Source organism: Chionomys nivalis, chromosome 7, assembly GCF_950005125.1.
Source record: "Chionomys nivalis chromosome 7, mChiNiv1.1, whole genome shotgun sequence".
NCBI classification, from domain to species: Eukaryota; Metazoa; Chordata; class Mammalia; order Rodentia; family Cricetidae; genus Chionomys; species Chionomys nivalis.
Genome location: NC_080092.1, coordinates 37,044,648 through 37,170,202, shown reverse-complemented (window position 1 = coordinate 37,170,202; position 125,555 = coordinate 37,044,648). Strand labels below are relative to the sequence as shown.

At 47.0% G+C, this 125,555-nt stretch overlaps 3 protein-coding genes and 2 pseudogenes across 3 annotated transcripts; 4 read left to right on the top strand and 1 right to left on the bottom strand.

Moving 5' to 3' along the window:
- Positions 1–18,464: 18,464 nt before the first annotated feature.
- On the top strand, positions 18,465–44,474 carry Slc36a2 (solute carrier family 36 member 2). The gene is made up of 10 exons (XM_057775069.1): positions 18,465–18,716; positions 21,915–22,005; positions 22,811–22,899; positions 24,228–24,327; positions 30,483–30,563; positions 35,080–35,298; positions 36,446–36,544; positions 38,615–38,781; positions 40,258–40,427; positions 43,443–44,474. The coding sequence occupies exons 1-10, from the start codon at positions 18,559–18,561 to the stop codon at positions 43,712–43,714; spliced, it is 1,446 nt and encodes a 481-aa protein (XP_057631052.1). The 5' UTR covers positions 18,465–18,558; the 3' UTR covers positions 43,715–44,474.
- Positions 44,475–49,340: 4,866 nt separating this feature from the next.
- LOC130878211 (proton-coupled amino acid transporter 3) lies at positions 49,341–79,370 on the top strand. The gene is made up of 10 exons (XM_057776053.1): positions 49,341–49,495; positions 52,029–52,119; positions 54,436–54,524; positions 57,716–57,811; positions 63,497–63,581; positions 65,301–65,519; positions 73,334–73,429; positions 73,939–74,105; positions 77,737–77,906; positions 79,102–79,370. The coding sequence occupies exons 1-10, from the start codon at positions 49,341–49,343 to the stop codon at positions 79,368–79,370; spliced, it is 1,437 nt and encodes a 478-aa protein (XP_057632036.1).
- An 8,728-nt stretch (positions 79,371–88,098) lies between these two features.
- Positions 88,099–101,032, bottom strand: Gm2a (ganglioside GM2 activator). The gene is made up of 4 exons (XM_057776692.1): positions 100,815–101,032; positions 94,921–95,082; positions 91,778–91,960; positions 88,099–91,493 (listed from the first exon to the last, which is right to left on the bottom strand). The coding sequence occupies exons 1-4, from the start codon at positions 100,893–100,895 to the stop codon at positions 91,338–91,340; spliced, it is 582 nt and encodes a 193-aa protein (XP_057632675.1). The 5' UTR covers positions 100,896–101,032; the 3' UTR covers positions 88,099–91,337.
- On the top strand, positions 100,894–108,974 carry LOC130876840 (60S ribosomal protein L4-like; annotated as a pseudogene).
- Positions 108,975–110,061: 1,087 nt separating this feature from the next.
- LOC130878842 (U6 spliceosomal RNA) lies at positions 110,062–110,158 on the top strand (annotated as a pseudogene).
- Positions 110,159–125,555: the final 15,397 nt, after the last annotated feature.

Genomic DNA, 125,555 nt, shown 5'->3' with positions numbered 1-125,555 from the left:
GCATGCATATACTCCAAACATCATACAAACACAAGCATACACTCTGTATACCACACACAAGCATATGCTCCGTACACCACACAGAGATACACACATGCATATACTACATACACCATACACACAGATGCATACACCATACACACAGATGCACACACATACACATGCATGCATATACTACACACACCATACACACACAAGCATACACTCCATACACTATACACACACAAGTATATGCTCCATACACCACACAGAGATACACACATGCATATACTTCCTACACATACACACTCAGTTTTTAATAAATAAATGTGAAAGACTATTTTTTAAGAAAGGAAAAGAAAAAGCAATACAACTTCCAGAGACCCTCTCCACACTTGCTGGATATCACCTGGGAGTGACATCCGCAAAGACATGGGGAGATTGGGATTCCCCTTCTGCTGAGAGCCCCACATCACAGGACTGGCTTGGTGTGTTATATGTTGTCTAGCACTTCCTACAGTGTGGCAGAGTGTAACCCCGAGGCCTGATCCCCTTCACTTCCTGCTGGGTGACTTCAGAACTCCCTTTGGGTTCCTCATCTAGAAAGCTCAGTTCTTCCCCTCCCCTGGTGGTTTGCAGGTCACATAAGATCTGTCACCTAAAGGGGTCATGCTACAGAGAGATTTTGGATAACTCCTTCTGCCCCTAACAGTAGGGGTCACTTCTGTTCTCCCCTAAACCCCAACCTCAAGGGCAATGCATCCTGAAATGTCATATGAACTCTGCTCAGATCCCTCTCCTTCGCAGGTCCACGGTTCTCTGGTCCACCTGGGTACACTCAGCTTCCATCCTCTCCGCTGAAGGTCTTGCATTTCCTTGTACATTAACTGATTCTATCACCGTGTGGACCCTCATGATACATGCCAGAACACTGGTGGTGGTCAATCCAGCGTCCACTTTACCAGAGCAAGCTTCCAGGCCCTGGCGGCAGTAAACACTATGCCTGCTATTACAGGACAGTAACCGCTGTGGCCAGGACACATACGTCCAGGCCCTTTGTCAGTGTCCCAAGAGCGGAGTCACTGTTCACACTCGTGGACCTCTGCTATAGCAGGAGCACTCAGCACTGCTCGAGTTTCAAATATTTGGAAGCCACAGCAACACGGTTCAAAAGCTCATTACGTGATGTGAATGAAGTAGACACACTTTCATTTGGGAACAACAATGAGAAAAGATAAAATGGTCATGGAGAAGGCCAGGCACCATGAGGACATTGTGAGCTGGTGACATGGCGGGACTCTGCCTCAAAGCAAGCGAGCAACAGTACTGAGGAAATGAAGATGGCCTTAGAAGCAAGAATGACCCCTGAGGAAACAAACTTCAGGAAGGACTGGTGCCAGAGCAGCAGGACCGGGGGGTTTCTGCCCCCATTTACCGGGTCAACCCTTCTGCCAGCCTTCAGAGGGTCTCTTGGCCTGGAACTCACAAAGTAAACTAGATTGGGTGTCCAATGAACCCATCTTCACCTTTCCAGTACTGGGTTACAAACCAGTGCCCCTACGGCCAGCTTTTTCACACAGGTGTCGGGGATCAAACCTGAGGCTTCAAGCTTGCACAATAAGCACTTTCTCAGCAGAGTCATCTCCCTAACCTGTTCTGACTCTTATGGTTTTTGAGAACATGAAAGGAGACAATGCAATTTTTAAAAAAGGACTGCAACTAATAGTTTTTCAGCAAAGTATTTGAGGATACATTATGGCAAAGTATAAAAGATACAGTTCAAGGACAGAGAGTCTCCCTGGTATGTAAGTGTGTGTGTGTGTGTGTGTGTGTGTGTGTGTAGCATCATGTCATGTTATGTGATACACCACAGCTGAGTGTCACCAGAAGCACCTGGGTTCTAGTCCCAGATTTTGTTTTAAAGCTATTAAAGTTACAGACACAGCAGTCGAGGTCCTAGGGAAAATGTTTGCCAACTATTCGAGATTCCATTTGTTCTGGGGTTAAATCAGCCTGTCCTGCCAGCAACCCTGACACCCCCCACTTAATGTGAAGAAGAATCCTGTAGGAGCAGAGGCCTGGGGTAGGGAGCATGATGCCAAAATGCCAAGGGGCAGGCATCAAATGACAGGAGTGTCAGAGCATGTGGTGAGGCACAATCCTGTCCTTGGCACCAAACCAAGGTTGGCACAATTGACAGGTCCTAAGGTAGCTGGAGCTCCTGAGACAGTTGTGCCTAGCCAACATCAGCCTTGTTCTTTTACATCAAGAGCTCTCAAAACGTTGTCATTTTCTGCCTGCTGGGATGTTGACAAGTCAGGAAAGCCCTGTGTAAGAGAAGTATCCTAAGTATGTTTTGTTCAACTAGAGACACGAGAATCAAAGAGGCTGTGTGGCCATCAGGATTATAATAGAATTGTCCTAGGTAATCAGGCATGTATGGGGGAAAACACAACTACCTAAACTGTGGGTTGTAGCCCTGTATGACATCATGTAACTAACTGTGGGGGCTGTGAAAACTTAGAACTGGTCAAAGGTTCTAAGTGTGCAATGACAAAAAAAAGTACTTCAAAATTAAATTTATGATGAATCTGGGGCACTTCTGTGAGTGCTCCCCATAGTTATATGGAACAGATGAACTCTGAGCATGTAGCATGCATGCTGTGTCCCTCGTCATGGCACACAACATCACTGCGCATAGCCTGAAACAGTTCAGTTATAGCCCACATGTTTGCAGTGTATGTCATAAATGGAATTTTTTTTACTGTACATTCAGTTACTATTCTTACAGAAACATAAAGGTGAATTATGAAAAGCAAAGAACATCATTTTGAGTGAGGTAACCCAGACACAAAGACAATTAACACATGTACTCACTCATAAGTGGTTTTTAAACATAAAGCAAAGAAAACCAACCCACAAATCACAATCCCAGAGAACTTAGATAACAATGAGGACCCTAAGAGAGACATACATAGATCTAATCTACATGGGAAGTAGAAAAAGACAAGATCTCTTGAGTAAATTGGGAGCATGGGGACCTTGGGAGAGGGTTGAAAGGGGAGGGGAGAGGCAGGGAGGGAGCATAGGAAAAATGCAGAACTCAATAAAAATCAATTAAAAATACTAACAGTTAAAAAAAAGAAAAACAAAGACTTTTAATATTTTCCTAGGGTCATTCCTCAGCATGTGAGTGCCAGATCAATCTATCTTTGGATTGGATTGGACTAGGAGATCTAATTTTTAAAACTGGGTTTTCGGGACTGGAGAAATAGCTAAGAAAAGTTCTTCTGTTCTCGAAGGGAACCCAGGCTCAGTTCCCGACACCTCCACAGCAGCTCACAGCTACCACTAATTTCGATCCCAGGGGATCCCATGCTCCTTTCTGCCCTCCATTGTTGTGGAATAGAATATTTGTTTCATTGTGTAAGGATGTGTTGCATTTATTGATGCTGCATTTGTTGAACTATGTAAAGATAGTATTGCTGTCTTACCCTGCCTGTCTAAGGCACCTGATTGGTGTAATAAAAAGCTCAACAGCCAAAAGCTAAGCAAAGGAGGGATAGGCAGGGTTGGTGACCAGAGAGAAAGGAGGAGTCAGCCAGCCAGATGAGGGCCAGACAGACAATGCTTTGCGTAGTCCTGACTGTCCTGGAACTCACTCTGTAGCCCAAGCTGGCTTCAAACCCACGGAGATTCACCTATTCCTGCCTCCTGGGTGCTGGGATTAAAGGCATGAGCCACCATGCCTATAGACAGAACAGTTTTAAAGTAAATGTGTTTATGATTTGTTACTAGTAAACATTTGATGCTTATATCTACTTTAGATGCCTGTATACCCAAGTACACACACACACACACAAAACAAAAACAAAAACAAATCTTTCACGGGCAGAAAGCGGTTAGAAGGTCAGAGTTGACAAGAAGTTTAAGAAACTCTAACGTAGACAAGATGGCCTCCAGAGTTGGCTCCTAACCTCAGAACCTTCTAGGTTCTCTCTTAGACGGCAAAGGGGCTTTGTGGATATGATTCAATTAAAGAATTTGTAGTGAGCCGGGCGGTGGTGGCGCACGCCTTTAATCCCAGCACTCGGGAGGCAGAGGCAGGCGGATCTCTGTGAGTTCGAGACCAGCCTGGTCTACAAGAGCTAGTTCCAGGACAGGCTCCAAAGCCACAGAGAAACCCTGTCTCGAAAAACCAAAAAAAAAAAAAAAAAAAAAAAAAAAAAAAAAAAAAAAGAATTTGTAGTGAGATTGTCTAGAACTATCTAGGCATATAGGAGGGAGGAGTGTGGAATAGGAAGATGGTCTCCTACCAGTCAGGAGGCTAGGAGGAGGAGCCATGAGCCTAGTGTCTATGGGAGTCTTCAAAGCTGAAGAGCAGTGGCACCTTCCTTAAAATCTCAGAATGACTGAGTCCCGAGGACACCATGGCTTTTGAACGCCCAACTTCTGGCACTGTGAGTGAATAAACTTGTGTTTTAGAAATCTGTGTGTAGCGACCCCAGAGAACCTAGACAACAAACAGGACCCTGAGAGAGTCATACATGGATCTAAATAGGAAGGAAAAAAAGACAAGATCTCCTGAGTAAATTGGAAGTGTGGGGGTCATGGGAGAGGTAGAAGGGGGGAGGGGAGGAAGGGAGTGGAGAAAAGTGTATAGCACAATAAAAACAATAAAAAAAATCGCAAAAAGACCCTACCTCAAAAATAGATAGATAGATAGATAGATAGATAGATAGATAGATAGATAGATAGATAGATAGATAGATAAACAAAATCTGCATGTAGTTATTACAGAAAGAATAGGAAACTCAAACAAGTGCTATTTATTACAAGTTTGGGCACTGGAGGGATGGCTCAGCTTTTAAGTATGTGTGCAGAGGGCCCACGATCAGTCCCCAGAACTCATGTATGAAGGCTCACAATCATCCATACTTAACTCCAGGGGATCCAACTTGCCCCTCTACCTCCAAGGGCACCTGTACTTCATGTGCACAGACACCTGAATAATAAAATACGTCTTTAAAGTCAGGCTGTGCTGGGGCACATCTCCAAGAACATATTGTGTGTCTCAGGATCTCCCCTGGTCTAGACACCATAGCTGAAAATGTTTACACGCTTTGTCCCTCCCTCTGTCCCTCCAATTCCCTCACCTCTTACTCAGCCCACAGCTTCCTGACTCTCAGTCTTCTGGGCCAACTAGCAGAAAAAACACTGGTGAAGAGGACTATTCCAGGGGTCGGGTCCAGGCGGGTTATGAAACATAGAGCAAGCCCTAAATCCCCAGCTGTGGGTTTGTCAGACCTGGCATTACCTCACAATGGTGACAAAGACATTGACTTCATAAGAAGTGACTGGGGACTCAGAGAAGCGACACTGGGGCTGTTTATCTTATGTCTTAGCAAGGTCAGGTGTCAGGCCAGAATGATAGGCATTGATTTAGCACAGAGAGCAGTTTCTATAGCCCTAATACAAGCCCCTCCCTCCATTTCCTTAATGGCTGAGTAATCAGGAGGCACTATTACACATTGTGTGGGTCTTATCTTTCCCTCTGCCACTTGTGTAGGTGGCGTGGCATTTTATCACAACAGCACAAAGTAACCAGGACAGACTTCTAGAGACTAGGGAGGATGCTGGCAGGGAGGGGAGGAAAAGGGGAGTTGAGGGTGGAAGAATGAATGGACAGGATCCACGCATGCTGTGCGCGCGCGTGCGTGTGTGTGTGTGTGTGTGTGTGTGTGTGTGTGTGTGTGTGAAGACAGTGAACCCTAATAACTTGTATGATTAGTGGGGCATTAATAATAAAGTAAGAGAAAGCTGTGGGATGCTGGGAACATCTCTTAGTGGTCTTCATTTTATCCATTTGTGGATGAGAAGAATGGAAAGGCCTTGTGTGGTAATTCCAGCACCGAGGTATTCAAACTAAGTTTCTATAGATTTTGAAACATCTTCAACTGGCATATATGGACACTGGCATGAGAACGTTAAGAAGTCAGCACTGGAAGGCAGTCCGAAATCGGCTTCAAGTCTTTCTCATCTACAAACCTTTTGAATGAAAGTACAACGGTGCTGTGGGACAATGGTTTGTACCTTGTCAATTGTATTTTAATAAAAATGCTGATTGACCAGTAGTTGCCAGGCAGGAAGTATAGGTGGGACAACCAGGCAGGAAGTAGAGGTGGTGGTGGGAGGGAACAAAAACAGGAGAATTCTGGGAAGAGGAAAGCTCGTTCTGCAATCGTGACCCAGCCACAGAAGAAGCAAGATGTGACTGCCTCGCTGAATAAGGTACCAAGCTACGTGGATAACTCAGACAAGGATTATGAACTAATATAAGTTATAAGAGTTAATAAGAAGCCTGAGCTAATGGGCCAATCAGTTTATAACTAATGTGGACCTCTGTGTGATTTCTTTGGGACTGACTGCAGAAACCAGCAGGACAGAAACCTTGGTGAACACAACGGGAAGTGTGTAAGAGCCAGAAGGGGGAGAGGTGCTGTGAAACCCTGCCTTCCAGACATGACAGGCCATTGCACCCATGACCACATTGCATCTCTGGCTACCTGTGTGAGATCAGTCAACACTCCAGCAGGCAGCACTAACTGGACTCAGTGGATTACAAAAAAAAAAAAAAAATAGGGAGAGAGGGGAGAACATGAAATTAAGAGGTATCATGTTGGGGGATCAGGAAGTGTGGGAGTTAGGAGTGGGAGTATGATTAAAATACATTGTATACATATAAGAAATTATCAAAGAATAAATAAAAGATTAAAAAATAACAGTGGAGAGGAGCTTAGAGAACTGATTCCGAAGTTGAGAGCTCTCAGCTTCTCTAGAGACCTGAGCTCAGTTTCCAGCACCCACGTCAGTGTCCACAGCTGTCTGTAACTCCAGTTCCAGGGGAATCTGATGCCCTCTCCTGCCTCTGCAGGAACCCGCACTCATGTGCATAGCCACACACACATACATGCAAGTAAAAATACAAATACGTTTTAGAATAATAGTAAATTAATAAGTAATAAAACTCATCAGAGGTGTTCTCACATGACTCAAAAAATACTAGACACGCCAGGCGGTGGTGGCGCACGCCTTTAATCCCAGCACTTGGGAGGCAGAGGCAGGCAGATTTCTGTGAGTTCGAGGCCAGCCTGGTCTACAAAGCAAGTTCTAAGACCACCAAGGCTACACTGAGAAACCCTGTCTCAAAAAACCAAAACAAAACAAAAAGAAAAAAAAATGCTAGACACAGAAAATATGTGCGAGAATATATATTAATATATATGAACATATGTAATAGCAACGTACATTAAAATGCATACCCACAGAAGCTATTGAGTGCTAACAGTGGGAATGTAGGATCCAGCGCTGTGTCAGAACCGTGGCCCCAGGAGGCTGCCCCATCTACACATAAATAACTCTAAGCGAAGCGCTATCTAAGACAACAAAGCTGTTCAGTTCCAAAACCAGGAATTACAGTCCCACTGTCTGGGCGCGGGCCGCGTGCTGGTCCTCATGTTGTCCTCTTGCTCCTTCTAAAGCCTGACTGGGGGCTGGGCCTAGGGTCTTACGCATGTATGGCAAATGCTCTGTGCTCTGCAGTGTCCGCCCCTCGCGCTCCTTTTCAACAACTTCCTTTGGCCCTCCTTTGGCAGCAGGAGGTGAGCCAGAATCATGCTCCGCGTCACCTCTCGGCAACTTGTGCGCAGACGGCAGGCATCCAGGAAGAAAGACAAGCGTGGTGAGTTTTCTAAACAGCCAACATCGCAAATAGGGACTGGAAGGTTTGCTTCAGTCTTTGGGTCAGGGTAGCTTCTGCTGCTTTTCCATGCACTGATAGACGTTATATCGTCTCCTGGCTTAAGTCTCTCCACCCAATGCTTGCTAGTCACCTCCAGCCTTAACCCTGAGGGTGCGCCCTCTGTTGGGCTGAGCACAAAGTGCAACCCCTGCAAGGAGGCTTGCATAATTGCAGTTGACTTTTCCCTTTATTTTCTTACGTTTGTTTGTGTGTACATATGTGTGCATATGTGAGTGTGTGAGTGTGTGTGTGTGTGTCCCACCACCTCTGCTTTTCTAGTCTCAAACACTTCTTAGCGGGAGGTTGCCTGGCCCTGGTTTGTTGGGCCAGTGCTAGCTTCCTTCCAGGCTTCAGCTCGGTGAGCCAGCTTCTTGAGAGGAATGTTGGCACCCTGGCTGAAGATGTCATAAGTGCAGAGACACAGCACCGATACCTGGGCAGCATCCTGAGTCAGGCGGACCAGCATTGAGCACACCATTTGCCAAGTTTTCCCCACCTCTCTTGGGCATGCTGTCACACCTCTCTGGCTTCATGGTCCTCATCCGTATCAGGAAAACCACACTCACTACCTGTCTTCCTCCTAGGGTGGATGTCCATGGGACTCTGGGTGACTTGCACACCTGGAGACACTGAGGACCGAAGCAGCCAAGCACCCATAGGCACAGTCTGTCTGCTGTTTTCCTTAGATCCCAAATAACCTCTTTTTCCCCCTTCCCTTATTTGGTCTGCATATTTGAACAAAGAAACTCAAAATAAAAGGAAACATTCAGTCTGTGCTTAAAGGTGAGGGGGAAATGCCTCCAGCTGCCTATCCCTTGCTTAAATTCGTGGAGCTCTCTATCCAAGTACATGCTTCTCAGCCTTGAACTTAGACGTGGGAGGATTTTCTGAACTCCTTCCATCTTTGTCTCTGGGAGTGGTGGGAGGGTGGGGCTCAAATCTGGGCTTCAGTATTTGACATTCTCCTTTGTAGACTTCAGAACGACAACCAGTTCTTGAAAGAGTCGATTCAGGAGAATAATACAGCACATTAAAGGCACAGTGTGCGCCAGACACAACACCGAGAAGGAAAAGGAGGGCTGGGGATGGAACTCAGTGGATAGTGTCTGCCTAGCACACATGAAGCCCTGGGTTACATCCCCAGCTTCCTAAAAACCTTCTACCAGGGAGGCTGAGGCAGGAGGATCAGAAACTTAAGCCATCTTCCGCTGCAGGGGAGTTCAAGATAGCTTGGGCTACATGAGACTCGGTCTCAAAAAGGAAAGGGCGAGAAAGAAGAGGGGACTAGAGAGGAGGAGTGGGTAGCAAAGGAAATAAGCAAAGGTGATCAAAACATATCTCACCTCCCGCAAACATCATTGGTTCCTGGCGGGGGAGGGGGCGGGATGAGAACAGAAGCCCTTCCAGCACCTCTCTTTCTCCCACAGTCTTTTGTTGGGCCTCCCTGTATTCTTAATCTGTCCTTTAAACGTTTTGGTTGTGTAACAAAAAACTCCACGTGACTTCAAAAGTTGAAAGTGTCAAAGTTAATGTGAAATTTCAGCCTAGCTCTCCACGAAGTCTCCCGCTTCTTCAGGGCATATATGTATGTGTGTAATTGATACACTGGTGTGTTTATGTGCATAATTGATACACTGATGTGTTTATGTGCATAATTGATACACTGGTGTCAGGAGCCATTTTCCCCCCCCCAAAATTATTATAGGGATCATCACCCTGAGGAGTTTGCAGAGGGCTCCACTTCCCAATTGTATTGAGAATTGTTTTATTGGCAGAGCCTATCCCGCACCCAATTGTCAATAGAGAGCTAGCTGTTAGCGGAACCCGCCTCACACTCTAATTATCCAGAGAACTAGGTGTGTCAACCTGTGAACTCCTGGCCGAGGAATCGTGACCTGACCGATCGTAACCTCTTGGCCTACGTGACCGGCGTGGACCACGAGGCAAGATCCCATCCCCCTGCCCCCATCCCAAGCCAAACTCCTCATCCAGAGGATATATAAGTTGTACAATGACTCTAATAAAGGGAGGCTTTGACAAGAACTCTGCTTGGCCTCCTTCCTGTCTCCCGCCCATGTCTTTTCAGGTAGCGCCTCTCCGGGACCCTGGAATAACTGACCAGCCAGGCGGGTTACAATCCCTAGACTAATGACCCGCCAAGGCGGTCAACACACTGGTGTGTTTTTGTGTGTAACTGATACACTGGTGTGTTTATGTGCATAATTGATATACTGGTGTGTTTATGTGCATAATTGATACACTGGTGTGTTTATGTGTATAATTGATACACTGGTATGTTTATGTGCATAATGGATACACTGGTGTGTTTATGTGTGTACTTGATACACTGGTGTGTATATATGCCTAATTGATACACTGGTGTATTTATGTGCGTAACTGATACACCCGTGTGTATTTGTATTGAGCTGGTGATTCTTCACAGGCATGATTTTTCTTGTTTTTAGTTTTCATTTGTATGTGTGTGTGTGCACACCCATGTGTGTGCGTGTGAGTGTGCAGAAGAGCTTGCTGCAGAGCACATGCGCAGGTCAGAGGACAGCTTTACAGAAATGATTCTCTTCCTTCCACTCTGGAGATCAAACTCAGGTTGTTGGGCTGGCATGGCGGGCCCATATATCTGCTGAGCCATCTTGCAAATTAGAGGTCTTTGGGCTTGGCAACAAGCGCCTTTATCCGCTGAGCCATCTCATCAGCCCTGTCATGTAGCTTATGGAAATAACAATCATCTAGCTTGTTCTTTGGAGTCTCGAAGGCCATTTTTGCTTAAATAACAACTTTATATTTTGGCCTGCAGAAGCCCGAGGAAACAAAACAAGAAAATAACACATATTATATTGTATCTGTCTCATCGACCTTGAACGTCACATTAGCGCCCACTCAGCCCAGCCTGTAGACATGTTGGCCATTTGAGAAATATTTTGTCCCAAAGTATAATGCAGGGTTAACTCCGCCTAGACTTGTCTAACTTCTTACCTCCTTCCCTCCAAGGCTCAAACCACTTACAGGCCACTGTGACTATAAACACCAGGAGGAAAGCAAGGAGAGGTAGTGCCCACTTTCTGGAAGGTCTCCACCTCTTCCCAGAAGGAGCGAGCATACTCATCCCTCCCCTTCACTAGCCTGGCCTGCCCCTATTCTTACCCTGTCTGTAACTCCCCAAACTGCTGGCTTAGAAGTTAGCTCCTAAGCAAGCCCCATCCCCATCTCCCACCACTGCTCTACTTTTTTTTTTTTTTTGACAGGGTTTCAGGGTTTCTCTGTAGCTTTGGAGCCTGTCCTGGAATTAGCTGTTGTAGACCAGGCTGGTCTCGAACTCACAGAGATCCGTCTGCCTCTGCCTCCCAAGTGCTGGGATTAAAGGTGTGTGCCACCACCGCCCAGCGAATAAAGGCCTTTTTGACCCCAGTGTTTGTCTCTTGGATTTTGGGGCACTGGCGTTTTTCTGGGATGAGCTTTTGTACCTGGGCTTGAGCACACAGACATTGTAGTAGTTGTTGCGCAACTGTGACGTAACCAAGGGCGCCTGTCTACCCATGAGAGAAGACAAGGCACATCGGCACAAAAGCAGAAACAGAGCAAGGAGGGCACAGCGCCAGCCACTCCTCCAGCAATCTTTGCCCACAGAACCCTATCCCGCCCCCAAACTACCCCCACCAGACCTGAGGAATCCAGGTGATATCAGGCTAAATATGGAAATATGGAAAGCTAAATTGAAGAAAGCAAGAAGAGACAGCCACATGACTCCTTCCCCTACTCCAGGCTGAGGAAGACTTGGTCAGTCCTAGACGGATGAATGTCTCTTCTCATCCCTGCAGCAAGTCACAAGGCAACCATGTATCCTCATTCGCTTGGGTAGTAGGAATGGGCCCAGGGCGGGGTCACAATTCCCAGGGTAGAAAGACAGAAAACACTATGGACATGTGAAGGAAAGCATGGGAAAGAGAATGGCCCTTCATCCCTGTGGGGCTTTTCTGTTGAGAAAGGCAGAATATTTTTGACACTGATGATAATGCCCTAATTACACAAGGTGATAGTGTATGTTTCCCAAAAGACATCTGAACTCACATGGTGCCCAAATGATGTAGAGTCCTGAGCTTCTAGCCCTTCCCAAAACCTAAACAATACCCCCCTAGGTTCACCTTAACATGTTGTCTACCAAAGAAAATGCTTTCAGATGGAGCAGATGCAGAAGCCCACAGCCAAACAGTATGCAGAGAGTCTAAATTGGAGGTCTCCATCGGGTCCCTCCACTCAGAGCTCGGGGCAACCCCAGGGAAGAAGGAGAGGAAAGATTGTAGGAGTTAGAGGAGATGGAGAACATCAGGAGAACATGGTCCACTGAATCAACTCTGCAGGGCTCACATGGGCTCACAGAGACTGAAACAGCTAGCCCAGTGCCGGCAGAGGTCTGCGCCAGGTCCTCTGCATGTATGTTATGACTGTTAGCTTGGTGGTTTCGTGGGACTCCTAACTCCTAGCTCCCTTTGTGTGGGGGTCTCTGAAAAGAACACAACAGACTACTGTTGCTGTGAGCTGTTGTTATCCCAGCACCACTGACACACCATGGAATCACTCTTCAGTCACTGCATCCCTTTCTGTCTCTGGGCCTCAGTTTCCCCAGCACAGTACAACTCAACAAAACGACCCCAAGTTCTCTCCAGTCACAAGTGATCACATATATGTTGTTGCTGGGTGAGGATGTAGCTCAGTGGCTAAGCCCTGGCTGTATAAGCATGAAGACTGGAGACGTGAGCTGCAGAAACCATGTAAGTGCCAGGGGGGCATGGAGGCCCTCCTGTGATTCCAGCTAAAAAGGGCGGAGATGGGGGATCACCAGAACAAGCTGGCTATAGAGACTAGCGATACTGACCAGCTCTAGGTTAGATGGAGAGACCTTGCCTCAGTGAAAAAGGCGGAAGAGTGATCAAGGCTGATTCCAACATCAGTCTCAGCCCTCTGCATGCATACACACAGGCAAACATGTATACACACGTTCACATTACACTCACGCACACACACACATACACACACACATGAAAATGTAAAAACAAATCAAAAAACAAACACGCAAACACTGATGACCTCTCTGGGCAGGACCGTGACCCAGGAAACCAATGTCACACCCATCTCACACCTGCTGATAGGCTTGCCCATCATTATTTCATAACTGGCCTGGCACGTGGTGACCCCCAAAGGAGGGACACTACTGACTGAGAGTATCATTCTCTGGTGTCACTTCTCCCTCCCTATGCCCCTCCTCTACCCTGCCCTCCCAGCTCTGGGAGACTGAAACAGCCTTTCTTTTAAGAAATAATAATAGTGAGATTGGAGAGATGGCTCAGCAGCTGAGCACTCTGGCTGCTTTTCCAGGGTTCGGATCCCAGCCGTGGTAGTTTGAAAGAAAATAGTGCCAAAAGGAATGACACTATTAGGAAATGTGGCCTCGCTGGAGGAAGGGTGTCACTGTGGAGGCAGGCTTTGAGGTCTCATATACGCTCAAGCCACACTCAGTGTCTCAAGTCCCTTCCTGTTATCAAGATTTAGCCAACACCATGTCTGCCTGCGTGCTGCCATGCTCCCCACCATGGTGATAATGGTCTGAACCTCTGAAAATGTGAGCCTCCCCAATTAAATGTCTTTTTCTTTATTAGAGTTGCCATGGTCATGTTGTCTCTTCACAAAAATAGAAACTCTTGCTAAGACACCAGCACCAAGGGCAGCTCACACCACCTGTAGCTCCAGTTCCAAGGGATCCAGTGCAATCTTCTGGCACATGGCAGACACACAGATACATCCATAGTCATAAAATTAAAAGAACAAGCCCAGCACGGTGGTATATGGTTGTAATCTCAGCACTTGGGAGTTGGAGGTGATAACGTCAAGAGTTCAAGGCCAGTATTGACTACGTAGCAAGGTAGAGGCCAGCCTGGGCTCCACAAAACCCTGCCAAGAAGAAGAGGAAGAGGAGAAAGGAGAGGAGGAGAAAGAACAAAAAAGTACAAAGGTTCTTAGAGAAAGCAATGAGAACTTGGCCATTTATGCTGCTCTTAAATTTTATTTGGAGAATTGGGTAATACCCCGAGCCCCAAAGCTTTGGACTGCATAGGCTATACTGTTGAATGAGCCGTGGGCTGCATTCCTGTCACCCAGCTCCCGGCCACCTGGCTAGCTTATGCCCCAAAATAACAACGCACAAACTGTATTCATATAAACACTGCTTGGCCCATTTCTATCAATGTGTGTAGCACCACGAGGTGGTGACTTACCAGGGAGGTTCTAGCCTACGTCCATCTTGAGTCGGAGCTTCCTCGCATCTGCCTTAGAGAGAAGAGCTATGAAATGTGAGCTCACTTCCTCTTCTTCCCAGCATTCTGTTCTGTTTACTCCACCCACCTATGTTCTAACCTATCAGGCCAAGCCGTTTCTTTATTAATTAACCAATGACCTTCCTCCATCACTATACCTTCAGGAGGAGTTTTAGTTATGGCTGAGTTTCTATAAGGTGCCAGGCAGGCATGGAGATAATAAAAGAGTTGCTTCAGAGACACATCTCAAGAGTTCTGCATCACACCAAAACTTCACCTGTAGTCCCAACTTAGTCATTCTAACCATAAAGTAATTCCTCTGGACTCAGTTTTCTCGTCTGTCAAATTGGAGATAATAATACCACCTACCTCAAGTGATACCCTCGGTCTGGACCCACAGGCTGGAGGAAGTTCCCAGTGGAATATGGATGAGGCAATGAATTCCCTTTTAGGTAGAAGTCACCAACTTCTAACCCAAAGGAGTACTAATGTTTGGACCAGATTACACGTTCGCAGGTGAGCCACTCCCAGGTCCTTGTCTCAGTTTTCTAATCCACTAGGAAACTACTTATTATAGCTTTGTTCACAACAGGCAAGGTACGGAGTCACGCAAGGTGATCAAAGAATGGACGGACAAATCTATGTATAAGGTCATAAACATGGCAGGCACCACCGAGCCATTAGAAGGAATGGATTGTGTCATTTGTGACAATATGGAGATCATAATGTTAAATAAAACAAATCAGACACAGAAAAGATAAATACCCCCAAGAATCCTAAACTAGAGAGCAGAGGAGAGGTCACTGGAGGCCAGAAAGGGTGGGAAGGTTGGAAAAAGGACACTGGTTAACAGGTCACAGTGTAACCACAGAAAAATACAGCAGGTAACAATGTAACAGCAGAGGAGTAGACTTCTGACTGTTACAGAAGGCTGTTTGTGGTCAGCCATCTTGTACTGTATAAAATAGTTACAAGAGGATACCTATTAAAAAATGGCAGGGTCTCATTAGGTAGCCCTAGCTGGCCTGGGACTCCCTATGTAGAGCTGCACCCTAAAGGGCTGGAGTTAAAGGCATGCTTTATCACATCAGGCCAGAATACTTCTAATGCCTTGTCGCAAAGAAATAGTAGATGTTTGAAATGATGAACAATCTACGTGCCCTGAGTTGCTCAATATGGAATCTATTCATATCAGAGAGTACCACACTGTACCCATGAAGATGCTGTTATGTTAGTTTAAAAGGTAGAGAGATAACTCTTGCCCAGTTGAGCAGTGCAGCTCTAGGGACAGATTCAAAACAGTCCAGAGAATTTAGGAGACACACACGCAGCCCCTGTCCTCAACCCCTTTAAGCCCCCGTGCCTGTTTTCCTAACCATTTCCCTAGACTACTCGGGATACCTCAAGACCCTATGCATCAAACTGCCATACGAGAATGAAAGAAGTCCCCACACTCTCTCAACTCTCCAGAGTCACAAAAAACATATATTATCATCATTTAAATTGCACTTGGGGTCAGCAAGATACTTTAGAGAGTAAAGGCACCTGGCTCCAAGCTAGACGATAAGAGTGGTAGCCCGCATGTGCAAAGATAGAACCAGTTCCTGCAAGTTGTCCTCTGACTTCCACACTTAAGCCGAGGCATACTCCTGTGCATGCGCGTGTGCGCACACACACACACAATTTTTTTAAAAGTATAATTAAGTTATGTTCACTTCTCCCACCCTCTCTCTACACAGCTCTCAGCTACACACACTGTACTCATGCAGAGTACACAGGCCATGAGGAGCTAGGCCTGTTGGTCAGCTTTACAGAGACCCCATCCATGTCCCTCTGATCCCCAGGCCTTTAGAAGTCATCTGTGCTCTGGTGTCTACTTCATGAGGTGGGGGGAGGCTCAGAGTGGGAAAGTGTCCTTCTCAAGGTCCCAAAGGCTTCGTGGTGGTGCAACATTGGAATCCAGCTCTACAAATGCTGGCTCCTGGTAGTTCAACTCTTGTCTGACCAGTGGTGTTGCAAGTTAGGAGCGTACACCTTCACCCCACCCAACAAGGTTTCTTTGGGCTGTGATGTCCATGAAAGACTCTGTGTCAAACACCACTATTCTACTCACCCCTATCCAAAAGGTCTGAGGATTAATCCCAGATTCTTAATCAATCTGGGGTGGAAAGCAAAATCGATTTCACCCCAAACCCCTGACACTCTGAATGTACAGATCCCGTTGCCTGGAGAGAGCCGAACTCTATCGGCAAGATGAAATCTAAAATTAGAGTCGAACTGTGGAATTTCAATTGCAGGCTCCAGAATACAGCCTGCTACTCCACAGACCAGGAATAGCACAGTGTGATGGTGCCAGACAAGAGAAGAAAGGACATTTTGCAAGCCACAGCCAGGGCCACAGTGGACTCAGGGCAAGAACGTGAAGGGTGGGGCCAGCATTCACCCAAGGGTCTGTGCAGTGATCAAAGCTTCAGGCAGCAGACACACAAGGACCTGGCTGGGGTAGAGCAGGGACTCCGCCAAGGGATGTGACCTCTGACAAACTGCCCTTTGTCTTTTAGAGCCTCAGTTTCCAAAAAGCAAAGCAGTGATGCTCCCAGAGAAGTAGCCAGGCTTTGTGGAGTCTGGCACACACCACTGGGGATGGAGGAAGGAGAGTAAGGGGTTGGGTGACTCTCTTTGGAGTTTTTAAAATTACATTTGTTTATCTGTTTGTGCCTGGGATAAACATGGAGGTCAGAGGACAGCTTACAGGAATGAATCAATTTTCTCCTTCTACCAAGTGGGCCCTAGGGATCAAATTCTGGTTATCAGGCTTGGCAGCTAGCACCTTTACTGATGAGCCATCTCCCGGCCTGGGGTGAGACTCCTTACGAAAGGGGAAAGCAAAACAAAACAAAACAAAACCAGGAGCTGGGAAGATGACTCAGTCAGTGAAGTGTTTGCTGTGTAAACAAGAGGTCTTGATTTGGATCCCCAGGACCCACAGATGAACCATATCCAACTACACATGGCTGTAATCCCACTGTTGGGAGCGGGGTGTGGGAGGCAGAGACGTGTGGGATGCTGGAGCTCACTGACCAGCCTGATTTGCTGAGCTCCAGGGTCAAAATAGCACAAGGTAGAACCAGATGTAGCGGTATAGATCTTTAACCCCAGCACTTGGGAGGCAGAGGCAGGTGGATCTCTGTGAGCTGAAGGCCAGCCTGGTCTACAGAGTTCCAGGACCGTCAGGGTTCCATAGTGTCTCAAAAAAAAAAAAAATGAAGAATAGTTGATGAAAACATCTCAAATCCACCTCTTACTTCCATAGGTACACACCATGCTTACATACATACAACACACAGACACACCACAAATCCACATGGGACCTGGTAAGGGACCGGCCCTTCAGAATCTATTTCCAGTGTTTCTGTTACCCGTGAGGTGTTTTAAATTACGTTAAGTTGCCGTTGGCACATAGTAAGGCCTCAGTCAGTGCTGCTTTCTGGGGATGAGATGATGGTGGGGAGATGGGTCCGGCTTGAGAACAATGCTGTAATTTGTAGATGGAGGAGAGTTGGCTGCTTCATCTGCACCAAGCAGAGATAATGACAGAGAATGGAATCCCAAGAAACTCCTTAGATGGTCCTCAGTCCCCAGAGCTCTAATTTGAAAGCCACATGTAACCTTAAGCAAATCATACCCCATCCCTGAGCCAAGGCCTGCCCAGGAAAACGTTCCTGGGGATCGCACAGTATTTGGCTCTTCTCATCTCCAAGGAAGCTCTGTCCTTTCATGGAGCCTCCTGAAAGCAAAAAAAAAAAAAAGCCTCTTCAGGGATTCTCGCCCTACGGGTCGCATATCAGATAGTTACACTGTGATTCACGACTGCGGTAAAATTACCACAGGTATGAAGTAGCAACAGCATGATTTTATGGTTGCGGGGTCATCACAACGTGAGGAACTGTATCAAGAGCCGCAGCATCACAGCTCTAGGTGAGGGCTGGTTGTCCCTCTAGTCTTCTTAGCGCAGACAGCAGGCTGGCAGGATGTGGGAAGCCTGCCTCGAGATGGGGCACACGAGGTGGCAGTGTACAAGTCTGTAATCCCAGCATTCGGGACGTAGAGGCAAAGGATTCAATGTGATCCTTGGCTACCTGGTAAGGGAGGCCGCTCTGGGCTACAGAGGACCCTATCTCAAAAGAAAAGCAGCTGCACCGTCGTTGTTGTCTCCTTTCCTGGGATTGGGCAATACCAACACAGCTCACAACTCCCCGAATCCCGCCTTTCTCTCCTACCCAGTTTCTTCAGGCCAGAGGAGGCGGGGCACCCAGGCAGGTGGGCGTGGTCTCATTCCAGCCCAGCCAGAGCAAGCTCTGAGGCCAGATCCACTGAGCCCAGCTTGCACCTGCATCCACACCTCCCCAACTGCCCCTTCTCTATCCTGAGCTTGCCCTTTCTGAAGCTGTCATGTCTGCGACCAAGAGCGCTGGGGATCCCCAGGTAGCCACCACTATCAAGCTGGACCTCGTGTCGTCTCCTGAGAGTACCAAGAAGGTGCAGAGCCAGGATCCTAGTCTCGGGAATGGGAGCTCCTCAGAGTCATCGAAGAAGACCAAGGGCATAACGTGAGTGCCGCTCCCTGCCACCCCATGTCTGCTCCCATCAGCTTCCAGCCTGGACCTCGAGGTGGGTGTGTCTGACCCTCAACCTATTGTGCCACCAGGAACACTAAAGAGGAAAAAGTGGCAGCCACGAGCTGTGTCAAATAGGAAATTCTAGCTGAGGCCAGGTTTCGAATTTGAAAAGCCCTGAGAGGGAAACTGAGGCCCAATGGCTTTAAGCCACGTGCTAAAGTTTACGGACAGAGACGAGGCTAGAATATAGTGCTATTTGGGGCTTTGGGTGTCTAGAAAGGGAGGTAGAACTTGAAAGGAAGTTGGGATCAGCACATAAGACCACAGTGTCCTCACCAACCCACAAGCAAGCCTCTCCCTGCAGCAAGCCTGGCCTTTGCTGCCACTAAGGTTGTAATGGTACTGCTCAAAGAAGAACATGTAGAAGATTCTAGCTACTTCCAATTCCTGAAGGATGGAGTCTGGCGCAGGGGACATTGGCAAAGGTTTTCAGAATATGACAAGCTGCAGGGCTCTGGCATTTTCTCCCTCCTTTAACTTCACCAATACAGCAGTCCAGCTAGCTCAGGCTCAGGCTGTAAGAGGCTAGTTTGATACCCTCAGTGTAGTACGTCACTTCACAGAGGACCAGAAGGACTGGGTTCGGGTGGAAGCCTGCTCTTCTCTCCTACAAATCATCTTTCCTCATATGTAAAGCAGGGAGGAGCAGGTATTAAAGGACATTAAAGGAGTGTGTGTGTGTGTGTGTGTGTGTGTGTGTGTGTGTGTGTGTGTAAACTGAAGGTGAATGTGAAGGAGGAGAATGTGTGGCAGAGGGGAGAAGGTGCTGAAGGGATGGACTCAGTCTCTCCACACCACCCACAAGACACTGCAGGAATGGACTCAATGGTTGCTGGTAGGATGACGTGGATCCTTTGTCTCTGGAACTGGTCCTGGACCTTCATTAGAGCAAGCTGTCAAGGTCCGCAGGTCACCTGCAGAAGAACAGGGGTATTTCTCAACTTTTGAGAATCAGTTGACTCTCATCTTTGTCCTGGGTGGTTGAGGTGGCAATTTCAGTTACTTAAAACTCGAGAGAATAAAGCAAGCACTATCTAGAGAGGACCTGTGGGGCTTGGAGACAGGTCACATAGGCTGGGTAGGCATGCAGGTAATGGAGTCTGGGTTCAGTCCCCACTTACCAGCTGGAGAAAGTGATGAGTCTATAAACGATGGCTTGCTCCTCCCAGGATGGCTGTGCCTTCAATGTGAGCATGAAGGCCCCACGCATAGTACCTGTGTACTCTTAGCTGCTTAAAAAGATCTCTGATGGTGGCTCCAGGTCACCAAAGGAGTCAGAGATGGAACCCAGGCCTCCTGGCTCCTGATCCAACATGTTGCATGGCTTAACACACTGCGAGCTGGCAGAATGGCTGCAAGCTAAATTCTGATTTCCTAAGTCCTCTAGTTAGAAATTTCCTAAGTGACCCGCTGACCCTTCCCAGTTGCAAAACAAGCCCATCATGGGGGCCAGGGGGTATAGTTCTCTGTCAGCAATGTTGACACCCACAGGGAAAGTGAAAGGCATGCAGGGCTCTCCACCCCCTTTCTGCTCCAATTGTTCTTTAACTCCTACCAATCCACAGGGAGTTCTTCCGATGCTAGAGGACCTGGGGGTTAATGCAGAGACTGGGAGTTGGGTGAAGTCTTTCAGAATAGCTTTGTTCTTCTTCACATTTTCAGAGGCTCTCCGGAGTCAGACATGTGCTCCCACAAACTGACAGAGCTGGATAAGTAGCAGCCTTGGGTTGTAATCCTGGTTTGTGCGATTCCAAAACCCAGGCTCCTGTCACTGGCTTAAGACGACCTGCTGGCTGCAAGGACTTTTGGGGGAATTTCTAAGGCTTCTGAAGGATTAGATAAAAGCCAAGGACTCTGTTTCACAAGGTCAGGATACAGAGGCATCTAGAAGAACGCTGGGTTTGAAATTCACTGGGAGAGAAAGTCCCAACTTGAAATTTTTCTCCCCTAATGACCTTGTTCTCCAAATCAACTTCACATCTCTCTTAAAGAAATAGTAAAGCAGGGCTATGGACACAACTCAGTTGGTAGAGTTCCTGTGTAGAGGGCACAAGGCCCTGGGTTTGAGCCCCAGTACTTCATGAAGTGGGCATGGTGGCACGCACCTATGGCACTGGAGAGGTGGAAGATGGACAATCAGAAATTCAAGGTCACCATTGGCTACATAGTGAGTTTGAGGTCAGCCTGTGCTACATGAGACTCTGTCTCAAGAAAGAGAGGAGGGAGAGAAATGGAGGAGGAGAAATAGAGGAAGGAAGGGAAGGAAAGAAAGAAAAAGAAAGAAGAAATCATGGGTAATTGCTGAGGTAGCAGAACACTTACTTAACATGTACAAGGCCCTGGTGTGATCCTGAACACCGTAAGTAAGCAATAACAGAAAGAGTGGGAGTCCTTTGCTTTAGTTTGGGTTTTACTGGGTTAGGGGTCATGCCATTCCCCAGACTTAATGTCCTGGACTAAGAAGAAAAAGAAAACCTCTCTGGAGACCAATCCTCAGATGACCCAGGTCCCCTGACCTATTACTGAGAAGTCACAGGAACCTTTATTTTTCCTATCTGCCGTTCCTCCTTTCTTGGAGTGCAATCCTGTCTCTGCCACAACTTGGGAAGCCAGGTTGGTCTCTGGGCCTCAGTTTCCTCCGTGATGACTCTGGGCTGCCTCTTTCTTCCCTTGCCTTGGATCCGCCTCCTAGTGTTCAGCAACAGTGAAAGATGGCTGTGAAGCAGCTTGGCTTCCAGCCCCAGCACCCCAGTGTAGCCGTGGACAAATCATTTAGGTACTTTTGTGCCTCCATTTCCTATCTGTAAACTAAAACCCCCATCAGTGCCTACTTTATTGTCTTGCCAAAAAGATCGAATAAGATGTTATATATAAACTTTTAGTACAGTGTCTCATACAGTTAGTGCTTCATGGCACAGAGTTGCTAATGCCAGGACAATTCTGGACAACTTGAGATGGGTAGTCACCTTCCAGGAGACCCACACATGCCAAGCAAGGATATAGGAGCATCAAGGTGGCCATAAACTTACCTTCCCAGTTTAATTGAGGTGTTGACAGGCGATGAGGGAATGGTTTCTAGATTTTTTTCCCTTCCCCACTTCCATGTCCTCTTACATTCTCCTCCTGCAGAGGGTTCCAGACATTGGTTCACCTGGTCAAAGGCAACATGGGCACGGGGATCCTGGGACTCCCCTTGGCTGTGAAGAATGCAGGCATCTTGGTAAGATCTGTGGGGTGCGGGAGGAGATGGTAATGGGTTAAGAGAAGTGTTTCCTGGGACGGTAACTGGACCCAAAATGGACCTAGAATCTAAACATCAAGTCTGCGTCTCAGTTCTGCCTTGGCCACATGTTCCAGGGGTCCTTTTTATCCACTCTCGGGCCTCAGCTTCCTCTTTTATAGAATGTAAGGTTGGAGTTGGACCAGTTATCCAATCTGGCTTTACAGAACCTACGTGTCCTTGAGGATACCTCAGAGGCCACTAAAGGGATATGTAGTCAAGACATTGGGTCCCCTACTCCCATCACAAACTTCATCATGGTTGCTTCATGTACTTTTGGGACATTACATAAGATTGCTTTTGGAAAGATTAGCAAAATGGCTTTCCACTCAGTTTTCTAGAAAGTTCTTTCAGAGCTAGCAAATGGTTCAGTAGATAAAGGCGCTGGCAGCCATGTCCAAGGAACCGAGTTTGATCCCTGGGACCCACATGGTAGAAGGAGAGAGAAAGAACTCCTGACTTCTGTCCTCTAACTTCTGCACGTACTGTGGCATGCTGGAGCCTGCATCCCCAAATAGTGTGTGTGTGTGTGTGTGTGTGTGTGTGTGTGTGTGTGTGTGTGAGAGAGAGAGAGAGAGAGAGAGAGAGGGAGGGAGGGAGGGAGGGAGGGAGGGAGGGAGAGAGAGAGAGAGAGAGAGAGAGAGAGAGAGAGAGAGAGAGAGAGAGAGACTCTTGAGTCCTCAGCATTATTTGCACTACTAAGTCATCTTCTCTCCCACCTCGCTCATGTCTGCCCTGCCTGCAGATGGGCCCGCTCAGTCTGCTGGTGATGGGCCTCATCGCTTGCCACTGTATGCACATCCTGGTCAGGTGTGCCCAGCGCTTCTGTCACAGGTGAGTAGTGTCCCATGTGTGGGTTCTGGGGGACAACCCCCAAACATCTTACATTAGAAGAGTTTCCTTCTCCATGGTCCCTATGATTGCCAAGAAAAAGGGCTTCAGGGTTGGGGAGACTTCAGGGGAGGTCGAGACACATGGCTGCTTAGGTGACCTCAATCTGGCTTTTTTTTTTTAAGCTTGTCTGATCAGCCCACCTGTAGAGTGGGTATAATTAACCCTTGCCTGTTCCTGCCTCTAAGAGTAGAACCCAGTTCAGTGAGGGCCATGGGTTTAGATACCACTACACCCATGCCAGGCTGTGTTGTTAACCATGCTGTGTGTCAGCTCCTCAGTTTACAGGGGAGAACAAGGCACAGTGGCATTACAACCAGACCTCACAGCCTCCATTAGAACCTGCTGTGTTGGCTCCATGTTCTTTTTACCCTTTATCTGTGAGGCCTTGGTCTGGATCTCTGGACTTCTTTAATTTTTTTTTTAACCTGTGGGCTGTGGGCAGTGGAGGAATCCTTGAGTAGGTGTGTAAGGAGTGGAGGAAGCCCTGAGTGGATGTGTCATTTCAACATGAGGACAGCCATGTCGAGTTCCCCATTGTCCCCAAAGCCTTCCCAAGGTGAGGTTCAAAGAGATAGCAAAACCTTCCTCTGCTCCAAATGGGCCTGTTGACAGGGTGTGTAGCAACTGCCAAGCACAGCTTCCTCTTCTGGGATGACTGCAGCCTGAGGCTGCTCCCCTACAGGGGCCTCCTACCCAGAGTAGGGAAACCTGCCTCCTGTACAGCTGTGCACGCGAAGCCTGGCTCCTCAGTTGCGTAAGATACATGCTCTGGGCTGCTGGGATGCTGTGGCTGATGCCACGCATCAGTAAGAGCAGTAAGCACAGCCCACCGGATCCTGGCTTATCTGAACATGGCTCTGTCCTTTTCCTCCATCATCCCAGTTAGGTCAATCCCTGGAGCAGTGCAGAGCATGGTGGGAAGTGTATGCATGTATGCATGCATGTGTACATGTGACACAGCACACAGGGGAGGTCAGAGGACAGTCTTAGCTGTGAGTCCTGGCCTTCCACCTTGTTTGAAAAAAAGGTCTTTTGTTCGCTGCTGCATATTCCAGGCAACACAGCCAACACAATGCCAGGGATTCAAGGATCCTCCTGTTTCTGCCTTTCATTCTGCAGGAATTACAGACCTGGCTTTTATGTGGTTTCTGGGATTTGAACTCAGGTTCTCATGTTATATGGCATCTGCCCAGTTTGGCCTCTTATCTCCCCAAAGTCATAATCTTATATTCCTTTGTCTCTTACAATGTATATGCTTTGTTCTACAGACTCAACAAGCCCTTCATGGACTATGGGGACACAGTGATGCATGGACTGGAAGCTAGTCCCAATGCCTGGCTGCAAAACCACGCCCACTGGGGGAGGTACCTTGTTCTCCCTTTGTTTTCAATGGGTTAGGATATGGAAGGAAAAAACATACTGCCAGGGAATTTCTTCTTCCCTGCCAAGGTGGCTCCAAAGTCAGTGACCCTGCGGAGGGTCACTGCCAACATCAGTTTTCCAGTTCTCGTGTAACTCTTGTGATAGGTGTTCATTTACCTTACGTTCTTAGGAAACTTAGCAGACGGCACAGGGAAGGAAACAGGCAGCAAGGCTTTGCTCTTTCACTACCCATGGTCCACTGGGAAGGGCAGCCGTCTATGGCTTGATTATGCAATCCACATGGGACACACATGAAAGAGATTCTGGCTACTACCAAACGGGTAGAGGGTTATCGGGACCGGGGAAGAGGGGTGTGTCAGCGCCAGGGCGGCTTCACTGGAACGCTGAGATGAGTGCTGCACGACGTAGTCTTGAAGGCTGAGGACTTACTTACGGCAGAGAAGGCCAGGCCTGAATGGCCTTCTGGGAAGGGGGCAGAGCTGGGGTGCAGGCCACACGGGGATGTTGACAGGTTCATGCTACAGAAAGTCCAGGTGGCTGAAGGCAGAGTCAGGGTGGGGAAACTGAGGAAGGTGCCCAGTCACATCGTCTAGTTTATTTTTATTGATTTAATAAGTAGCTAATCTTTGGGGGGAGGGGTTCATGTCAAGGCCAGAAGACAGCCCAGGAGTCGGTTCTCTCCTCCTACCATGTGGGGCTCAAGGATTGAACTCAGGTCATTGGGTCTGGTAGTGAGCATCATTGTTTACCGAACCATCTCACTGGCCCACATTGTGTGTTCTATGCCCTCTCTAAGATTTTGTTATTAAAAAAAAACATTTATTTGTATTACTTTTCATTATGTATGGGTGGGGTATCATGAGTGCAAATGCCCCAAAAAAGGCCAGAAACATTGGATCCCCTGGAGCAAAAGTTACAGGTGGTTATAATGCAGGGGCTGGGAGCCGAACTCTGATCCTCTGCAAAAGCAGTCTATGCTCTTAAACATAAAGCCACCTTGTCAGCCCCTTTCTTAAGAAAGCAGAAAGTCAAGAGAGCTTTTCATGTTAAAGCATTCTTTAATGTACATTCCTGAAAGGGTCATCGAGCTTCTGTGAGAGGAGATGATAAGGGAGCAAAGGGCAGACTTTCTGAGCCCTGAGGAGGTTTCAGAGCAGATGATGTCCACTCTGATGGTGACAACGGGAAATGAAGAAAGGTGTCTCAGCAAGAGGTTAGCTGAAAGCCAAGGAAAGAGTTGGGGCTGGCGACATGGCTCATCAGCCAAAACATTTGTTGTGCAAGCGTGAGGACCAGAGTTCAGATCTTCAGAACCCATGTGCATGCAGGCGGGGGTGGTGGGCCACCTATAGTTCCAGCCTCAGAGAGAGGAAGCAGGATTCCCAAGAGCAGACTGGCTAGCAAGACTATCAGGGAACTGATAGTCTGGGTTTGATTGAGCGACCCTAACTCAATGAATTAGGTAGGAGAGCATTGGAGAATGATTCTGCCTCCACACTCATGCACACACATGTGCCGCACATGTGAAACATGCATGTACACATGTGCGTGCATATTCATGCATGCACACATGGATGAATAAAAACAGGAAAGAGACAGAATGGCTCAAACTTCTACCCACTTCCGTTTTGGACAACCTGGGTCTGCGGTGACATTTGAGGGGAGACTGCACTGGGTAGAAATGCCAGTCTTACAGAACTAAAGCCAGCAGTCACGAGGCCAGGGAGAAAAGAAGTCTTGAGGAAAGAATGGAAAACAAAAAGAACAGAAAGACCCAGATTTTAGGACACTTGGTTGCGCTGAGCAGTTCCTCCCTAAGGCCCAGCTGTTAGCTCTCAGGGGCGACACGCGTGTCAGCACATCTATCCGTGCTGCCCGAATTTAAGTTCACGCCTCTGCTTCTGTCTTCAGGCCTATTCCACCCCATCTGCCGTCTGTTTGCTCAGCACAAACCAGTTGCTCCTTTTCTATTTGCATACTCAGTGCACTCTCGACACCTAATATGGCCTTGTATCACTTCCTTACCAACAATGAAACTGATGAATCAACCTTTGTAGACTTCAGCATGTCACACAGCCACAATCTGAGCACTTGATACAGAGTTATCCACAGGATAGCTGCCAAATGTCTGCTGTCGTGGGGTTTCCACTGCTGCGACATTGCTGGGCTCCGGCTAGTCTCACTCCACGGTTACTGCTGTTCTTGGCGGTCATCCCATGGCACTGGCATCTCAAAAACGGGGGTCTTCTGCTTCAGCTGGGCTGTACTTTCACCAACAGCCTCTCCTAGGCTCTTCTCATGGTGCCAAGCCTCAGCTTCTTTGCAAGTCTTCCATATTAACAAGTCTGGCTGCCATCACAAGGTACAGCCTTGGCTGCCTCCAGAACACAGCTTCTCTGAGCTCTCAGGAAACACTTCCCAGAAGATTTCACCAGTGATTCTGGTCTCCTCTTATTCGCCGCTAATTTCTTAGCTCCTGCTGACCAGCATCAGATGTCCCAGCGACATCAAGGTTTCACCTCAGTAGTTCTGGGATCTTATTAAACACAACTAACCAGAACCACAGGATCTTAATTCCAAATAACAAATGGCCCTGATAGAGTCTTTAAGCTTTCCTCTGAAACTTTGCGAGCCAGGCCTCCATCTTCTGCACTTCTCTAAATATTCTTATCTTTCCAAGTTCCCACAGAACATCCCACTGAGGTCTCAATACTCAATGGCTCTTCTAGCCCAAAGTTCCAAAGTCTTTCCACAATCCTCCCCAAACATGGTCATGTCTGTCAAAGCAATACCACACATTACTGGGTACCAATTTGTCTTAGTTGGTGTTTCTATTGCTGGAACAAAACACCATAACCAGAAAGCGAGTTGGGGAGGAGAGGCTTTATTTGGTTTACACTTGGGCATTGCTGTTCAGCACTGAAGGAAATCAGGACAAGAACTCGACAGGACAGGATCTTAGAGGCAGGAGCTGATGTAGAGGCCATGGAAGATGCTGCTTACTGGCTTGCTTCCCCTGTCTTGCTCAGTCTACCATCTGTAGAACCCAGGACCACCTGCCCAGGGATGGCTCCACCCACCGTGGACTGGGGCCTCCCCCATTGATCACTAAATGAGAAAATGCCTACAGCTGGGTCTCTTCGAGGCATTTCCTCAACTGAGGCTCCTTCCTTGGTGACTCTAGCTTGTGTCAAGTTGACACACAAGACCTCCAGTGTACCTGTAGAGGGTCAGGTGGTACTTTCAACATTGCATCCACATTTTGAACCTGGTGTGTACCATTGCTTGGGGCTTGACTGTCTGGCTTCATAAGACTGGGCCAAGGACTGGGGAGATGGCTCAGTGGATAGAGAGCTTGCCATATAAAAGCCAGGCAGGTATAGTAGCCCACCAGGAATAGTATTTGGGAGGCATAGACGGATTCGCTGGGGGGAGCTGGTGTAACCAGATTAGAGGAATTACTGAATTTTAGGTTCAGTGACAAACCTTTCCTTGAAAATATAAAGTGGAAAGTGGTGGAGGAGGACACGTGACATCAACCTCTACCCTCTACACACACACACACACACACACAGTGCACACACACAGAGTGAACACACATACACACACAGTGCACACACACAGAGTGAACACATATACACACAGTGCACACACAGAGTGAACACACATACACACAGTGCACACACAGAGTAAACACACATACACACACAGTGCACACACACAGAGTGAACACACATACACACACAGTGCACACAGAGTGAACACACATACACACACAGTAAACATGCATACGCAGTGCATACACACAGTGAACATGCATATACTCACACACATTGAACTTGCATACACACATTGATGTAACACGTATTGTAATTGGTCTTAATAATAAAAAATCAAAGTCAGCTATCAGTGAAAGCTGAAGGGCCAGAGAAGCAGAGTGGCCAGCCACTAGAGCTCTTACCTCTACCAATGTTCAGACCAAAGGGGTGATCCTGTCCTCAGACTGCAATGAACCCCTGTCTCCTCCTGCCTTATATTCCTCTCTCTGCCTAGCCGTATCACTTCTGCCTCCACCTCCCTAATGCTGGGATTAAAGGTGTGGGATCTCAAGTACTGGGATCACCTTTGTGTGAGCTCTGTTTTTCTTTGAAACTGGATCAATCTCCTGTAGCCCAGGGTGGCTTTGAACTCACCGAGATCTGTCTGTCTGTCTCCCAAGTCCTGGGATGGATTAAATGTGTGTGCCACCACTGCCTGGCCTCTAGTGGCTTAGCTCTACACTCTGATATTCAGGCAAGTAGTACATGTAGTGCATGAGTGCTCATGCATGTGGAGGCCTGAGGTTGATGTCAGCATCATCCTCCATCACTCTTATACTCACTGGGGCAGGGTCTCTCAATCAAACCCAGAGCTTGCTGATACGGCTAATTTCATTAACCATCTTGCTATGGAGATCCCATCTCCATCTTTCAAGGCTGGAAGAACAACATGCACACCTGGCATTCATGTGGATTCTGGGGATCTGGACCTCACTTTGACTACTGAGCCATCTTTCCAGCGCTCTCTCTCTCTCTTTCTCTCTCTCTCTCTCTCTCTCCCACTCCACCCCCTTATTCTCTCCCCTTTAGGATTAAAGATAACCATATTAAGAGAATGAAGACAGATTAGGGATAAATTATTGGAATTTGTACATTTATTTAGACTTCTTACCTTTGATGTGGATATTTTTGAGTGCATATTTATACAAAATAATGATTTTCATGACACTATGTCTGTTTTCACCATGGCCCCTAGAGCCACAGTATAATGTTAATTTCTTTCTGTGCATATGTGTGAGTGCATGTTTATGTGTGCATGCACATGTCTGTGGTGTGAATGTTCATGAACATGTATGTGTATATACTTGTGCATGTGGAGGCCAGAGGTCAATATCTGGTGTCTTTCTCATCCTCTTTATGCATATATGTATATATAAATATACATATATACATACACACACACACATATGCAGGGTCTCTCATTGAACCTAGAACTCACTGATTTGGCTACATTGGCCAGGCAGCAAGCTCCGAGAACACTTCCGTCTCCACCTTCCCAGTGCTACGGTTACAAGTGTGCCCCACCACGCCTGACTTTTACATAGGTGCTAGGGATCTGAATACAGGTCCTTGTGCTTGTGAGCAAGCGAGAAATCGCATCATTTCTTCAGCCCTCGTATTGCTAATTTCTTTCCATCTTACAAACCATTCTATTATAAACTACCAGAACAAGGGGCCCTGGGTTGCCTATGTATCTTCCATACCTAATGAAGTGTCTGACACCTGTTAGGAAAAACACTTTGTGTGTTCTGGGCAGCTGATAAACGCTGTGTGTTTGTTATCAGTTATAATGAGAGGCAGGGATGAAGAATGCCATGGAGTCGGGTGGGACACAGGGTTCCATCCTGGGAACTTGACCACAGCAGGCTGTGAGTGTTCAACAGTATCAGGGTCCAGCCTTGATGAAATGCGCATGTTCCAGGGTAGGAGCGTGAGGATTAGAATTATTAAGCAGAGGGGACAGAGATATGAGAGAAATAAAAGACAGAAACACAGAACAGCACCAGGAGCGACACTCAGTGAATACTGAATCTGCCCACGGTTATTTTCCACATGCTTATATACTCCACTCAAAGGGGTGGGGGGAGGCAACAGTCTTCATTAACTTAATATAAGGAATAGATCAAGTGTCCTGCAGGCAGCTACTCCCTGGAACCTCCTGCTAATCTCCTTTGAAGGAGCAGGAATAGCAAGGTGGAGTGGATTCACAAAATAGTAATTAACCACACCCTAGGTCAGGATCTCTTGTTTGTAGCCACACCTGTTGTCAACAACTTTGAAAGAGCAAAAATCAGCTCGCACTCTCTGACCCTTAGTCAAGGTGGAACAGGACTCACGTCTGTGGGCCTCCACACAACAGCTGTTTACAAAGATCTGTTGTCACCTCACTCCTTCCTGCCCTCTGATAGTGGCAGAAAGATGCAGGGTGCTGGTACAAGGCCACCAGCCCTTGGGGACAGAGGGCAGAATGGCAAGAAATGGACCAGAAAAGTCAATGTCTTTTATAACAAGTCTCTCTCTCCTCCTCCTTCCACCAGGTACATCGTGATCTTCTTCCTCATTGTCACCCAACTGGGCTTCTGCTGTGTGTACATTGTGTTTCTGGCGGACAATTTAAAACAGGTACTTTAGACAAGATGGATGGGAAGGGGAAGACACAGAAGGAAGCTTCTCTACCAGTTGTTCACCTACATTGCTTCATCTGAGTCCTCAAAAGTTCATCAGTACAACACGGGAAGGGAAAGCCATGCTATCGGGTAGCTTGGCCTCCCCCACCCTCCATATAGCTACAGATTTCTGCATTACCGTGTGTGTGTGTGTGTGTGTGTGTGTGTGTGTGTGTGTGTGTGTACATGTCCAGGCCATCTTTGGAGCCCATACTTTTTCTCTTAAAAAGTTTATTATCTCAGGTGTTTTATTATATTATAATATTATATGTTATAATATTTATTTATAGCAATGAAAAGCTGGCTCTCATAACTGATTCACATTTTGCCAGGTTCTCACATTTCAAATAGCTTGAAGTAGTTTATCACTAAGAATGATCATAACATGATCTGAATTCTGCTGCTGAATATTCCCATTGTTTATTTTATTCTCTCTCTCTCTCTCTCTCTCTCTCTCTCTCTCTGTCTCATATAGCCCAGGCTGACCTCAAACTTATTATATAACCAGAAATTCCTGATCCTCTGCCCCTACTCACCAAGTGTTGGGATTTCAGGTGTCTTCCAGAATGCCTGGTTTATGCAATGCTTGAAATCAAATCCAGAACTTCATGTGTGGCCAGTAAGCACTCTACTAGCTAAGCTATATCCCCAGGACAAGGATATTATTGTTTATATTATCTTTAATTTGTTGTTTGAGGTAGACTCTCATGTAGCCCGAGCTAGCCTCAAGCTCACGGTGTAGAGTCTCTTCAGAAAGCAAGCTGCTATCTGGCAAAACTCTATTTATGATCTGTTGCTCATGGTCTGCATTTTTATCTGCTGCCTATTAGGGTGAACACATGCACTGTCTTGAGCACTGTCTTGAGCACTGTCTTGAGCGGGTTGCAAACTAAGTGGGTGGTTCTAAAACACAGTGGGTAAATTTCCTTGTGACATCCAGGAGGTAGCTCAGGTGTTGGGAATGCACACTGTGGTCTAGTAGCATCATTGTGTAGCCCCTGGCATCACAGAAGGCTTCCTCTAGGAGCCATATGTGAGCTGGGCATGCTTGGGCAGCCTTGCAGAGTGGTAGCATCCAAGCTAGGGAGATAGACCTTGAAAAACCTTCCAGGCAGGAAAACATGGACTGTCCCTAGAGAAGCAATTCTACTGGTCATGGAAGACAATGGTGGTTGCATTGAGGAAAAGTCCTGACCACTGGACAAAGACCTTTTATGGAGGTTCCTGAGTACCTGGCTAATTTTCTTAGTTAGGGCTTCTATTGCTGTGAAGAGAGAGACACCATGACCACGGCAACTCTTTTTTTTTTTTTTTAATATACATATGCCTGAAGGCCAGAAGAGGGCATCAGATCTCATTACAGATGGTTGTGAGCCACCATGTGGGTACTGGGAATTGAACTCAGGTCCTCTGGAAAAGCAGTCAGTGCTCCTAACCACTGAGCCATCTTGTAGACCAGGCTGGCCTTGAACTCACAGAGATCCGCCTGCCTCTGCCTCCCGAGTGCTGGGATTAAAGGTGTGTGCCACCACCGCCCGGCTCATGGCAACTCTTATAAAGGAAAATGTTTAATTGGGGTGGCTTAAAATTCAGAGGTTTAGTCCATTATCATCATAGCAGGATATGGAGCCGTGCAGGCAGACATGGTGCTGGAGAAAGAGCTGAGAGTCCTACATCTTGATCCACAGGCAGAAGGAAGTTGAACTGAGCTAGATGTAGCTTGAGCATAGGAGACCTCAAAGCCTGCCCCCACAGTATCACACTTCCTCCAACAAGGCCACAGCTCTAATAGTACCACTCTCTATGAGCTTAAGGACACCAGTTACATTCAAACTACCACACTAATCATCTGGGGATGTTTTCTACTGTAGGAAGGAATCATTAAACAAACAAACAAACAAACAAAAAGGCAAAGGTTGGAGAGCTAGGATGTAGCTCAGTTGGCCAACTGATTGCCTAACATTCCCAAGTCTCTGGGTTCAGTCTCCAGCACCTCACAAATGGGGAAGATGGAGGCAGGAGGATCAGAAGTTCAAGGTCATCCTTAGCCAGATAGTAAATCTGAGGCCAATCTGAGCTATATGGTGAGATCTTGCCTCACCAAAAAAAAAAAAAAAAAAAAAGCAAGCTAAGAAACTCAATGGCATAGTGCTTGCTCTTGCATGCATGAGCCCCAGGGTTTCAACCCAGCAACACACACACACAAAGTAGAGAATTCAAGAGAAAACAATTCATATTTATGTATCCACAATGTGTGCTTAAGTTAAAATAAGGTTTCAATTTAAGAATGGATACAGTGATTGCCATCTTACAAAATAAAATGCATCGCCAGGCGGTGGTGGCGCACGCCTTTAATCCCAGCACTCGGGAGGCAGAGGCAGGCGGATCTCTGTGAGTTCGAGGCCAGCCTGGTCTACAAGAGCTAGTTCCAGGACAGGCACCAAAGCTACAGAGAAACCCTGTCTCAAAAAAATAAATAAATAAATAAATAAAATAAAATGCATCTTCATTGTGTAACTTGGGATGTTGAGTAGAAAATACATGGACAAATATATTGGAGAGGACTCCATGCTTCTCCACCAGTGCTGATGTCAGTAATAGCTTTATACTTTCTTCTTACATGATTCTAGATTCTAATTGTTCTGCCATGAATCCTATTGTCTGAACAATGGTATTGCTTGTATTAGAGTTATGCTGATTTTAAATGTAGGGTTGACCATTCATCTACCCTGACCTTATAGGAAATGACGTGTATACTGTGTGTTAGGAGATTGTTTTAGTTCCATTTTTGTTGTTGTGATAAGATACCCCGACAAAAAGAAACAAAGGAGAATGAGTGTATTTTAGCTCACACCTTCAAGCTACAGTCCATCATTGTAGGGCAATCAGGATAGCAGAAGCCCAAAGCAGTTAGTCACATCACATCTACAGTCAAGAGCAGACAGAAATGAATGCTACATGCTTACGACTTAGCTCACTTTCTTTGTGACTACATAGTTCTAGGGAAAGGTACTGCCCACAGTGGGCTGGGTCTTCCCACATCAGTTAACAACCCAGATAATCCCCCCATGGACATGCCCACCAGCCGACTTGATCTAGACAAATCTTTACTGAGATTCTTCCTAGGTCATTCTAGATTATAGCAAGTTGATAATTAAAACTAACCAGCATTAGAGTCTTTCTTATGCCATGTTTGAGGATGTTAATGGTTTTCACTAAGTATGGTTCAAGGATGCCGTGTTCTTCTATAAGTGGTCCAATCCATGCAAAAAAAAAATGAGCCCTGATATTCAAAATGCTAGTACTAATCCAGTCAAGAAAGAATATCTGGGGTGGAGACATGGCTCAATGGTCCTGCAGAGGACCTGGGTTCCATTCCCACCACCCACATGACAGCTCACAACCATCTGTTAACTCCAGTTCCAGGGATCTGACTCCCTCTTCTGACCTCAGCAGGTACCAGACATGCACATGGTACACAAACATACACATAGGCAAAACACTCATACACATAAAATAATAAAATAAACACATATAACATTTTTTAAAGAGAAGAGAGAGAGAGAGAGAGAGAGAGAGAGAGAGAGAGAGAGAGAGAGAGAGAGAGAGAGAGAGAAACTAATTCTTTTGGCCAGTTAAGAGCAGTAGCTGACGGGATTTAGGGGTTATGAGTGAAAGAAAGAGACTCTGGGAAATTTTTAGGAAAAAAAAAGTAAGTGTACTGAAATGATCTAAGCTGCCTTACAAAATGGAAGAGAAAGCTAAAATGTGGGTCTCAGAAAAGACCAGGAGCCAGAGCATGTCCTGGGGCGGGGGTGCGGGGCGTTACAGACACCAGAATGAGAGAGCCACCCTTGGGCCCCACGGGCAGGGTTTGCTTCTCACCTTTCCTAGTCGGTCTTTGTGTCACTTGGCTTGAGATTTCCATCTGTACTTCTGAGCTCAGAGCCTGACTCCAGCCAGCCCTCCAGCTCTACAATCTACAGTTTTCCCAAGGCTGCATTCCACAGCAAAGAGAATTCAATACCAGGAGAAGGGATGCGAGGGAGCCAAGCACCAGACCTCACAATAAAGGCAGTTCTCTGCCATTAAACTCACTGTTTGGGCAGCCTCCTTTAAGGTAGTCTGGTGAAGAGGATTTGGAATAAGACATTTCACCATCTGGAGAGATGGCTTTTACTGCCAAGCCTGATGACCTGAGGTCGAGCCCAGGTCCCCTATAATGGAAGGAGAGAACCGATTCCTCTAAGGTGTCCTCTGACTTCTGTGTGTGCACCATGGCAAGCACGCATGCACACACAAACACATAAATAAATGTAAATTATTTTAATTAAAACCTAAAGGAAGTTGTCAGTGCCCTGTACTTGCTCAAGATCCTCTGATTCTTTATAAGAGTCTGATTCTGGGAAAAGCACCGAGTCTACCACATGCTCAAATGTTTTCTTCCTCTTGCTTTCCCGTTTCCTCCTTAGGTAGTAGAAGCTGTTAATGGCACAACCATCAGCTGCCACTACAACGAGACCATAGGTCTGACACCCACCATGGATTCACGACTCTATATGCTCGCCTTCCTGCCCATTCTGGGGCTTCTGGTCTTCATTCGGAACCTCCGTGTCCTTACCATCTTCTCCATGTTGGCCAACATCAGCATGTTTGTCAGCCTGGTCATCATCGCCCAGTACATCATCCAGGTTGGTGCATAGCGTCCACTGACTCCCCAGGAGACAGGGCACTGGTATCCACATGAGGCATCAGGTCCCAAGTCCTAGGATGGGTATGCTCCTCACCCTTCAGCCTAGGACCCATCTTGCTGTAATGTTCCCTCTTTGTACCAGCTCATCCTTTTTTTTTTTTTTTTTTTTGCTATCTCATTCCTTCTGTGTCTCCAAATGACTGTTTTAAATATCAAATCCAGATTTTTAAAAAGCTATGTTTTCAGGGTTGTGGAGACAGTTCCATTAGGAAACCATTTGCCCCAAAAGCATGAAGACCTGAGTTGACACCCCAGAACCTATTGTGTAAGAGCCAGGGTGTTGTAGAATATGCTTGTGATTCCAAAACTGGGTGGGGGAGTTAGAATAAGCAGAGCAGCAAACAGGAGAATCCCGAAGCTGCCTGACCAACCAGTCTAGCCAAATTGATGGGCTCTAGGTTTAATGAGAGACCCTGAGTCAAAAATTAAAGTGGAGAGGGACCAATGAAGACCCTTGACATTGACCTTTGGCCTCCACATGCACCCACACATGTGCATGCACACCTGTACACACATATGCTACTTCTTCTTTATGTTGGGGCTATTCCAGGAATCTTCAGTCATAAAAACAATCCTGTGTTTCTTTTAACGTTCTGGACCGCAGGCTGAGTAGAGTATCTACTCCACCCGTTCTGTTCTCCCCTTTAATCTACAGCTCAGGAAGGGAAAAGCAGATTTTCACATTCAACTAACTATGTTGTACTCCCTAGGATATTCTATAACTACATTACAATAACTTCTAAAACTCATGCCCACTCTTCACTCATAGAGGTTCTTGGGTGTGGTTGGGTGTCACTAATTTGTGAAATACACAGTATGCTTTTAGAGACTTCTGGTAAACCCGCTCCCTTCATGAGACACGGATCTTTCATGTTTTAACACTGCCTGCATGCTCCTGCCCTCTGACTCGTTGGTAATGTGCAATATTAAAGTCAATATTTATCATGTTTACCTCATTCTAAAGGCTTGCTGAACTTTTTGACATTTAGTGTTCTCAAATCCAGCTCTCCTCTCAGAGTCTTTCTTGCTTGGAGGAGCTCAAGTGTGCGTATGGAATGACAATCTTGTATTTCTCTCTTCTGTAGGGAATCCCAGACCCTAGCCAGTTGCCACTGGTAGCAAGCTGGAAGACCTACCCTCTCTTCTTTGGAACAGCCATTTTTTCGTTTGAAAGCATCGGCGTGGTAAGGTTGGGATGAAGGTGGCCTTTCCCTGGACCTGTGAACCAGTTTCTGGGACAGAGCTAAGAGCTCTGGCTTTCCATGTGCTCTTGGCCATTGGGTTGGACCTGTGGGAATTACACATGGGATAAAACAACCTCTGGTCTCATCTGGATCAGTTGCCACCAGCAGATGAAAGTAGGCTATGGCAGAGAAGCAATCAGCAGATTATGTTTGTCAATGTCTCTATCCAGTGTTTCTTTTCTGAGCAATATGAGTTTCCTAGTCTTTTTAAAATCAAGACTAGTCAAAAAACAACAACAAAAAATGACCAGGTGGTGGTGGTGCATGCCTTTAATTCCTGAACTCTAGTGGCAAAGCTAGGAGGATCTCTACGAGTTTGAGGTCAGCCTGGTCTACAGAGTGAGTTCCAGGACAGGCTTCAAAGCTACAGAGAAACCCTGTCTTAAGAACCCTGTCGAGGGGGAGAGGGGCGGGAGGAGGGGGAGGGAAATGGGAGGCGGGGAGGAGGCGGAAAAATTTTTTTCAATAAAAAAAAAAAAAAAAAGAACCCTGTCAAAAGAAACCTACTTTGTGGAGTCAGGATTCAGTTCTCCCTTCACCTTTTGAGGTGTCTCTCTTACTGCTTTGGCTGCGCTCGGACCTTCAGGCTAGCTGGCCTGTGAACTTTCTGCCAATTCTCCTGCTCTGCCTCCCATCTCACCTTAGGAGTGCCAGGATTACAGGCATATGCCACCATGCCCAGCTTTTTGTGGACCCGCCAGATTGCCCTCTGATCTCTGCACACATATGAAACAAATAAAAAATAAATGTAATGGAAGACTCAAAACCCTCAAACTTCTAGAAGAGAATGATGTGCAGGATGGTTAGACACAGCGGTAGGTCCAGGGAATGAGTTCTCTGGATAGGACTCCAAAGGCATAGAGAATAAAAGCAAACTGAGAAATGGGGCTTCTCTAGCTAAAGAGCATCTGCATGGCAAAGTGAGGAGTGGAGGAGAGACAAATCTTTAGAAAGGGAGGCATGTGCTCACGGGTGAGAGGGCTGACACCCGGGATGAGGGCTAACACCCGGGATGAGGGCTGACACCCTGGATGAGGGCTGACACCCGGGATGAGGGCTGACACCGGGGTGAGGGCTGACACCCGGGATGAGGGCTGACACCCGGGATGAGGGCTGACACCCGGGATGAGGGCTGACACCCGGGATGAGGGCTGACGACACCCGGGATGAGGGCTGACACCGGAATGTATAAGGAACCCGGCAAACAACAGCAAAGTAATCCAGCTATAAAACGGGTGAATGACCCAAGTGGAGACTTCTTCGAGAAAAACTACAAATGACCAACAAGTATATGAGAATCTGCACCTTCTCATTAGCTATTGGATACATCACAGTGAGGGATCTCCTCACCCCTGTCCTAATGGCTGTTGTCTTAAATCAGAAGCGCAAAGATGGCTCTGCAGTTCAGAGCACTGGCTGCTCTTGGAGGGAATCAAGATTCAGCTCCCAGCACCCACATCAGCTTATAACCACAGACACTTCAATGACTGTCAGAATTTCCTTAATTTAAAACAGATTTATTTATTTTTATTCTAAGTGTATGAGTGGTTTGCCTACACACACGCGCGCGCACGCACACACACACACACATACACCAACAGAGGCCAGAAGAGGGTGTCAGATCACATGGAGCTGGAGTCACGGGTGGTTGTGAGCTGTCTGATCTAGCTGCTGGGAACTGAGTCTGGGTCCCCTACAAGAGCATCAGTGTTCTTAACCACTGAGTCCCCGAATTTTCTTCTTTTTAAAGGCTGTATAATATTCCATTGCATGGATGTATCACATTTTGTTTACTCATTTTCTAATGATGGACATTTGTCTGCCTCCCATCTTTTGATCATGACTAATATTGACAAGAGCAAGGGCATACAAACACCTTTTCAAGTACCTTCTTTGATTCATTTATGAACATGTCAGAGGCAGCAAGATTTTCTCTTCTTTGTGCTGTGTCGATGCTGTTACTGCTATCGCTGTTGTTATCCTGCTCCTTACAATGTGATGCTCCTGCAGGTGCTGCCTCTGGAAAACCAGATGAAGGATGCCCGCCGCTTCCCAACCATTCTGTCTCTGGGGATGTCCATCATCACCACCCTGTACATTGCCATCGGGACCTTGGGTTACCTGCGGTTTGGAGATGACATCAAAGCCAGCATCACGCTTAACCTGCCCAACTGTTGGTACCTTCACGGCCCTGGGTGGTCAGGATGGAGAGATGTGTAGACTTGTGTGGCTCTTCCTGTGACTGTCAGAGCAGGGAGACCCAGGTCTAGAGACACTCCCACTGGGAGAGGTGGAGCCTGCACTGGAACCATGGGTTACAGAGATGTGTCAGCAGCCGCCTCCAGGTTGGGTCAGGTCTTGGCATCTTAGCATGAAGGCCACACAACTAAAAGGAAAGGACAGCAGTGAGGCAGAGTCCTTGGTCACCTCAGGGGAGGAGAAGGGAGTGCTGGGAGAAAGCATAAGGATTCTATCTGTGGTTCGGAACCTTCTTGTTCCCCTTCCCAGGCTCATCAGTAAGTCTCTGCTGCCACCCCACCACACACACACACACACACACACACACACATCAGGGAAACTAGTGTTAAAAACTTGAGACAGGGACATGGGCAAGTTTCGGCAGGTAAGAGAATTAATACGCAAGCAGGAGCACCCTGAATCTGATTGCAACACTCTCCCCCCGCAAAAGCCAGGCATGTGGCAAGTGCCCGTAATCCTAGCACTGGGAAGGTAGAACCAGAAGACCCCACCTCAAGGTTCACTACCCAAGTTGTCGGGCTGAATTGGTGAGCTCCAGTTTCAGTGAGACACCTTGTCTCAAGAAATAAAGCGCAAAGTAACTGAGGAAGGCATCTGACGTCACCCTCTGGCCTCTATATGCAGGTGGCATATACACTCACATGCGCACATACAACACACATGCACATATGTAACACACATGCATGTGTACACACATATAATACACATGCACGCATACAGCACACGCAACACATTGCACACACATGTGCACACACATACACACACCACACACACACACACAGAGGAGTTCAACTCCCTTGAAGCCTCACCGTTCCTCCCTGCCCTCAGCTTCAAGCCTGCCATGATCCTGCTTCTCTTTCCATCTCTCCACACAACCCCACAGATAATCTCTTTCCCTCTCGTTTATTAAGGACTTGGCAATTCTCCAAACCAGGCAGAGCACTTATGAAGGGCTCCCGACACGCTGAGCACTTGGGGTGCATGGACAATTACTATAGACTCTAGTCACAAAGGACTTTAGACCCCGACTTTAGGACCCTGACTACTTTCCTGATAAATCTTCCTGGGAGATGTATCTAGCGTCAGCCTGTCTGTCCTCAGGCCTGACCTGACCACACGTCTCAGAGTGGCCTGTGGAGGCACCATGGGTGCGCATGCTCAGGGTGCCTTGCCTCCCATCTTCATGACCCTTCGCTCTGCTGCCATCATATCCTTAATGCTTCTCTGTTCTCTCCACTCTGGTGAGACTCCTCTGTACTCTGAGAAGAGCCCACACCTTCATCTTCAGAGAAGACACAGACCCAGGGGACTGTCCCCAAATCAGAGGCTGCTGTCCCCAGGAGGCCAGGTGCGGGAGTGCCAGGCCGTGGAGAACACGGCTGTGTGTCTTGCAGGCTGTACCAGTCAGTCAAGCTCCTGTATGTCGTCGGCATCCTGTGTACCTACGCCCTGCAGTTCTACGTCCCTGCAGAAATCATCGTCCCCCTTGCTGTCTCCCAGGTGTCAAAGCGCTGGAAACTGCCTGTGGACCTGTCCATCCGTCTTGCCATGGTCTGCCTCACATGTGAGTAGAACAGTGTCTCAGGGAGCCTCCTGACCATTTCCTGAGGGGTGTGTGTGTGTGTGTGTTCAATCATATGTGTGCATCCATTTAGAGGCAGAGGACAGCTTAGGTGATATTTTTCAGGTGCTACCATTGGCCTGGAACTCCCCAGTTAGGCTAGGCTACCCAGCCAGTGAGTTCCAGAGATCAGCTTGTCTCTGCCTCCCCAATGCTGGGGTTACAAGTGTACCCCACCATGCCTGTTTCTTTTTAACCTGTGTTCTAGGGATCCACCTCAGGTCCTTGTGCCTGCAGGGTAGACACTTGACTAACAGAGCCATCACCCCAACCTCCACGTAATCCAGTCCTACATCTTCCCTAATTAGACAGGGTGTGCTGATGCCCAGCCAAGGACAGGTTCGCTGATAGCCAGTGTGTTATACAGTGACGACAGAGAAGGGGTGCCAGGCACTGTGGTAAACCCTCCCTGGCTGTATTTCATAATGTTATATTCAGTCCCCATGAGAAGGCTCGTGAAGTAGGACACTGTCACATAACTAGCCAGTGAGTGTTGGAAGCTGGGGGGTTTGGCCCAGTTAATAGAGTATTTGCCTGGCATTCATTCATTCATTCATTCATTCCCCAGTACCTCATAAAGAGGGCGTGTTAATGCAGGCCTGTGATCCCAGCACTCTAGAGGTGGAGTCAGGAGGGTCAGGAGTTCAAGACCACCCTTGACCATGTAGCAAGTTTGGAGCCAGCCCAAGTCACGTGAGCTACTTTCTTGATAGTTAATAGTAGCAGTAAAAGAGCCAGTGAGATGACTCTGTTGGTAAATAAGATATTTTTTGCCCAGCCCGACAACCTGAGTTCAGTCCCCGGAAGTCACATGGCAGGAGGAGAGCATCAACTCCTAAACGTTGCCCTCAGATTTCTACACATGTGCTGAGACACACTCCACATACATATACTCAATAAATAAATAAATGGAGTTACATTTAGTAAAAATAATGTTAATGAAGAAAAATAAACAGGATTCAAACCCAGGTCATGAAAGCCAGCACTGAAGGTTAACACTGAAGGCTGGGAGCCAGAGAGAATGCTCGGACAATGGGTGTCGTTTGTCCTTGAGGATTTTGTGTAAATTTAGGTCAACATTTAAAACAAGCATGATACCCATGCTCATGCAGGCAACCCTAACTAAATCCACACGGTCGTCTTTAAAAAGATATGAAAGGGGGAGTTGTTGAGAAAAAGAGGCCAGGAACAAGTGGGAGGGGGACGAGAGAGGGTAGTGGGGGCGAGTGTGGCCAGCATTCCCGTATATACCCACAGGAAATTGTCAAAGGATAAAAAAATGAAAATATGCACAAAAATCATTTGATGGGGAGAGTAGTCAGCACACACACATACACATGAAATAGTAAATCAGAAGATTGTATGACGCTATTAACATTTGAACAGAGGCTGAGTAAAAAGTGTGATCTAAACCTAGTTTACTGACTAGATAGGGTGTTCTGGAAACACAGCCACTGTGCTCTCTCTCTCTCTCTCTCTCTCTCTCTCTCTCTCTCTCTCTCTCTCGTGCGTGCCCCCACCCACCCACCCACACATGTCTGCAAGGCCATCCCAGCAGGAGGCTAACCATTGTCATACTGGAATCAAGGAACCATCTGAACCTGGCCTGCCTTCCATTTCCTTTGGTTTTGGGGGATGGTGGGTACTGCTAGGACCCCATGTGTATGAGTCAAGCCTGCTTCCTTCATTACCTGCGTGTCCAGAGCCATCACTTGGACTCTCCTGGATTCAAATAACAAAGGAACATTGTGTTCTCTCTTGATAATCTCTCCATTTTCAGAGCCCCAAACGCAGAACCTAAGTGGGCAGAGAAAATCCGCTCCCCCCACAACCAAACAATATGAACACACGGTGTTGTGGGGAACCCACCAAAGATGACCACTCAGACACAGTAATTGAAAGCTTTTATTCTAGTCTGCTGGGACTATACTGAGGTATTCAGGGACCCAAATGTAGTCCTGGATACTTAGATCGAGGGGCTTTTAAAGGCAAAATCCGCATTCTGGTGTCTTGCTCTGGAGCCGAAGTGGAGAGGAGAGTTACAGAAGCAGGTAGTTTAACAGAACTTAAGCTAAGTTAGCTGGGGCATTTTGACTTCAGGTTCCTAGAATAGAGTTGGGTTCTCCATCAAGGAAATCAGATTTTAATTAAACCTGGAATAGCTTCAGCAAGAACAGGAGATGGAGGAACCTCTGCACTGTCTTACCCGTCACCCTGGATCTCAATAAGAGGAATGAGATGCAGCAACCATTTATACACCTCCAGAGATGAGAGCAGGTGCACTGAGAACTCTCCACTTTTTCCTTTCTTTTTAATTTTTTACATGTATTTATTTATGTATCATTCACATATACATGTTGACACATGTGTCTAGGTCAGAGGACAACTTTTACCATGTGTTGTCTGGGGATCAAAATCAGATCATCAGACTTAGCAGCAGGTGCCTATATCCACTGAGCCATCTCCCATTGGTTTGTTGTTGTTTTTATGGGGTCTCAGTGTGTATCCCTGGCTGGCCTGGAATGTACAGATTCACCTGTTTCTGCCTCCCAAGTGCTGGGACTAAAGGCATGTAGCATCGCACCCTGTCTTTTTTTCTTGACTTCTTTCTTTCCTTTTTATAAATCTCATAGAGCACAGGTTGGCCTCAAACTAAACTATGTAGCCAAAGAAAACCTCGAGTTCCTGATCCTCCAGCCTTCACCTCCAAAATGCTGGGGTTGTAGGCGTGTGTCACCATGGCAACTGGGGATAGATGTCGGGGCTAGAACCAGAGCTTCATGCACGCTGGGCAGGCATTCCACCAACTGAGATACATCCCCAGCCCTCAGCTTTTATTTGCAAGACTGGCTGTCTGTGGGAGGTTTGGCTTCTTTTAAACGTGACTTCAGGAACAATGTTTAAAGGCGTTGGTGCTAAAGATGAGGTTCTCCATCTGTCCCACTCCATCTCCCATAGGCATGCTGGCCATCCTCATCCCACGCCTGGACCTGGTCATCTCCCTGGTGGGCTCTGTAAGCAGCAGCGCCCTGGCCCTCATCATCCCGCCCCTGCTGGAGGTGACCACGTACTACTCGGAGGGCATGAGCCCCCTGACCATCACCAAGGATGCCCTCATCAGCATCCTGGGCTTCGTGGGCTTCATGGTGGGGACCTACCAGGCCCTGGATGAATTGATTGAGTCCGGGAACTCTCTCCCTTTGTCCAACTCCACTATGTTTATTCAGTGACAGAGTCTTCCCTCACCCACGGTGACTTATGTGGTTTCACTTCACCTTTTCTCTGGTCCAAGACATGAAAAATTCGCCAGACACAAGGTGCAGCTGGTCATTTAAAAAAAAAAGGGACAAACCTTGGTCATCCTCTAGTTTTCCACACAGTGAAGAGCTCTTCCGTGGAAGCTTTTAGATTCCGCTCTCCTTTTTTGTCGGTTATCTAATTTCGTACCTTGAGTGGAGCTATGCAAAAAGCAGCCACTAGGGGACAGCAAGGGCCAGCTTTTGGCAGAAGAAGCTCTCTTCCTGTTCATTTAGTAAATAGGTCAAGTCCTTTTCCTGTCAGTGACTGGAAACACATCATGCTCACTCACCTCAGCATCAAGATAGAGGGGGCCGAGGTGAGTCCCATGCTCAGGTAAAAAGGCACTGTCTGTGTTACAGTAAGGGCATTGAACTTTCTAAACCACTAAAGTTTTAGCCCAATTCAGAAACCCAGCAGGTGAATAAGAAAAAATCAGGGTCAAGCTGATGAGCTAAGAGCACGAGGCAGCAGGCACAGATAACACTGGAGGAGGTTTTTATGTCTGAATTCTTGCAATTGCAATAAACATTCTCGATTGCCTAATGGTCACCAGACATGATATGCGGTTCTTAGATAATTGTTTGCGTAAAAGTGTTTTAAATACCCTGTGACAATGTAATGTTGCAGCTCCAGCCACCAAATGATGGTCTATATGTCACCCCTTGAGTCTTGACCTTGTAACTTGCTTTGACCAACAGTAAATGTTTGGTGAGGGCTTCTACCCTGAGACTGCCATCTCGTTCTGCTCTGTGGAGCTAATTTGTTTTAGGGGTGTGTGTGTGTGTGTGTGTGTGTGTGTGTGTGTGTGTGCATGCACGTGTCCTCAAAGGCCATAGGAGAATATCAGATCTCTTAGAGCTGGAGTTACAGGTGGTTGTGAACAAACTCAGCAGCAAGCCCCATTAACCGTTGGGCCACCTCTCCGGCCCCTGATATTCTTGTTGAGACCTAACTGGCTATAGCTAAATCTTGGAATGTATAAAATAAGAATCCCTGACGTAAGGGACAGATGCAAGCTAGGGTTCATTAGCAATTATCCACATCATCTCAAGTACAGATGAGCGTAGCTGAGTGACAGCTCTATTTTCAAGTTGTAGGTATTATCTGTTTACTCAGACCTGTACGTGAGCAAGAATGGACACGTGGCTTTTCCCCATCTCGACTAGAGAACCCTCCCTCCTCCTCTTCCTCCTTTGAGGCAGGATTTTCTGGCTACTTAGCCGAGGCTGTCCTTGAATGCCTAATCTTCCTGCTTCCCTCCTGGGATTACGAATATGTTTCACCACACCCAACAATTCCCCTTAGTCAAGGAGTGCAGAAGAGGTGTGTAATCACCCTGAAGACACACCCACAGACGAGGTGTGTTTCCGGAGAGGGTTGACGAGAGAAGCACAAAGCCCTCTTGGATACGGGCAGCCCCATCCCTTGGACAGGGTTGTGCACTGAATAGAAAGCAAGAAACAAGTTAAGTGTGGGCATTCCCCCACCCCCCTCTCCTCTCTCTCTCTCTGTCTCTTTTTCTCTTTCCCTCTGTGTGTATTTGTGTGTGTGTGTATTTCTTGACTGTGGCATGTGACCAGGTGCCTCACGGTCCAGCCACCATGCTATCCCCACCTTGATGAACTGTGTCCTCAAACTGGGAGTCAAAATAACCCCTTCCTTCTTTCCTTAAGTTGCTTCTGTCAGGCATTTGTCCCAGCAGTGAGACCAGCTCCTGAGGTCTGTATACAGCTCCTGAGGTCTGTATACAGCTCCTGAGGTCTGTATACAGCTCCTGAAGTCTGTATACATCGCCATTTCAGTAGAGGATCCAGGCTCAGTTTGCTGAAGACCAACAGAGTGACAAGAGAGGTGTAACCTAGGCGTTGAGTGTCGCAGCTCCCGCTGCTCTGCCAGGCCTAAAGAAAGGTCTTTGAACAAAGCGAAAGTGAAGAGTCAAAGAGAAAGTAGAAAAAACATTTCTAGAGAATTACATTGTATTTCTATATTGTGTGTATGTGTATGTGAATGTGTCTGTGCATGTGCCTGCGCGCGTGTGTGTGTGTGTGTGAGTGTGAGTGTGTTGTCTGTGTGTGAACTCAGAGGGCAACTTTGAGAATCTGATTTTGCCTCTCTCCATATGAGTCCCAGGGATCAAACTCAGGTCATCAAAATTGGAGGCAAGTATTTTTACCTACTGTTCCATTTCACTACCCTGTGGGCCAGATTTGGTTTGGAGAAAGGGTCTTACTCTGGCTAGCTTGGAACTTTCTGTGTAGACCAGGCTGACCTCAAACTCACAGAGATCACGTTGCCTCTGTCCCCCACCACCACCCCATGCACAGCCACGCCCATTCATCTGAAAAGTTTCTGGAAGAGTCCTGGGAACTGCACAGCCCTGTGAATGCACAGTGAACCATGTGCTTGGTGACAATCAACGGTGAGACGATGGTCTCGTACATATACTAGTACCAAATACTCTTTTCCAAAAGCAGAATTGCCGCATGGTGTTGGTGGCTGTCTGGGGAGCGGGTGACGCATGCCAGCACTGGGACACTCCGGAGAAGACTCTTGACTCTGGGGTGATTTCTACCACCTTTCCCCTCATCCTTCCTATAACCTGAGCACAGCACTGTGACCTGTACCCTACCCCCTAGCCTTCTTAGCTGAGTGTTTATTGTGTCCTCGTACAACCTGCACAAGTGCCGATTCCTTAACCAGAACCACAGGAAAGAGGAAGCCTTCCTCACCCCTGATGGGACTGCCGCCTGGTGCCACCACTGTGAAAATGGGTGTGTTTTGGTTCCTCAAAACAAAAGTGGAAGAGCTTTGTGACCCTGCCAGACTATTCTATTTTCAATATAATATTTGTATTAATTCCTTGAGAATTTCACACACGCGTACCATGTATTTTGATCATATTCTCCTTTCACCCCACAACTTAGCTGGGGCTTCTATTGCTGCAAAGAAACACCATGACCCAAAAGCAAGCTGAGGAGGAGAGGATTTACTTGGCTTACACTTCAGCATTATACTCCGTCATTGAAGGGAGCCAGAACAGGAACCCAAACAGGGCAGGAACCTGGAGGCAGGAGCTGATGCAGAGGCCACGGAGAGGTGCTGCTTGCTGGCTTGCTTTCCAGGGTTTGTTCAGCCTGCTTTCTTATGGAACCCAGGATTACCGGCCCAGGGATGGCCTCACTCACAATGGGTTGAGTCCTCCCCCATCCATCACTAATTAAGCAAATGCCATACAGGCCTGTCTACAACCCAATTTTATGGAGACTTTTTTTTAATTGAAGTTCCCTCCTCTCAGATGACTTTAGCCTATATCAAGTTGACATAAAACAATGCAGCAATTCCCCCGGTCCTTCCAGATCCACCCTCCCTCTCCACTTCCTCCCAGCCTTGCTGCTGCTTCTTTTGTAATTACCCACTGAGTCCAGTTTGTGCCGCCCAGTGGTCATCCACTGGGGCTTGTTCATCCTATTAAAGCCACAGCCTTAGGGTGGCTCTTCCTCCCTTAGAAGCCATCAACTGCCAGGAGGTGTGTGTGTGTGTGTGTGTGTGTGTGTGTGTGTGAGAGAGAGAGAGAGAGAGAGAGAGAGAGAGAATTCCTTAGCCACCGAGGGGTAAAAGAGGCTCACAGTTTGCCTTTGTGGCAGGGTTAAAGGTCGCAGGGAACAAGTGTCTCCTCAAGGTTGTCAAAGCGAGGGTACAGCTCGAGGGTGAGGTGTTTGACAGTGACACCATCCTAAGCAAAGCATCCTGATGCTCCTCCCCCTGCCCCACCCCATCCCATACACACACAATGAAGTCACAGTGCATCAGCTCTGGGAAGGCAGCTTCAAGACTGTGCTGATGCCCTGCCCAGTCTTCCTCTTCTTCAGCCCCCAAATATCAGGGTGATCCTTGGCTTCTCCCTTTCTTTTGGACCTCATATAAAATCCATCAGCTCATCCTCTGGGCTTTCACATTTAAAACAATTCTCACCGGCCAGGTGTGGTGGCACAGGCCTCTAGTCTCAGAACTCGGGAGGCAAACGCAGGTGAATTTCTGTGAGTTCAAGACCAGACTGATTAAAAAATAGGGAGAGAGAGAGAGTGAGAGAGTGTTCCAGGCAAGCTACTAAAGAGACCCTATTTCAAATTTTAACAATAACAATAGCAACAGGAATATAGTATCCAGAGGGGTTGGCAATATGGCTCAGCAGGTAAAGGTGCTCGCTGACAATCCTTCCAACCTGAGTTTGAACTGCAGGCTGTCTGTTTGAATGCTGAAAGGAGAAAACTGACTCCACCAGCTACCCTGACCTCAAGCACACCGTGGCATGTCCCGAATAAACGTATCTTTGTCTCCCCACCATCTTGCTGTGAAATCACTGCTCACTGCACCCTAGGCAGGAGCTCCCCGGGTGATCTCATTGTTAAAACCACAAATAACGGACAGGAGTAGTTTACCGTGGAAAAGGTTTATGTTGGCTTGTGTTTCCAGAGGGCTTTCAATCCATCATGGTGGGAATTGTGGGTGTTTGTTTGCTTGTTGAGACAGGGTCTCACTATGCCTAGGCTGGCCTGCAACTCACTATGTAGACTAGGTTGGTTTCGAACTCACATAGATCCCCCTGTCTCTGCCTACTGAGTGTTAGGATTAAAGACTTCTGCTACCATGTCCCAGTCAATCTTTGTGTGTGTGTGTGTGTGTGTGTGTGTGTGTGTGTGTGTGTGTGTGTGTGTGTGTGTGTAAAGAGCTCTCACAGCCTGGAGCTTGCCAAGTAGACTAGGCTGGCTAGTGAGCCCCAAGAATCCCCCAGTCTCCACCCCCCAGCACTGGAACTGCAGGTGTGCCCCACCACACCTGACTGCTTTCCATGGATTCTGGGCACAGAACTCAGGTCCTCCTGCTTGCATGGCTAGTGCCTTCCCAACCGAGTGCTCTCTTCAGCTCACAACGGCTTTTTAAAAGTATACGTTTACCGGCTTCCTGATCAGGCGGCCGTCCATGCGGTCCTCCTCTACAGAGGATCTGAGCAGTTGGCATTTGAGCTGACACAACCATTGTTCACCTCCAGCATGAGACGCTGGGACAGGTGACACTCTGCATCCTGGGCAGCCACTTATTGCCTGGGCAGCCTCCATTGTGAGGTAGCTGTGGCTTGTTCCCTGCCAGAGGCAACAAACCCTGAGCCTGAGCCCACAGCCAGGCAGGCGCCAGAACTTCCAGTCTAAAGATCCCTTCCTTCTCCCAGTCAGTGTTCCCTGGAGGCCACGGCATCAAGGGCTGAGCTGGGAGACAGGCTGGAAGTCTGCAAGTCCTGGCAAGTGTCAAGGCGGTCCTGAAGGGGACCTGTGACCCTGTCCTAGGTGCCTCAGGAGTCTGGAGAGGCACCCTCAGGCCCAGCTTCTCCAGTCACTGTCCTCTGACTCCCACATCTTGGGTTTCACCCAGGGCCGGGCACACCCAGGTGTCGGGAGCCAGCATCCGAGACCTGCTGGATGGCTTCTCCTGATGAGAGCCCACTGAGGGCTCACTCCAGCCTGCTGTAGCTGAGTGCTGTACCTCTGGTACCTGTTCACCATGGTAAAGGCGTCTCTGCTTAGAAAAGACGGCAACTGTGAGTGGAATTTTTTCAGCGTGTCTAAGAACTCCTCACAAAGCAGCAGCAGAGGCAGCAGCAGCCAGAGAACCGTCTCCCCCCGGAAGGACCCTCAAGGGGAAGTCGATGGACTGCTGTGAGTGATCCCATCACCCTTCCAGGGCAAGTACAGCCGGACCCCAGCTCCAAAGGCCCTCCTCATGGTCCCTGGTGACACAGCAAAGCTCCAGAACCTAGGAATGTTGACTGTAGCTCTGGAGATCTGTCTGGGAATGCCACACTTCCCAATTCTTGCAAAGAACCCAAATAAAGCAGCTGTCCGCAACCTGAGCTGCAGGCCAGAGAGCACATCCCTGACACCAGGAGGGTATTCCTCTGTTTCTGGTCTATCCCAGTCCATCACTCCCACAGACATAGATCCTGTAAGCAAAGGATCACCCAATTACCCCATGTTCTATTTTTACTGCCCCAAACTCAGACATATAAAAGATTCTCTCTAGACAGTCTCACTCTGTAACCCAGACTGGCCTCAAATTTGCAATCCTCCTGTTTCAGCTTCTTCAGCTGGGTCCTGTAATGCCTCAGCCCTGACAAGCAATGGTGATATTTTGTATCCAATCCTAAAATGCCATTTATGTAAAACCTATAACTACTTATTTGGTGTGTCTTTGAAAGTATATGGACACTATATACTATAGATAGATATAGATAGAGCTCAGGACTACAGCCCTTGCCCACTGTGCACAAAGGACTTGGGTTCCAGAGAAGGGGAGAGAAACAGAGAAAGAAAAGTGAAAAATACACACACACACACACATATGCACGGTAGCAACCATGGTTTCTGAATAAGAGATGTGGTAGGCCAGGAGACAGACAGGAGAGTGAGCAGTTTACACACACACCCACGCATGCATGCACACATGCATGCACGCACGGTAGCAACCATGGTTTCTGAAGAAGAGATGTGAACAGCTTTATTCACATGGAAAAGAGTAAGTGGCAAGAGATATTTTCCAATAATTGTAGTTGATAAGAAATTACTGTATAGAAAGACTGATGTCCCAGAATTCTTCTGAATAAACTGTGTAGTGATATTTCATTTGTATTTTAATAAATAAAGCTTGCCTGAAGATCAGAGAGTAAAACAACCCCACTGGTCAAACTTACAGACTAGGTAGTGGTAACACATACCTTTAATCCCAGTAGCCACACTAGTTGCCATAGAAACTGGGTGGTGCATGCCTTTAATCCCAGCGGTGCACGCCTCTAATTCCAGAACTGGAGAGGATTATAAAACAGGAGGAGACAGCTGTCAGTCTCAGTCTCATTCTGAGATTCCTGGAGGCAGGATCGCCATTTTCAGACTGAGGTTGATGTAAGAGTCAGTGACTGGCTGTTTTGCTTTTTGGATCTTCAGGTTGAACCCCAATTTCTCTCTCTGAGTTTTAAATTAGTCGTGCTTCAGTAACTGAGATGCTAAAAGTGATGCAGGTGAATGAACATGCCTTCGTCTCTCCCACGTTCCTAGAGAGATCGAAAGAAGGTGTGGGCCTTCCTGTGGCCTTCACCCTGAGTCAGGAACACTGTCAGATTTACTGTGTGTCTCATGCCTCCTTTTGGCCTCCTCCAGTCATCCCAGTTGGAGGGGGTGCCACTGCCAGTTTAAACCAGGCCCCCGCTTGCTCTTCCAAGGAGGTCCAGCACTAACCCTTCACTCTGTTCTCACGGTCTGTGACAGTCATTCTTCTCAGTCTGGCTAGCAGCTGCCGGCACAGAAGTGAAGAGCACGTGGCCCCTCAGGCCTAGGCACGCAGTCCTCAGGACTCATAGTACTGTGCGCAGTGGCTGTTAAACTTTGCATTTGATCCACATCGGTGCATAGCGTGAGTCTATATTATGTAGCCGTTTGTAGAGATCTGTGTGTATTTATTCAATGAATATTGATTAAGTTGTTGTAGGAAGGACTGGATAGAATCAGTAAATTCTTTATATATTCTTCACAATTACTATACTTTCTTTAGTAAGTTAATGATCTGGTCAGCAGGCGTGGCGGGATTCCAGCTTTCAGAGGTGGAGGCAGGAAGATCAGGAGTTCGGTGTCACCCTGGACTACATAGCAAATTTGAGACTATCCTGGGTTGGTTACGTAAGACTCTGTCTCAGATGACAAAAATCTTTAAAATTTTAAATAAAATTAAAAAGATCTGTCAACAAATAGTCTACAGATTGGATTGGAGCAGTGGCTACTGATGTCTTCACTCTCTGTCTAATGTTAGCAGTGTATAGGCCTCGATGATTGTTGTTTGGGAGAATAAACTCCAAGGAGTCTCCCAAATGGTGGCAATTTCTATTTGCTTTCCCTTCAGAGTTTCCTGCTTGTTGAGCCTCCTGAACTGGCACAGCCCTGGATCACCTGGGACTGAGAGGCATGCTAGAGTGCACACACCTGGTTCTGTCCTCTCCCAACACACACGTGCGCACGTGCACACACGCACACACAGAGAGAGAGAGAGAGAGAGATGCTGGGGCGGGGGCAGGGAGCCAGCCCTGCCTCGCCTTCCCCTTCTATTCCCTCTCCTCTTCATTTTCCTCCCCTCCCCTCCTTTCTCCTGCCCTTGTCTCCCACCCCTCCCCCACAATACCCTCTTCTCTCACTTTCTCCACCACAGGTTTATGCAAATCTTTATTCACCTGCTGAAAAGCAACATTGGCACAGGGTTCCTGGGGCTTCCCCTGGCTGTGAAAAATGCCGGATTGTTGGTAAGAGACTAGAAACCAGACTCATCCTAACTGCGGTAGGGGTAGAACAGTCTCTAGACCTCTGTGATGGGTGACCCTGAGGGACTGGGCTCTGCGACAGCAGCTGTGTCCATCAATTTCCAACCAGTAACCAACCAGGAAACACACTGAGCGCTGCTGGAGAGAGCAGCCATTACTCCGAGTCCAGCGGCACACACAAGGATCCCCATTCACGCCCCTCCGCTCCAGCCCCTGGGGTGTCGGGTCACACACCTCCCTTTTACACTGCACTGACCTTGTCCCTGTACACTTGCATGTGTGTGTGACCCCTCTTTCCTACCGCCTGATGAAGTGCCAAGTTATGCTGGAATGCTGCGGCAAGAGGCTCTCCAGGTCAAGGTCAACCTAGACTATGTAGTGAGTTTTGAGGCAGCCTGGGCTACATAACAAGACTGTCTCAAGAAGAAAACAAAACAAAATACCACCAGGGTGGAGGATGTAGCTTAGTTTCAAGACCAGTGGCACGAAAGCCTGGGTTCAATCCAAAGCACTGAGAAATAAAAATAAGGATAAAACCGCCTTATGGTGCATGAGCTAGGGACTAGGCGTGGGAATAAGCATGTCCCTACATCCCTATGTCCCCTACACCCAGCTGACACATCTCCTGGCTAATGCCCCCTCTTAAAAACTGTACCGCGTTCTACACGCGAAAGCTGTACCTTAGATGTGTCTCCCCTGGAGTCCTTAGAGGGCTTACAGAAGTCTAGCATACTGGCTCTGAATTCGTGATTAAAAAAACCACATGGCCACCAGATGGTAGCAGACGCCTTTAATCCCAGCACTCAGGATGCAGAGGCAGGGGGATCTATACAGCAAGTTCCAAGATAGCCAGGACTGTTTCACAGAGAAACCCTGTTTTTTGTGGGGGGGAGGGGGAGGTTCTAGATGTCTGCAGAAGAGCATTAAACCTGAGTGGCCTCAGCCTGACTGCCCTGGCCAGCATGCTCGGTGGTGCTCTGCTAGCTCTTTAGACTGCCCTCTGTATCCCCAGAGTTGTCGGGTGATGTGGAGACCCTCCATCCACCTCTGATGGTGATCCACTGAGAAACACATACCCAGTCATTCTAAGAACATGCCTGGCCCCAGGGTTAAAGGTTGCAAACAAGGTCCTGCCATGTGGAAGCTGCCTCCTAGTGGGGCTAACAACACTCTTGACCCCTCATTTGTTCCTTTGTGACAATGATGTCACACAGTACCTATCTATAGTCTCACAGTGTGCCCTTCGGTCACATCCAGAAGATTGATACACAGTCAACCTTGCTTCTTAAATGGGGTCCGACAAGCAGACTTGCAGAAGCAGTAATCCTCAACCGGAGAGCGTTCTGCGCCAGCTCCACTCCCCACAATAGTCTGCAATGTCCAGCTTCAATGGTCACATATTGGGGGGATGGTTGCTGTCCAGGGGTGCAGCCCCCACATCTTGCATTGGACAAGGTGGCTCTTCACAACAGACCCACCTGCCGTAGTTTCCCTGGGGCCTGCTGATTAACGATCCTGAGTGAAGAGCATTACATCACAAAAAGAACCTATAATGGACAATGAGGACTACTGAGAACTCAAGAACAATGGCAATGGGTTTTTGATCCTACTGCACGTACTGGCTTTGTGGGAGCCTAGACAGTTTGGATGCTCACCTTACTAGACCTGGATGGAGGTGGGTGGTCCTTGGACTTCCCACAGGGCAGGGAACCCGGATTACTCTTAGGGATGATGAGGGAGGGGGACTTGATGGGGGAGGGGGAGGGAAATGGGAGGTGGTGGTGGGGAGAAGGCAGAAATCTTTAATAAAAAAATTTAAAATAAAAGACTCTTAAAAGCCAGGGCTACGAAGAACCCTAGCCAGTGTGGGGCAACCCCTCAGCAATGACACTAAATAGGATGTTTGAACACAGCCTCCAAGGGCAGAGGACATTGAGCTAACTGCTCATCATGGGCAACTTCTGGTTGGTTAGTTAGCCAGTTGTTGGTTGGTTGGTTGGTTGGTTGGTTGGTTGGTTGGTTGGTTGGCTAGTTGGTTGGTCACAGGGTCTTACATATAGTTCAAGCTTGCCTCAAACTCACAGTGATCCTCATGCCTCAGCTTAAGCGCCAGTATTATTGACATATGTCTCCATATATAGCAAGTTTTCTGTCTGTTTGGGGGCAGTGCTGGGACGGACTCCAGAGTGTCACACACACTAAATAAGCCCAGCTAGAGACTTTCATTCTACTGCACGAGGACTAGGCTGTGGATGGAGCCAGATGTCATCTCACTGTCTTCCTGTCCTGTCCCTCTAGGTGGGGCCTGTCAGCCTCTTGGCCATCGGGGTCCTCACCGTGCACTGCATGGATATCCTGCTGAACTGCGCCAGTCACCTCACTCAGAGGTCAGAGTCCACATCTCTCACCCCATGGGCTCCATTCCAGGGCCACTTTTCTGGTCTATCACTTCTGCTGCTCTAAATCCTCCAGAGGTAGCAAGGATATGGCAGACAAGTGTTGAGGAATAGAATCTGTTTATGCAAAGATGTGTTGCATTTGTTGATGCTGCATTTGTTTAGCTATGTAAAGATAGTGTTGCTGTTTCACCTTGCCTGCCTAAGGCACCTGATTGGTGTAATAAAAAGCTGATGGCCAATAGCTAGGCAGAGGAGGGATAGGTAGGGTTGGCAAGCAGAGAGAAAAGGGGAGCCAGCCAGCCAACTGGAGGTAAACTGACTGGTAGCCAGCCAGTAGTGGGGGAGCAACCAGATGCAGAGGAAGTAGGAAAGCAGGGTCTCATGTAGCCCAGGCTTGTCTCCAAGTCACTATGAAGCTGAAGATGGCTTTGAATTCCTGATCCCCCCCTGCCTTCACCTCCCAAGTTCTAGTAGGCAAGTCATGTGAGTCCATGCCCCATTAATGCAGTGCTGGGACTCGAACCCAGGGCCTTATATGTGCTAGGCAGACACTCTATTGAATGAACTACAGCCCCATGTTCTTGTTTCCTTTTCCTCTCCCTACCCCAGTACAGTTATGCTGTCAGGGCCGCTTGTTTCAGGGAAACCCTTTCAAGGCAAGTTAATAAAAGCGAAGAACACAGTTAGCAACGCCGTGAACAGTCTGCAATGGCTTCTGTCATTAAACGCACATCTAGGGGACTGAAGCGCTGGCTCAGCAGATGGGAAAGTCTACTGTTCTTCCAGAGGACCCAAGTTCAGTTCCAGCACCCACATTATGTAGCTCACAACCGCTGTAACTCCAGCTTCAGGGGATCCAATGCCCTCTTCCGGCCTCCTCCATTGATACCTGAACTCATGTGCACATGCTCACACAGAGACACAGGTGTATCCAAAACAAAAACCTCTGAGAACCGGAGAGATGGCTCACTGGTTTCTTTCTCTGAAAGAAAAATAAAAGTACCAAGAAAATACAGAATACCGAGCTCCTCGGAACCCAACTATGTCCTTGGATGTATGTCCTTGGAAGTGAGGAAATGCCTGAAATGGAAGTCAAAGCAGGGCAACTCAGAGGCAGAGGCAGGGAGACTGTCAGTCCCAGGCCCGCCAGGGCTATAGCATGAGCATTTCCGAAGCAAGGATAGAAAGTAAAACTTTCCATAGCATGTGGATGTAGCTCAGTGGTAGAGCACTTGCCTGGCACACAAGTTCAGTCTCCAAAACTGATCATAAAACCAAATAAACAGAACTGAAAGAGTGGATGTGCAGGAGTGTGTGCGGCCACACTCAACCCGGAGAGCCCTTTTAGCTCATAAAACAGGTGCTACATCAGGTTTCTGCTCCTTCAGCCGTGATGAAAATGGTGCCATTCTCTCGAGCCAAGAGCTTTGCAAGATTTCTGTGCTCCTTCCAAGAGGCCCCTGGGATAGAGCCTGTTTTTATTCCCATTTTAGAGGTGAATACATTTAGGCTAAAATACCTTGCCCTGGGTCACACGGTTGGGAAATGGCAGAGCTGGTCTTTGAAGACCTGTCTGACTTCATTCTAGAAAGAAAGAAAGAAAGAAAGAAAGAAAGAAAGAAAGAAAGAAAGAAAGAAAGAAAGAAAGAAAGAAAGAAAGAAAGAAAGAAAGGAAAGAAAGGAAAGAAAGAAAGGAAAGAAGAAAGAAAGAAAAGGAAAGAAAGAAAGAAAGAAAGAAAGAAAGAAAAGGAAAGAAAGAAAGAAAGAAAGAAGAAAGAAAGAAAAGAAAATAGTTCTTTAAATTTTTCATACAAAGTAATTTGATCATATTCACCCTCCTTCCCTGGTTCCTTCTGGATCCACTTCCTTCCCCATTCTATACTCTATACTTCCCTCCCACTCTATACTACCCCTTTTGGTTTCCTTTTTCTTTTATTTTCCTTCCTTCCTTCCTTCTTTCCTTTCTTCCTTCCTTCGTTTTATTATTAAACCCATTCTTAGCCACCAGTGAATCTCTGAATGCCCCCGCAAGCCCTCTGGGCCTCCATACCTCATGCAGGCACCAACTCGCCCACAGCTGCATCAGTTTGGCTTTGTCCTTTGGCTGCTGGTGTCTTTCCTTTCTCTCTGACATCAACATTTTAGGACAATGGTCTTTTATCTAACTAGGGCCTTTTGCTATTTTGTTTTGGTTATTCCCCAGATTGCCTTTAACTTTTTGTGCCGTCCAGAATGAACCTGATCTCCAGATCTCCTGCCTACCCTCACATTCCTGAGATGACAGACACACACCAGGTCCAGGGGAATGCTGGTTTAGGAGGCTCCATAAAAGTCCTGAGCCTCCTCTCTGACCCCCGGCCCTGTACATGGCATCTGGCCAGCAGCAGCTGTTCCTCTCCACTCCCACCCAGGACCAGAAGGGCCCTATTGCTGAGTCACCCATTCCCCCTCAGAAAGGAAGAGATCACCTTCTCAGGGGCTCCCAACCCTCAGTGTAAAGTTTACATTGTAAACCAAAACAGTCACAGGCTGGCCACGCCCACTCTGCCTTTTCCTCCACCTCTTCTGCTCTGCTTCTTCAAACCAGTGCACAGATACTGCTTAATCCAAAGGACAAAACCAAAGAGATCTACCCAAATAATGTGGCTTTTTTTTTAAAGATGTGTTTGTTTATCATGAATACAGTGTTCTGTCTGCATGAATGCATAAGACCAGAAGAAGGCACCAGATCTCATTACAGATGGTTGCGAGCCACCCGTGGTTGCTGGGAATTGAACTCAGGATCTCTGGAAGAACAAACAGCCAAGTGCTCTTAACCACTGAGCCATCTATCTCTCCAGCCCCCAAATAATGTCTTTAAAGCATGCTGCTGAGTGCGTGCCTGAAGGGAGTTGGGAGAAGAAGAATCAAGAGTTCAAAGTTGTACCCAGATGTACAAATCCACCCTAGTCTACATGAGAACCTATCTCAACAACAACAACAACAAAGCATAAATCATAAGTGTATAAAAATTGTATAAGCTAATAATTAACCTCTGAAAGTTGCACCAATGGCACTACTATTAGAAACTTCACAGACCACTCAATGCTATCACACACACAACAGTCACCAACTCGGGTGCATACTATACCTTCAGCAAAAGTGTCTTAACTTACCCATCCTTTGTCCTTTCACCCTAGGCTGCAGAGGAGTTTTGTGAACTATGAAGAGACCACAATGTACAGCCTGGAAACATGTCCAAATCCTTGGCTGAGGACGCACTCAGCGTGGGGCAGGTACTGGTCACAAACACAGTGATGAAACCGTGATCGTATCCCCTGCCTGTCCTGCCTCTATGTCTGCTCCCTCATGCTTTTTTAAAATTTTATGTTCAATTATCTGTCCATGTGTTTATATGTGAGCATACATGAGTGCAAGTTCTCAAAGACACCAGAAACAAGTATCAGATCCCCTGGAACTGGAATTATGGGTGGTTATAAACCACCTGATGTGGGTGCTGGGAACTGAACCTGGGTTCTCTGCAAGAGCATCTCCTCTTACTGAGCCCTCTCTCTAGCCCCTGCTTGCACAAGTTTTTAAGTAGATATGCTCTCTTTGGAAACTATCAGGCAAGATAGAGGATCTCCCCATGGCCTCAGCCCTACCTCCTTCTTCATCATGGTTCATAAATATCCCTTCTGGAGCTGAAGAGATGCCTCAGCAGTTAAGAGCACTGGCTGCTCTTCCAGAGGACTTGGGTTCAATTCTCAGCACCCATACGGCAGCCCATAACTTTCTGTAACACCAGTTCCAGGGAATCTGACACCTTCACACAAAAGCACACAAAAAATAAATTTAAGTAAGATTTTAAAAATAAATAAATAGCCCTCCCAAGGCTATCTTTTTCTGTGCATATCAAGAAGTGTTTGGGTGTGAAAAGGTATGTGTTAGTTGTGTTTTTCTTTTTGAATGAATGAAGACAAGGATGACTTTGAACTTCCCATACACCACCAAGCTGGGTTAATAGAGGACTGAGAAGCGAAGCTTTATAAACACTAGGCTAGAACTCTACCAGCTAAGCTACAGCCCCAGGCCTAGTTCATTTTATGTTTTCTTGTATGTTGCTTAGAATCATGTGTGTAAACTTGGAATTCATTTGGCTTGCTGGCTTGCCTATTTGTTCATTTGAGACAGGGTCTTTTGCTTATTAGACTGGCCTCAAACATGCTTTGTAACCTCAAGATGACTCTGAACTCCTGACCCGTCTCCTCCTTCCCAAGTGCTGGCTGTGCACTTCCACAACTAGCCAGAAACTAGATTATTTCTATCTAACCGTGTAACAGTTACTTGTCCTGTGCTGCAACAGAGTATCCGAGGAAAACAACCTGAGGAAGGCAGGAGTCATTTCTGCTCACAGTTCCAGACCATTCTATCTACAGTGTCAGGGACAGCATGGCAGCTGGGACAGGAAGCAGCTGGTCCACACATCGTGTCCAGAGTCAGGAGGCAGAGAGAGAAGGATGCTGGTACCCAGCTCATATTCTCCTTTGCGTTCAGTCTGGGAATCAGCACATAGAATAGTGTTGCCCACATCCAATGTGGGTCTTCCCATCTCAGTTAACTTATTTTTGTTTGTTTGTTTGTTTGTTTTGAGGCAGGGTTTCACTACATAGCCCAGGCTGTCCTAGAACTCATTATGTAGACGGGGCTGGCTTCTAATTCAAAGACTCCAACTGCCTCTGCCTCCTGAGTGCTGGGATTAAAGACATGCCCCACTAAGCCTAGACAATCAACTTATTCTAGAATGTCTCTCACAGACATGCCAAATACCTGTTCCCCTTGTGATTCTGTATCCTGTCACTGTAACAGCCGAAATCAGCCAGCACACACAAGCTCCCTCTTTTTTCATCTCGAGACATACACATTAAATCATTTGAAGTCTCACAGAGTTCTCTGGTGGGTATGTTTACCGTTTCAGCTGATCATTCCCCTGGGGGTAGCTTGTTCCCTTTATTGTGGGGCAAAGACCCACCCAGAGACCACTTGACATGACCAAAGTTTGAATGAGAGTCTGTATTTCGTTGGCCTGCAACTGCCTGGGGAGGAACCTCTCACAGAGCAGCCCCAGATGCATATTATAGGGAGCTTTTAAAGACCAAGAACACAGAAAAAAACAACATCCTGGCTGGCAGGGGAAGTAAGCTTTAAGAAGAGCCAAGAACACACAGTTAGCTGGGGCATTTCGACTTTGAGTTTCTAGAACAGGGTTGGGTGCCTTCCCACAGGACTTTTCAGGGAAGGGGGTAGAAACCAAAGATGGCTTCAGCTGAGACAAGATGGAGAAACCTTTACCCTGTCCTACCTTGTTTGATAAGAAGTTAATGGTGAGCCAGTCCTGGTAGCCCAGACCCGTCATGCCACTGTCCTGGTCAGCTTTAATTGTCAACTTGACACAGCGTAAGAGACAAAAGCCTAAACTGAGACATTGCCCTGATCAGATTAGTTTATGGGTAATTATCTTAACTGTTAATTGCTGTAGGCAGCCCACAGCATCATTCTCTGGGTCTATACAAGAAAGCTAATTAAACCTGAACTCGTGAGCAAACCAGTAAGAAGCATTCTTCCATGAGTTCTGCTTCAGATTCTCACCATGCTCCGCTCCTGACTTCCCTCAGTGAAGGACTGTGACCTGGGGGTGTAAGATGGAATCAGCCCTTTCCTCTCCTATGCTGTTTTGACCAGAGTGCTTTATCACAGTAACTGAGGAAGAGACAGTCACCTTCCCCGATGGCTGTCAGAAATACCCAGAGCTCAAAGCCTGCTTAAATTCAAGACATAGTGGTATAGGGAGACCCCCTGTGCCAGGATTTCAAGAGTCAGGAATGCCAGGTTCTGTTGGAGCACACCTTTGATCCCAACACTCAGGAGGCAAAGGCAGGTGAGTCTCTGTGAGTTTGAGGCCAGCCTGGTCTACAAAGTGAGTTCCAGAACAGCCAGGGCTACATAGAGAAACCCTGTCTCAAAAAACAAAAACAAACAAAAAAGAGCTAGGCATGTAGCTCAGCTGCAGAATTGGAGGCCCTGGCTTAGATCCTCATCATCACATACTTGGGCACGCACACACATGCGCGCATGTGCACACACACACACATACATTGGTGGTATGTTCAAAATGTTTTTCTGTTTGATCATTGTGGGCCTTCCAACCAATCTTGAGTAGGACTCAGAGGGAGACTTCACTGCTCTAGAAAAATGGGGTTGCCAGGGCTTTCACAATAAAATAACACATCAAAGGTACAGAAGACCCCAGTAGTGGAGGAACAGAGACATCCCAAGACCCCTCAATGAGGCCTTCTCTGACAATCCTTCTCCAGGCAGTGAGCCAACACTAAGGGAGCCCTCAGTGAGTGCCCCGTCTGTACCACCTACCCCTACCTCAGGCTCCTCAGACGGGCACTGATCTCCCAGTCAGGAATTGTTCTAGTCATCAGCTAGATGAGGTCAGCATCCGTGTCTGATGGCATCTTAAGTAGCTATGTAGGGCAGAAACAGCCCTTGGATTTCACTGGACCCATGCCTCTTGAGACAAAAAATTATACAGCTCAGAGAAGACGAGCAAGTCGCTGAAACTACACCGGACTCTAGTGTCGGAACAAAGACTAGAACTCAAGATCTCTCTCCTCTCCAGCCATCAGGATCCCCTTGTCCCATCTCTTCAGAGTTCAGTAACTGAGGAAAGTTAGAAACACTTGGAGGGAGGTCTCACTTCAGCCCGGGATTCTTCATTTTCAGGGTGCCAAGAGGAACTCAGAGGCTTGAGCAAGACCTGCCTGCCCAAAATAGTTAGTAGTCGTGGATGGATGCTCAGCCTTTAGATGGACAGTCAGTGGGGAACTTTCATAAAGGAGGGTGCAGCGATGCCCCCCACCACACCGGCCCATGTCACAGGTGTCTTGGGATCAAATAGGATGTATAAAGATCCAATCTGAAATCCTCTTGCCAGTGGAAAAAAAATCAGTGAAGAAGCCTCATCTAATCAAACCTCCTGACCTGAGATCAGCTTACGAGAAACCTCCAAGGATAAGACCAAGATAAATGACGCCCATGGTCAGCGGGACCTGTCCACTTAGGGTACTACCAAAAAAGTAAAAGTTGCAAGACAAAAAGAAAAACAGGACTGGGCTGTAGCTTAGGGGTGGAGCACCTGCCAAATATGCAGGGGACCCTGAGTTCAATTCCCAGTACCAGAAAACAGGAACCAACTAAACAAACAACGAACAACCCACACACACACAAAGCAGGAAGAATATGGCAATTTTTCAAATTTAAGCATTGCAATAAAGTGTAATGCAGAGGCTTGCCTGGAACCAACTTCATGAAGGGGTGTCACTAAATCCTAAGGTCGTGGGTGTGAGGGATACATGTATGAAGAGAGACCCGAAACCACAGGTCAACAGGGTGTTGGCCTCCAGTGAGTTAAAAGAGGAACAGTGCTGCTGCTTTCATGATACCACTTGGGGAACTCTCAGAAGTCTAAGCTGGAGGAGACGGTCATACAAACAGCATGTAGGCAGTTCATAACAAGGCCAGCCTGAAATGGATGGAGCTAGAAAACATCATTTTGAGTGAGGTAACCCAGACCCAGAAAGACAATTATCACATCTACTCACTTATAGGTGGTTTTAAAACATAAAGCAAAGAAACCAGCCTACAAATCACAATCCCAGAGAATCTAGACAATAATGAGGACCCTAAGAGAGAGACATACATGGATCTAATCTACATGAGAAGTAGAAAAAAACAAGATCTCTTGAGTAAATTGGGAGCATGGGGACCATGGGAGAGGGTTGAAAGGGGAGGGGAGAGGTAGGGAGGGAAGCAGAGAAGAATATAGAGCTCAATTAATAATAATAATAATAATAATAATAATAATAATAATAATAATAATAATAAGGCCAGCCTGGACTTTCCAAAATAACCTAGTGTAAATCAGCTGCACACACTGCCTTTAATCCCAGCACTCAGGAGGCAGAGGCAGGTGGATCTCTGTGAGCTCTGGTCTACAGAGCTAGTTCCAGGATAGCCAGGACTATGAAGAGAAGCCCGGTCTCAGAAAAATAAAACCAAACAAAAACCTAACAGGTGCACCACATGCATGCAAAATTCTCCATGCTGCGGGGGGAAAGAAAGGCTAAAGAGGTACAGCTAAGTACAACATACACCCTTGGAAGTCTTTTAACAAAAGTAAAAGTTAAGTCAGGTATAGTGGCACACCTGCAACCCCAGCTCTTGGGAGGTAGAGGCAGGAGAATTAGGAATTCAGAGGCAGCCTGGCCTACATAGGGAGTCTCAGCTACATGAGACCATCCCCCCAGAAATAAAACAGTATTTGTGAGGTGATTAATATATCTAAAATATAGACTATATATTTGGTGCTAAAGTTGATTTCTGTCTATCTAGGATTAAGAAAAATCTGCCTGAGGTATTCCAAGTGGATGTTTCATAACTTTTGAAATTATCATTGAAATGATTCTAAAAGAGTGTGTATGTTTTGTTGTTGTTGTTGTTGCTTCTGCTGCTGCTGCTGCTTGTGGTAATGGTGTGTGTGTGTGTGTTGAATATTATATGCCCAGAATGTAAATAGGGGTCAAAGGTAACTACTCAGACATTCACTAGAGTGTATGGATGTGGATGGTTGTGGTGATGTCAGCACTGTTGGGGTAGAAGCTAGAAAATCAGGAGTTCAAGGTCACAGTTAGCTACCTGGCTAATGAGAGGCCAGCCTGGGCTATATGAGCCCCTACCTCAAAAAACAGAACAGAGCCTAAAGCCGGAGTTTGTGGGCATTAATCCTACCATACTATCAGCTTCTTCTGAGGGGATGAAATCTTTCAAAATACAATCATCAGAAATGATGGCTTTGGAAATGAAACCCATTCTAAATAATAACTCCTTTCCCTCGCTGTCCTCTTCCTTCCCAGGTACATTGTGAGCTTCCTGCTGATCGTCACTCAGCTGGGCTTCTGCAGCGCATATTTCATGTTTATGGCAGACAATTTACAACAGGTAAGGAGGGCTCTTCTGGGTAGAGTGGGAGGAGAGGGGACCTCCCAATTCTGGGAGTGTTGGTGGGACCATAACATCTGAGCCCATCTGCCCCATATTAGACCACGGTTGGGACCAAAGCAGAGCCAAAGCCCCTCCTCTTCCATCTGGAAAGCATAGATGAAATCTACCTTAGGCATCTCAGGTTGTCACATTCAAGAGGTCTAGCAAGCTGTCGCCTTCCCCTCATCATGTTCCTAACATGAGACAAGTCAGTGAGAGCATTCCTTTATGGCTTTGTGGGACAGAGGAGTACACCCAGCCATCCCGGAAGAAGAGTGAGCTGTGTAACTAACAGAGGGCCTGGTGGAGGAGCGGCTCAGCTCTCAGCCCTGCCCAGCTTCAACCGCTGAGTCTAAAGAGGATGTAACTGAACCCTCTTCTCTAGTCATGTGAGGGGAAACAAAAATTGCCACTTCAAGGGGGAATTAAAGATTGTCTAACAGATAAAAAGACCGTTGAGTCTTTGGGCTTTAGGGTGCCCAGGGTTTCCGGTTGTCAGAATCACAGACACTACCCTTAAAGTGGCTAGAGTTACCAAATAAAAACACAGGACACCTAGAACCAGACACAGTGGCTCACATCTGTAATGCCAGCACTTGGAAGGTAAAAGCAGAGTGATCAAAAGTTCAGGTCTGAGGCCGACATCAGATATATAAGACTATATCTCAAAAAGTGGGAGGGGGCTGAAGGCATAGCTCAGTCAGTAAACTGCTTGTCTTTGCGAGCACAGGCCGTGGGTACCATCCCCCAGAACCCACATATAATAAAACCGGGCTTGGAGGCACACAGCTGCAATTCCAGTGCCGAGGAGACAGACAGATGGGTGTCTGCTAAGCCCTGGATGGCCAGCCTAGCCTAGCCTAGCTCAGCCTAGCCCTGCCTAGCCCAGCCTAGCTCAGCCTAGCCCTGCCTAGCCCAGCCTAGCCCAGCATACCCAGTACCAAGTTAATGAGAGACCCTGTGTCCAAAAACAAGGTGGGAAAACCTGAGAGACGATCCCGAGTTTGTCCTCTGGAGCCCCCACTCCCCAGGAACACATATACATAAGTGCACAGACTCCCAGAAGACACTCAGCTATGGAGCTGGAGAGATGCCTCAGCAGTTAAGAGCATCTGTTGCCCTTTCAGAGGACCCAGACCTGGGTTCAGTTCCCAGCACCACGTAGTGATTCACAGTCATCTGTAACTCCAGTTTCAGGAGATCTAACTCCCTCTTTATACTTCTTCCAACACAAAGTGTGTACACGATCCACTTACATATATACAGACAAAACACTCACACAATAAAATTAAATAAATTTACTTATTTTAGATAAAAACCTAAAATTATTTATTATTTTCATGTGTATGAATGTTTGCCTACATGTATGTGTGTGCACTATATGCCCATGGATATCAGAGAAAGGTGCTGGCTTCCCTCAAACTGTGAGCCATTGCATGGGTACTGGGAGTTGAACTCAGGTCCTCTTTAAGAGCAACCAGTGTTCTTAACCCCTGAACCACCTCTCTTGCCTCCCAAATATATGTTTTCAAAGGCATCTGGTTATATTGAAATTTCACACAAGTCATGAGTAATATCGTCCTGCTGGGACAGTGAGTCGTCAGTTGATCAACTAATTGAAGTGGTTCTTCATGACTCAGGGTTGATGTCCCACCTTTCACTGTGCCTCTTTGGCAGATTGTGGAAGAAGCTCACTTCACCTCCAACATCTGCCAGCCCAGAGAGAGCCTGGTGATGATCCCCGTGCTGGATGCTCGCTTCTACATGCTCACCATCCTGCCCTTCCTCATCCTCTTGGTGCTTGTCCAGAACCCGCAGGTGTTGTCCGTCTTCTCCGCCTTGGCTACCATCACCACCCTGGGCAGCCTGGCTGTGATCTTCGAGTATCTCATTCGGGTCTGTGTCTGAAGCCACACAGAAGGGGGTCAAGGTCCAGGGCTTCCAAGGCATGGCAGGGTTATGAGCCTGGTCGGGAAGTGGTCAGTCCCCCTGCCCTGGGCCTAGATGATTTCTAGAAATACTTCTGTCCCACAAGCTGTGAATTAGGCATGATTATCAACATCCTCGTATTCAACATCAGGGTCATATCCAAAAATCGAATCATTAAGGAATTTGGCGATTCTGTGATCAGATGTTGTTTGAGCAGATGAGGATTTGGGTCTCAATAATAAGATATAAAGAAGGACGTCACATTCTCCATCATTTCAATGAAATAACAAGAAATACCACAGTGTGGACATTGAGAGGGGGCAGAAGGTGAAGTGCTTGCTGTCCTAGCATACGGCCCTGAGTTGCCATGCCCAGTGTCCACTTGATAGTGGGGCACACATGGTACCTCAGAACTAAGAGAGTGAAAGTTCACTGGTCAGACAGTCTAGCTAAAATGAGAAACTCTAAGTTCGGTGAAAGACTCTTAAAAATAACAACAATAGAGGAAGACAGCAGAACACCTCCGACCTCCGCATGCACTGGCATGGGTACATGCATACAAATGCATATACACCACGGGTGAGCACACAACTGCACACACACACCACACACACACATGCACGTGTGTGCACACGCAAAGCACACATAGGAAATAAATAACTTGTCAGTGGACAGGAATAGGTAGGGCTGGCTGGATGGCTCAGATACTTGCCTCCAAACTTGAGAACCTGAGTTCTATCCACGGAACCCACAGAGTGGAAGGAGGGAACGGACTCCCACAAGTTATCCTTTTACTTCTGTATGCATACTGTGGCACATGTGCCCCCAACCCCAGTAATATAAATGTATTAGAAACATTTAAAAGAGATAGATAGAATGATAGATAGATAGAGATAGATAGATAGATAGATAGATAGATAGATAGATAGATAGATAAGAAATTTGATCTACTTGATACCAAGGACTTTACACAACTTCCCCAATCTTCAAAATAAAACAACTGCAAAATGCTATCTCTATCCCAGTTTCCAGAAAAAGACAGTAAGGAGCAGGAGCAGCAGGTGAGCAGATCTTTCCAGTTGGGCCAGCTGGTTTCCTGCCCATCATTGGCCTGTCATTCCACCATTGTTGCTTCATGTCTTTGATCATGGAAGTCTTTGGAATTATATTAGTGTCATGTTGCTGCTATAACAAATAACCACAAATCTGGAAAGATAAAAGAATAAATAAATAAGACAAAACAAAACGAAAGCCCAGAGTCTTATGTAGCCCAGGTTGGCTTTGTAGCTAAGGATGACCTTGAGCTTCTGATTCTCCTGTCTCCATTTCCCAGTGCTTGGCACCCACTGCACAGCCCCAAGTGGAAAGATGGGAAAGAGACATTAAGGGCAGGAGCAGGGGATGAGCACCATTACCTGAACTCCATGAGTAGTTTGCAGAGTGGCCTTGGGCAATTTCCTTCTTCCCCAGTCCCAACTGCTCCATATTTAAGATGAGAAGACAAACTGTATGGGGTGAGGGGAGAGAATAGAATATTACTGAGCCGCTGGGCAGTGGTGATGCACACCTTTAATCCCAGCACTAGGGAGGCAGAGGCAAGCAGATCTCTGAGTTCAAGGCCATCCTGGGTTATGGAGCAAGTACCAGGACAGGCTCCAAAGCTACACAAAGAAATCCTGTAGGGCTGGAGAGATGGCTCAATGGTTAAGAGCACTGACCTCTTCCAGAGGTCCTGAGTTCAATTCCCAGCAACCACATAGTTACTCACTACCACCTGTAATGAGATCTGGCACCCTCTTCTGGCCTACAGGCATACATGCAGACAGAACACTGTATATATAATAAATAAATATTAAAAAAAGAAACCCTGTCTCAAAAAAGGAATATTACTGAGCACTAAAGAAAATGAAAGGTTTTAATGCCTCCCTCCCTCTCTCTCTCTCTCTCTCTCTCTCTCTCTCTCTCTCTCTGTGTGTGTGTGTGTGTGTGTGTGTGTGTGTGTGTGTGTGTGTGTGTGTGTATCTAAAAGGCCAGAAGAGGGTATCAGAATGACGCCTGGAACTAGAGTTACAGGTGGTTTGAGCTGTCTGATGTGGGTGCTGGGAACTGAACTCCAGTCCTCTGGAAGAGCAGCAGACATTCTTAACCACTGGGCCATCTCTCCAGGCCCAGGAATTCTAATAAGTGCTGCAACATTCGTGAATCTTAAAAGACATTAAGCTAGGTGGAATAACCCTATTAACAAAAAGATAAATGCTACAAGCTGCTGCTCACGGGCAGTACTACAGGACAGACACGGGGGTGGCTAGGAGTTGAACAAAGAATTACTTAGAGTTTCAGTTTGGGATGAAAAGAAAGTTCTGGTGATTAACATTAGTGGATGTCACAGAGTGACTATATTCAGTAGGCAAGATGACTAAATCGAAAGTTTGATGTTATTTTGCCACAATAAAAGTAAAGGATGTGGCCAAGCAAATAGAGTGCTCGCCTTGTGTGTAGGAGGACCTGGGCTCCAGCTTCAAGACTGCATAAAACCGTACCTCAACTGCAGGAGACTCGGTCTCAAAATAAATTAGCTAATTAATTAGAGCACTTTTGTTTTTGGTTTTCGAGACAGGGTTTCTCTGTGTAGCTTTGGAGCCTGTCCTGGAACTAGTCCAGGAACTAGACCAGACTAGCCTTGAACTCCCAGAAATCCACCTGCCACCACCCAGCTAGAACACTTTCTTTTTTTTTTTTTTCTTGCTGATTTTTTTTATTAATTAATTAATTTAATCATTAAAGATTTCTGCCTCTTCCCCGCCACCACCTCCCATTCCCTCCCCCTCCCCCAATCAAGTCTTCCTTCCTCCTCAGCCCAAAGAGCAAGCAGGTTTCTCTGCCCTGTGGGAGGTCCAAGGACCACCCACCTCCATCCAGGTCTATTAAGGTGAGCATCCAAACTACCTGGGCTCCCACAAAGCCATTACGTGCAATAGGATCAAGAACCCATTGCCATTGTTCTTCAGTTCTCAGTAGTCCTCATTGTCCATTATGTTCAGCGAGACCGGTTTTGTCCCATGCTTTTTCAGTCCCCGGCCAGCTGGCCTTGGTGAGTTCCCGATAGATCATCCCCATTGCCTCAGTGTGTGGGTGCACCCCTCGCCGTCCTGAGTTCCTTGCTCGTGCTCACTCTCCTTCTGCTCCTCCTTTGGATCGTGAGACTTCAGTCCAGTGCTCCAATGTTGGTCTCTGTCTCTGTCTTCTTTCATCGCCTGATGAAGGTTAATATTCAGGGGGATGCTTATATGTTTTTCTTTGGGTTCACCTTCTTATTTAGCTTCTCTAGGATCACGAATTATAGTCTCAATGTCCTTTATTTATGGCTAGAAACCAAATATGAGTGAGTACATCCCATGTTCCTCTTTTTGGGTCTGGCTTACCTCACTCAGGATAGTGTTTTCAATTTCCGTCCATTTGTATGCAAAATTCAAGAAGTCATTGTTTTTTACTGCTGAGTAGTACTCTAATATGTATATATTCCATACTTTCTTCATCCATTCTTCCATTGAAGGACATCTAGGTTGTTTCCAGGTTCTGGCTATTACAAACAATGCTGCTATGAACATAGTTGAGCATATACTTTTGTTGTATGTTTGGGCATCTCTTGGGTATATTCCCAATAGTGGTATTGCTGGGTCAAGAGGTAGGTTGAACCCGACTTTCCTGAGAAACCGCCACACTGCTTTCCAAAGTGGTTGCACAAGTTTGCATTCCCACCAGCAATGGATGAGAGTGCCCCTTTCTCCACAACCTCTCCAGCAGAGGCTATCATTGGTGTTTTTGATTTTAGCCATTCTGACCGGTGTAAGATGGTATCTTAATGTTGTCTTGATTTGCATTTCCCTGATTGCTAAGGAAGTTGAGCATGATCTTAAGTGTCTTTTGGCCATTTGAACTTCTTCTGTTGAAAAGTCTCTGTTCAGCTCAGTGCCCCATTTTATAATTGGATTGATTAACCTTTTACGGTCTAATTTCTTGAGTTCTTTGTATATTTTGGATATCAGACCTTTGTCAGTTGCGGGGTTGGTGAAGATCTTCTCCTAGTCAGTGGGTTGCCTTTTTGTCTTAGTGACAGTGTCCTTTGCTTTACAGAAGCTTCTCAGTCTCAGGAGGTCCCATTTATTCAATGATGTCCTTAGTGTTTGTGCTGCTGGGGTTATACGTAGGAAGTGTTCTCCTGTGCCCATGTGTTGTAGAGTACTTCCCACTTTCTCTTCTATCGGGTTCAGTGTGTTTGGACTGATATTGAGGTCTTTAATCCATTTGGACTTGAGTTTTGTGCATGGTGATATATATGGATCTATTTTCATTCTTCTACAGATTGACTTCCAGTTTTGCCAGCACAATTTGTTGAAGATGCTCTCTTTTTTCCATTGTATACTTTTAGCTCCTTTATCGAAAATCAGGTGTTCATAGGTTTGTGGGCTAAAGTCAGGGTCTTCTATTCTATTCCATTGGTCGACTTCTCTGTTTTTATGCCAGTACCAAGCCGTTTTCAGTACTGTAGCTCTGTAATAGAGTTTGAAGTCAGGGATGGTAATGCCTCCAGACAATCCTTTATTGTATAAGATTGTTTTGGCTATCCTGGGTTTTTTGTTTTTCCATATAAAGTTGATTATTGTCTTCTCCAGATCTGTGAAGAATTTTGATGGGATTTTGATGGGGATTGCGTTGAATCTATAGATTGCTTTTGGTAGAATTGCCATTTTTACTATGTTGATCCTCCCAATCCAAGAGCAAGGGAGGTCCTTCCATTTTCTGGTGTCCTCTTCAATTTCTTTCTTCAAAGACTTAAAGTTCTTGCCAAATAGATCTTTCACTTCCTTGGTCAGAGTTACCCCAAGGTATTTTATGCTATTTGTGGCTATCGTGAAAGGTGATGCTTCTCTGATTTCCCTCTCTGCTTCCTTATCCTTAGTGTATAGGAAGGCAACTGATTTTTTGGAGTTGATTTTGTATCCTGCCACATTACCAAAGGTGTTTATCAGCTGTAGGAGTTCTTTGGTAGAGTTTTTGGGGTCGCTTATGTATACTATCATATCATCTGCAAATAATGAAAGCTTAACTTCTTCCTTTCCAATATGGATCCCCTTGATCCCCTTATGTTGTCTTATTGCTATTGCTAGAACTTCAAGCACTATATTGAAAAGGTATGGAGAGAGTGGACATCCTTGTCGTGTTCCTGATTTTAGTGGGATGGCTTTGAGTTTTTCTCCATTTAATTTAATGTTAGCTGTCGGCTTGCTGTAAATAGCTTTTATTATATTTAGGTATGCCCCTTGTATCCCTAATCTCTCCAAGACCTTTATCATAAAGGAGTGTTGAATTTTGTCGAATGCTTTTTCAGCATCTAATGAAATGATCATATGGTTTTTTTCTTTCAGTTTATTTATATGGTTGATTACATTGATAGATTTGCGTATGTTGAACCAGCCCTGCATCTCTGGAATGAAGCCTACTTGATCATAATGGATAACTTTTCTAATGTGTTCTTGGATTCGGTTTGCCAGTATTTTATTGAGAATTTTTGCGTCGATGTTCATGAGTGAGATAGGCCTGTAATTCTCTTTCTTGGTTGGGTCTTTGTGTGGTTTTGGTATCAGGGTAACTGTAGCATCATAAAAGGAATTTGGCAATGACTCTTCTGTTTCTATATTGTGAAATACATTAAGAAGTATAGGTATTAGCTCTTCTTGGAAGTTCTGGTAGAATTCTGCATTGAAACCATCTGGCCCTGGGCTTTTTTTGGAAGGGAGATTTTTGATAACTGTTTCTAATTCTTCGCGACTAACAGGTCTATTTAGATCGTTCACCTGGTCTTGGTTTAGGTTTGGTATATGGTACTTATCTAAAAAAGTGTCCATTTCTTTTGCATTTTCCAGTTTTGTGGCATACAGGCTTTTGTAGTAAGATCTAATGATTCTCTGAATTTCCTCTGTGTCTGTGGTTATGTCCCCCTTTTCATTTCTGATCTTATTTATTTGCGTGTTCTCTCTCTGTCGTTTAATTAGTTTGGATAGGGGTTTGTCAATCTTGTTGATTTTCTCCAAGAACCAACTTTTTGTTTCATTGATTCTTTGGACTGTTTTCTGTGTTTCTATTTTGTTGATTTCTGCCCTCAGTTTGATTATTTCCAGTCTTCTACTCCTCCTGGGCGCGTCTGCTTCTTTTTTTTCTAGAGCTTTCAGGTGTGCTGTTAAGTCCCCAATGTATGCTTTCTCCGTTTTCTTTAAGTGGGCACTTAGTGCTATGAACTTTCCTCTTAGCACTGCTTTCATCGTGTCCCATAGGTTTGAGTATGTTGTCTCTTTGTTTTCATTAAATTCAAGGAAGACTTTAATTTCTTTCTTAATTTCTTCCTTGACCCAGGTGTGGTTCAGTAGTTGACTGTTCAGTTTCCATGAGTTTGTCAGCTTTCTGGGGGTAGCTTTGTTGGTGGCTTCTAACTTTAATCCGTGGTGATCTGATAAGACACAGGTGGACACTGATTTTTTTTGTATCTGTGGAGGTTTCCTTTGTTTCCAAGTATGTGATCAATTTTCGAGAAGGTTCCATGAGCTGCAGAGAAGAAGGTGTATTCTTTCCTATTTGGGTGGAGTGTTCTATAGATGTCTGTTAAGTCCATTTGATTCATTACCTCCAACACTTCTCTTAATTCTCTATTAGTTTTCTGTCTGATTGACCTGTCCATTGGTGAGAGAGGTGTGTTGAAGTCTCCTACTACTAGTGTGTGTGATTTGATGTCTGCCTTGAGTTTTAGCAATATTTCTTTTACATAAGTGGGTGCTTTTATATTAGGGGCATAGATATTCAGGATTGAGACTTCATCCTGCTGAATCGTTCCTGTTATGAGTATAAAGTGTCCCTGTCGATCTCTTCTGATCGATTTTAGTTTGAAGTCAGTTTTGTTAGAAATTAGTATGGCCACACCTGCTTTTTTCTTAGGACCATTTGCTTGAAAAACCTTTTCCCAACCCTTTACTCTGAGTAGATGCCTGTCTTTGTGGTTGAGATGAGTTTCTTGCAAACAGCAGACTGTTGGATCCTGTTTTCGTATCCAATCTCTTAGCCTGTGCCTTTTTATTGGTGAATTGAGACCATTAATATTAAGTGATATTAATGACCAGTGGTTGTTAACTCCGGTTATTCTTACTGCTTTTGGTAGAAGAGTTTGTGTGTCTCCCTTCTTTGAGTTGTGCTGTTGAAGGGTCGCTAGATGCCTGGGTTATTGTAGGCAGTGTTGGCAATGTTGGATTCCTTGGGTTGTGATTTTCCTTCTATTACTTTCTGTAGGGCTGGATTTGTGGCAACGTATTGTTTAAATTTGTTCTTATCCTGGAATGTCTTGTTTTCTCCATTGATAGTGAACGATAGCTTGGCTGGGTATAGTAGTTTGGGTTTGCATCCATGGTCTCTTAGTTTCTGTAGTACCTCTATCCAGGACCTTCTGGCTTTCATGGTTTCCATAGAGAAGTCAGGTGTAAGTCTGATCGGTTTACCTTTATAAGTTACTTGGCCTTTTTCCTTTGCAGCTCTTAATATTCTTTCTTTAATCTGTATATTTTGTGTTTTGATTATTATATGGCGAGGGGACGTTTTTTTTTGATCCAGTCTGTTTGGTGTAGAACACTTTCTTAAAGATAAGACAGTAACAGTGTTCTTTCTATGGCCGCCAGATGTGACCCAAGATGCCCTCCCCACAGCAAAGCCAGCCAACACTCTGCCTCTCTTTTCAGGAGATCCCACGGCACAGCAGCTTGCCTCTGGTGGCAAGCTGGAAGACTTTCCTGTTGTTCTTCGGCACAGCCATCTTCACCTTTGAAGGTGTGGGGATGGTAAGAAAGATGAGGTGCCCTACAGGGTGGCCAGCTGTTAGTCCCCATGTCATCCTAGCAGTGTTGAGTCCGTGAAGCACGATGACTTCCTGGTGACGGGAAAGTCTGAACTAGTGAGGGCCCCTCCCAACCCAGACCACACCTCAAGCTCCCAAGATAAAGATAAAGATGGAAAATTTACTGATTATCCCACACTGAGCAGGGTGTTGGGGCAATAGCAAGCAGGAGACAAGATGAAGGGGGAGCGAGCATCTGGAGGGGGTGTGAGCATCTGGAGGAGGTGTGGCATGTGGAGGGGTGTGGCCATTTGGAGTGATAAGGCAATTTAACAAATGTAGCTATGTGGAGGGTGTGGTCTTGTGAAGGGGTGTAGTCTTCTGGAGGGGTTGGCCTTGTAGAGGGGTCCCTGATGATTCAGTCGACCAGGAGAACACTGTGCCTGTAAGGAAGCTACACCCACATAATGGCTCTCCTTTTGACCTGGTCTTTCCCAAACTGTCTGTTTCCAGGTTCTTCCTCTCAAAAGCCAGATGAAGAGTCCACAGCAGTTCCCTGCCGTGCTGTACCTGAGCATGTCCTTTGTCATCTTCCTCTATATCTGCCTGGGGACTCTTGGCTATATGAAGTTTGGCTCAGACACTCAGCCTAGCATCACCCTCAATTTGCCCAATTGCTGGTAGGAACCTGCCTGCCTCACGCCTGGTTACCTTTAGCAGAAGAAGAAATGCGCTGCTGTGAACTGTTGACATTGGCGTTAATTACGATAATGGACGGACGTGGTGACCAGACACTGGGCTCCCTCTCAGTTTCTCTCAGCAGCCTTAAGCATCGTCACTGAACTCCATAGAACAGACGATGCCACATCAGAGGCTGCCAGTGACCTTCCCAGCTAACACTGTCTAGTAGGAGTGGAGACTTGCATTCCAAGTTTGACCCTAAAATGCAAAGGCCCTAAGAGGGTCAGTTTGGAGCAGTCGATGAAACAGAAAGCGAAAACTCCATGGTAGAGCATTTGTGCAGATTGTCTGAGGCCCTAGGTTGGATAAGAATAACAATAATATTTTTTAAATTTTTGAGATAGGGTCTCATATAGCCCAGGATAACCTCAAACTTCCTTTGTAGCCAAAGCTAGCCTTGAATGCCTGACCCAACCTGCCTCTCCTTCCCAAGTGCTGGGATTACAGGCATGCACTACCATTACCTAGGACTGCTACTTTGACTCTTGAGTATCCCCAGCTGGAACTCAACCTGGAATCCTTACCCTCGGTCATTTGTTCTTTCATCCATCTATCCAGGAAACACCCAGAGGTGGGATCTTTAGATCCTAGTGACTAAGTACATGTTCTAAAGCTAACTAATAGGATCCGCATTCTGGTTCCTCTGTGGCCGTGGGTGAGCCTCCCACCCTTTCGTACAGTAAGGCTTACTCACGTGCCTCTTTGTGTCGGTCAGGACAGCATCATAATGCTCCGATCATGAACCATCACCGTGGCTATCACACAACTGCTTAACTCTTTGTTCCCATCAACCCATTATGGGATGGCCCAGGCTCTCACTCTAGTGGATCAGCCACACTCCAGGGTGTTGTTGGTTGTCATGACTAAGAGCCACCGAATGCCACCTGCCCTTCCCAAGCAGCTAGTCCAGCAACTTGAACTACCTTAAGCTAGATGAGAGAAAGATAAGCTTTCCTTCCACCCTGGCAGCAAAGGGCCTGGAAACCTTGGGCGAACAGCCCTCTGCTGCACTCCCTGGCAGAGTGTGTGCTGGCAGCGATTGCTTTAATATACAGAAAATGCTAGAAAAGTGTTTGGCATGCAGCGAACTCTGCGGATTATCAACTGTTACCACTGTGATGGGTCCTTACAGGCTTGGGCTCTCAGGTGGGCGGGGCAATGGTGCCATTACACCTTCCCCAAAGCCAGAGCAGTAAAATAAGGAAAATGTCACCAGACCCACCCTCCTCACTGTGCCCTGCTAATGACCAGATGAGATCATGAATGTGGAAGCTTTGAAGTTATGCCCTATTTTATGAAAGCGAGATATTATCTTAATACATGGGTCCTATTCTTCTTGGCTGATTGCACTTCTTCTGGCTATCATGGGCAGAGCCTTTTCATGCTGAAGGTGGCAGCTAAATACATGCATAGCGAGCTCCGTCAGGCTTTTTACACAGGCTGGTATAAGCCGGCTGGTGAGTGGAGGGAGAAGAATCCACTTTTGAGGGAAGTCTTGAACAAATAACCCTTCCCAGTAAAAACACCAACAATTCCGGTCCAAAAAAGAGGGGGTGATAAGTACACAAAATAACAATTTTATATACAAAAAGGTCCTCAAAACATACAGAAAAAATACCAGCTTAAAAAATTACAGTATTGAGGCTGGGGGATAACTCAGCTAAGCATGTTTCTCACAGAAGCCGGAGACCTGAGTTAGGCCTTCAAAACTCACATAAAAATCTGGGTTTGGAACTGGGAGGTGGTGGTGCACACCTTTAATCCCAGCACTCACGAGGCAGAGGCAGGCGGATCTCTGTGAATTTGAGGTCAACCTCTTCTACAAAGAGAGTTCCACAGCAGCCAAGGCTAAACAGAGAACTCCCCCACCACCACCACACACACACACACACACACACACACACACACACACACACACACACAAATCTGGGTTTGGAAGTGTATGTTTGCCATCCTAGCGCTGGGGAGTGGAGACAAGCAGATCTGTGGAGTGTGCCAAACCAGTGAGCGACCCAGGGCCCACGGAGAGACCCCCTCATCAAAAAACAAGGTGCCAGCTCCTGAAGAACAACACCTCTTCATGCCTGCACACACGTGTTCGTGTGCATACAGGAACACACACTGCAGTGTCAGAGACTGACATGGCCCACATAGTATTTTGGCATTTAGAGATGCTGTAGACAGAACGAAAGGGTAGTATCAAAATTTAAAAATCATAGCTGAGGTCTGATGCATAACTCAGTGGTTGAATGCTTACATAGCATACACAAGGCTCTGGATTCAGTCCTCAGGACTACATAAACCACAGTGGTTGTTCGTGGCACTAATCCCAACAATTTCAAAATGGAATCTGAAGGTCGTTCTTGGCTGCATATCCACCTGGAAACCAGCCTGGATACAGGCTGGGATACAGGGTGAGATTCAGTATCAAGAAAAAAATTAATTTTTATTTTTGGAATTGATGTGTAGATAAGGAATATGGGGTGTGTGAGCTATAGTTACTGAGGTAAACAGATGTGGGACATGTGGGTGTTTGTCATATATGCTGAAATATGCAGATGTGAGATGTGAGCATATCATGTGTGCTATGATAAGCAGATATATGTAGAGATAGTCTTTGCTGTATTGTTTGTTTCCTTGGTAAAACACAGAATAATCTAAGTTTCCCATTAACTGTTGACTAGTTGAAAAACTGGAAAAAAATCTCTGTGCTGTTAAATAGAAGTACCAGACATGTGCTTACAGGGAACAACTTTTACAAGAAATACTTTATTTATTGTTTTGAGATGGGATCTCACCGTATAAGCCTTGTTGACTTGGAACTCACTAAGTATACCAGGTTGGCCTCAAACTTGTGGCAATCCTCCTGCCTCTGCCTCCCAAGTTCTGGGATCACAGGCATGTCCTACCACATCCGGTTTTATATTTGATGAAATAACAAAGGTCAACAAACAATTCATAGAGACATGCCACCATGCCTCTGTGGGTGTATGTGTGGCTTCTTTTTCTGTTTAAGATTGTAGACACAGGGCTGAGAGGTTGACTCAGTGGATAAAGTGTTTGCCACCCAAACATGAAGACCCAACTTAGAACCCTGAAACCCCGTATAAGAGCTGGGCACAATGGTGCACGTCTGTAATACTAATGTTCCTAAGTGAAAAGGAGACAGAGACAGGAGAATTCATGTGGTGCAGCTAGCCTGCACATGCAGCAGTAACAAACGGGACAGACGCTGCTCCAGATATGGTAGAAGGCCAGGATGGACATTTGAGGTTGTCATTTGACCTCCACATGTAAGCCATGGCAAACTCTGAGGGAACTGCAGTGACAATCAGGAGTAGGGAAATGGTCGTGCCTGTATGGCTGCTACACTGTGAATTGTAGCATGTACATATGACATAATTTTTCAAATAAGATATTTAAATGAAATACTTGGAGGTTCCTATAGCTCCAGAACTTAGAGGAATGCATGGTTCTGTGTCCCCTCTGAGCCAGTCTGACCTGAGTGTCCCCAGCCACCTTCCTGGAAGCCTGGTGGCATCATGCATCCTTTCAATGTTCTGTCTGCAGGTTGTACCAGTCAGTCAAGCTGATGTACTCTGTTGGCATCTTCTTCACCTATGCCCTCCAGTTCCACGTCCCAGCTGAGATAATCATCCCCTACGTCATCTCGAGAGTGTCTGAGAACTGGGTTCTGTTCGTAGACCTGACCGTTCGCACAGCCTTGGTCTGCCTGACCTGTGAGTGGGGGAGGTGACGCTTATTCACCCAAACCTATGATGTGTGTCCTACCCCAGTATAGTGCCTACCTCAGCAGCCTTGGCTCCGCCACCTGTCTGTGATCTACAAGATGTTTGTCTCCTTGCTTCTCTTCTTTCCACCTGAAGACGGGCTTAGAAAACTCACAGAAAGAAAGCCACCCCCAGTCCTCTTGCCTACGAAGTGGGCACTGACCGAATCATGGGAGAAGGCAAGATTTTTCTTGTACAGCCACTTGCCTACCTGCTGGCCATTGTACTTACTGAAGTGTCTGCCACTCATACCAACCTAGCATTGCTACCACCTGAGGGAGCAATGGCCCAGGGAAATCATCACATCCCCACATCACACAGCTCTATGACAGATGGGGGATCTGGTCCCCTAGAGCCTCTCTCCTTCCCATTTTAGGTGTGATCAAGTCCCTGTGTCAGCAATTATTTAATTGTGAAGAAATCTATATATTTAATTTTCAACTAATTGACAATTAGTTGGGCTGATTTGTTAAAGATTTGGGGGTTATTTTAGGACTTCCCCCACCCTCTTTCTTCCTTCACCCACCCCTTTTGTTCATGGCAAACATAGCTTAGGAAGCATTGGAAGAAGGACTGAGTCATCCTTTCTCTGGAACATTCTAAGAAGAGAGGATCAGAAGAGGTGCCCAGGAGGAAAGAGCAAAGGAACTGGGGATGTTTGACCTAGAGAAGTGAGGTTACTGGACTTCTAGTGATTGATAGAGTACGAGTCAGAAGAGACCCTTAGTGTGTGTGAGAGGGAGATTTGCTGGCCGCCAGACTAGCTCCAGATCCAGTGAGAGACCCTGTCCAAGGGATGAGACACAGAGTGCTAGATGACAGAGCAGGACACTTGATTCCCTCTGCTGGCCTACACACTTGTTCACACACACACATATACACACATACACACAGATACACACAGATAACATACACACATATACACACTCACACACACATAACATACACACACACACACACCTACACACACCCCATGTTTTCTCTACAAAAACAGTAATTTTAAAAAAGGATTGGGGGACAGACAGAGAGACAGGTCTGGAGCCATGGTGCCTGATCTAATCCTTAAACTCCAAAGCCAAGCTTGTTGGGGACTCCCCTCTTTGAGGCACACTCAGTGAGTCTACATTCTCCTCTCTTTCTTCAGGTTTCTCGGCCGTTCTCATCCCTCGCCTGGACCTGGTCATCTCCCTGGTGGGTTCTGTGAGCAGCAGCGCCCTGGCCCTCATCATCCCGCCCCTGCTGGAGATCGCCACCTTTTACTCTGAGAACATGAGCTGCGTGACCATTGCTAAAGACGTCATGATCAGCATCCTGGGCCTCTTAGGGTGTGTATTTGGGACATACCAGGCACTCTACGAGATGACTCAGCAGGCCCACCTTTCCATGGCTAACTCTACAAAGGGCTACACATAATTGCCTATTTTTATTTGCATAGCTCTTCCTTCCTCCCATCTTCTGTTGGATTCCTATTATACACGTTTCAAAACCCAGCATCTCTATGCTAATTAGTGGTTCCTTTATCTTCCAAGAGGACCATGGTACTGGTGTGTGGGTCGGGACTGATCCCTGAAAGGTGCCCTGTTATTGGCTTTGGGTTTCTTGGGCAGTTCTTTTGTGCCTTGAAGCCCAAATCAGGCCAAATCTTTGATACCATCAGCCTTAAAAAGCCGAGCAAGGCAGTGCATGTCTGTGGTTCCAGTGCCAGAGAGAAGGGGAGGCAGGCAAAGACAGATGGAGGCCTAACGCTCATTGGCCAGTCAGCCTAGCCAAATCAGTGAGTTCAGGTTCACTGAGACACCCTGTCTCCCGAAAATAAGATAGAATGCAATTGAAGAAAGATACCTGATATCAACCTCAGTCTCCACATGCATGTACATGTACACAGATGCACACACACATACACACACACACACACACACACTGATATAAGTACATGTACCACACAGCCAAAGTGGGGGAAACAAGAAACAGAATGGGTGGGGATGGGTGTAGAGGTGACTCATCAGTTAGCAGCACTTGCTGCCCTTGCATAATTCAATTCTCAGTTCCTACATCGGGCAGCTCACCATGGCTGACTCTAGCTCCAGGCAGTCTGACACCCTCTTCTGGCACTGTGGACAAACACACACTTCTAAAATTAATAGTAAATAAATATTTTTTTAAAGAAAATGGATGGTGCACCTCACACCCCCTGATGCCCTGGAAATCCCACAAATGAAAAAGTCGTTGCTTTCCTTATGTCCAGAAAGGATTTCTGCAGCATCAGGCTTAGAAAGTGTGCCCTGAAGGTAGTCTCAGGAAGAAAGTGGCCTTAACTTTGTCCAGCCACAGAGTCAAAACTTATCCCCCACATGTTTAAAAAATAATTTACCATAAATTAGTTACTCTGCTGCCCTGGCGATCTGAGGCGCCAGAGATAAAAGCTCACTTCTTTGGAGGTTTTCATTAAACGTCCATCTTTCAGAGAAAACACGTTCTCATTGCTACGGAAAGGAACGGCTTTCCCGCCTACACTGTTTCCTTCTTTTCCTCCTCCTTCCCTTCCCTTCCCTCTCATCTCACCCCTCCCTCATTTCTCCTTCCCTCCCTTCCTCCCCCCCTGCCTGTTTACCACTTTTCCTCCTCTCTTCCCTCTCCCCTCCTCTCCCTCCAGTGGAGAAAGAGATTTCATCCTCAGCAAGGATTATTGACCTACTTTTTAAATAACATTTGGCTGGGGGAGGGTTTTAAAAAGACAGCGCTCTCCACAGGCACGCTGCTGTTGTGTTCCATGTACAAGGACAATTTTGTAGCGTGGGAGTCTTGACACGTGTAGCACTCCTGGGCATTTGTCCCAAGCATCTTTTGTGCTTAAAAAGATTAACATAACATAGGAGAAAGTTAGAAATACACATCTCGTGTAATTAAAATGATGCATCAAAAGAGCCAGCATGCCACCTGACTTAGAGCACACTGCTAGGTAACTCTGACTTACCAATGAGCAAGAGCTGCTTGAAAAAACAAACAGGCGAATGGGAAACGGGGAGCAGTTGGAAATTTTAATTAAAAAAGAATAAAAAAAAATGAGGGAAAAAAAAAAAAAAAAACAGGCGAGCCATCCAGGCCCGGAGGTGCGGGCCTATAATCCCAGTGACACAGGAGGCTGAGGCAAGAGAATGGCAAGTTCAACATCTACCTGTGCTGTTTATAAAGGGGGTTCAAGGTCAGCTTGAGCAACAACTTAGTGAGAGCCTGTCGCCAAAATAAAAAGTGAACACAAAGAGGGTGGGATGTGACTCGGGGGCAAAGCTGTCGGCTGGCATGTGGAAGACCTGAGGTTAAATCCCCAGCAGAGCAAAAAGCAAACTAACGGAACGATGTGAGCCACAGCTGAATAAAAGCATTATGGGAAAATAAATAACTGGGACTGGTGCCCAGAGCCTTGTGCAGACTAGGCAAACACTGTACTAATGGAGCCAATGCCCAGGCTTACGGTGGCTCTTTTAAGTTCTTTGTAGAGCTTTTCCCTTGCATTCCCAACCTAGCTAAGTTTCTATTGCAAGAGGCCTGTTGTCTGGCCTGTCTCTGCTTGTGACGTGCCTCCTCGCTGACCACAACCACTCCTGACTAGATTTAAAGTGAGAAACGTGACTCTTTGCTTTTGCTTACATACTTAAAATCATTGCGTGATTATGAGCTGTGTAGTGGTTTGGATGAGAACGGCCCCCAGAGGCTCATAAATTTGAATGCTTGATCACCAGGGAGTGGAACTGTCTGAGAAGAATTAGGAGGATTAGGAGATGGGCCGGTGTTGGAGAAGGTGCGGTCTTGTAGGAGGAGGGTGTCACTGGAAGAGGACCCTGACATGTCGAAAGCCCAAACCAGGCCAAGTTCTCTCTCTGTCTACTGCCTGTGGATCAGGATGTAGGGCTCTCAGCCATTTCTCCAGCGCTGTGTCTGCTGACTGGCCACCACACTTCCTGCTGTGATGATAATGGTCTAAGTCTCCAAAAACGATAAGCAAGCTCCCAATTGAATGTCTTCTTTTATAAGAGTAGCCTTGGTCATGGTGTCTCTTCACAGAAATAGAACAGCAACTAAGACAAGCTGGCTATTTTTTGTTGTTGTTGGGGTTTTTGTTTGTTTGTTTTTCGAGTCAGAGTTTCTCTGTGTAGCCTTGACTGTCCTGGAACTCACTCTAGACCAGGCTGGTCTCGAACTCACAGAGATCCTCCAGCCTCTGCTTCCCGAGTGCTCGGATTAAAGGCATGTGTCACCACTGCTTGGCAAGTTGACTATTGTTTTAAGTGTGTGTGTGGTGTGAGTTTGTGTATGTGGTGTGGTTTGTGTGTGGGGGGGTGTGGTTTGTGTGTATGTGTTATGGGTATGTGTGTATGGTGTGTTTGTGTATGTGATGTGTGTGGTGTGTGTTTGTGTATGTGGTGTGTATGTGTGTGTGTAGTGTGGGTGTGTGTGGAGTGTATGTGTATGTGGTGTGTATGTATGTGAATGTGGTGTGTGTGGTATTTGTGTGTGGTGTTTGTGGTATGTGTGTGTGTGGTATGGTGTGTGTATGTGTAGTGTATGTGTGTGTGGTGTGTGTGTGTGAGGTATGTGTGTAGTCCATGAGCTTCCCAAGAGTTTGGTGTCTCTCTCTCCTCACTGTTGGAGTAGTGGGGCTACAGATATTCTACAGCATACAGCTTTATGTGGACTCTGGAAATTCAAACTCAGGTCACCCCTAATGGACTAATTATAGCACCTTCGTCTATCAAAGAACAGAAAGCAGGGGCGGGGCGGAGTGATGAAAGAATGACATAGTCATCACTGAGTAGCAAGGAGCCTTCAAACAATGACAATAGTAACACAGGATTGCTGACAGCAGGCACTGTGACCTCAGTGACCTAGGCACATCAACCCAGCACTGGAGAGGTGGAGGCAGAGATCACATGTTCAAGGTCACCCTCCCAGTGACAAAGAGTGGGTCAAAATCCCCAGAGAAATAAAGAACTCTCCATTGGGAGAGCACTTGCCTGGTATGTGGGCTGGCCAAAAGGGGAGACAGACAAACAAAGGGTGAGTGACAGGCAAGTGTGCGTGTTTTTATCAGGGAGAGAAGCCTTCAAAGGTGGGGTCTAGTATAGGAGGCTGGGGTACTTTTTTTTTTTTTTTTTTTTTTTTGGTTTTTTGAGACAGGGTTTCTCTGTGGTTTTGGTTCCTGTCCTGGAACTAGCTCTTGTAGACCAGGCTGGTCTCGAACTCACAGAGATCCGCCTGTCTCTGCCTCCCGAGTGCTGGGATTAAAGGCGTGCGCCACCACCGCCCGGCGAGGCTGGGGTACTTACAGAGAAGAGGGGAAGGGGACTCACCCGACACCCTCTGAAAGCTCTCTCAACCCACCCATAGTCTCCCTAAGCAGTGTGACTCCAAAGCCTAGAGCACCTTTAACACCCACTCAAGATGAAGCACCCACAGCACATGGTGAGTCGTAAGAGTCAAAGGTAACTAGCCCAAGACAAAGCCCGACAGAGGGTATCCAGGCCTGGTCCCACAGAGGATGGGGAACTGAGGTTTGAGACTGGCTGGTGTCCATTTATCTCTTCCATGTACGTGTTTTTTTTTTTAACCTTCCACAAATTATTTCATTTCCCGTGAACTTGAAGGAACCTTAACTTTCCAAATTGTTGATGAGCATAAAATTGAGGAAATGAAATGATCAATGTTTTTTGTTATTAAAAGTAGAATATAGATGAGCTATTGCACTAAAATGCATCTAAGAGCTACAGATCAAAAGTATGGATGTTTGTTTGTTTGGTTGGTTTTTTTTTTTTTTTTGGTTTTTCGAGACAGGGTTTCTCTGTGGTTTTGGAGCCTGTCCTGGAACTAGCTCTTGTAGACCAGGCTGGTCTCGAACTCACAGAGATCCGCCTGCCTCTGCCTCCCAAGTGCTGGGATTAAAGGCGTGCGCCACCACCGCCCGGCTGGATGTTTGTTTAAGTACATCCCAGTATACAAATGGTTAACATCCTAGTTACCTCTCAAATGCTGGTGGACACCATCTTTGACTAGATGATCAAAAGCCAATGTTCTGTGATGGTGGTGGTGCATGCCTTTAATCCCAGCATTTAGGAGGCAGAGACAGGTGGATCTCTATAAATTCAAGGGAATCTTGATCCCTGTGGGCTCCAGGACAGCTGGAGCTACAGACTGAGATCCTTTCTCAAAATGAATGAAGAATGAATGAAGAATGAATGAATGAATGAATGAAATAGGGAAAAATCTCTGGCAATTTAAGAAGAAAAAAGTGTCACCCCCACTCTAAAACACCATATCCCTAGGAGCTTGGGGTTTTACCAGGACTGGGCTATGAAAAGATGTGGCATGCCTACTGTCCTCAGAGCATGTCAAGGGAAGGGGAGACTTCCAGGAATCAGGATGTCACCTCTTCTCGCCCCTAAATGTTTGGATGTTCTGGGATGTCACTGGGAGCATGGCTCTGTTATTATTATGAGATTGTGATGAGTCCAAGGTTATCTGGATTGACAGACTAAGTGAAGATGAGATTGGACCAGTCCCCTGTCCTCCTACCCTTGGGAGGATGAGCTAATGCTATGTACCCTGGGAGCACAGCATCAAGACCTCAACTTCTGCAAGCAAGCAGCTTCTGTTTAATAATGTCTCTGGGAAAAACTGGGACCTGATACTGAAAGCAAGCTATCTGGGATACAGAAGCGGGGGCCAGTCACGATCCCTAAGACTTTCAAATATCATTCCCATTGCATTTTTCTTCTGTGCAAATGTGACATCATTGGTTCTGAGCTGCACTGTGTTTAAGTCACAGAGAGGAATGATGTCCCATCTGGCTGGATCTGGATCTTCACCAAGGTTACCGAAAGAAAAAGGAACAGGAGTTGAAATGGTTGAATAATGTGACCCCGTGAGTGGGAGGCTGGGGATGTTGTCCACGTGAGGATGACTGCTGAGGAACAGCAGGAACTGGTGGACAGACAGTGGCGGGGACTGGGAGCAGGCTGCTGAGCAAAAGCAGCCAGACTTAGAAGGACGAATGTCAAATGCTTTCTCTCATCCATGGAATCTGGATTTTATACACACATGCATGCACACCAAGAAAAGCAGAAGGGGCATTTGGGAGAAGAAGGGGAAACAGAGGGAGAAGAAGAGCCAGGAGCAGAAAACAGTGAATAAGGCCAGTTCACAAGATCTTGAATGGCAGGTTATTACTAAGCCAGAACTCTATACAAGGAATACAAACTAATGAAGCATGTCTTATGGTTTTTGGAGTGCCAACATTATGAACCCATCCATGCATGCCATCATGCCTGCCTGGCTGTGAGGGACTGCATTCCTCTGAACTATTTTTTTTTTTTTTGGTTTTTCGAGACAAGGTTTCTCTGTGGCTTTGGAGCCTGTCCTGGAACTAGCTCTGTAGACCAAGCTGGTCTCGAACTCACAGAGATCCGCCTGCCTCTGCCTCCCGAGTGCTGGGATTAAAGGCGTGCGCCACCACCGCCCGGCTTGAGTTGTTTTTTTTGTCAAGTATTTGTTCAAAGCTAAGAGAAAAGAAACTAACACACCAATGGTGGTAGCTCAAGTGTGAACCACACACCCAGCTCTCTGACTGAAATATTTTACGTACATAGTCTTCCCAGCTGGGCCTGGTCTTAGGCCCAAAGTTCCAGCTACTTAGGAATTAAGGTTTAAAAATTTACAGTGGAGGCCAGCAGTGGTGGTGTACACCTTTAATCCCAGCACTCGGGAGGCAGAGGCAAGCAGATCTCTGTAAGTTTGAGGCCAGCCTGATCTATAAAGTAAGTTCCAGAACATCCAAAGCTATACAGGGAAATCCTGTCTCAAAAAAAATTTTGTCTAAAAAGGGCATGGGGGAGCATGCCTTTAATCCCAGCACTCAGGAGGCAGAGGCAGGGGGATCTCTGTTAGTCTGAGAACAATCTGATCTACATAGAGAGTTTCCAAACCAGCCAGGGCTACACAGTAAGACCCCGTGTTTAAAAAAAACAAACAAAAAATTCATGGAGTCTCTGTGTGTGTGTGTGTGTGTGTGTGTGTGTGTGTGTGTGTGTGTGTGTGTCCTACAGTGTGAGTTCAAAGTCAGCCTAGGTAATTTAGCAAGAGCCTATCTCAAAATTAAAATGTTTTAAGGTTCTAGCGGTGAGGGAGCAGCCAGATAGCTCAGTGGGTAAAGGAGCTGCTGCCAAACCTGACAACTCAAGACAGTCTTCTGTGCTCACGTGATGGACCGAAGAGACTCAGTTTCTAGATGTTGTCCTGTGGTTCACACAAGCACTGTGACACAGGCATGCACACTCAGGAGTGTTTGCACATGCACACAAACACTACATTTTTTATTTATTTTTTTAATATTTGGCAGGGTTGGGAAGAAGTTTCAGTGGATAAAGCATTTGCCACACAAGCCTGATGACCCGAGTTTGAATCCCCAGCACTGCATAAAACAAGCACGGTTGCATGATCAGCAATACCAGTTCTCCTACGGAGAGATGGCAGGGAGAAACGGGAGAATCTCAGAAGCCCAAAAGCAAAAAGCCTGGCACATACTGAGCTGAAAAACAGAGACCCTGTCTAAAGGTGGAAACCAGGACATCGAACTTGAGGTTGCCCTCTGAACTCCACAAATACACACTCACCCACCCACACATCATACACAACACAGAAAAAAGAAAAAACTTTTAAAATTAACTACCAAGCAAAACATAGTGGTTGTTATCCCAGCACTCAGGAAGCTGAGGCAGGAGGATGGTGAGTTGGAGTCCAGCCTAGGCAACATAGCAAGTCAAACTCTCAAAAACAAATTAGCTACCAACCGAACATACACAGCCAAAGGCAACAATGGGTTTCTAAGCTGTATGAATGAACAAAGCTAGCAGGTAACCCTCTTAGAGTAATAATAGTTCTGTTGGTACTCTCCAGGGTGTATCTGACTCACACCTCACAAAGGTCCCATAAGCTGGTACCCAATGCCATGTAAAACCTCTCTGTGGCATGAATGCCACTCCATTCGGAACTAGCTGATATCTCTAGAAATTAGATCTTGATGCTCTTGGGAACCAAGAGCCTCTCCCATCTTCCCAGCCTCTTCTGACACCAGTAGCACCTTCTCTGCAGCCACACCAGCCTGTCCCATCCCCATAGCACCATGCTCCCCCTCCTTTTTGGGCCTTTTTTCCTTTCTCTCCACAGACTTAACCCCTTCTCATCCTCAGGTCTTGTGACAGAGCTGCTGCCTTCCCCAGAGCCTGTGTGTTGCGACACAGCTGTGTATCAGCTCCTTCCCAGGAGTGAAGTAACATATGAGCAGGCTCAGATCTGTGGGTCTTCTTCCTCTTTAGAAGGATCTGCGTGCATCGTGCGTGGGTGCAGATAATAAAACCGGAAAGGGGACCGTGAGACAGAGAAATCGGTGTTGTGGGGGAGGGTATGGGAGAGGGCAATAAAGCACCCTGAGTGATGTAGACACAGTACTGACTAGAAGGGGAAGGACCCACAGGTGGTGGTGGTGGGAAGAATCAACAAATTTTATTTGAAAATGCAACAATGAATGGAATAGTGTTTGCTAATTAAAAATAGTTTTTTAATTATTTAGGTATTGGGATTGCTCAGCAGGTAAAGGTACTTACCACTCAAACTGACAACACCAATTTAATCCCCAATCCACAGTAGGAGAGAGACTGACTCCCAAGTTATCCTCTGACCTCCTCATATGTACCATGGCACAAATGCCCTAATACTGACGTTTTCCCGCACATACACACTAAATACGTGTAAACAAATTAATAGAAACTTCCACAAAGCAGTCTCACAGCCTTTTTATTTAAAAAACCTCTAAAGCAAGACAGAATAGTTTGCATGTGCTTCCCCTGCCTGTCACTAATGCTACCCACCCACCACAACCACAGCCAGAACTGTGTCATTAACATGGCTAAAAGGCCATTCTGAGCCAGCGCCCAGATGGAGATCACAGCACATCTCTATACTTTATTCTTTCCTGTATATGACTCTCTAGATCTTTCCTTATTATTCCTGGTCTTGACCTTGGAGAGCTGTTCCAGGCTCTCTGATCCTGGTTATATTGAAATAACATACTTTGAAAGAGAATCTCAGAGAAATGACCTATGTCTTCAATAATTGTTCATTTTATAGGGTTTTGTTTTGTTTTTGACACAGAGTCTCAACTGCATCCCAGGCTAGCCTCGAATTTAAAATCCTCTAAGGGCTGGATTGCAAGTGTGAGCCATCACACCCTGCCAGGTTAAGATGTTTAAAGCATGCAGACACTTGCTCTGTGCCGGCTCATCCCAGGCTTAGCATCCACATGGGAGTCTTGCCTGTGATATTCACTCCTGAGGCTGCTGATCTTTTTCTACTTGTTTTTCCCTGGGATCCACTGTGTACAGGGCTCTATCCTGTGTTCTTATTTAAAAGATTCAAATGAGTTATTGTCATTTTCTATTGCTCAAATTGACCAAGACTTAGTCATCGAGTTGGCTCCAAGTTGACTCCTGCATTCTCTTAATGTGGAGTCCATGCCTTTGATCCTAGCACTCAGGGGCCAGAGTTCAAGGCCAGCCCTGGTCTGCATTGTGAGTTCTAGGCCAGTCAGGGCTATACAGGGAGACCTTGCCTCAAAAAACAAAAATAAAAATTTCATACACACACACACACACATATCAATATTCTCAGCTTCACAGAAGCTTTGAGACTATTGAGGACTATGTTGAGACCCTGTCTCAAAACAAAACAAAGAGAAAAATGAAACCCCACACACAAAAATAAAAACCCACCTTCCAGACTGGGCTGGTGACACACACTTTTAATCCCGGTATTCAGGAGGGTGCATGGCAGAGCAGAGTAGTACAACAGGATGATGTAAGCAGGGTTGGGAAATGGGGTACCATGGGGGAATGATAACTACAGGGTTGGGAAGCAGGGGATCATGGTGGGATGTACACAGGCGTGCTCACTTCATGTGGGCAGGAAGCAAATGAGAAACAAGAAAGAGCGGTATGCCAACATCCTCTGCAAGTGCCTGCTCCCAAAGACCTCATTTCCTTCTTTCTAGGCCTCAAAACACACCATCCTGCTTTGTCCCATGATCTAAGATGTCACCCTTCAATCTTACCTCCACCCCTCAAGAGACATCAAGGCACATTTTAATAAGTATGACAAACATAAAAAGATTTCCTGAGCTAGTAAGGTTCTGTTCTGAACATGGGCACCGATTTGGTGGCACATGTGTATAATCCCACTGCACAGGAGGCTGGTACAGAAGGACTGAGTTCCAGGCTAATCTCTACCACCCAGTGAGAAACCAAAGCACAAAAGCAGAATGCAAACTAGAAATCAAAAGAGAGCTAGACATGGTGGAGTAGGCCTGTAATCTTGAAGGCAGAAGGAAATCAAGTCTATATAAGGGGTTTGAGAGCACTCTAGGCTAGAGCAAGACCCCGTCTCAAAATTAAAGAGTAGGGAGGGGCTCAATCAAGCACTTACAAGTGTGAGGCCCTGAGCTCAGATCCCCTGAGCCATGTAAAACCCTGGGTGGGCATGATGGACTACATGTGTCATCCCAGCAATGGTGAGATGTGAGGTGGAGGCAGGCAGACAGATACCTAGGACTCGCTAACGGGACAGCCTGCTTGCACAGCGAGTTCCAGGTTAATGAGACCCTGTTCCAAACCAAAAACAGAAATCACCCAAGGGTGTTCTCTGACCTACACACACACACACACACGAAAAGAAAAAAGAAAAGAAAATGAAGAAATGAAAAGAAGAAAAGACAAGACAGAATGGTGGGAAACTGTAGGTAAAGAAAGTAAAATCGTACCCTGAGAGCTCAGGCTCACCCTCAGAGCAAAGCAGAAATCCCAGCTACTACTGAGATAAACACAAGCACCTATGCTTGGTGATGCCTGGAGTCCCCTGTACCACCCACCAAGTCCTTCCACAGCAACAGCCCATCACAAACTTCCAAAACACTCAGCCATGCCCAGTGAAGAATGCAACCAAGAAAAGGAGGGCACTTGACAAGTTAAAAAGATTTATTGCCAGCCTAGGCTTCCAGTCCAGAACTCGGGCTGTCCGAGGCTCAGGAAGTTGTCATGGTGCAACCTGATGTAGGATCCACTCTCTTCATGGGATCGCTGTTCCACATGGTGGTTTCTGGGGGGCCCCTCCAGTGTGAACCCCTGTACCCTGATGGTGATGAACTCTGAGGTTGGCACAGTGCCCAACTCTCAGAGACCACCTGGACCTCCTCTAGAGCAGGCTGAGCCCTCTTTGAGGTCAAACACCGTAGACTTGACCCTGAAGAGGGAAGAGATGATGCCAGGTAACTTGAGACTGAGAAGATGAACAGGTGTGAGAAAGCAGTCACCTGTGAGCCCGAGAGCTCCCAGACAAGTCCTTGTGGCCCCTCTGGCCTGTACAGTATATAAAAAACATTTGTTACCAACAGTTAAAAATTCTAAGATTTCATATAAAAATCTGGGTTTGGAGCCTAAGGGAGAAAAAATATTGTGACTATCTGGCAACATTCTTACATGGCACTTACTGCTCACACTGGACTCCTCCCCTACAGGAGGACCCTGGCCACCTGGCACCAGAGCACATGTGCTACTGGGGTTTGGGGTTTCATTCCTTGTCTAGTAGAAGGAACGCCAGCCCACTCCTTGTGTGTGTGTCATGCCAAAAAAGGAAAAGTGAAAGCCATGCCCGGAAGCAATTGCCTTGGCTCCCTATCCTTCTGCTTAGCCCTGCAGGCACCTGGGCTTTTATGGAGCTTAGTGAAACATGCCCATCATGACTCCCACGGGGTTTCTGCTGCACACTGCCCTGCCTCTCCTGGATCCATCCAGCCCCTGTGGTGGTTAGGCAAACTGGAAAGAGAATATAATTAATCGCGGCAGTTAATGGGGGGCAGACTAAGATGGATTACCTAAGCCTCTTCGTAGGAGAAGTTTAGGGTGCAATGAGAAAGGTTAATACTGTTATTCTTGTTTTAAGTTGGTGACTCAAAAGAAGGGGTAGGGGTGGGGATAACTTCAGGAGGCCAAGGTTGGGTCAGTTTGAACTTAAGATTCCTCAAACATGTTGGTTCCCATTCCTTGACTGTTTTGGACAGGAAAGAAACTCTTAGAAAGTCGTAGGGTGGGGAAGAGTGCGGCTCACAGCCCAGCAGATGTCGGCCAGCCTGGTCCATGCTCCCTCAGGTTGGGTTGCACAGTGATTTGCAGAGAGAGAACGGTAGGAGAATGCAGCTAGGGGCGTGCAGGTCTGGGCCCTGGAACACAGAAGAGGAGGCAGGCCTTCCTGGTGCCCCTTCATTCTGTGGTGGCTGCTGCCAGGCTATCTGCCCTTGAGAGAGACAGCCATCTTGAGGCAGCCCAGGCGCTTCCCACCGCTGCTCAGGATACTCTGGATGCGGTAGTTGCCGGTGCTCAGCCAGCTCGGCAGCTCCAGGTCAGGCACTGTGAAGTTGCTCGTGGGCAGTGAGTAGGTGCCCTAAGGGGAAGAAGTGAGCCAGGTCAGGGTAGCCTACCCACTTACAGCTATGATCTGCTCCTCTCTCCATTCTGCTAAGAGCCAGGAGTGCTGCCATAGCACTCTTCCAGGCTGGGTAAGTATAAAGGGCACCAGTGGTCACATCTAAGCACAAAGCTGCCCCCTTCCACCGATGGATAAACCAAGGCCCCTGGCCTCCAACATAACAGTTCTCATATACCCACAGAAGCAATATGCAGCATGAGAAGGCCACACCCTCTCTCTCTCTCTACCCCAGTACTCACTTCCTTGAAGGGACAGTGGCAGGGCAGCCCGTAGCTGTGCAGGGGCTCCGGACAGGACTCTCCAGGGGGAATGTATAGGTCCAAGAGCTGACAGAAGTCCTCATAGGTACAGCTGCCTATCTGCTCCACACAAGGGATCTTGACCCAGAAGCCAGCTACTTCCTTCTCCAACACGAGCTCCACCTGTCACAGGATTTGACCAAGGTGACAGTGTGAGCTCCAGGGCACACATTCCAGCTCCTGCCTCTCGAAGTTTCATCTCATAACCAGCTGCAATAGGCTCATAGACCATCTCAGAGTAATCTAGACATTTCCACTGGTTTGTTGGAGACAGGGTCTAGACCAGGATGGGCTTGAATTTACAGTTCCCCTCTGTCTCTTCCTCCAGGGTAGGATTTGGCTGGGGGGATGTTCATACTGAGACCCAGTATTCACCCTTCCTGAGAGTGTGGTGGGCATGGATCATCAAATGCCCCTTCTCTCTGACCCACAAACCATCTTCCAGTTGTCACCATCCAATGCCACTGTCCACTGGCTGGCTGACTGTGGCACATGTCCTGGGTGGGCCCGTCATCCAGTCTCAGTTATAGGGTCTTTCTCTCTGTTGGCTGCTTCTGGTTCACATTATCTCTGTTGCAGCACAGATGACAGGGTAATACATGGAAACACAGCTAGGCACAGCAGTGCACAGCTCCTGGTACCCTGGAGGAACTGCAAGTTCAAGGCAAGCCTGGACTACACATCTAGACCCTGTCTCAAACAAACAAACCAATGGAAATGTATGGGGAGATTACTCTGAGGCTGGTCTGTGAACCTTACTGTGGCCGGTTACAGGAGCTGAATGACCTCCCCAGACACACCTGGATGAGAAAGCTAAAATTATCTTCCCACTGCCAAGCTACCCTGATCCCAATCCTGTTCAAATGACTGCTTACCTGACTGAGGAGAGCAGCCAGGACTCCCAGGCAAACAGCCCAGTTGCACTAGGCGCATGCAGAAGATTAACTCTATAAGTTGTCATATATGCCAGTTGTCTCTCAGAGCCAGGATGGTGTGTGTGTGTGTGTGTGTGTGTGTGTGTGTGTGTGTGTGTGTGTGTGTTCTTGCCAGGGATCCCCCCATCTCTACCTCCTCAGGTCCAAGTGCACACTACATCATGCCTGGTTTTTACATGGGTCCTGGGGATTGACTACAAGTCCTAATGCTTGCACAGGAAGCATGTTATCAGCTAGGCCATCTCCCAAACCTGGAAGCCACAGTCTTCAAATCCCTTTCGACATGCTAGCAACCTCCAGTCTCAGCCTCGCTTTATTTTGGGGTTTCACTTTGTGTTGTTTGGATTTTGGTGTTTTTGAGGCAGGATTTTATGTAGCCAAAGCTGGTCTGAAACTTGCTGTATAACAGAAAATGACCATGACTTCCCGATCCTCCTGCCTCCAACTCCCAGATGCTGGGATTAATTACAGTTGTGGACCATCACGCTGGCCGGGGTTCCACTTCTGAGAAATAAATCTTGGTTTGGTCCTTATCCCTCCAGACTCCACTAGACCCAGGCTCCTGCCTGCATCTTCAAATGTCCTCGTGTCAGAGTACTGGCTGAGAGAGGGTGACGTCAGCATGGCCTGACTCCTGCTTGCCTCACTGACCTGCTCTATTAACTAATATGAATCCAGCCTGATTGCACAGCACCCTTTTCCCCAGCCTCCCTTCTCCTCTGGGCAAGCCTATTCCTCCTCAGATCAGGAAGAGCCAGAGGGCCTGGTTGGAAGGTTAATTCTGCCCCTGAGGGAGTCGGTCAACTTCCTTCAGTCTCTACTTCCTCAGCTCCCAGAGTGGGGTGTTTTATACAGTATCTACCTCTTTCTTGAGACCCCCTTCATAGGGTCTGCCCTGCACAGAGGGTCCCCCCAATTTTGTTTTGTTTTTTGAGATAGGGTCTCACTATATAGCTCTAGCTGTCCTGGAACTCACTATAAACATACAGGTTGGCCTCGAACCCACAGTGATCCACCTGCCTCTGTACCAAGTGCTGGGGATTAAAGGTGTGTGCCACTCACTATTCTCAGTTTTAGACCAGGGAGACAGGCACTGCCAGCAGGACCCCGGCCCCTGTCTTGGGTTGGCAGGCACTTCCTGAGGCCCTTGGCTACCCTCTCCTAACATGGGTCATTATTCCTCCACTTGGACAGGGCCGTTTCTGGATTTCATATCATAAAGAAACCAATCCACTAGGGTCAAGAATCTAAGAGTCAGCAGGGCTGTGGTGGTGCACATCTTTAGTCCCAGCACTTGGGAGGCAGAGGCAGGTGGATTTCTGCGTTTGAGGCCAGTTTGGTCTACAGAATGAGGTTCAGGACTGCCATGGTTACAGAGAAATCTCATCTCAAAAAAATAAATTAATTAAAAGTAAGTGAGGCTAGGGAAAGATAAAGTGCCTGGCAGGCAAGAATGAGGCCCTGAGTTATTATTATTGCATACACAATATTAATAAATAAATAAAGTTAATGTGAAGCTACATGATCATGAAAGCATAAACAGAACATTATAAGGACAAATCCTAGCCTTGTACAGTGTCTCCAAATTGATCACGTTGTCTCATTAGTACAAGTGTGTGATGATTCTGACAGGGTCCATAACAGCCAACAATAACTAGCAATTGAGGAGTTAGACTACAAGATCTATAGAGCCAGGCAGTGGTGGCACACGCCTTTAATCCCAGCACTCGGGAGGCAGAGGCAGGTGAATCTCTGTGAGTTCGAGGCCAGCCTGGTCTACAAGAGCTAGTTCCAGGGCAGTTAGGACTATTACACAGAGAAACTCTGTCTCGAAAAAAAACAAAAACAAAACAAAAAAAAAAAGACATCTATAAGGAGTTAGGCATGGTGGCACAGGCCTGTAATGCCAGTCCACAGGAGGTGATGGCAGAAGATTTAGAAGTTCAAGGCCATCCTCAGTTACAAAAAGAAAGAAAAAGATAGAAAGAAAGACATCTATAAGAAGCTAGGCGTGGTGGCAGGTTCATAGAGATGAACCTGGCAAGTCTGTGAATTCTGAAATCCTTCGCAACCCCTTGGGTGTGCACCTCCTTCAGTGCCTGCCGGCTGCCCACTCCCTGCACCTCTTCCCCCTAGCCCAGGGCTCACCTTCTGAGGAGAAACGAGAGGGACGGTGGTCTTGCCCTCAGCACTGACAATCACATCTCCAGGAACGACGATGGGGTCAGGTTGGAGTGTCAGGCTTTTGAGCACTGCAGGGTCCTTTCCTTCATCACAGTTATCCCAGGAGAAGCTGCTGAGTTGGGGAGGCTAGGGAAAACCAGACACAAAGACAGAAGTGAAGGAAAAGAAGCTTTTAGGCCTGCACGCGCCCTTCTGAGCCCCATGGTAAGTTACACTCCTCTGACCCATTCTTCAGGCAGGACTCCAAGGACAGCCTCCCAAAGTGTGAGATGAAGGTCCATTAAAACAGACCCTGAACTTCAAAAAGAAAGGGGCTGAGATGTAGCTCAGCTGGTAGACTGCTTTCCTGGCCTATTGGAAACCTTAGGCTCCATCCCCAGCACGGCACAAACCCAGTGTGGTGGCAGGGCAGCACTTGGGAGGTGGAGGCAAAGCATTCGGAATTAAGATAATCTTCAACTAGATAGCCCATCACAGGCCAGTCTGAATGCATAAGACCCTGTCTGGGGCAAGGGAGGGGAAACTTAGCTGGGTGTGGTGGTGTAAGCCCGAATGTAAGCACTCAGGTTGAGGCAAGATGATGGAATGTTTGTGGTCACTCTAGATCAGCCTAGGCTACAAGGAAATAAGGAAGGATGGATTGAAGGAAGGAGGAAGGAAAGGTGGGAGAGGGGAAGGAGAAAGATCCTACCTCTGGCTAAAGAAGTACTGGCAGTTGAGGGGAATTCCTTATTTGTGTGTGGAGCGGAGTTACTCATAGTAGTCCTCGCCCTAAGTCATGCACACATGGGCAGCACTAATTGGATCCAGTGGGTTATTATATTAAAAGGAAGGAGATGAAGCTGGTAGCAGATGTGCTGGGCAATTGGAGGGGAAGGTGTGGGATTGTACTGGAGATGATCTAAATACATTCTACACAAGCTACCAATGAATAAATTAAATATTCTTTTAAAAATGGAATTAATCCCACCTAGCTTTGGGGGTTCTTCCTCTGATTCCCCACCCTCCTGCCACCCATTTCTTTCCAGTCAGTTTTAGGTCAGCACAGGACAAGCTCCTGGAAGAGTCACCCTTGTATGGAGCCTGGTCATGTCCCACCCCATGTCCAATCCAAGGCTAGCAACAATGGGGAACACATTAACCCGGGGGTGGGGAACAACAGTAACCCAAGCCTCACCCTAAATTTAGGGAACAAACAGGGCCCACAGGACGAGACCTACAGGGGTCCCTCAACGATGACAATCCAGAAAGTGACTTTCCCATCTTGCAAGCACATTCTTACTCCCCTATCATGAACCACACCAGATCCCCAACCTGAGTCACCCACGACTCCTCTACAAAAGCCCTTTCCTGACCTTCCTCCACGTGCCGCAGGTCCACCTCATGTGACCATCCTCACCCCAGGACCTCAGGATCTAAAATTCATCCCACGCCTCCCTTCCTCTCTCCGTCTCTCCTTTCACACACACTCACAGGCCTCAGGCCACCCACAAGGATCCTCAGCACTGCTATCATCCACGCGCGGGCTTTGGAAATCCTGCACCCCAGCCTGATCTCCATCTTAACGCACCCATAAGCGATCAGGACCCAAGGAACATCTGATCCAAGCTAAGCCACAGCTTCTCTCTGCCCGATTTTGGAATTAAGACACAAGAAGCTGTGAGACCCTATGACATGAGGCTTGGGTCCAAAGTTTTAATCTGGGTTCCAAACATGTACACCTGTGACTCAACACCAAATTCAAGTTGAAGAGACGAGGCTAAGACCTCTTCTGTGCTATGGAAAAGGGACGCAGAGTCAGTGACCCATACATTCTACTACAGCACTGAAGGAGACAGGCATGGTGACATAACTCCCGCACTTGGGGGTCTGAGGCAGGGGGACTTCAAGTTTGAAGCCAGTTTGGGCTACATAGTGAGACCCTGTTTTTTTTTTTTTTTTTTTGGTTTTTCGAGACAGGGTTTCTCTGTGGCTTTGGAGCCTGTCCTGGAACTAGCTCTTGTAGACCAGGCTGGTCTCGAACTCACAGAGATCCGCCTGCCTCTGCCTCCCGAGTGCTGGGATTAAAGGCGTGCGCCACCACCGCCCGGCATGAGACCCTGTCCTTAAAACAGAACAAAAAGCAATATAAAATCAGGCATGGGGCACAAGGCCTGTAATCCCAGCAGCACTCGTGAGGGGGGAAAAGCTCAGTAGTTTAAAATCTTCCTCAAGTACACAGTGAGTTCGGTGACAGCCTGGAGTGCTATTCGGAAAAACTAGGCTCCATTCAGACAGACCTGGGTTGAAATCACAGCCTGGCACACATACTGCCTTGGAATCCTGACTTCTGCACCTTCTAAGTGGAGGCCCTTATAGCTTCCTCTCAGGGCTGTTGCAAAAAGGTGAGAACACATACATAAGAACTCATGACATGGTGTCAGGCACCGAGCATGAGCTGGCTCACTGAATGACAGCCATGTGCCCTCCTGGCCTCTGTTTCCTGCCACCAACTCCATAAGATCCCTGGGAGCCTGTTAAACTCCATGCTCAAGCTTCTCGGCATGGGCTTCTGCTCCCTGGAATGAAAGGCCACACTGTGACTAAGAAAGGCAGGGCCAGGGTAGGTACCAGCAGATATTTTACTCAAACTTCATTCCACAAGTATTTATGGAGCAACTATTTCAGGTCCTGGACTAAGGGCTATGTAAACAATAGAAGCAGTCAGCCCTGCCCAGCCTTGTGTGGCTGATGGTCTAATGTAAATAAATATTACCCAGGCTGGCGGTGTAACTCAGAGGTAGAGAGCTTGCCTAGCATGCCTGAGGCTCTGGATTCAAACCCGAGTACCAAAAGTTAGAAAAAAGGAGAGAGAAAGGCAGGGAGGATGGAAGGATCCGTAAGGTATGGGGAGTAACTCAGGTATTACTGAGGGTGGTTAAGAGGGGACGCTTAAGGCCGGGCGGTGGTGGCGCACGCCTTTAATCCCAGCACTCGGGAGGCAGAGGCAGGCGGATCTCTGTGAATTCGAGACCAGCCTGGTCTACAAGAGCTAGTTCCAGGACAGGCTCCAAAACCACAGAGAAACCTTGTCTCGAAAAACCAAAAAAAAAAAAAAAAAAAAAAAGAGGGGACACTTAAGATGCTCTTTCAGGATGAGAAGTCAGCCATTGCTACAGGCAGAGCACAAGCCAAGATCCTGGGGAAGAAATTCAGCTGGTTGAGGCACTGCAGAAAGACCAACAGACTAGCCATGTTGGATGAGGGACCTGGCTGATACTGGAGGGGTAGCAGGCTCATTTATGATAGGCCCTCACAGCTCACATTCAAGAGAACCAACTGGCCGTGGTGCAATAGAACACCTTCAGAACAAAGTATTACGCTTGGAGAAGGGTAGAGGGGATGGTCATAAGACCAAGTGAAAAAAAAAATGGCTGAGTAGTAACCTGGGCTAAAATAGCGGGGGGGGGGGGGGGGGGTTGCTTCCCTCAAATCAGCAGGAGCCTGATTCGCACTGAGGATTGATTTTGGGCATAGGGAAGTTTCCAGGGTGCCCTCTTAGAATCCTCCACCCTCTCCTGAGCACCTCTTCACCCGGCCCTAGGAGCTTCTCACAAGGTATTTGCCCACTGGCATGGAGGGCCTGGGCGGCAGCAGCTGTAACACATTCCAGCACCTGAGTCCAGGCTCACGGGGAAAGGGAGGATGGAGATCAACAGTGCCAACCTGGGAGATGTCATCCCCAGCCTAGACCAGGACACAGGAAGAACAAGCCAGAACGTGACAACAGAAAGATATGGCTACATAGGCAGTAGATAGGGCCAGCTACGGGTATAGGTTAAAGTCACATACCTGCTGCTGGCGCTCTCCCTAGCAGGTGCCTCAGGCATGGTAACTAAGCCCTGGGGGGTCAACTTCCGCATTGTGCAAATGGGCACAACTATATCTTCTGCCAGAACGATGGCCAGAATTAAAAAGTCTGTACACAGAAAGCAACAGGACTCAGCTCCTAAAGAGGGCCAAGCTCATTTAAATTTCCTGTCCCAGGCCTAAGAAGAATGGGACGATGTGACAGGGATGACAATATGGTACCCCGAGCAGGTGCTGGAACAGAAAGAGGACATTCATGGGAAACTGATGAGACCCAAATAAAGACTGGTTCAGTTCACACTGGCTTCGTGGCTTTAATGAGCATACACTGATAATCTGGGACACTAACAAGGGCAATTAGGTAAATACATGAAATTCGATCCTATCCTTATAAATTATTCCAAAATTAAGATCATTAGAAAAGTTCCCTGTAACCCCAGCAATTGGGAGATAGAGGCAGTGAGGTCAGAGATCAAGGACATCCTTAGTAACATACAGAGTTTTACACTGGCTGGGGCTACAGAAACCCTGTAAAAAAAATTTTCTTTTTTCTGAGACAGGGATTCTCTGTGTAACAATCCTGGCTGTCCTGGAACTCACTTTGTAGACCAGGCTGACCTCAAACTGGAAAGATCCGCCTGCCTCTGCCTCCCATGCGCACCACCACCACCTGGCTGAAAAGAAATGTTTAAAGGGGAAAAGTATAAAGTTCAACCCATAGCACACAGTAGGTATACAATAAGTGATACCCACTATATAACACAGAGTCTAGTAATTGCCTCCTATCTGCCTGGCACAGCTACTGTGCTGTTATCCGAGAGTCTCCACATCCCAGGGTCACAAGATCAGTCAACAATACAAGAGGAAGCCAGGGCTCCGGGAGGCTCACTCCTCACTCACTGGTCACTCCACAGCCTCCACCAGCCCATGACTGCAAAGTCAGGTTCTAAGCACATAAGCCTTCAGAGAAGACATAGATGGCAGAAGGTAAGGTTCAAAAGGAACATTCACTGAGACATCTGAGTAAGTCCCTAATGGACAGAAGGAAGTTGGTGCCTACAAAGCCTCCAAATTGGCTTTCTGAGCTCCAGAAATTAAACGGTACCCTCAGGCAAAGCACACAGGAGACGGAGAGATATCCTCGGAGCCCAGTCTCTAACTGGGCTCTTCACAAGGCTGCTGCGGAGGACTCTAAGAGACAAGCTGCCTAGCCTCTGGGCAAATGAAGTCAAAAGGTCCTTCCTCCCACTTCCTGCCTCCAGACTAAACAAGACTAAAGCCGTCCTGGCCTCAACCGTACTACTCTTTTGGCATTCCACAAAATTATCTCCTTCATGAAAGCCCCCACCCTGTGCTGGCATCACACCCATTTTACAGACAGCAGACCAAGGCTCAGGTAATCCACAATCAACAACAGAAGAGGAATCAGAAGTCACCGCCCCCATCACCACTTTCAGTCTCTCTCTTCCCTTTACCGCTCCAGGCTTAGACAAACCTCCCTGAAGGGGCAGGAGGAAGAGGATGTGAAGGACGAGGATTTACCCCTTTTGGCCACAGCAAACGGCAATGGAACTGGCTTTTTACTCAGAATGACCAAGCTTCCCTTTCCCAGGGGTATGCAGCACAGGAGTAGAAGAAAGACTTGGGAAGTGAAAGATTTGGGGGTGGAGGGAGCCTCAGTAGCTCACAACCAGGAACAGCGGGATCCCACGACTGATTCTCAGTCCCTTGGTGGCCAAATTTGGATCTCGGGGTCTAATTCAGCCGTCCCACCCGCAGGAAGACCTCCGAGTCAAGCAGAAAACAGGGAAAAAGACCAGTGGGTAATGCAGCGAGTCACAGACTGAGAACCTGGGCCTGGAGCCGGTGCGATTGCACTGCTGCTTTGCACCCAAAAAGGATGGTACAGAAGCAATCGGAGGAGACGAGTCCCTCCGAACAATCGGAAGCAAACAGAAGCAGCAGAGGGTCTGTTTCAGGAACGCAACTCCAGGGTTTGGGACACTCACGCGCTTCGGGCCGAGGCGCGCAGGGGCAGCGGGGCCCACGAGCAGCAAGCCCAGCACGAGCAGCAGCGGTACACGATGCATGACGACGAAGGCCCTCACGGTCGAGCTAGAAACTGCCGCTCACAGGTGCCTTTAAAGCCCGCAGATCTCACTGCAAAGCCGGGCCCGCGCTCAGCGCTCCGCCCCGCGCTGCCCAGATTGCAGGCCCCAGGAGGGACTTCTCCAGCCACGCCTCCAGAACCGCCCGCTTCAGCCCCACCCTCAACGGCCTACCGCAGGGGCAGAGCCAGCGGAGCAAGGGGCGGAGCTGAGTGCCGAGGACAAAACAGGCTCTACGAGAGGCGGGGCCGATTGAGGGCGGAGCTGAGGGAAGGGGCGAGGCTAAAAGGTCGGGGAAGGGTCGAGCACAAGGGGCGGGACTGCGTGAGGGGTGTGGCTAAGAGGAGGGGGGGCGGGGGCGGGGCTGAATGTAGAGAAGCAGTTATCAACCCGCGGATGGGGCGGGGCTGAGTGCCGGGGCGTGGGGAAGATGGGCGGGGCCTTCTGGGGGCGGGGCGAAGCGCTGGGGTGGGTCCGTAGCCTTCAGAAGGCTTCTTTCTCCTTGAGGTTCTGATTTTTTTTCCCTCCCAGATTTTTATCTGTACAAATACAAAGGCCCCTGCCAGTTTCCCCGCTTCCATCGAACCCGTGACTCCTGGCGTCTGACTTTTAACAACTTTTGCTAAGCCCCTGAGGCTTTTTGAGAGTCAGGAGATTGGCTTCATTAGTCCGGAGGAAACATCTGCGCCTGGGGTTGAACTGAGAGTACAGTGGGGTTTACCGACATCCGCGATCTTTTGCTAAAACATTACCAAAGTTTAATATCCAAAGCACAAACAAAATATCAGAAATGTCAATGTTGAGAGAACAGAGATAGCACACATTGCCACCCAGCGGCCTGAGGAGTTCGAGATCTCCAGTAGGGCCAAACCCCATGGACTTCGTAGCAGAAAGAAATTTCAGGACTAGCCGCATGGTGAAGCAGAGTTGGTGGTTTTATTAAAAATATTTGAATATAGATTTAAGCCTGAGGTTTATGAGACAAAAATGGTGCTCAGAAGAAAGTTAAGACACACTGGGAGGTTGATTGGCCTTCTCAAAGACTCGCGTTTCAAGAGTCTTCTTTTCTCACAAAAGATCTGTAGAACTTTAAGACAATTCTTTTTCTTTTTTTTTGTTTTTTTTTTGTTTTGTTTTTGTTTTTTTGTTTGTTTTTCGAGACAGGGTTTCTCTGTGGTTTTGGAGCCTGTCCTGGAACTAGCTCTTGTAGACCAGGCTGGTCTCGAACTCACAGAGATCCGCCTGCCTCTGCCTCCCAAGTGCTGGGATTAAAGGCGTGCGCCACCACCGCCCGGCTACTTTAAGACAATTCTGAAGCCATTTTTGACAACTCTCAGTACTTCCCCTCCTTCCCTGGGAACCAAGGACATAACAGCTATGCATACATGTATTGGGATGTTGGGAATTTCCCATCTCCCTGAATAGGGGCATGATAACCCTTAGGTGTTGACTCAGTTACTGATGTTTTGGCTTAGTCCCTTGGCAAAGTGACCCTCAGAAGTTTCCCTTTACCTCATCTGATCTGGCAACCACTCTCCAGCCAATTATTGGTAATAGCCTTTTTGAATAAGCAAATCATAATAGTTAAAGAACAGCCCCCAGACACCCCTTCCTTCTGTGGTTTTTCCCTTTAAAAATAGCCTGTACCAGCCATTCAGGGTCTTCTAGCCTCCCAACTGCTGGAAGACCCTGCCATGACAGAATTAATAAAATCCTCATGCTTTTACATGAGCTGTGATATGAGAGATGGTCTCTTGGGGCAACTCCTCCTCCTCGGTGATTGGATGCTAGGGTTTAACAGATTTAGGAAGCTTTTTGGAATTCTATTTCTGGGAACCTGATCCCTGTTTCTTTATTTGATAACTAAGGTTGTAGGTTGGCTCCAGAAGTGTCTTGGGCAGGGTTCCAAGCTGGTCAGCTAAAATCAGAAGCCCCTGAACTTGCACAAGGGGCTAAGTGCATGTGCTTCCTGGTAAATGGATTTTCTAGTAAAATTGCTAGAAAATTGTAGACTTATATCTAGGAGTGGGGGTTGGCGCCTTAGGCAATAGGTAATTCTGCTGGCATTCTTGCTTTTCTACTCCGACCAGATTCCAGGTGCCTTTTTCCTTATCTTCTCCTATTTTTCCCTATCTTTTTTATTGCTTTTTATTGATGTTCATTGAGCTTTACATTTTTCTCTGCTCCTCTCCCTGTCTCTCTCCTTTCCCCTTCAATCCTCCCCCAAGGTCCCCATGCTCCCAATTTATTTGGGAGATCTTGTCTTTTTCTACTTTCTACTTCCCATGTAGATTATATCTATGTAAGTCTCTCTTAGTGTCTACATTGTTGTCTAGGTTCTCTGGGATTGTGGTTTGTAGGCTGGCTTTCTTTGCTTTATGTTTAAAAACCACCTATGAGTGAGTACATGTGATAATTGTCTTTCTGTGTCTGGGTTACCTCACTCAAAATAATGTTTTCTAGCTCCATTCATTTTCCTGCAAAATTCAAGATGTCATTATTTTTTTATGCTGTGTAGTACTCCATTGTGTAAATGTACCACATTTTTCTTAATCATTCTTTAATCAAGGGGCATTTAAGTTGTTTCCAGGTTCTGTCTCTGACAAACAAAGCTGCTATGAATATAGTTGAGCATATGTCCTTGTGGCACAATTGAGCATCCTTTGGATATATACCCAAAAGTGGTATTATTAGGTCTTAAGGAAGGTTGTTTCCTAATTTTCTGAGAAATCGCCACACTGACATCCAAAGGGGTTATACCAGCTTGCATTCCCACCAATAATGCAGATGTGTTCCCTTTTCCCCACAACCTCTCCAGCATAAGTTGTCATCAGTGTTTTTGATCTTGGCCATTCTTACAGGAATAAAATGGAATCTCAGAGTTGTTTTAATTTTCATTTCTCTGATGACTAAGGATGTTGAACATTTCCTTAAGTGTCTTTCAGCCATTTTAGATTCCTCTGTTAAGAGTTCTCTGTTTAGGTCTGTACTCCATTTTTTTTAATTGGATTATATGATCTTTTGGTGTCCAATTTCTTGAGTTCTTTGTGTATTTTGGAGATCAGACCTCTGTCTGATATGGGGTTAGTGAAGATCTTTTCTCATTCTGTAGGCTGTCGTTTTGTCTTGTTGAACATGTCCTTTGCTTTACAGAAGCTTTTCAGTTTCAGGAGGTCCCATTTATTAATTGTTTTTCTCAGTGTCTGTGCTGCTGGGGTTATATTTAGGAAGTGGTTCCCTGTGCCAATGTGTTCAAGTGTACTTCCCACTTTCTCTTCTATAAGGTTCAGTGTGGCTGGCTTTATGTTGAGGTCTTTGATCCATTTGGACTTGAGTTTTGTGCATGGTGATAGATATAGGTCTATTTTCATTTTTCTGCATGTTGATATCCAGTTATGCCAGCACCACTTGTTAAATATGCTTTTTTTTCCATTTGATATTTTTTTTGCTTCTTTATCAAATATCAGGTGTTCGAAAATGTGTGGATTGATATCCGGGTCTTCTATTCAGTTCCATTGGCTCTCTTGTCTGTTCTTATGTCAATACCAGTCTGTTTTCAGTACTGTAGCTCTGTAGTAGAGTTTGAAGTCAGGGATTGTGATGCCTCCAGAAGTTTTTTTTATTGTACAGGATTGTTTTGGCTATCCTGGGTTTTTTGCTTTTCCATATGAAGTTGAGTGCCGTTCTTTCGAGGTCTTTGAAGAATTTTGCTGAGATATTGATAGCATTGCATTGAATTTGTAGATTGTTTTTGGTAAGATCGCTGAGAAAGTTTTAATTACTATGCCTTAGAGATCCCTAAACAAAGTGCGATCTGCAAGCCCCTTGCCCAAAGACATGCTGCAGGCCATTGTTTATGGGAGACGGCAAGTCACGTGTTGTTTTTCTCTTCCCTAAACAAGTTTATTTGACCCTTCGGCACCAGAAGTGCTTGATCACACGTTGGCAGGAGGTTCGCAGAAAATATGTCAGGATATACATTTGCCCCAGATTGGATGTAGACTGGAGGTGTATGAGGATGTGTGCCTTCTCCTGAAGGACCTGATGGGAAATGAAGTGAATTATGGGTTTTCCTCCTGAAGCCCTTGCAAAGCTTGATTGGAGCCATTTCCCGGCAACCCGGGTATGGACCTGGCCAGAGCCCATTCACTTGGTCAGTATTTAATTAAAACTTGCCTCAAATTTGGCTTTAAACTGTGGTAGTGGTCTTATTCTCCATCCATGGGATTAACGGCATTCCCATAACCCCAGCACTCTTAAGCCTCCTGCCTCCAGGTCCCCAAAACCTTACTTCATTTTGGGTTTTTTGTCTTGGTCTGGTCTTTTGCTTTTTTGAAACAGAATCTCACTATGTAACTCTAGCTGGCCTCAAACTTGCTATGTAGACCAGGCAGGCCTTGAACTCACAAAAATCCACCTACCTCTCTGTCTTCTCAAGTGTTGGGATCAAGAGCCTGCACCACCGTACCACCCAGCTTCTTTTATCTTCACTCATCATTTGTACTTAATCTTTTAAGGTCGGATAACAGACCTTATCTCTAAATCATGTGTTGGTGTACTTTTATAATCCCAGCACCCCAGAGGCTGAGGTAGATTGCCAGGAATGTGAAGCCAGCCTGGGCTACACAGTGAGTTACAGGACAGAGAATGGGTACTTTTCCAAGACACAGTTGTTTTGTCTGTGATGATAGGGGGTCTCGACTTTAACAAAATCAGGGAAATAAAGTCTTACTATTATCTGTTTTCTTTTTTCTTTTTCTTTTTTATTTATGTATATGAATGTTTGCCTATGTGTCTATATGTACACAAGGTGCCCATTCAGGAGATGACACTGGATCCCTTGAAACTGGCATTACAGATGCCTGCAAGCCACCATATGGATGCTGAAAACCAAACCCAGGTCCTCTGGAACAGCCAGTGCCTTAACCATTGAGACATCTCTCCCGCCTCGTCTTTTGTTTTGTTGTTGTTTTAGGGTTTTATTTTCTTTTTGAACAATGTTGATTATACTTATCTTCTTACAACTGTGAAAATCTGAAGAATGTTTCCCCACCTCTCCTCCCACCTCTCCTTTATTTATTGTCAGGGGGTCAGGGCTCTTGCATGCACACATACGGAAGTCTAAGAAGAACTTGTGAGAGACCGGGTGGGTCTCGGGAACCAAACTCTTGTCAGATTAGCAGCAAGTGCTTCTAACCACTGAACCATCTTGCTGCCCCACGCCCCCTTCTTCTTCTTCTTCTTCTTCTTCTTCTTCTTCTTCTTCTTCTTCTTCTTCTTCTTCTTCTTCTTCTTCTTCTTCTTCTTCTTCTTCTTCTTCTTCTCTCCTCCTCCTCCTCCTCCTCCTCCTCCTCCTCCTCCTCCTCCTCCTTCTTCTTCTTCTTCTTCTTCTTCTTCTTCTTCTTCTTCTTCTTCTGTATTTTTAAGACAGGGTCTTACCCTGTAGTTCTGGCTGTCCTGGAACTCACACTTAGACCATGCTGGCCTTGAACTCACAAAGATCCACCTGTCTCCCAAGTACCGGGATTAAAGGCGTGCGCCACCACCATGAAAGGCATGGTCTCACTATATAATTCGAGCTAGCCTAGAATTCAAAATATAGCCCAAGTTGACCTAGAACAGGGAGCAATCTTCCTGTCTCAGCCTCCCAAGCACTGGATTCCAGACCCAAGTTACCACACTCAGCCACCTAATCAATTTTTGTTAATTTGTTCCCAAAGTTCCCGTTACATTTATCCACTCATTTATTTATTTGTGTGTGTGTACACCTGTGTATGTGAGTGTGTGTTTAACACTAGAAGAGAGGTGAGATGTACCTCAGTGATAGAGGGCTCACATGGCATGAGTAAGCCCTGGGTTTTAGGGAGTGACTGCTAGGATTTATCTTAGTGGGATATCTGTTAATTACCTAGTTTTAGAGAAAAAGAAACAGAGACTCTGAAACAGGATAGGCTTTCCCAGGGTCACTCAGCAGAAGGGCCCGAAATTCTGGCCTCACAGCTCAGCCACACTGGGGGGGGGGGAGGGGGGAGACCACAAAGCAAATAGGAGAACAAGACCTTCTTCATCTCAAAGAATAGCCTGTACCCTGAGAGCGACTGGAGGCCTGACAGTGCCTCTGGGGATAGTGTTGGGACTGGTTGGGCAGGCCAGACAGGGTAGGGAAGGAGTCTTGGGAACAGTGCCCCTCAGTCTCAGCAGCCATGGCAGGAGGTGCCCGTGCCATGGGACATGGCTTTGATTCTGAGTCCCAACTCACTAGCACCTTCTCTGACACTGTCGTACTCACTTTGGGTTATACCCTAGCATCACCTGGGGAGCCCCAGTACCCTGGGGTGGCAACCACGTCTTGGCACCTTTTCTAATTCCCTAGAAGGTTTCTGTAGCTTCCTATCCTTACAACCCACTGTTCTATAGAACTAAAGTGTTATGCAGAGCACCCACGGACTCATTAAGTATGCAGTGAGCCAGCCTGGCGGTGGTGGCACTCACCTTTAATCCCAGAACTCGGGAGGCAGAAGCAGGTGGATCTCTGTGAGTTCCAGGATAGACAGGGCTACACAAAGAAACCCTGTCTCAAAAAACATAAAAGAAAACCAAAACCAAAAAGCAGGATCATGGCCTTCTCCTCTCCTTGCCACATCTTATGCCCATGGCCTCACATCAGTGCACTCTGAAAAAGGGGAGGCATCTGGAAAAAATGTCACTTTGTTCTAAACTCCCAGTCTAGGCTGGGGGTGGGGGGGGTGGTAGCGCATGCTTTTAATCCCAGCACTCGGGAGGCAGAGACAGGCAGATCTCTGTGAGTCTGAGGCAGACCTGGTCTACAAGAGCTAGTTCCAGGATTGTAACACAGAGAAATCCTGTTTTGAAAAAACCAAAAGCAAAAAAACAAAAAAAACAAAACTCCCAGACTATTGGATTGGATATTGTGAACTTTGTTCACACCAACTTTAGGAAAAACAACAGGCAGCCCTGTGTGGTCAGTGAATTAGCAGGTCGTCAGAGCAGTGCTGGGGGGGGGGGGGCATGGTAGAACTGTGATTCAAATTCCCAGAGTTCCAGGTGATGGGACCCACAGTCGTGGCCATGGTGCCTTTGGAAGTATGTGTCAGGGAGGGGAGGCTGTATGTTTGTTGGCACCACAGAAAACGAACAGAACCAAACCAAAACTGATGTGGCAGCCTTACCAGATTTGACAATTCTAAATGTCCTTGGTGGTTGAAGATAAGGTTGAAGGTTGAAGATAAGATAACGCGTTCAACTGCTTAAGAAACTTAAAGCTTGGAATGACGTCAAAAAGTCTATGCCTCTCAGAGAACAAGAGCTGGCAAGGTAAAATGAGAAACCAATGCCGCAGTCAGCGCAGAGGGCCTTGCGGCATCTCTCAGGAAGATAATGGTACCATCAAGGCCAGAAACATCCCTGGTATTATTCTGCTAACTTTAAGAAACTGAACATTTTGAAACTTGCTCCTGGTGGGCATGTGGGGTGATACTACCTTTGAACTGAAAGCGCTTCCGGAATGTTAGGTGAGTCCCGCGGCACTGGCGCTTGGCGTAAATCTGCTTCCCCCAAACTATAATGCCAGTAGGTGGTGGCACACCCCTTTAATCCCAGCACTCGGGAGGCAGAGGCAAGCGGATCCCTGTGAATTCGAGGCCAGCCTGGTCTACAGAGGGAGTTCCAGGACAGGCTCAAAAGCTACAGAGAAACCCTGTCTCGGAAAAAAAAAAAAATCGACCAAACCTTCCCCTATACAAGATGATGGGCACAGACCTTGGCCCAGAGATCCAAAGGGCCCTCCAAGCACCACACAAGAAGATTCATCATAGGGGGCGGAAGAAGAATCCACTGAAGGACATGAGAATCCTGTTGAAGCCGAACCCTTACACAAAGGCAAAGACTACATGCAGGAATGCCATTCTTCACCAGACCAGGATGCACAAACACCACGTGAAGAAACTGGAAGCAGCAGCAACAGCAGCTGAATGGGAGAAGAGGGCCGGGCGGGCAGAGAAGGGGCCTGCAGAAACTAAGAAAGAAAAGTTAAGACACTGAAGAAGACTGCAGAGAAAGGGCTACCACAGAAACCAGCAGCTGAGAAGAAACCTACAACAGAAGAAAATAATGCTGTATATAAACTATTAAAAATCTGTTTCAGCCTGTTTGAATCAAAACCTGATCTAAGATGCAGTGAGGAAAAATGCAGCAAGCCATTTAGCAGTCTGGATGGAGCCCAATAATTTGCATTAAAAAAAAATCACATAGCTTCCCTAGGCCCAGCCCTGTGGCTCACACCTGTAATCCCAGCAAGTAGGAGGTGGAAGCAGGTAGATAGGAGTAAGTTCAGGACATCTTTGACTACATTGAGATTGAGGCCAACCTGGGCTACATAAGATCTTATCTCAAAAAAAAAACCCAACAAATAATATATAAATACCCCCACCATGAGCCAGTGTCACCAGCCAACACTCAACACCACAGTTTCAGTAGTGTTGAGGCTCAGGAAATATTACCCAAGGTATGGGCACGTTGCGTGCTGGGCACTTTTAGCTGAAGGACACCGAAAGACCTCCAGATCTGCCTGACTCCTCTCCTGCCCTTCTTCTTGCTCAGCACCTTGCTCAGATCCAAGCTACGAAGCCTAGAATAGTCTCCTACCCAAGGCAAACCCTAGAAGCCAGAACCCATCTCCCCCAAAGCCAACCATAAAACCTAGGGGTGCAACTGTCCCTTTTCTCTGCCTTCCGACAGAGCGGCTCAGCACACACAGGTCTCCAACCTACCTTATTTGAAAGTGGATCATAAGATCCTCATTCTGGAATAAGTCTTTCCCCACATGGGGAGGACAGAATGACACACACACACACGCACACACACACACAGAGAGAGAGAGAGAGAGAGAGAGAGAGAGAGAGAGAGAGAGAGAGAGAGAGAGAGCACTGATATCTGAGTAGGCCTTTCAGAGTGTCCCCATCTCAGTCTATCACTTGACATGGAAGTAAAAACTTTACGTTGGTATGAATGTTGGCTTACTGATACAAATTTAAGGTCAATTTTGTTATGTATATTTCTGCTCTTGTATAGGTATTATGTTTATACAGCTCATTCCAAAATGCAATGTATAGTAAAGAAATACAAAGCAGTGCTCGCTTCGGCAGCACATATACTAAAACTGGAATGATATGGAGATTAGCAGGGACCCTGCGTAAGGATGACATGCATATTAGTGACCGTTCCATAGGGGGAAAATACAACTTAACAGTCATAGCCAGGTGGTGATGGCACATGTCTAAATTTAATCCCAGCACTTGGGAGGCAGAGGCAGGTGGATATCTGTGAGTTCAAGGCCAGCCTGGTCTACAAGAGCTCGATAGCTATAGTGAAACTCTGTCTCGAGGTGGGGGGGGGGGGGGCATTCCTTCAGGGCTCCTTCTTGACTGAGAAATCTGCCAAAGATACATGCCCCAATGTTACAAAGAAACTTTGGGTGACTATCCAGGCAGCCAGATGTCTCTGTCATTTCTAGAATTTTGGAAGTTGCTTGCAATGCACTTCCTGTTTACTTAGATAATATTACATCCTTCTGGAGTCTTTGTTGGAGTTAAAGACTAAAGACTTATAATCATAACTTTCCTTAGTTATGATAAAAGATAAATTAGATATGAAACTTTAAACTCACAAAGATAGGATAGGTGATGGAGTATTTAATTTGGCAAATATCAATAGATTAAATATTGTAGCTTAATCCTTGGTTGATAACCATTTTTCATATATAATTTTAAAATGTCAAAGTTAAATCCTTCCTTTTCAATTAGACAGAAAGGGGAGATGATGTGGGATGCCCTTCTGTACACTGTGAATAGGTTTTATTAGCATTGGTTAATAAAGAAGCTGCTTCAGCCTATGGCAGGGCAGAGTATAGCTGAGGGGAAGTCCAAAAAAAAGATAAAGGGAAAAAGACGGCAGAGTTGGAGAGATGCCAGCAGCCAGAGGGGAAGCAAGATGTGAAGTAACAAGCCACGAGCTTTGTGGTAAAATCAGAGTATTAGAAATGGGTTAATTTAAGTTGTAAGAGTTAGTTAATAACAAGCCTGAGCTAATTGGTCAAACAGTTAGTAATTAATATGTTTCTGTGTGATTTCTCTGGACCGAGTGGCCAGGAAAGGAAAGCCCAGCATCTGGTTATAATCACTGATAAGTAGCTAGGCAGGTAAGTCTGGCTTGAAGGTCATGAGGCTATAGCCCTCCCTTCATAAGCAGGGGTATATAAAGCCAAAAGCCAAACTACAAAATTTGGATTGCTGGCCAAAATAGTGGGATTTAGGTTCTATCTCTGGCTCTTGGTAGAGGCATGTTCTACACTGCCTCCAAAGATTACTATCTAATGAAGCCTCTCTGGTAAAGAATAAGAATATAGTGCCAGGGGGTGGTGATGCACACCTTCAATCCCAGCACTTAAGAGGCAGAGGCAGGCAGATCTCTGTGGGTTCAAGGCCAGCCTGGTCTACAGAGTGAGTTTCAGGACAACCAGGGCTGTCACACAAAGAAACCCTGTTTTTAAAAACAAACAAAAAGGGCACACCATTGTCCCCTCCCTTGAGGGTTAATTCAAATGGGCTGGCAATCACCGAAAGAGAAAAACACCCCTCAGAGTACCTGTCCCCAAAACTTCCAGGACAGTGCTCTTGTGGTGCTGTCTTGGCGCCATCCACTGTCCACTCTCAGCTCTCGAGGGTGCCTTGCTCTGCCGTAATAAACTATGAGTCTTCCACACTACTCTGTGCCATGGGTTTCATCTGGATCTTTCCGTAGACCGAAGAGAGGCCAGAGCAAGGTCCTGCTGGCATTCCAGTTAGGTGGTTCTGTTCTTTCTTCAGTCACAACTCTTTCTGGCTGTACTGCTCTCTACTCTTTACCCCAGTCAAAGCAAAGGACAGTTGTCCCGGGACCATTTTATAGAGGATGAGGGGTTTTGATAGCAGAGATTGAACACAGGCCTCACTTGCTAGCTGAGCTACATCCCACACTTGGCCCTTTTCGGTGATTTTTGGTTTAAGACTTAGGACTTATTTTCAATCTCCGCAGATGGGTGGGGAGCGCCATCTGTAGGCAGAAGAGGTTGTCTAGTCCCCTGGAACTGGAGTTACAGGCTGTGAGCCTCGCAGTGTAGGTGCTGAGAACTGGACTCTGGTCCTCTAGGCGCACAGCAAGTGCTCGCGGTCACTGCCTCATCAGACCTGAGACAGCGTCTTGCAGCTGGTCTTTTTAGAGCAAAAACCCAACTTTAGCAGTCCCGATTCCCTAGGCTCTGCCTCACTAATTAAGAGTAACAGTGAAAAGCAGATTTCTTCAATGTGGTCACACTAAGAAGAGGGAAAGATAGAGGATCCAGTGGCCCAAGTCCATTTAGGGGGGTACTTTTTTTCTTTTTCTTTTTTTGGTTTTTTGAGACAGTGTTTCTCTGTAGCTTTGGAGCCTGTCCTAGAACTTGCTCTGTAGACCAGGCTGGCCTTGAACTCACAGAGATCCTCCTGTCTCTACCTCCCCGAGTGCTGGGATTAAAGGCATGCGCCACCACCACCCAGTCTCCTGCACCTTGTTTTAGGCATGACTTGGGATCATGCCCGGGCCCCCAGGCATGTGTGTTGGCCCTCTACCCACTGAACTCCATGACTATCATCATCTTTCAATATGGGGGTGTAGGCTGTGACTTTTATGGATTCTGTATTCTGTCCCTGTAGTGGCAGGCATCATAGTTAGACCAACTTTACCATTCTTGGTCAAGTCACTATTTCCTAAAGGAAGCCACCCAAAAACTCTCCCTTCCCCCTCTGCTAACTTCAACAGGGGATGATCCCAGTTCTTCCAGGCTCTCAGTCTGGCGAGGGAATGGATTCTGAGATGCCTCTGAAGTAGACTAGTTCAGTATTGTTAAATCAGGTCAGCAATCTAGCTCTGACAAGTTGCCCAAGAAGAGATGCTGTCCAAGCATTTCTTCCACTCTGCCTTCCTGATGGGTTCCAGCAGGGTCAGAGACTCTGTGCATGCGTGCGTGCATGCGTGTATGTGTGTGTGTCACGAGCACATGAGTGAGCGCGAGTGTACGCACATGTGTAGGTGTGGGAGTACAGGGGTACACAAGCCTCTGGGCAGCGGCTACCATTTTGCCCATTTTTCAGCTCTCATTCTTACCTACTGAGAAGTCTTTCCAGATCCACGCCCTGCTGTTTTTATGAAAAGCTGGATTGAGCGTTAAAAGTCCCTTAAGCCTTGAGGGGTGGGTTCAAATACTATATTATTTACCAATTTGTAGTCACAAACCCTTTGAGAGCCCTCTACAATTTCCAGAGCACTAGACCGCCCATCTCATCCATTCATTCCGCACGCATTTCTCGGGTAGGACATTACCAGATCATCCAGTCTGAGATTGAAGCAGCAGCAGCATCCACTGTTGACCTCAGAGCTGCCCTGATTCAGTCCGCTCACAGTCACCTGCAGTGCACGCTATTTTCCAGCAGGGGGCGGCCGCGGCCCAATTAGTGCCTTCTTTGCAGACGCACACAAGACTAAGGAGGAAATCCGGACTCTCACTTGCACTCTCCGAACTTCAGGGTGAGCAGCTAATTGCAATCTTTATGAAAGACTTCATGAACTGAAAAATATCCGTAGGACAGACGGACCCTAAAAATCTCAGTGAGGGAAACAGATGCTTACTCAGGTTTGGGAAATGATCCTCAGCTCCTGACTTTGGGTCCTGGTCCTCTGGTGTCTGTAGTCCCCAAGAAAGCCTGCTTGGTTCTACAGCTCCTGCAAGGACCGGCTTCAGAAAGCCAGTCCCACTGTGAAACCCGAGCAGGAACCACATTGTTGTTAAGGAGTTCCCATGCCCTACACGAAGAGGTTTCTAGTTCTAGTTAAGAATAAGTTTCTGAGCCGGGCGTTGGTGGCGTACGCCTTTAATCCCAGCACTCGGGAGGCAGAGGCAAGCGGATCTCTGTGAGTTCGAGACCAGCCTGGTCTACAAGAGCTAGTTCCAGGACAGGCTCCAAAAACCACAGAGAAACCCTGTCTCGAAAAACCAAAAAAAAAAAAAAAAAAAAGAATAAGTTTCTGTGTGTGGGTGCACCCCTCACGGTCCCGAGTTCCTTGCTCGTGCTCTCTCTCCATCTGCTCCTGATTTGGACCTTGAGATTTCAGTCCGGTGCTCCAATGTGGGTCTCTGTCTCTGTCTCCTTTCATCACCTGATGAAGGTTAATATTCAGGAGGATGCTTATATGTTTTTTTTTTAATATTTATTTATTTATTATGTATACAATGTTGTCTGTGTGTATGCCTGAAGGCCAGAAGAGGGCACCAGACCTCATTACAGATGGTTGTGAGCCACCATGTGGTTGCTGGGAATTGAACTCAGGACCTTTGGAAGAGCAGGCAATGCTCTTAACCACTGAGCCATCTCTCCAGCCCATAAATTTTTTTTGTTATTTTTTTTTCGAGACAGGGTTTCCTCTGTAGCTTTGGAGCCTGTCCTGGAACTAGCTCTTTTTAAAAAAAAAAAAAAAAAATTTATTTATTTATTATGTATACAATAGTCTGTATGTATGTATGTCTGCAGGCCAGAAGAGGGCACCAGACCTCATTACAGATGGTTGTGAGCCATCATGTGGTTGCTGGGAATTGAACTCATGACCTTTGGAAGAGCAGGCAATGCTCTTAACCACTGAGCCATCTCTCCAGCCCCTTATATGTTTTTCTTTGGGTTCCCCTTCTTATTTAGCATCTCTAGGATCACGAATTAGAGGCTTAATGTCCTTTACTTATGGCTAGAAACCAAATATGAGTGAGTACATCCCATGTTCCTCTTTTTGGGTCTGGCTTACCTCACTCAGGATAGTGTTTTCTATTTCCATCCATTTGTATGCAAAATTCAAGAAGTCATTGTTTTTTACTGCTGAGTAGTACTCTAATATGTATATATTCATACTTTCTTCATCCATTCTTCCATTGAAGGGCATCTAGGTTGTTTCCAGGTTCTGGCTATTACAAACAATGCTGCTATGAACATAGTTGAGCATATACTTTTGTTGTATGATAGGGCATCTCTTGGGTATATTCCCACACACTGAGACAATGGGGATGTTCTATCGGGAACTCACCAAGGCCAGCTGGCCCGGGTCAGAAAAAGCATGGGATAAAACCGGACTCGCTGAACATAGCGGACAGTGAAGACTACTGAGAACTCAAGAACAATGGCAATGGGTTTTTGATCCTACTGCACGTACTGGCTTTGTGGGAGCCTAGACAGTTTGGATGCTCACCTTACTAGACCTGGATGGAGGTGAGGGGTCCTTGGACTTCCCACAGGGCAGGGAACCCTGATTGCTCTTAAGGCTGACGAGGGAGGGGGACTTGATCGGGGGAGGGGGAGGGAAATGGGAGGCGGTGGCGGGGAGGAGGCAGAAATCTTTAATAAATAAAAAAAAAGATTATGGAAAATTAAAAAAAAAAAAGAATTAAGTTTCTGTTCCCTAAACCTGGTGTACCATACAAAACATGTTTTTAAACCGGGTGGCGATGGTGCACGCCTTGAATCCCTGCGCTCAAGGGGCACAGGCAGGTGAGTTGGAGGCCAGCCAGGTCTACAGGGGCAAGTTCCAGGACAACCAGGGCTACACTAAGAAATCCAGTCTCAAAAAAACAAAACCAAGCAAACATAGTTTTAAGCCTACACTGAACTCGTGACCCCTTGATGCATGGCTATGCTTTGCCTTACAAAATGGTTTCAGGATACCTTGATCTACACCCTTGACCACCTACCCCATGATGTATAATTGTGCTTTTATTCTTTTTCGTCGTATTTTTCTGACAGCCCCTGTAAACACGCTTACAGCTGTTTTCTACTAACATTGTAGCTCTTTCCTATAAAAGGGACCTCAAAAAGCTAGCCCCGGGACTGCTCTCTCAAATCCCGACTTGGGGTGCACCTCTAAAATAAGGCCTGCTTTAATTGGTTAATTGTGGAATTGGTCTTTCTCCTCACATATTTGGAATTAACACTACCACCACTGGGAGCTCTGTGGGCTGGGGAGGTCGCCAGGCAGGACCGGGAGTAGAGTTTATTTTTAGCTGCTACAGTGAGCCTCAACCTTATTTAGACATGGGGCAGGTGGGCGGGCAAGCGGGTGACAGGGTGAGCTAGAGGCTGCAGGACAGAGAGGTCTCCAGTTCCTCTTACCATTGCTCTGCCCTGCCCACCCCGGCTTACAATCCTTCCTGGGAGACTAGAAACAGCAGCCCTTGCTGGCTGTCCTTAGTGCCACGATGCTCTGCAACCTGACTTGCTTCTCTACCCACACTTGGCGCTCCTCAACCCCCCCCCCCAGGACTGGGTGCTGTCCCTTCTCATTCTGGTGGTTAGAGCTCAACTCAGAATTCTACAGATCTAGGTTCAAATCCCCTGGATGGCTCTAAGTGACCTACCCTCTTGAAACCCAAGCTGGCTGGCTTCGCGCTCTCTCTCTCTCTCTCTCTCTCTCTCTCTCTCTCTCTCTCTCTCTCTCTCTCTCTCGACAGTTTCTACTGGGGATCGAACATAGTAGAGCTTCCCACACGCTAAGCAAGCACTTAGTCCCAGGGCCTAAACTGTTGCTTCACCACCCCGCCTCCCTCGTTGGTGCTGAAGATTGAAAGTGACTGAGTAGACATAGAATCTAGCCTACCAAAGTCAGTCCTCAGTCGGTGATGGAGATGGAGATTAAAGTCATGGGCCTTGTTACAGGGTGCATCTGGAGTATGAATTCATGAAGCAATGCGCAGAGAAGGGGATTTGGGGAGGTGATTAGAACATGGGGCTCTGACCTCATCAGTGATAAAATTCACTGACAAGATCTTAATCTGCCTAATGGGAAGCAGTGGGCAAGGGAATTGGGACCTAACTGCAGGGAGTGGCCCTGGGAGGCTGCTACGATTTGAATATGGAATGCCCCCAACCGGGTCAAATGTTTGAACCAGAGGGTGGCCCTGTTTAGGGCTGTTGTTGACCTTGCAGAATGTGAGGCCTGGAGGAAGTGGCTAGCTAGGTGACAGGCTTGAGGGCTATAGCCTGACTCCACTTCCTGCAGGAGCCTTTGTGGCTTCCTGGTCAGTCACCAAGTGAGGGTTGTGGCCACCAGGAACTCTGCACCACGATCTCTGCTGCGCCTTCCTTGCCATGCTGAATTCCATCACCAGCACCCTCTAAAATGAAAAGGAGGGGGCTGGAGAGATGGCTCCGTGGTTAAGAGCATTGGTTGCTCTTCCAGTGGACCAGGGATTGGTTCCCAGTACCCACATGATGTAACTCCAGTTTGAGGGGATCTGACACCTTCTTCTAGCCTCTGAGGGCACCAGGAATACTCACGGTGCACAGACATACATGAAGGCAAAACACCCACACACATGAAATAAGTTAAAATTAAAAAAGAAAGAAAAAAAATTAAAACTTTTTGTTATTTATTTTTTTGAGACAAGGTTTCTCTGTGTCGCCTTGGCTGTCTTAGAACTTGCTCTGGAGACCAGGCTGGCCTCAAACTCAGAGATCCACCTGCCTCTGCCTCCCGGGTGCTGGGATCAAAGGTGTGCAGTACCACTGCCTGGCAGAAAAAAAAAATAGTTTTATTGAAGTATAATGGGTGCACAAAAGACTGCAACCATTAAACGTGCGTGACTTGATAGATTCTGCGCACAACCCGCACTCAGATTCCCCCACAGCAAATCACAGTCGAGACCGAGACCGCCAAGTCTCCCTGCGCCCTTTCACTTTGCTTTCTCCGCTTTGTTTTACAGGAGGGACGCTTAACATGCGAGATGGTCCAACTTAAGTGCACAATAAAGTGTTTTAACTCTGCGCTGCACAGCAGATTTCTAGTGCAATAGGTAGGGGTATGTGTGGGTGTGAGAGAGAGATGCTCATGCATGTGTGTGCACATGTATAGTGTGGATGCATGCTCCTACTTGTGCGTATCAGTGCACGGGCATGTGGGGTCAAAGGTAGTCATCAGATCTTGGTCACTCTCCACCTTATATTGAAGCAGTGTCTCTCAGTCGAACCCAGAGCACACCGACTCAGCGAGTCTGGCCCTGGGGATCCCCTGTCTCCAACCTCTAAGTGCTGAAATTACAGTTAGCTGCTCCGCTCACCAGGCATTTACGTGTGTGCTGGTTAGTTTTTATCAGCTTAACACAAACTATAGTCATCTGGGAGGAGGGAACCTCAACTGAGAAAATGCCTCCATCAGATTGGTTAGTAGGCAAGTGGATGGGAATATTTTCCTGGTTACTGATTAGTGTGGGAGGGCCCAACCCAATGTGGGTGGTCCTGGTTTGTACAAGAAAGCAAACTAGGAAGTCCTGTAAGCAGCTTCCTCGGTGACCTCTGCTTCATTTCCTGCCTCCAAGCTCCTGCCCTGACTTCCCATTATGACAATTACCTGGAAGTGAGAGCCAAAGAAACCCTTTCCTCCCCAGGCTTTTGGTCACAGTGTTCATGTTAAGGCAATAAAAAGCGAGCTAGGACCATGTGCATGCCGGGGAATCTGAACTCGGATCCTCATGCTTGCATGCCAAGTGCTCTCCACACTAAGCCTTCTCCCTAGCCCTAAGAATTAACTTCTCTGGAAACCAGTTCTGACTCATTTAAGGAGGAATATCTGCCTCTGAAAAGGGACCAAACACAAATCCTCTCCGATCCCAATTAAACGGCCCTGTTATCCAGTCCCTTGGGACCCGTCCCCAAGCTATCCCTTGCATAGTTTTATGAACAATGCTGACCTGTGTAACCTCTGCTTGTACATCTCAGGGGTACTCACTCTCTGTAAAACCACACTCCTGAATCAATAACAGGTTGGACAGTCCTAATTGGGTAGTGGGTTGGGGCACCACATGCTCGTGCACTGGTATGCACAAGTAGGAGCATGCATCCACACTACCCTCCGCTCCTAGATCGTCCAGACAGCTTGGAAGATGCCATTAAATGTCCCTGATTCAAAGGTGCCTGGTGGTGGTGCATGACTGTTATCACAGCCCCCAAGTGGCAGAGAAAGCCCAGTCCAATTTAGTGCATTCTAGGCCATCCAAACTTGCATTGCAAGACCCTGTCTATTAAAAAAAAAAAAAAAAGTGCGTGCAGGGGAAAAGCTCAGGCAGTAAAGTTTTCCATGCAAGAATGAGAACCTGAATTTTATCTCTAGTACCTGCGTTTTAAAAAAGCTGGGTATGGGGCTGGAGAGATGGCTCAAAGGTTAATAGCATAGGCTGCTCTTCCAGAGGTCCTGAGTTCAATTCCCAGCACCCACATGGTGGCTCACAACTGTCTACAATGAGATCTGGTGCCTTCTTCTGGCCTGCAGGCATACATGCAGGCAGAACACTGTATACATAACAAATAAACCTTTTTTTAAAAAAGTAATTAATTTTACAAAACAAAAGCTGGGTGTGGTGTGTTACATTATAATCCTAGACAGTTCAGCCTCCTGGGCTAGTTCCAGCCAGTAAGAGACCCTGTCTCAAAAAGCAAGAGGGAAAGTGCTTGAGGAATGCCAGCCAAGGTCATCCTTTGGTTTCCACGGATAGGCACACATGGGCACACACACACACACAAAGTGCCTTGAAGAGGTAGGGTTGAGGTTTCTTCTTGTAACCCTGCCCAGTTTTCAAACTGTGACTGAACTTGGGGTCCCCCAGCTACCCAGGATGCCAAGGCTCTCCCTCTCTGTGCAGTTACTTCAGTAAGAATTGTCCCCAGAGGGCTGGTCCCCGGCTACTGTCCTTAGATTCTGTCCAGGCCCTGATTAAAGAGATACTGCAATGTTTTTTAAAAATAAACGTGTTGTAACCAGAGGCCCCAGTAACCACAGTATCCTGGCTGACTATGCCTCATAGGCTGAGAGCCAAGAGAAGCTCTCTGGCACCTTGCATTCTGGGAGCCCAACAGCCAAGACAGGGCCTAAGAGGACCTGGGGGAGGCAGTCCTGCTCCCTCACCAATGCCCTCTAGAACCATTCAAGTAACCACCGCTCAGGGCCAGTGCTTTCCACCCACTCCTCCTCAACGTGACTCGCTCTTGTCAACAAGATAAAGTCAAAACACCTTGCCCAGGTCACCAAGGTTTCTGGGAGTCTGCACCTCTGGCCACACCAAGGCATTGAGACCTCTGAAAATGCCCTTTCCCATATGGATGAGAAGAGCCTATGTGTTGGGGAAAATTATTTTAAAGTGTGTTGCTTTTGTTTCTGCTGCATTTGCTTAACTCTGTGAAGCTGTGATTTTTTTTTAATTTTTTTTTTTATTTCTTTTTGCCTGTCTAAAACGCCTGATGGTCTAATAAAGAGCTGAACGGCCAATAGCAAGGCAAGAGCAAGGATAGGCGAGGCTGCCAGGCAGAGAGGATAAATAGAAGGAGGCCCAAGGAAGAAGAGGAGCAAGAGAACGAGGAGAGGAGGACTTCAGAGCCAGGCACCCAGCTAGACAGCAAGCCACGAGAAAGAAGTAAAGAAAAGGTATACAGAAACAGAAAGAGATAAATAAGTCCAGAGGCAAAAGGTAGTCAGGATAATTTAAGTTAAGAACTGGCAAGAAACAAGCCAAGCTAAGGCTAGGCATTCAGAACTAAGAATAAACCTCCATGTGTGGTTTATTTGGGAACTGGGTGGTGGGCTCCCCTAAAGAACTCAAAAGAATAAAACATCACATAACAGCCATGCTCAGACTGCAGAGCCCAGCACAGCCATCGCAGGCTGAGGCAGTCCCAGCCTTCCTGCTCCCAGATAGATTTAGTCATTCCTTCTGCTCCTGTGGTATTTTTCCATCATCTGTCCACCTGGACCAGATGCAATGGCGCTTCCTTCAAGTATTTTGTTCAACTTGCATGGTGGAGATGGAGGTAGAGATGGGGGGTGCATGTGAAAGACAGACAGATAGACAGATGGAGGCCATTATTTTACATTTTACGTGAATAATATCCAGCTTTTGTTGAAACTTAACCGACTTGAGAGTCAAATGGGATGGTGCATGCCTGTCATCCCAGCACTCAGGCGGTACAGGCAGAAGGATCAGAAGTTCAAGGTCCTCTTTGGCTGCATAGTGATTTTGAGGCCAGTCCAGAACACATCTCAAAGGAACTGAACAACTGGGCCAGTGAGATGGCTCTCTGGGTAATGGAACTCGTCACCAAGCCTGATGTCCTGAGTTCAATCCCCAGTACCAACAAGACAGAAGGAGAGACCTGGCTCACTCCCTCAAGTTGTTCCCGGACCTACACACAAACCCACATACACACACAATTATAATAATAATTACATTTATTAAAAGTATTGTATTTGTCATTATAATAATAACTATTATAATATTATTTATTATGACGATAAATATGTTTCTAGGGGTACGTTCAAGACAGGGTTACTCTGTATAACAGTTCTGGCTGTTCTGGAACTCTTTGCAGACCAAGCTGGCCTTAAACTCACAGAGATCCACCTGTTTCAGCCTCCTTGGTGTTTGGACTCCAGGCATGAGGCACCATGCCCAGCTCACTATTGTTGTATGCTCTGTGGAGGGGCCTTGCCTTGGGAGGCCTTGTGTTATTCATTACTCTGAGTCTATCCTGTCAATGCGCTTCCAAAGAGCTTGCGGCCCTGACACTAATTTTCCAAGCAGCACCTAGCACTCTTCGGCCACACTGATTTCCAAAGCTGTTATTGCCTTCCCACATGCTGCTCTCTGCAACCTCAGCCAGTAGCTCAGAGAAGTCAGATAAGAGTTCCTTGTCCCAGATTCTGACTCTTTTGTCCTTATTCCTGCTGCATCTGACTTGTCTGTTGCCAAGGTTGCTGTGTCTGACCCGAGGAGAGAAGAACATGTCACAGATCTTGTGAGCTGGGGAAAGCTACTGACCCAGCCTCGTGGACACCTTGCAAGGAAAGTGGGTGTCATTTATTTGTTATAAAGTGGGGTTTGGGAGGACATTCTACCTGGGCTCTGGGTCTTACCACTAATATTATCACTCTTTGAAGTGTATTTTTATTCCACTTATTTATTGAGTTTGTGTGCCTGAGAGAGAGAAGGAGGGAGGGAGGGAGGGAGGGAGGGAGGGAGGGAGGGAGGGAGGGAGGGAGGGAGGGAGGGAGGAAGAGGGGGGCGGGTTTCTCTCTTTGCATGATGTGGGTCCTGGGAACTGAACTCAGGTCATCAACTTAGTAACAAACAATTTTACTCACTGAACCATCTTGTCAGTCCATTTTCAAATTTTAATTAATTTTATTTTGAGGCAAGGTCTCACTCTGAAGCACAAACTGACCTCCAACTTGTAGCTATCTTGCCTCAGCCTCCCAGGTGCTGTGAGCCATCTTGATCGACTTTTTCAGCTTAAAAAAAAAGTATTAGATTTGTGTATGGGGGGGGGGTGTCAGGGTATGTGCCACGGCATGTATGTTTATTCTCTTCTTCCACATATGGGTCTTGGGGATGGAGCCCAAGCCAGGTTCGGAGGCAGCTGCCTTTACCCACTGAGCCTTCTAGCTAGATGTAGGCGCAGTTGTGAGCCACAGGATGTGGGTGCTGGAAGTTGAACTGTTTTGCACAAACAACCTGGCTGTAGCTCTCAGTGATAGGATGTCGTATAGCCCCGCCTGACCTTGAACCCCTTCCCATAAGCCCCCAGACTGTTCTCCAACTTGTGACCCTTCTGCCTCCACCTCCCCAGAATTGGGATTACAGGCATGCACCAGCGCGCCTGGTTTAATTGTTTTCGTTCTTTTCCCTCTCAGCTCTTTCTCATCAGGGGGTCTTGAGAACCATCTTTTGCTCCTCGAGATACCGAGGTGCTTCTAATGTGGAGCGCCTCTGGCACCTGCTCTGGCCCGGCCCCGGCCCCGCGCAGGCCCTGCTCTTCCGGCATTTAAGGCGCGTAGCCGGCGCGGCTGCAGCTCCGAGTAGTTGAGAGTCACAGCCGGCCGGACGCACGAAGCAGGATGGGCTGCAGGCACAGCCGACCCAGCCGCTGCAAGCGTGCGGAAAAGGTACTGGGCACCGGGACACGGAGGTCTGCCTTGGGGTGCACTCAGAGGGACGGCAGAGGACACCGACTGGACAACAGTCGGGGGCTGGCACGGAGACGGGGGTGTAGGGACGGGGATGATCTGTTCCCGCCCCGTGCTGAGCCAACCCGGCAGCCGGCAGCTGAGTTGACACACTCAGCCTCAGGCAAACTGAAGCTGACCTCTGCTGTCCCGGCAGGGAGATGACTGCTGACTCTGTGGCCGATGGTCTTAAGTGTGGGGCTGTCACTGTGCCGGCGAGGACCGGACGCTTGGCCTCACTGAGTCTTGAGCTAAGGTCTAAAGGCCCGCAATCTGAGAGGTCCACTGTCTTGCAGCGCCTGCATCTCTTGAGACCTGTTGGAAACCTAAACTCCCAGGTCCGCCTAAGGGTTGCTAGACACAGTCTACCCCTTAACGGAGCTTTGCCTCGGATCACTGCGCTCTTTAGAGCCCGGGAAACGGGTCAGGGCCTCCTGCAAGCCCCGAGCAGTGTGCGTGGGCTGCCCTTAGGGTAGCTGGGAGGGGCTAAAGAGGGAGGGGCTCTGTAGGCTTCTGCAGCTCTCTCCTCCCTTCCTGTCCCTCCCCCAGGGACCTGAAGCCGGGTTAGGGCCCAAGAGACTGACTCAGGTTTCTGTCCCTTGAGGTCTGAGAAGCCCCAGGAGGTTGGAGCCCAGAAACAGGACTGTGTCTACAGAGATAATAGCCGGAGGTCCAGGGAAGGGAACTGGGACTCTGGAGTCCTGGTCCTGTTTCCTATTGCTCTCTGCCAGTCCCTCCATCCCAGCCAGGTGGGGATGGATAGCTCCTGACTTGATCAGCCCCCACTGTGAAAATGACTAATTTTGTAATGAACGTCAGCTCTTCTGTGTTCCTGTCATCTGTTTCTGTCTTTAGCTTTGTCAGTCTCTACCCTGCACTTCCAATGACGTCTTTCCTTTCTTTCTTTCTTTCTTTCTTTCTTTCTTTCTTTCTTTCTTTCTTTCATTTTTTTTGTTTTCCTGTCCTTTTTTTTTTTTTTTGAGACAGGGTTTATGTAGCCAAGGTTGCCCTCAAATTGGGTATGTAGCCAAGGCTGGCCTTGAACTACCAATCCACCTGCCTCTCTCTTCCAAGTGCTGGGATTATGGGCATGCCCCATCATGCCAGGCTGTATGTTTTTGTTTAGTTTTTGAGAAAAGGTCTCAATATGTGGCACAGGTTGGTCTCAATTTTTCAATTTTCCTTAGCTGCCCCAGTGTTGAAATTATAGGTATGGGCTACTATTCCTGGCTTCTGATGACTACAAAGGCCTTCGTTCTTGCTGCCTCAAACCACCTGGCATGTCTGCCCTGCACCCGTGTACCTTTGCTGGGTTCTGTCAATCACACTCCCTGTTAGCAGGACAGCGTGCTGCTTCTTGGCTAAGTTTCTACCTGTTCCTACCTCTCCTGGATGGTGTTTTTGCTTAATTTCTAATGCAGGTGTCAAGTTCTGAGCACCCAATACATCCCAGCAGGCTGCCAATACCTCTGGGGGATGGGACACCAGAATAGAGGCTCAGGGGCCACAGGGTCAGACCACAATAATGACTCACCCTGAGAATTTCACTTCCTGCTCAGCCTCATGAAGGCTCTGAGAACCAGGTTGAGTTATGGAAAGAAGCTTCCCACATTACATGTGTAGACAAACACTGAGCCTCAGAGAGGAGTGATGGCAGTCGGATGCTAGGGTGAGGGGGCTCGAGAGATAGCTCAATGGTTAAGAGAACTGGCTCCTTCTCCAGAGGATTAGGGTTCAAATCCCAGCACACACATGACAGTTCATAACCATCTTAAATTTTAGTACCATGGCGTCTGACCACCCTCTTCAGGCCTCTGTGGGCATTCGACATGCACGTGGCACACAAACATACACGCTGGCAAAACACCCATAGTCATAATTATTTTTTTTTTAAAAAAAAGTTTTTCCTAATTAAAAAAAATATAGAAGACTTGCTGGATGTGGTGTCAACTTTAATCCCAGCACTTAGGAGGAAGAGGCAGGTGAATCTTTGTGAGTTTGAGTCCAGCCTGGTGTACATAGAGTTCCAGGACAGTCAGAAGTACATAGAGAGATGTGTGTATATACATAAATGTGTACATATGAATATGAATGACTAGCTTTCTTTACATGCCATCTAGCCTGCACACACACATACATACATACACACACACACATACACACACACACACACACACACACACAGATTCCCCCACCTTCCACGCCTTGTACAGAGAGAGCATGGAGCAGGTGCCGAGGAGTGTGATGAGGGCCAACTGGGAGTCAGGCCAAGGCTTAGCCTGGCATGCAGCAGGAGAGTGTCCTGGACGGAGAGGAAGGCTTCTTGGGTGGGGAAGTTTGGCAGGAGTTCCCCCAATCAAAGCTAAAGGCTTAAGGGAAGTCCGAGCTACAGAAAGCCCAGGATGCCGGGCTTGTGCAGAGTGGGGTGGCTGGCAGCGGTGCTGGCCTTGATGAGAACTCGCCAGGATAAGGGAGACTCAGTTTTTGTCAAAGCAATTTTCACAGCTACAGGCACAGATAAGAACTGTT

What these genes read in the sequence shown, in the direction of transcription:
- Slc36a2 (XM_057775069.1), top strand. Translation starts at nt 18,559, where the DNA reads ATGTCTGCGACCAAGAGCGCTGGGGATCCCCAGGTAGCCACCACTATC. An exon ending in ACGCCCACTGGGGGAGGTAC is followed by an intron (nt 24,328 to 30,482) that starts CTTGTTCTCCCT and finishes TCCACCAGGTAC; the next exon opens with ATCGTGATCTTCTTCCTCAT. An exon ending in TGGCGGACAATTTAAAACAG is followed by an intron (nt 30,564 to 35,079) that starts GTACTTTAGACA and finishes TTTCCTCCTTAG; the next exon opens with GTAGTAGAAGCTGTTAATGG.
- LOC130878211 (XM_057776053.1), top strand. Translation starts at nt 49,341, where the DNA reads ATGGTAAAGGCGTCTCTGCTTAGAAAAGACGGCAACTGTGAGTGGAAT. An exon ending in GGGGAAGTCGATGGACTGCT is followed by an intron (nt 49,496 to 52,028) that starts GTGAGTGATCCC and finishes TCTCCACCACAG; the next exon opens with GTTTATGCAAATCTTTATTC. An exon ending in GCCAGTCACCTCACTCAGAG is followed by an intron (nt 54,525 to 57,715) that starts GTCAGAGTCCAC and finishes CTTTCACCCTAG; the next exon opens with GCTGCAGAGGAGTTTTGTGA.
- Gm2a (XM_057776692.1), bottom strand. Translation starts at nt 100,895, where the DNA reads ATGCATCGTGTACCGCTGCTGCTCGTGCTGGGCTTGCTGCTCGTGGGC. An exon ending in CGCGCCTCGGCCCGAAGCGC is followed by an intron (nt 95,083 to 100,814) that starts GTGAGTGTCCCA and finishes GGTTTTCCCTAG; the next exon opens with CCTCCCCAACTCAGCAGCTT. An exon ending in CTCTCGTTTCTCCTCAGAAG is followed by an intron (nt 91,961 to 94,920) that starts GTGAGCCCTGGG and finishes ATCCTGTGACAG; the next exon opens with GTGGAGCTCGTGTTGGAGAA.